Source organism: Athene noctua, chromosome 14 (genome assembly GCF_965140245.1).
Source record: "Athene noctua chromosome 14, bAthNoc1.hap1.1, whole genome shotgun sequence".
Taxonomy (NCBI): Eukaryota; Metazoa; Chordata; class Aves; order Strigiformes; family Strigidae; genus Athene; species Athene noctua.
The window spans coordinates 3,181,051-3,325,229 of record NC_134050.1 but is presented as its reverse complement, the minus strand read 5'-3'; the positions used below and the strand labels follow the sequence as shown (position 1 = coordinate 3,325,229).

General features: G+C 41.2%; 2 protein-coding genes across 6 annotated transcripts; one reads left to right on the top strand and one right to left on the bottom strand.

Moving 5' to 3' along the window:
* Window positions 1-29,214: 29,214 nt before the first annotated feature.
* KIAA1549L (KIAA1549 like) lies at window positions 29,215-104,077 on the top strand. Of its 5 annotated transcripts, none has more exons than XM_074918485.1 (21): window positions 29,215-29,277; window positions 29,699-30,031; window positions 33,314-33,460; window positions 34,789-34,901; window positions 36,455-36,674; window positions 37,666-37,799; window positions 40,136-40,298; window positions 43,417-43,476; window positions 45,063-45,214; window positions 46,678-46,849; window positions 50,200-50,363; window positions 56,195-56,385; window positions 59,681-59,808; window positions 70,519-70,697; window positions 72,322-72,536; window positions 78,274-78,403; window positions 83,748-84,095; window positions 90,766-90,863; window positions 92,010-92,155; window positions 96,450-96,601; window positions 100,421-104,077. In XM_074918485.1, exons 1-21 carry the CDS (start codon window positions 29,259-29,261, stop codon window positions 100,700-100,702), a joined length of 3,546 nt encoding a protein of 1,181 aa, XP_074774586.1. In that variant the 5' UTR covers window positions 29,215-29,258; the 3' UTR covers window positions 100,703-104,077. The 5 variants fall into 5 exon arrangements, with proteins under 5 accessions (XP_074774586.1, XP_074774583.1, XP_074774582.1 ...); XM_074918482.1 differs by having other exon boundaries at window positions 32,855-33,460; window positions 59,684-59,808; XM_074918481.1 differs by having other exon boundaries at window positions 32,855-33,460.
* A 10,456-nt stretch (window positions 104,078-114,533) lies between these two features.
* Window positions 114,534-115,995, bottom strand: C14H11orf91 (chromosome 14 C11orf91 homolog). Its single transcript, XM_074918604.1, has 2 exons — window positions 115,641-115,995; window positions 114,534-114,613 (listed from the first exon to the last, which is right to left on the bottom strand). The coding sequence occupies exons 1-2, from the start codon at window positions 115,993-115,995 to the stop codon at window positions 114,534-114,536; spliced, it is 435 nt and encodes a 144-aa protein (XP_074774705.1).
* Between the last annotated feature and the right edge of the window lie 28,184 nt (window positions 115,996-144,179).

The window sequence follows — 144,179 nt, the reverse complement described above, 5'->3', positions numbered from 1 at the left end:
GATCATCAGGGCTGTTCTGGTAAATATAAACCCTCCAGAATAACTGAATCATGATCTGAGTTTTGTGCTGGTGAATTTTCACGCACCAGTGTTTTCTACAGTAACATCTAATTATTTTACAGATTTAGGATTTTTTTTTTTTTTTTTTAAACCTGTTTCTCATTTGGCGTGTTGCACTATCACAACCCGTGTTAGAAAGATCTCTAATTCACGAGGCAGTTAGCCTGGCTGGCATGCTCACTGTCCTAATAAAACCCCACTCTTCTCCTATCTGAAGTATCTCACTCTTCTACCTATTCAGGTAAAGCTTTTCTACAACGATGTATGCCAACCCCCCTGCAGTTTTCTTAGGAAAGCAAACGGTGGTAGCAGTTCTTATTCTGCTTGTCATCGCTTTATTCAAAAATTTCACTGAACTTCTGTAAACATTAAATTAATTCAGATGAGACCACTGCCTCTCAAATGATCACTTTTTACACGTAGTGCAAGTGGGGCACAAAAACATGGAGAAATTAAATACCTTCCAGAGGCTCACACAGTGAATTGTCAAAAGCTGAGCCCTGGCGTCCTGAATCCCTTTCAGAGTTGCAGAAATACTTCACACGATTCCCTGGAGTGCTGAGTAGACAGGATACACAAAGTGAAAGTATCTTTGATCTCCGATTTAACTACTACGTGCTTAATTAAAGCCTGTTTGTAGAAGAGATACCAGAATTTTGATTTATGAGCCTCGGGTTTGCAGGAGCTGATACAACAAGATGGCAAGATTCTGTATTTGCAGAGGCTGCTGCAATATTGAAGCATCCTGTGAGTTCATGTGCGGGTAGTGAATTTCTAAGACACTCATTTAAAAACCACCTTTCTAAGTGGAATATAATTGCAGCACACGCACTTTTAGCTGGTAACATTCAGGTGAGTATCTGCTTGCTCTGACTGTCAAAATGCGACTCGAGCTACTGCCCTGAAAAATCTTCATCTTACAGCCTCATTTTTAGAGGAAATACCGGATCTCTTCACATTCTGATTTAGCTTATATTTCTGTAAAGACTCCGTTAATGGTTTTATTTTATATTTTTCTGTATTATGACTATACATTTTGTGAACATGTCTACTTCCCTCTGAGATAGTCTTAAAAAAAAAAAATCCTAATGTTTCCCACATGCTCTGTCAGCTGCTTTTTTTTTCATTTGATCCTTTCAGTTAATAATAAATCTATCATCTAATGTCGGAGAGCACTACAGTCCTTTTCCAGCTTGCCCATCTGAGTCTCAATCTTTCTTCATATTTCATCATTGTCCACCCGGTAAGATTGGTTCTAGGGCTTTACTGTCACTTTGCATATATGAAGCATTCCTTCAACTTCTACTTGGAAACAATTTGTATAAAATGTGTGGATGCATAGATGCATAATTTTCACTTCTATGATCCCACCGCGTCAGTTCTTTTCTCACACTTTTCCTGCTGGCGCACACCACCTACATACTACCCATCTCCTTCTGGCCTGCCTGTCCTACCCGCGTTCCCCCTGCTCTGCCTCGTGAAAGCTCTCTTGGGCTGGGCACAGCCTCTGCCTGCTTTTTGTGGAAGCTCTTCTGTGCTTTTCTGTTCTGAGAGTAGAAAGGCACCGTAGCCACACTGGGCATGCTGCTGGTGCTACTCAAGTACTACACTCAGCGTTTACTCTGAGGGGATCCCTGTTCTTTTTCTAAGCGTTTAAATCTATTCCAAAGAGAAATCACAAGTTCTCTCTTAAAATAATACATTTCAAGCAATCTGGTCACAACAAAATCATTAAAATGGTAAATAATTGCAGAAAAACTCAAATGTACTTGCTTCCGTTAAAAATACGTCCTTCCTTAAGTGATTATGAAACAGTATTAAAGTGGACAGATCTTCCCTTGGCGTGATTTGCCTCTTACATCCGTGGATTTACATTGATTTATAACAGGTGAAAATCTGACCAGTCGAACGTAGTGTAAGTGATTAATAGCTATTTATTTCAGTGAAGCATTGCCCTTGCTCCTGACTCTCTTGGTTTCAGCGTGTGAATCAGAGGTAAGTCTACATTTAATTGAACAGTGCCAAATATGCTGTTGGCTTGCATTATAAGCAAACGACTTGATAAACACTTTTAATCATTATTTAAATTAAGGTATTGCTTTCATGCATACAGTCTTCTGAAGAAAAGGATAACAATCATGCTTCCTGATTTAACGCCGAATGGTATAAAAAAATGGAGCATACGTATCAATTCAGCTTCCTCTAGAAAAGCACTGATCTCTCTGTGACTAGAGGCAAGCCAGAAGTACAGATAATCGGAGGCACATCAAACCCCGTTCTGTAAATTAAAAGCGTTTGTTAACAGAATGCCATTTCTCCGATTTTCTTCTGCAGAGAAATCATCTCTTAACCATGAGTATTTCTGCTAAATGAGATATTTGTTGCATTCAGCGGGAACAAAGGAAAATACAAATCCTAACGATTTTTTAATGACTTGATTCAGCTATTTTTAACTCCTTGCAATCAATAGCCATTTTTTTTCTCCTAATTCAGCAGAAATGATTACACCTTCCCATCTAGCACCAACTCCACTGGAAATGGCTATAGACCGTGTTGCTCTTCATATGGACAATTCTAAAACTTTTTTTTTTTTTTTTTTTTAAAGAATGCAAATCCTAGGGTTATTTGCAATAGGACTCAGATAGTTTGTAATTTACAGACCCAGAGTGAAGAGTCTGTGGCTTTGCTATCTACAGAGATCTGGGGAGACTGTCAGTGAGTTCGGGTACCACTCCCCGTGACTTTGGCTTATTAAGGTTTAGGGTTTGTACATGTTGTGCTTACACTTTGGTGCATACCACATATACAAAACCTCTGTGGGGTTGGGTGAGAAAAGGTCATCTCACAGAGAAGATCTTCAGCATCAAAGTGAATGCAAGATTAATTTTTTTTCCTTTGGAATCAACCTTGTAGTTTTTCAACTCACCTTGTCCATGGCATTGCAGTCGCTGGGATTTAGGATAGAGACAGGACAATGTTTGTAGGGAGAGATGAGCTGTTTTATTAGGAACAACATGCAGAACTGGCAAAATTGCATGTTTTAAATGCGCAAGCCTTTCTTCATCTTTCAAATCTGAAAGAAAAGCAGCAGCTTTCAGAGATAAATGGACAAACCCCGGTGCTCAGAGTATAGTTAGGGAAGTATGAATTAAAATATCTTTGGGGATGTTACCAGAGAAGAGAGAGAACGAGGCAGATTGCTTTGTAAGGATGTGAAAAATGTATGACTAGTACAGAGTTTGAGTCCTTTTAGTTTCCTGACACCATGTGCTTACAGATGTCAGTTATCTTTCTATTTATGTTTTTCTGCCTGTCAGATAAAACTGTGATACTTGCTTACCTCAAAAGACAGTAGAGAAGATGAAGTAATTACTGTCTGTTTTGGACTCAGAGTGTGCAATATACTCTGAAAAATCAGGTTATTGGGATTTCGAGTTTATATCCAAGAACAGGGAGGGGTTGACAAAGTTTGGCATTAATTTTCCTGTACTTTAGATCCTTAATGTGAAAACTCATCTTGGTTTTGTTTTGTTTTGTTTTTTTATTTATTTGGGGAATGGACGAGACAATTGAGTTTTGTTAGGGACAGTATCCTTGGTGATAAAAATGAAACAAAAACTGGTAACTAAAATCTGGTGCTCGTAGCAAATATAGGAAATAGGTGGTATGAAGAGGATGGTTAGAAAGCGAAGTGAACATACAACTTAATGCGTGATTGCTATCCAGTCCCTGTGCTGAACAAGGCAAGGACTCGGAGGAAAGGGTGACATGTCTGTGTGCAATCAAAGGCTGTTGGGGAGGAACATGTCTAATTTTGGAATACTTGACTTTCCAGTTTGAGTAACATTTATCACATCAGGTTTTAGGTTTTGATTAAATGTGATATTCAGCACTGTTGTGCAAAATCTTTATGTTATGTCAGTAAAAATAATGGAAAGGGAGAACATGGTGCTCTCAAACCTTCTTTGAATGAAGGCTCCTGACTTGAGTGTTGCACGTGTCTTTTGACTTGTTGTGAGACCTTTGAGAAGATACCCCACCAGCTCTGCCTCAGCTTCCCCCAGGCAGGTGCTTCTGTAAAACAGGGCTGATAATGCATCCTTAAATAACGGGATTTTGTAACGGTAGTTTGCATTTAAAAATTTCAGTTTACGAAATGATCAGCTTTGTATTGCCTGTAGAAGAATACTTTTATTACATTAACCTCTGCTTCATTTTGCATACAACATAATTACTGAGTTCACTATTTCTTGATATTCTTTGTGAAATATCATTACAGGCTATGTTAAAAAAAAAAATAAAAGAACACTTAGGTAGTAATTATGGAACCATTTCTATTAGGATATTGAAGTTTCATTCAGTTTTTCACCTACTTTCAATGTTGCTATTCAATTTTTTTGGTCTGTATGAAGGTCACATTATAATTTCATCATATTTATTTGAAAAAAAATTTTTTTTGGAATGTTTAAACTAAATCTATTGCTTTATAACCTTCTGCTCACTAAAGCTGGGAGGGTTGTTTTGCCACTGAATGTCTGGTTTGGTTCTCCTTCGGGCTTCCTACATGCTAACATCATTATTAGGTAACATCAGATGTGTCTTTGAGAGAAGCTAATCAGATGTAATCACTTTTCCTATATTGCCTTTAATTTTACTTTATTCAAAGTATCAGGTTTCTTAATTTATGGTTGTTTTGAAGCTTCTAGACAAGATTAAAGATCCTTTTTCTGTCAGTGAGGAGAATGCTGTTGTTAAGCTCTCTGTTGCTGTGTGGCAGAGCCCGGGGAGGTGGGATGGCAGCCTCGAGATGGCTGGTTGTAACGTCCAGGAATACTCTAAGGCCGTTCTCCAAGGCAGCATCTTTTCACAGTAAACCTGCCTTTGTATGGCATATAAATCTGGCAGGCTGTTAAACCAGTGATAATTGAGGAAAATCTGTAAAGTCCATTTTGTTTTGGCAATGCTTTTCTAAGACTACTATCACTTCATCCTTCTCCAACAAGTTGTTCACTTGAGTTATGCTCTCAGTCCTCATTCATGCTGATCTTGCTGATGGGGTAATTATTAAAGTATGTCATGCTGTTAGTAAGATGCAAGATGATGTATTGCATAACGTGTGTTTTCATGTCATGTGAGGGCTAAAAAATTCTTTATAATGATATAGAAAACACTGCTGTAGGTGAATCACCCACTAGAAAGCTTCCACTTGTTTGGCACTTACTTGCTTTTTTAGGATTTATGTTGGAAAAAGTATTAAGTGACCTCAAGCAAAATGTGTTCTGGAATATTGTGTAATGGATGTCACAGTTAAAGCTGTAAAACACGGAGAAGATGTTATCATGGGACTCGGTTGCAGAGATGTTTGGTGGGGATGGTGAGATTGGTGTGCACGGAGAGCAAATGGGGATGTCCAGATGCAGAAGAAATGCAAGGGATGGCAGAGAAAGCGTGTGAGATGAGAACACATTCACAGCACCCCAGTCAGGAGGAGGCTGCACCCAGACTAAAATAAAAGTCAAACTGCAAATGGGGAATCGCTCAGCTCTTCATTGAGAGGTAGTTGCAGAAAGGTGAAGGGCAAGGCTGGAGCCTATGGAGAGGCAGGGATCTTAGCCCAGTGTCAGCTCCAAAAAGCACACCCAAACCCAGCAGTGGGAGCAAGCTTGGGAGGATGCAGGGGTTGTGATGGGGCTTTTCCCCAGCGTCGCTGTGGGGAGCCCAGTCCAGATGGCATGCACATGGTGGTGCTCCTTGGTGTTCCTTGGTTCTCCTTGGCTCTCCTTGGCGCTCCTTGGCTCTCCTTGGCACTCCTTGGCGCTCCTTGGCGCTCCTTGGCGCTCCTTGGCTCTCCTTGGCGCTCCTTGGCTCTCCTTGGTTCTCCTTGGCGCTCCTTGGCGCTCCTTGGCTCTCCTTGGCTCTCCTTGGCGCTCCTTGGCTCTCCTTGGCGCTCCTTGGCGCTCCTTGGCGCTCCTTGGCTCTCCTTGGCGCTCCTTGGTTCTCCTTGGCGCTCCTTGGCGCTCCTTGGCGCTCCTTGGCGCTCCTTGGCGCTCCTTGGTTCTCCTTGGAGCTCCTTGGTGCCCGACCGTGGGGCAGCATGCCTGGGCACGCTTCGCTCAGGGTGTGTTAGGGCGTGGGTCAGAGGGGGTGGGCAAGTGAAATCAGTTTTATTTTAAAAATAATCTTAAAATCACCCTGCCCTGAAGCCTCACGTTGACCTGCGTTAAACTGTGGCTACAGCGTGGTCAGTGCATTTGCTGTGCCGTGACCTTGCAGTGTCCGGAAGGTGACAGCGTAGCACAGCTGATAAAGCACGGCATTTTTCACATTTGGGGCTGTGCCCTGTAGAAGTAGCTGTCAGAAAAGAATTAACAGGAGTGGGTTAGATATGTGAGGGGAGAGGGAGTATTTAAAAGATTTGGCAGGAGCTCAGCAGTGGGTATGAGTCACATTTCCGGCAGGGTACGTATTTTTAGCATTTACTCCTTCTGCTGTATCTTTCCTCATTCTACAATAAATAAGTACGAACCCTGTGTGCACCTTGGTAGCACTGGTCTTCTATTTTTTTGCATTCAGCAAAGCTGTTGTGGAGAGGTGGTGTTCTTGGGATTGGGACCCGTCTGGTCTCCGTGTTTGGTGGAGAAGGGCATGGAACACTTATTAGCCCCAGAGATCTTCAGTTTCTTTGTCGTGCTCTGCAAGCTCTTTGTGATCTTTCCCTTTTCTCTCCACCCATGAAATGGAAATGTGAGATGCAAGTGCTGAGAGATGAAGCTCTGGTTTCTCCAGGCTCCTGAGAGTCAGGCTGGAGGAGTGGGCTGGAGTGCATGCAAAGAGTCTCTTGTGGCTCTTTCGAAGGGGGAAGAATCAGGACAAACTCCAGGATTATATCATCACAGAGATTTTACGATTTTTAATCCTCTCCTCTCTAGATGAAGGGGAGGAGACCTGTTCTGTGTGACACACAGTCAGAGAGCAAAAAGGAATGCATGGTTGTCCTGCAAGTCAAATCACCATTCCATCTCAGATATTATTTCTGAAGTTTTTATATATTGATATGACTACTAATTAAAAAACGTAAAAAAATAATATTTAAAATAATAAAACATATTTTTTTATATTTAATCAATCAAGCATTAAATGTACCATCTCTGCATCAAGGTGCGTTTAATGCCATGACTGAGGGCTTCAGGTTTTCTGCCAGGGTCATACCACTATGCTTTGAACTGATGACATTGGAGCGTCTCTGGGTCTTTGATCTGAGCATGGAAAAGATTAGAATTTCCCATTATTTGTTTGAATTAGTAGTATAGTGAAACCTCTACCCGGAACTGTAAAAAAAATGTGCGGAGTTGTACCGATGGACTGATACTAGAAGCAAAGGGCAGACCTTGTGCTGTTGACAGTTCAGATTTGTATAACTGCTTCACCTCAGTTATGGGGATTAGTTTGTACTTAAGATTCTGCAGATTTTAAGAAAAACAAAAATGTAAAACATGGCAACATGTGTTAGTGCTTCATAGAGGAATTGTGCCTTTGCCTATACACAACACGCCATTGGTGTGTCCAAAATGAAACTCCTTGTCTCTAGAAAAACAGTTTCTAAAGTACTCGGTACTTTCTTGTATTGTTTTGACAATACAAGTGGCAGGTAATTTTTTTTAATTACTTTTAATTTGCTAAGGAATCATGCGGGTGTATTAATGACATGGGAAAACAAGCCTACTTCTGCCTAATGAATCAGCATGCATTATGCCTGGTAAACTGCAAAGAAAGAAAAAAAATTGTAATTTTTTTAGATTTTCATTTGTCATATGCTTTACTCTTCCTCCTTTTTTTTTTTTCTGAGGAATTTGAGGTGTTTTTCTCAGGACCTGTCAGTCTGTGGATTCATAGTAATGATACACGCAAGAAATGTGTCCATTACTTATTCTTTTGAAGTAAGTTACCAAAATTGTACTTTCATTTAGAAGAAAATATGGTCAGCATATATTGTATCACTTTGCTCTTTGATAAAAAGCAACAACTAGCTTTCGGTGAGTAAGCAGGGGATGGAAGGTGATAAATATAAATGTACTTGACCTTCTAAGTGCCTAGAGGTTTGAGCTGTAAATTTTCTTTGTCTTGAATCAGAGGGAAATTGGGCTTCTGACTCTTAAAGTCCCTTTTCATATCATACTGCTGCACTTATTCTGTAGGACTGTGCTGTGGGATGTTCGCTAGTAGCAGGTGTGTGAGCATAAATCAATACTTTAATGCATATTTTTGTCATCCTGTGGCTACTTATGCAGTTTGAAAAATAAAACCATGGTTATTAACTAATTGGAAAACTGTTTTCGCTGTGTCCCGGGACTGTGGATTATAAAGAAAATCCCTCACATAGAAAATCTTTTTAATAATAACCTACTAAACCTATTAGTAAGCTTCATCAAGGCAAGAAGGTCACTTGGCCCCTGAGGATGATTTGTCTTCTCTTTCCCCACTCCCATAATTAGCTTCCTTGTTGTAAATGTTTGCCACTGAGTAGTTGAGGGCAGGCTATTAATCAGGAGAAGCAGGTGCTGTGGTCTGCAAAAGCTCCTTTCAAGGTTACAGCAGCACTGCCCATGGCTGCCTGGTCTCTGGCACTGTTGGGAGTGATGGTCTGAAGAGAAACCTCTCTCTGTGTAGTTACCTTGTTCTGTCCCTGAATGAAACGGCCTGTTTTCAGTAAAGGCTGAATTTTCTGCTCGATTGAAGACAGCAGGTTGTATAGAGCAGATGTGAAATAAAAGGTAAGTATTGGTTTTATTGGTGTGACCTGATTTTCCTCCCTTTTTTTTTTTTTTTTTCACTTCAGGCTCCAGGCTGATTGATGACTGCTGGGGGTGTTGGACCCATAGATTTTGGCCAATCTGGCAGCTTGCTAAAGGGCTTCTGCTGGTGCTTTGGGAGCATATGTAGTATTTCAGGCTGGAAAAGTGTCTGTCCTAGAGGAGAAATTTGTTTTGCAGCATGAACTAGCAGGAGAAAAATGGTCATTGCGGTGTGAAGCAGATGCTGTGAGGAGGCTGGGTTGCTTAGCTAGCGATGGAGGGAAAGAATAGCAAAACGTTTCTCTCCAGAGCCATGGAAATCGTCCGGCCATGCCTTCGCTCATGGCACAGGCTTGGTTTTAACGTTAATCAAAATCTGTGCTGGAGAACAGGTGGATGAGAGCACGCCACAGAAAACCAGAATAAACTCTGATAAACCCCAGGCACGGTTTAGGGAGCTGATTGCTGGAGGGATGTGGTGCGGTGGACAAAGGTGTGTGTGTCTGGTCTCCTCTGGGTCTGTCCATGGGAACATTTCAGAGGACTGGGCATATATGCAGGACTCTCCTTCTCAAAAAAGATTCTATTTTTTTTTTCTTGTGGTTCTGGGCAAAATAATTATCTTGTTAAATAAGGAAAAAAATAAAAAACGTGCTGTAATAGTCAAGCAGGGAAATTACCCCCCTTCCCCTGCTACACGGCCAGGAGGCTTGTCCACAGCTGCTTAATCCACCTCAGAACTTGTCACAGTCACCAAATTCAAAGGAGTCGGGGTGATACAAACTTGTGTGGGCTCAGCAATTTGAAAAGAAAACCTGTCCTGTTTGTCTTCTAGTTGTAACTCTTGGTTGAAATCATGAGAGGCATTTCTTCATCTGCTGGCATTTGAAGAATGTGGATTTTTATGCCTTGTGTTTTAATGCTATGAAATTTTTTTAATGAGCAGCCACTGGGAATTAGTACTGTGACATTAGTTCTGGGTGAACACTTTGTAAAAATCTTGCCCCTCTGTGTGCAGGAAAGGTTTGTTCTTGGTCTCATTGGAAACAGAGTGACTTTGTTCCTTTACTGTCTGAGGAAAATACTTGTTTTCTCTCAGCCGTACTCTTTTCTAAGAAATTATCTGCTTTTATTTCTGGTGTACAAACACTTCTGTTTTGATAGTTTGTGTTGGGTTTGGGTGTTGTTTTTTTTCTTAATAAATTGTATCCAAAATAAGTATCCAAGTCAGATTAGAGTCAGAATTAAGTAATTGCCCTTCTGTGTGTCTAATTAGGTGTCAACGAGCTGCCTGTAAACTCCACTTATAACAATTAGGCTTGTGCCCATTTTTTACTAGAAGCCCTGAGAGGATCAAAGGTTGGGTGGGTTTGTGTTGGAGGTAAAAAGCCTGGCCAAACAGTGAGTACCTTCCCTGATGGAGGGGTGGGAGGGCACTTGCCTAACCCAGAGCCTGGGGGTCAGCAGTGGCTGCTGGAGGGTGTTGGGCTGTGGACACCAAGTGCTGCTGGCAGCCGTGGGGAGTTGACATGGATGGTCCCAAAGCTGTGCCCAGTGGTGTCTATGTCATGTCTTTAGGTGTCTGTGGTTTAATTATGGCCCCAGCACTGGTAGGAGCCCTAGTCATTTGTTTAACTTGGACTGATGACGTTTTGTTGTGTTTGAAAAGATTATGCTCAAACCCTTCACATTTAATAGGGAGTTAACCTGATGGTCTGTTAGCTGTGTAGCTTGTCCTGTTAATGATATTTAGTACTTCTTCTTTTACTGTTTCAAACGTGCCACCATGTTTAGTGATTGGCACTGCAGTTCAAATTTATATAGGACATGCTCTGGTTTTCGTGTTGGGTCCATGGGCTGGCTTGAGACACCAGTTTCAAGCCCTTATCTTCCCATGCTGTGGGAGGCAAATATTCTGGAAGAGCAGAACTCCTCCGTGAAGCATCGCAGGACAGAGAGCCTTAAGGGCCAGGCTCTCAGGGGAGCTGTGCATCCCCTCTCAGGAGGACCGGAGTGAGGAGCCTTCCAGGAGACATTCCTCTGCAGGTCCCTGGGCCGCAGGGCAGGTGCTGGGGTCTGAGCCAAGGGCAGAGCAAGGCTTTGGATACGAACGTCAGTGTTTTTAAGCTAGGATATTTTGAAAGTGTGGTCGCAGGTTGTGACTGGTGCATATGGCCTTTTATTCCCTGGATAGTATCTCTTCCATATTCCTGATGCTACAGGTAAGAGCCTACAACAACAACAACAGTCCAGCGTTCAATCCTTTTCAATAAATACTATTTACAGAAAAATTTCCCCTGCTCAGAGATTGAGTATTTTAATTGTCTTTACCTAATGAGAAATATACACCATTTTGTAAGACAGCAATCTAATCAGTGACTTAGAAGAGCAGTGAGTCTTTTTTTTTTTTTTTTTTTATTCCTGCCAAACCAGAAAAAAGTGTTTTGCTTCAGGTTAACATCCTCAGCATCTCTGCTTTGAGCCAATCAGCTCTCTCACAAGTGTTTCAGATTAACATGCAGCAAAAATATTAGCTAATTCTTCATATAATTTACCTTCAGATTACTTACTCCTTAAGCATGTCTAAAAAATGCTTTATTTAAAAATATGAAATGCTTTATTGTTTGGAAATATTTTCTTGGGAGTTTTTTTTTTTTGTATCAAAATAGTTCAAAAGATTAAATGATTAAAACCTGTATTTTAAAGGAACTATTTAAAATTAAATTCTTCCCCATTGTCTTCAGCTGGTTTGCTTTCTCCCTCTGAAGTACCAGAGGACTTCAGCCCCCTTGATAGTAGCTGGGATTTGCAGCTCTTCGTCTGGGCGTTGTGAGGCTGGTGGGAGGGGGAGAAACCAAAACCCACTTTCAAAGCCTCTAGAACTATGATAAATCTCTCAGAGAATCCTTCATATTGTGTTAATGTATTTATGTATTTCAGAAGCTGGAGACCAAGCTACCGTATAAATCTTTAATGCTATGTACATGCATAAAATTTAAAATTAGTGTTTAGTGACCTCATTGTAGAGGGATGGTGAGAAGAAATCCCACAGGAATGCAATATTTTTAATTCTGGGTTTCTCCGTTTATATATTTATTTTCTTAGAATTTAATTTGTCTGTGTTCAGCAGCAAATATACTTTAGGCCAAGTAGCTGGAAGGCATGTATTGGAGGTCTTACTTTTGGGAAGTGATTTCCAGTCAGCTACCTTTGTACAAACAGCTTATCTTTCAAGTGTTGAACATCCCCAGGCTGCTGCGTAACCGGCAGACGTCGCTAGGGCTAAGCAGCTTGGGAAATCAGGTTGTTCTGTTCCGGTTACTGAGTTTAGAATTTAGCCTACCAAGTTTGTAAATGTTGCCGTAAATAAATAATATTGCTGATGTGGCAGGCTTTGGGCAGCCTTAGTTTGACGTGTCAAATGACACTGCTGTTCTTCCAGGGTGGTCCCTACATGCGTTGGAAATAGCGGGGGGAAAGCTGGTTGAGCACAGAATTCAGCGGTGCTTTGTACAACCACCTTCCTCCCGCGGCGAAGGTAAATGTCCTCGTGGAACATACTGTGCAGATGTCTCTGTGCTCAGCGCGTCCTGTCTGAGCAAACGTGTCCTTAAGTCAGTAATTGTGGATGAGTGCGGAGATGGGATTTGCACTGGTAGGGAAATGATTTGCAGCAGAAGTGGGTTTGGTAAGGGGGGGCTGCCCCCAGGGTCCAAACCACTGCTGCAAATTGGTGCCTCTGGGAGGTTTGTGATTAGAGATGCTTTGGGATGGGTCTGAAACCCTTCTAGAGACAGCGGAGGTGGTGAAGAGGGGAAACCAGCATGCCATGGGGAAGTAGAGATTGGGTAACTGACTGGTTGTTTATTAAAAAATAAATAAATTAGTGCTCAGTTCAAGTAGATACTCAATATTTTGGATAGAAACTTTCCTGGCGATGTCTTATGACTCACCTGAATGTTGAAGTTGTGGTTGTATTTCAGTTTACCTAGGCAATTATATATAATATATATATCTAAAATTCAATACATAATCCTAGAAAGAAACATTATCAATTATCGATCTGAAAATGCAGCAGTGAGTTGTGGTTGGTTTTTTGTTGGGTTTTTTGTTGTTTTTTTTTTTTTTCTAAAGGAATGTCTTGTCTGGAGGCAAGCTTGTTGAGTTGTGAGCTTGCCGGTAGCCAAGCATCAAGTCATTGATGGCTGAACACCAATTCCTTCTCTGCCTGTTCTTCGAAGGCAATGGTATTATCTTCAGGATATTTGTCTAAAGGGTGTGGTGTTTTGGTTTTTTTATGACATTATATCTCGTAAGTAGGGGCAATGTTATTCTTGGCATGGGTGGAAACTTTACCACAGCATTTATTTGTCTTTGTTTAAAGAGACTGCATTTTCCTGAAGAAACCGTAGGCCAGCAGGGACTGATTTCGCTGGACTCTGAGGAAAATTGTAGTTAAATCACTGGTGACTGTTCCTCTAAATCCCCATGGCATGGGTTTGGCTGCAGGTGGGCTCAGAGGTTGAATCAGTGCAGAATGCCTGAACTCTTACGGAAGACTGAACGCGCTAATTAATTTTTAATCTTCGAGCCTTTCGCCACACTGAGGGGACCCACTGATATTTGCTGCCTTCCAAATGTTGTTTTCACTTAGCTCGCCGTGGTATTTCTCGACTAACTGGAACGCACACCTCTAGGCACGTTGTGTGATACCAGGCACAGTGTGACAGCATGACTAATGTGCAGCTACAATTAAATAAAGTTCCTGAAGATTTCTTTTTTCATATGATAGTGCCAAGAGATTTCAAAGACTTTGATGTTGACAGTTACAGTAATTACACAGCATCCATTATGTTGTTCTTGGTAAATTAGATTTCCTGAGTTGGCCTGAGCAGAGGTGCAGTCTCTCATTTTAGCCTGCTGTCTAATCTCTCAAACTTTTTCTACATACTCTATTTTGATCTACAGAGTATTAAATTAAATTATTTGTTTTGTTTGGTTTGTTTTTTTCTGCCTAGGTTACTTATAATACACTTTTTTACTGATTCTTAATGTGTCTCTCTTTGTATGATGTAGATACCTGGAGTATGAAGGTGATTAACACAAGAGCTTACAGGAGAAAAAAAAAAAAAAGCCACAACCAGCTAAATAAATAAAAATTAATGTATTTCTCATTGGAATCCAGAACATAGAACTTTTCTGCAGTGGTATCCACGCATTACTTCCTATTGCTTTTAAATCTGGCCTGACTGGATGTACTGCTGAGTGATTTCTCAGATTTCTCAAAAATGGTTGATGATTTCTGGGGTGTTTTTATGGGGTTTTAAAAAAAATACCACAAATTTTCAAGAGCGCTCTCGCCACTCGCTCGTTGCATTTGAGATGCAGTGAATTGCTGAAGCATGGGCACTTGCAATGGGCCTGGTTCATCCCTGCCCTGCTGCTCCTGCAGCTCTTTGCAGCTGTGCAGAACAAGTTTGAAATAAAAAATAAGTATGTGTTCTTACTTGTGTTCAGGCTGATTTATACAACTGTTGTAGAAAGGATGGGCTTTAAAACAGTATCAAGGTATAATGCCAGCCCTTTCAGTCCCCTCATGGCACAAGATGGGATTGAGTGACCTGGGTTTAAATGAGCTTTATGCTTACTTCACAAAAATGTAAGGGGTAAAAGTAGTTTCAGTGCAGTGGGGATTAGATTTACTATGCTTACAACAGGTTGGAATGTATTTACGTAATTATTTTTTTTTTAAAAAGTTAAGGAATCGGGCCATATTTTGATTGAAAAGGTTCTCGTAAACCAATTGACAGCTTGGATCAACTCATGGTTTTATTTTGTTTGCCTCTCCTGCTGTGTAAAACCTTACACAGATTATAAGAAAGTTGTGCTTTCATGATAGAACACAACTACTCACAGGGAGACAGAGCTTAAACACATCCTGGCTCACCCTGTAGTATTAAGCTCCCTTTTTAATCCACTGCTATGCTACAGTATTAATTTTTTTTTAGCTTCAAGCTAGATTTTGCCAACAAACCGTCTCATTTCATAGCAATGTAGTCGCAAACTGAGGTTCTGTGATTGATGCTGTTAAGCCATGTAATATATGGCGTTCTGTTGTCAAAATTTATTTTTGTTATTGTCAACGTTTTAATATGTCTAGGCAGAGTTTTAAATAATTGCTACAATAAAAGAAGCCGTTGGGATGAGAAACATGGTGCCTGGTGGTTTAGCAGAAAGGGAATGTGATTGAAGTGTATTTATCACTTTGAAATTACAATTTCTGAGATGACAAATCTTTGATTCATGCGGAAAAATTGTTATCGTTTAGGTTTTTAATTGGAATTCTGGAAACATCCCTGGTACTATTTTAAGTATCACCTATTAATGAAAAAGCAGTAGTCAGTGAGGAATGAAATGAATTATTAGTCTTTATTTAAGATTCAAATCAGTTTTTGTAAAACCATGAAAAAAGAATTAATATGAAAGTCAACAAGACAAATCTTTCGACTGTGACCAGAATTTACAATCTCCATTTCTGTCCTCTCCTACAAATAAAGCATTTGCCTTCAGTTTAAGGTAATTCAGAACAGCACCTGTCTTCTCGCCCAGACCCCAAGGTGGGGGTCTGGCGTGTCCCTTGTGGGGCCGGCGGAGTCTCCAGCAGCTCGAGGGAGTGCCTTGGGAGTGGTGGTCACCTTGTTGTGCTCTTGATACAGAGGTGCAAAGGAGCCTTTTGGGTGTTCCTTGGGGGATCCATTGCTGCTGCTCAGGTCAGAACTGGTGTTGGGCATAGATAATCGTGAAGCCAGAACTTGTCTTGATTTCCCCCCGCCACACCCCCAGTTGCTTTGCTTTGTCAAGATGTGCTGTTGGACATTGCACACGAAAGGCTTTCTCCTTGGCTAATGTTTGGCCAACGCAACTCTTTGCTCTGCAGGTGATCCAAGAACCTACCTGGGACTCTTACAGCATTACAGTGGGGCAAGAAGGAAGATAGACCTGCAGTAGATGTAGTGTGAGAGCTGCTGGGGAGCAGGGTAGATCCCACAGCATGTCCTAGTGTTCTCCTTGGGGACTTGCAGGGAGGGACAGACCCTGGGGGAGAAGGCGACAGAGCGGCACCACTCATTGAGAGAATTTTAAAAATCGGAATGCAGATATATCTGAACCAAATGGATATTTGAAAAAACAATTTACCAACCTTTTTTCTGCTTGTGGAAGAGTCATGATCCTCTTCTGATTTTTTTTTTTTTTAATAAGTTCAGCATCCACACTTTAACTCTTTACTGTACTCATAATTTTATTTCTACTTAATGGTGGTTCATCCATGAAGTCACCAGTTTGTTGTCATGGTGTCCTGATCGATGGAAGAAGAGCAGCAGTCTTTCAAAGAAAATTACTTTCCATAAGTGTGACCTGTCACCTCTGTGGCTATGTTTGTGCATGTATTTCCCCATTTTCCTGGCATCCAGACTAGTAAATCTTGACAGTGAGAAGAAGAGTGTGTGTTGAAAAAGTACCTGGACGTGGCATAAATCTGACTTAAGAAATTTGCTTAAGCGCTGCCCTGATCTGTGCAGTAAGTCACCTGTCAGGAAGCTTATGGGAAGAAATTTCGCCTTATGCTTCTGATCCTACCTGGAGCAAAGCCTTGGATGGTCAGGGTTTCCTTTTGGTAGCAGATCTTAACACTTTGACACCTGAGCAACTCTTAATGGGTAGTGTGTAATGAATGACTGCATGACCCGGCAGTTCTAGCACCTTCTTCCTTCATGCCTTTTCTCTTCATATATCGTTTTCTTTCATTTTTTTAAAAAACCAGCCTGTATTCGTTAGTTTCCCCCAGTCATCCCTCTTTCATTTCGCTAGCAATACCAGCATAGAGCAGGTTAATGGAAAACTTTCTTAAATGCCATGTAGTGCATATGTTTGACAGTGTAGTCGTAAGACTGAGAGCTTTAAAAATCCGGATACTCCGTTATAGTTATGTAACTGCATGGTGTACGCACAAAGGGAAAGCCTGAGTAGGGCAACGTCTTCTTTCTCTTTTTGTTAAAAGTGACCATGCGTGTCTCTAAAGATTAACTGAGTGGTTGGAAAGAAATTAGGGTCTGGTTTGGTTAGAGGCTGTTTTTGGAAATAGCTTTTTAGAGAATGAAATCTTATGAAACTTTAGCAAAAAGAGCAGCAATTAAGTGACAAGAAATACCGTGACAGTACCCAAAGTGGGTCACAGTCGGGCTTTTTAGGGGTTTAGTTCTGCATTAAATTAGATATTAGAAAGACAGATTTCAGTTGAGGATCCAAGGGGGAAGCATTTTCAGTTGCTTTCCTGCCAGAGCCCTTTTTACTGATCTGAAAGGTGCAGTGTCCCGGAGGACTTGAGTCCCCCGAGCCAAAGCCCAGCAGAAGGCAGCCAAGCAAACCGTACTGCTGTGGAGGAGCAACTTTATCTTATTTGGCTTGTTTTAAACTTTTCAGAGGGAATATTTTAAGTTTTCTATCATGAGCCCCAAACCTTTCTAGAGGACTTTAGAGATTTACATTAGGAGGTCCACCGACTTGTGCGGTGCTGTTCAGGCACCATCTGGAAATAGCAGCATCTTTTCTTTCTAATAACACCCTTTGTTCCAGGCAGTGCATCTTGGTTTTAAGAAACCAACTGCTCACTTTGGTACCTGTTAACTATTTACTGGTTTTACAATTAAAAGTGACTTCAGCTAATACTAAAAAGTGATTGTGCCTCTAGCAGTGATCCTTCTCGTTGTGTATGATTTTTTTTTTTTTTTTTAATTTCTGTCACTTCACAGGGAAGATGATGTCCAAGTATTTGACAGATAATACTCAAACCTTTATCTTAAGTAAAAAAATCAAGTTTTTGTATGATATCGCTGATGAGTACTGACGTGTTTCATGTTTAGGCAGCCAATGCAAGAGCAGAGCTACGGTCTGTAAGTGCAGCTTTGGGTTTGCTGCCTTTGCTGCCTGATGTTGATGCCTGTAAATTAAACACCAAACCACTGTAGGATATCTATAACTTGGGTCTGAACGTGTCAGAGAAGAGCAGAGGTACAGCCTGTGTAGGACCGAAGAGGGATGGGGCTTGCCGAGTGCTGCGGAGGTTTTGCAGGGCAATAGGGGAGGAGCCCCGCAGGCACCTGCATCCTGGTGCTGGTCCCAGTGTGCATCACGTGCAGGGGAGTGTGGAGCTGGACTGGGAGCTCAGGTATTTCTCCAGCATTCTTGGGAAACCCACGGTCTGCCAATGTTACAATTTATTTTTCAGATGCAGAAGCAGATGTCATGTATTCGCATGTATGACATTTCTCCTGGATTTTGATTCATGACCAAAAAGTTAGATTTGACCAGGGAGTTATTTAACCTTTTTACCACCAGGGACTGCACTCCCCCTTTGTGCTTTTAGCCTCTTGTACTCTGTCAGCGGGGGTGGCTGATGTTATTTTTTACTGACAGTAATGGTGTCCTGTCAGACAAGTATTTGCAGCGATTTCCAAGAGGTGAGGAAGTGAAATGAAGCAACATATTGTTATAAACTTGAGCTATTGCCACTTTTATGAAGAAAAGATCCTGAAAATAAAGGCTAATGAGCTGTGCAAAGCACAGTGAAAGTCACAGAAAATGGAAATAATTTTTTAAACATTTGCATGATAGTTTCTAGCCCGAGCCAAGTCCTCACTTACTGTAAAGCAGAAAAGGAGCTTAAGAATTAATTACCTTGTTGATACGCATAGTTCATTAAGATGTAATTTTTAATTGTAATATATATTGGACCTCATGTTGAATATCCACTGCTGGTCATAGCAAAATTGTAGGTTGACTTGTTGTTCAGAAGAATTTAGTTGCTGTTCTGTCATCCTGACTTGACCTCAGGAAGCTCTGACAGCTCCTTGGAAGCTGAAAGTTTCCTTCATAGACAAGTGATTTCCCTCCTCTTGAGAGAGGGACCTTGCTTTGTTGGTAAAAGGTAGGAATCTAAGGGCGATATTGATTTTTTTTTTTTTTTTATCAGATTTTTTTTAAAAGGGATTGACTTTAAACTGATAATTTCTGATAAGTCAGTACATCAGAACAAGTTAAAATTATGTGTATAGGGCTCCTTCATAGTTTCTGTCCTTCTTTTTAAGCAGAGAGAGAGGAAAAAAAGCCAAAGCTTTAAAAAGCATCTCTCTGTGCTGTCCCTTACCTTCAGTGCTGTCAAGCCTGCTCAGGAAAAAAATTTTCTAATCTAAGAAAAAACATCCATTTTACGTGGACTGTTTCTCAGCAAGAGCTTATGTTTTTAGTCGCATTCATTGACATAAAGAGGAGTCCCCTCCCAATAAGGATGTACCACACTTCAACTCAGTATTTGTCTGTTGGCTCATCCATGGTGGTGGATCTTACACGTTCACTGATTTAACCTTCGTGTGTTCTGGGGCCAAGGAATAGACTTTAGATTTTTGGATTCCGAAATTACATTATATACCAAGATGGATAAACTTCGGTTATTCAGTGCAAATCTTGGAGAGAATAGAATTTGGACTTGGTTATTTATTTTTTTTTACAAAAGGTACGTTATTTACTCTACTTCAGATGTGGAGTGGTCTTTTCAGACACCCTTCAGTGTGACCAGAAAATTTTCTAATCTAAAAATCAATGAAGTATTGATTTTTTTAATTTTTTTTTTTTTAAGAGCAGTGACTGGCATACTTTGAAAGCATTATCAGTGGGGTAGTACTGAATGCTGTGCAGAGAAAGCAGGATGCTTCTGTGTGTGACCTACATGTCCTTCCTGGCCTGCATCTCTTTATCCTGCATTAAAGTCAGAGGCCACAGGCAGTGGAAAGAGCTTGAGAATAGTAAAAGACATTGTGGAAACCTCTGTCCTTATATTGATCCTGTATACAAGGCACTTCAGAGAGGGTTAACTTCTCTCCTGGTTATCTTGCTGGGATAGACCCCAAAGAGGGTCTGCCTGTGTCTTCCAGGGCAGGCACAGGGGTGCCCAGCACACGGCCTCTCTGCCCTTCGTGTCTTGGCCTGAAATAGTCACCAAAAATCAGAGCGAGCTCATCCTCCCCTGGCCTTGGCGCTTGCGTGTATGTTACATTAGTAACTGTAACTTGAAAGCTCTGAAATGGATGGAATAAGTTGAAATGAAGAAATTTTAGGGTTGTCTGGACACAGTGTCACGCATTTCATTGCACACAGCTTAGCTACAGCCACATAACGTACCTTTTGTAGCTGATGCCTCTGGTACATATACATAACAGGTAGAGCTGAGTCTGTGATAATCAGCAATTCTTGGATTTCACTTTTTTTTTTCTCTGACACTGTTTTGGTCTATAACGTGCCGTAATCCAAGAGCTCTCTGCTCCTAGGCTTGCTCCTGTGTAAAATGAGCAGCACTCAGAGTAACACTTTGAAATGCTGGGGTTTCAACCCCCAGCCCACATGAAGGTTGACATGTGTTTGGTTCCCCCAGCCCTTCCCAAAGGGGGGTGAGTTTCCCTTCAGGCTTCCCCCCAGGGTGGGGCGGCCTGGCAGACAGAGCCATTGGGTAAAGGAGCCCCAGGGGTCCCACACGGAGTAACCCAAGGTCAGGTGTCCCCCGTAGGGAGAGCAGCTGGGACCCCTTGCGGGAGCAGCGGAGTGTCTGTCTGTGAGGGGGACGCCCTGGGCAGAGTTCCCTGTTGGGGAAGGACCTCCCGCCCCCCTGGGACTGGGCTCCAGGCAGGTCTGGCTTTGGTAAACGCGGGCTCTGTAGGGATTCAGGATGGGGCTTCCTTGGTCTGATGTGTTGGGCTGTTGCCCTGGTTGTCTCCCGTCCCCTCTCTGGGAGACTCTATTTCACTGTTCCTTGCGCCGTTGCTGGCCGTGCGGTGTCGTTGTTGGGGTCGTTGGGATTGATGTCCATTAGGCATAACCTGAGTGACTGGTTTGTACCCCAGCGCTCACCCATGGACCGACCCTTTTGTGTCACGTACAGTCTGGTTATTGGTTCATCCTTAGGCTGGCTGTGTCCTTTATGCTAGGCCTGATAACTGGCAAAACACGCTTGTGCTCAATTAACAGTGGCAGGGGCTAAAGCTCTTGTGCCACCACCCTGCTTGTTACGGCCTCTCTGCTGGAGGCTCTTGTGCCCGCGGCACCAGAGGAACGTGCACCTGCGCGTTGGGGTGTTGGTGTCCTGGCTCGAGCCGCTGAGGCCCTGGTGCGGGTGCCCCCCTCCGGTGAGGGATGCTCTTTGGGGCAGGGTGGCAGAAGCTGCTGCTGCCACTGCAGTGCAGTAAGTGTGTCACCGTCCTAGTGCTGGCAGAGCATGGCCCACAGGGGCTTCCCCACTTGTGGGTTACAGCCTCATGTTATGTGCAAAAAAAGATTCCCGTGAAGATGGGCTTGGTTTGGTGACCAGAAAGCTTTTTGGCTCAAGGGAACATTCACAATTACCCAACCAGCATGTCAAAATATATCTTATTATGTAATTTGGTGCACAGTTCAGCCTTTTGAAAGCCGTATTGTTTCTTTAAAAAAGTTCTGGAGACAATTTTTTTTTTTCTTTGTTGAATAATCTACATGGCTTTTAGCAGAGATGCTCTTTAGTCTACATTTGTATTTGATTTTGCAGGGGCGGTTCAAACTCTTCTGAAAGCTTTATTAAAGGAGTAGCTTCTAGTTAAGAAAATACATTTTTATTGCATAAAATAAGAAAGCTGCACTGTCATTGATTTGTAACTACTAGTGGAAAAACTAAGCTGAATCCACATTTCCTGTACTTTGCTGCCAAACTCCCCAAAAGTCTGAGCAGATCAGAGTGTGGTCCCAAAACTCTTCCGATGCTCATTCAGAATGTGGTACCACTATTACAGTCTGTCCTAGCTCTGGAAATTAAAAAAATATAAAACAGTCAGTCCTCTAAAAATGTGACTTGCTTAAAAATCATGGGATTTTAAAGTGTTTTAGTTTTCTTCTATCCCATGACCACAAGAATTCAGAATTTTCATGTGAAGAATGAAAGCTGAAATACTAATACAGTCTGTTTCACTTAAGGGATATTTTTCCCCCCCTATAAAAAAGCCCCTCAAATACTGTAAGACTCAAGGTAAAATAATGAGAACTGTCAGCTCTGGTATTGCACATTCCCAAATGACCTTGAATTTTTTTTTTTAGCTACCTTGTTGATTAAATGATTTATGCTGCTGCTAGCAGTGTCTATATAAACTTCCCTGAATAAACACAATTCCTTTACGAAAGTTTATATAAATGTGGGCTTACAAATAAATAGATAAGCAGTGTGCTAAAGCGGGCTGTCAGGCTTATAAAAGCATCGGTCCTAAAAGCGTTTCTGGATAAGTAATAAAAAAATTTTTTAAAAAATAAATGTCATTCATTCAGTTATTCTGTGAATAATCTGATAAAGTCAAGCAGAAACAGTAACAGGTACATTCAGTGGGCGTGAGGACAAGAGCCCCCATAGCACATTCTGGTTTCTATATGATTATGTGCAATTATGCTGCAGCACTGGGTGGTGATGAAATCCTCCTCTGCCATGCTGCTCGTTCCTGCATTTCCTAATGATCCGCGAACATCTGCTCTCTGAATACAACATGCAGATGATGCAGCTGGAATTGCCGGTGGCAGGATTGTTCCCTCCACAACAGGAGCGTGTTATTTTACCCTGGCTGATCTATTGTCTCTTATACTGCTCTTCACCTCCATCCCCGCTTGCTGGATGCAATTAAAGCATCCTGGCAGAGCTGTCTGTGTGGCAAAGGAGACACGTTCCAGCCCCAGGCGAGGCTGGCACTTGGTCCAAGTCGCACCAGTCTGCTGGTTCCTGAAGCAATATTGATGGCAGCCACGAAGCTTTTCCAGGCTCTGCTCTGCTCTCCCGAATCCCAGCCAGCTTGTGTTTGGGCTGGGTGAGCAGCGAAGGCAGGACATGTTGAAAGAGGGAGAGAAGTACATTTTCATTGCAGCCCTCTATTTTTCATTTCACAGCTAAATTTTGCTCTTGATGCAGAGCTTTGCTGCCGCCACGTTTCCCTTGCTATCCAGAGGGAGTTCTGAGAGAGAGGGGAAGGGGCACAAACGGTCCTGTCTGAGCTCACGTGAGCAAAAATAGGGTTGTGACATTGAAATGACCAAATGTTGTGTCCAAACATTTTTTTTTTTTTGTTACTAGTTATGAACGTCAAACTCTTTTTTGCTGAAAACGTTGTGCTGATGTATGTCCTCATGCAGTTTTTCTCACTGAAGAAACTGTTTTGTTTAAACAGAATTATGCTGGTTTGCAGACAAAATATTTTTCCTGGTTGTCAAAAATAAATCAGTAATAGTTTTCAGATGTTTTCTTCGAAGATCGCTGGGAAGATGGCTTGTTTTGATGGGAGATGGTACTTGTAGCTGTTGACTACTACAGGTAGATAGAGGCTAGGATGTGAACAATCTCAGGTGATGGAAAGATCAGTGTTTTAATCTTCCAGGTCAGGATTTTGGGTTTGGGAAGTCAATATCCAATTTGAGAGAAGTTACAACTGAAACAAATGTGAGAATCAATCTATTGAATTACTGTAAAGTTTTCACAGAATCTGCATAAAGGAATTGATATTAAGGAGGTCAGAATATTTATTCACCTTCGTTCTTTTGAGAAGGTTAGTGCAATCCCAAGGAAGGCGATTTCCTCACCTCTCCACTATCCGTTCCTGCTGTAGTAGCTGTGAGTCGGCACGTGCCGAAGATGCAGATATTTGGGTTCTGCCTTCCACTGCCCTGCCTGAGCCAGGAGGTTCCTGGGGGCCAGCCCGAGCCCCACTGACCACAGCTACAGAAATGGTTTGGGGGGGAACCCAGGCTCAGGCGGTGCGTTTACAGGTTCAATGTTATGCAAGAGGTGTGAAATCAAGCTGCAAATGTCATGTGGAATGGTGCCAAAAGTGAGATGTATGGGATGCGCACGTTGTGATGTAATATTTCCATCAGTGTAGGACTGGAATAACAGATAGTATCAAGGCATAATTAAGTTTTACCATTCTGCACGGTAAAATTTTGGTGTGCTACATAGCTGTTTTTATAAATACTTGCGTCTTTTATATTTCATATCCTTTGACCTGTGAAATCTGCATTTCTTGTGCCATTTTGCCGATTGTAAACTCCTTAAGGAATAAAAAAAAAAGTCATTTTAGGAAACTCTGATGTGGCTCATGTGACATACATGGTAATACTGCTGTCAGGCTTAATATTCTTCAACAGAAGTAAATTGTATAACCCTGGGAATAAGGTGGTGCCTTTTTCCACTGGTGTAACGGATTCTTCTGTTTATTTCCATATCATATCCCATATCAGTCACATCTGACCTTTGATCGCTCTGTCTCTCATGGTAAAACAATAAGAAGCAGGAAATGTCATATTTGTGAGAAGGAAAACAAATATGCATCTGTTGATACAATAGTGGCATTGTTTTTAAGAGGTGATGCAGCCCTAGGATAGTGCTATCTATTACTGGGCAGACTGGGGTAAAGTGGTAAATGGTCTCTCTCAGCAGTACTACGTTGTTATTTTTATGTATGTTTGTAAGTAATTGTGTTTCTCACTAGCTGATTTTTTTTTTTTTTTTTTTTTAGTTATCACCATAATCGCATTGCCTTAGGGCTGATTGATTTAGACCTGTATAAAATCCAGATTGCCTGTGTGGTTTAATGTTGGGGTTTCCACTGTGCTTTAGATGGTTGTAGTTACTCGTCTATAGATACTATCATGTTGTTAAAATTTAGCCTTTACAACAGTTAATAGCAGCTGGGAATTATTTTTAGTCTTTTTTTTTTTTTTTTTTTGGTCCCAAAGTAATAATTAACGCAAATTAATTTGAAAATTGAAATTTTGTCTTCAATATGCTGAAGGCTCTGGAAAGATATATACCTGATGTGTAATGGGAAGGTGTCTTAGGCATAAGATAAAATTTTTATATGTCCTCTTTATCAACTTCACTCTTAAATGTTACTAATCCTGATGGTCTGTGAGTAGTGAAACGGAGGTCAAGACAATGCAAGTCTTCTGCTTTTGAAGGTACCTTTCAGCTGATGTTTCGTAATGGCTCAGAAGTGGCAAAACAATATTTCTTGACTGCCACAACGGCGAGGGAAGATCAGGATAGTCATTGTGTTTCCTTCAGTAGAATTGTACGCTGTTACTCGGTTGAGGTTCTCAAACTTTTTTTTTTGGCCTTTTTATGGAAGGAAGTGTTTGAATCCTGACTGTCTTTTGTGTTGTGTTGTTGTTTGGTGTTTTTTTTTTTTTTTTTTAAATTCAGTTGGAGCTGAATTCATTTTGTGAACATGTTAACAAACAGATACTCATCTATCCATCCTGAGAGGAGCTCTGCTCATGGACTCCTACAGGCTTCTCTGTGCCTGCTCCTCATGCCATCAGGGCAGATGAGAGAGTACGTGCTGCGGCATCAGCAAAACACGTTGTTCGTTATAGATCTTTGCCTTATGGCATAAAGCAAACAGGATCATGGTTTCATCTATTAGCGGCACAGGTGAGCAATTCGATCTCTTAATATACTGCACTGGTGCATCCCTGCCTTGAGTACCCTTGGCAGTTTTTGGAACCTCAGTATCAGAAGGACATCAGACTATTAGAGTGTGTCCAGAGTAGGGTGACAGAGATGGTGAAAGGCCTCGAGCGTAAGGCTTAGAAGGAACAGCCGAGGTCAGTCGCTTTGTTCAGTTTGGATAAGAGAAGGCTGAGGGGTACGTAACAGTCTACAAGTCCCTCATGGGGAGCAGCAGAGGGGCAGGTGCTGATCTCCTCTCTCTGGTGACCAGTGGTTGAACACAAGGAAATGGAATGAAGCTGCATCAGGGAAAGTTCAGACTGGACCTTAGGAAAGCTTCTTCACTGAGGAGGTAGTCACTCACTGGAACAGGTCATGGCACCAAGCCTGTCAGAGTTCAAGGAGTGTCTGGATGATGCTCTTAGTCTATGGTTTAGTTTTAGGTGGTCCTGTGAGGAGCAGGGAGCTGGACTTGACCATCCTTATAGATCCCTTCCAACTTGAGATTTTCTATGATATATATAGATCTTATGGACAGGACAAACAGACAGGCATTCTCATTAGGCACTACCTTTTTCCAGGGGAGATTTCCAGTAAGACAACCAACTAGTTGTCTTACTAGAAGTAACCAAACTTGTCTGAAGAATAATATGTGACTGTGGTGTCTCAGGAGCAGGGGCAGAAGTTGGACAGTAAGTGAGACTTTTTGCTCCAGAGGTGCGTGATTCATTATCCTTTATTACTGTCACACGTTCAATGTATGCATCACCTTCAACCTTTGGACAGGCACCGAGTGTCTATGCTAACGTGCTAATGTTTTACTTTATTAGAAGGGGTGAGGGGAGATATTGGTCGTCGTCTTGGTTGCTGCCATGCTCTTCTCTGGTCCCTGTTACTCCTTTAGGTGTGCACAAAAGGGCCCAGAAATTATAAAGCCACGATGTTCTCCAAACTGGATCAATTTTTAACTTCTTGCTGTGGCATGTTGAAGATATTTCTCATTATTGCAAATGGAAAGATCCCTAATCAATGATGGTTGTCGTAACGAGGTTACTGCTAAATGGGTTTTGGGATTGTTGGAGGTGGTGGTTAGTCAGTTGTCCGAAGTATGAAAGAATAGCAAGTAATCCCGAGACATGAGAAACAGCTACTGGTCTGTACAAGCAGTGGCTCAGTGCAGAGTGCGTGGGGGGTGGAGTTCTCATTGCAACTTTCATGCTGACTTGAATTGGTTGTCTTCTCCTTTTATCAAGTGTTCTCATCTCTTGATAGATGTAGACGTAAAATATTTTCCCACGTCTGCTCTTTTCTGTGATACTGTCTTGGTTTGCACAGTATTTGATCGGGATTTGTAGCTGTTGATATCATCCTACCAATTCTCAAGCAGAGTATGTACGACATTTTAAATCTGTGTATTGGGAAGATAATTTTGCCTTTTGCACCCGACATCCGGTTACTACCAGGATGTTGAATTCATGGCAGAAGTTTGAAATAGATACTAATAGTGCTTTTCAGTAAAGGTAGAATCAAAGAAAATTCACTGTGGTGGAGTGCCAGCATTGTATCTCAGTTTTGGAATATTGTATAATTTTTTTAAACCTTCGGTAACTCAAGAACTTAATTAATGGACATAAACAGAAAAACTGTCAGTTGGTATGGAATGGAAGAAACAAGAACTGAAGGACTCCAATTAAGCAGTGGTTAGTGAACGTTTTTATTCAGTGTTTTATCATCTTTGTGTTGAGCTTTACTACTTGTCAAAATGTGGTAACACCAATTCAGTGCTTTTTTTTCAGCATCTTTATTGTCTCTCTGCTCGTAATCACTCTCATTAAACCAAAGTGTGAAGAAATATATGAGGAATAGTGCAGATTGTGTGTGGATTGATGTTGACAGATTTTGCTACTTTAGAAAGCAAGAAAACATTGATTTGTTTAATTCCTCTTTAGGACTCGCATTTGCTAAATGTCAGAAGATATCCCGTGTTAATGCTGTGCACTCACTTTTCAGTACGGCCTTTCAGTTCAGAGGTGAAACAAGACAGTTTGAGGTGTAACAGGTCAGGTCATGATGACTCCATCAGCTGAGATGACCTCGCAGAGAGTTAAACTGCAGATTGCCCAAGGCCTGATTTTGCAAAGCGCATCCTCTAGCTGTTAATTTCAAGCATATGTTTGAATCCGTTCTAGTTGGGCAAAATAAACGTTCTCCTTGCCTACCTTCTGTAAAAATCTGCCTGACTAACAGGGAAGGAAAAGCCACCAGAACACAGTCTCAATCGCAGTGTGCCTCCCAACGTATGGTGGAGCATGTAGAATGTCAGAAATGAGGCCACGCCACTCGTTTAGGACTCTGGTCCCCCAGTGCCACATCAGCAGCCATGGTGCAAATACAAAAGCATTGCTTTTAGGCTGCAGATCTCTCCTGGTGGGTCAGGTTCCCTGGTGGACTCTGCAGCCTCCTGTCCAACTTGCTGGTCTTCTGGTGCAGCTTCATAAGGGCTGATGGGACTTTCCCCTTAACCTGCTTACCTCTTGGTGCTGTAGGCAGCCCTGTGTCCGTGCTTTTCTCCAGAACGCTAGTGTGCAAGTTCGCCTGCGTTAAGTGAAAGGTCTGGGGACTGTTTTGGTTGCTAGGAGGGCAGAGCTCTGTTCCGTTACCCACCCTAGAGCTGCTCACCTAAACCAAACTGCTTCTGGATTCTATATTCATTCTTGCATTTCAGTGGAGGAAAGATAATAATGGCTGTTCTTCATCGTGGCTTAATAAAGCTCTTAAATACAGGGATAAAAGGGAATCATAGAATCAAAGAATGGTTTGGGTCGGAAGGGACCTTAAAGATTATTTAGTTCCAACGTCCATTCCATAGGACACCTTCCACTGGGCCATGTTGATCAGGAAGATCTGTGTGTTGTTTGTTTGGGGGTTTTTTGGTGGGTGTTTTTCTGTTTGTTTGTCGAGTTGGTTTTTTTTTTTGTGGGGTGCGAATGCCACGCTGAACATAATTCCAGCCTGTTCCTGTTGAATGCACACAGGAGCCTGAAGCAGCTGGTCAAATCATCTACATATGGATGCTGGGCGGTGGAGCACAAGGGTATTTCAGGAAAGACACTCAGCTTTAAATAGGTGCAGCGTGACCCATTTTCCCCTCTGGTGTGCTGCTGCTGGCTCCCGTTCATGTGGGCTGATCCCCTTTGGTGCTGCTGGCTCTGTTGGGTTGGTTGGTGGCTGGAAATAATGCCCAGCCCATTTCATAACCATGTATCTCAAGGCCTGGCCCCGCTTTGTCTTCCGTGCCATCGCACTGGGGTTATTCATAAGGGTATGGAGGAGGTTGGCATCCTCTGTGCTTGATCCAGATGTGCTGCAGTTGGAGGGCAGGGACTAGCTCTGTGTTGTGCCTCTGTTTAGCTATGACAGGGGGGACAGCTTGGCAGGGTAGCAAGTTGCAGTAATGAGTTTAGATCTATTATCTTGGGGGGGGGGGAAGCCCCTTAAATTTTATTCTTGGGTGAATCTTAATCTTTAAATTAGTAAGAAATGAGAGACTTCCCATGCTACAATTTTAGAATAGCTGTAATCATTTTAAGAAAACAAAGCCTAGGAACATCATGGTGTTGAATGTAGACCAAACTGGTCTTTGAAATGATGCGTTGTACATCTGCATATATCAAAAAAAGGAGTTTAATTTCCTAATTTGTTTTGGATCTTGCCCCCCTTTCTTCATGTTCATCCCTGTTTTATTTTTCTTCCTTTTGTGTCTATAATTGCACGCGTTATTAGAACTGGCAAGATGAGCACCTCCAGATGCATCCTACAGGAATCCAGCCAATGCTGACTCTATTCCCATGTCAGACTGCATGCCAAGTCAGTGAAGCTTGCTTGTTCCAAAATCTCTACCCTCTCAATACATCTTCTCTACCCATCCTCTCACATAATATTTTGACAGAGGGTGACTCATGATAACCTCAAGAGTTGTCCCAGGCTTAAGGAAATGTCTTTTAGTATGTTGAACCATCCCAGTTAGAAGTAGTATTTTAGAATAGTGTGGTCTAGGAAACTTTCCTTATTCTTTCTTCTGTCAGATGAAACGACCCGAGGGGTTTATAATCTGTCATGTTGTACCTATCGCTGGTTTTTTTTTTTTAACTCTCTCTGAATTTTTATACCCTTTGAATACAAAAGAAGTTCACTAAACATAATGCATTTTGTGTTGTGATTTGTTGAAGCAAGACAACTCCTCTTTTTTTGGGGGAAGAATATACTAATTTTATTTATTATTTTACAGGTATCAGGCAACAGCATATCAATGTTGCTCCTTCTACAGGATCTTTTCCCAACTGGAGATCTAGACTATCACCAACACGGCCTTCCACAGAAGCTAAGACTCCCTTGGTGTCTGATATTTCTATGGGACAGACTTTGGAGAATGCGAACTTGCTCCAGATGATAAAAACAACGCTGACTGGTACACGTACCAGGACTTTGGATCAAACTCATCTGTCGCCCACTATTTATCAAGGTAGTGGAAACAGTGCATCCCAGGAACCTGCTGAAGTTTCAGCTGAGTCGCCTCTGAGGTCATCGTCTCAGGATGCAGATGAAACAGCTGCTGTATCAGGTTTGCTTCAACTTGGTATGTTTGCCACATTGTCCACTACACCATCAGTGACACATTTGAGTACAGATGTGCCATTTCAGCTAATACCATTAGAAACACCCTCCATTTCAAAAGAAAGCACATCAGGATCAGACATGCTTGCTGTCGTTCCATCACCATCATTCTCCTCATTGGTAATTCAGTCACCTCATACCATTAACTTTTCTAAACCAGCTGTACTGCCCATCAAAGTGCCTTTGTCTGCAGATCCTGAAGGTTTCTTCAACACAGATTCAGCCAGTTCACAGGTTAGTGAAAGCAGAAATAGTTCTCTAAGCGTGGTCACTGTAGTACATCCCAGTATGGTGAATCACAGAAAGGGTCCCAGGTTGTTTACGGGTACCTTGCCTTTTGACCTCTTTGGATCCACGGCAGTGCATTTCACAGAAATAGTGGGAAAAGGGTCTCCTTCAGAAAGGACCTCTTTTTTGTCTGTGTACTCTGATATTCCTGTGTCAAAAACATATCGGTCTTCCCTGCCAGTAACTTCCAGAAGCCTGTCACGGTTTCCTAATGAGAGTGTGTATACTGTATCTGCTACTGGAGTAAAACCAGTCAGTCAGCCGTTTGAGGCAATGCTGACTGACAGAAATAGTGATATCACTCCTCTGTCATCAGTTTTTCGGGATACAGGAGAGGTTCCTACATCAGTCTTCCATCCTGTGGGTACTCCACATCTAATACTGCAAATGAGTCATCCTCAGTCTTCCACAGCGCTGACTAATTGCACTACCAGTGCACCTTTCATGTCATCAGCTCCCGAGAGCCTGGCTGAGGTCTCCAGCTCAGCAGAGAGCACGCCTTCCCCTGCGCTGCCAAAATCGTTTATTCCGGATGCGAAGCACGCTCACGGTGCAGTGCTGCCAGTACGAGCGTTCAGAAGCCAAACAGATTTACTCTTTACAAATGCGACACGCTCCTCTTCAACAAGTGCAAGGTCTCCCTTGCTAACTGAGACAGATGACACCTTCACGGGGATAGCAGGCAGAAACAGTCCCAGCGCAGCAGCGGCCGCTGAGGAGACTTTGCAAATCCCTCTGACTGTCTCCTCGCAGCCCTCAGTGCTGGTTCAGGATGGGACTTTTGCAGAAGACCTGACTGATGGAGCTTATCAGGCAAGTGGCATGCGACTGCTAACTGCCCGTACTGCCCCAACTTCTGATGGCTTTCCTGCGGCAAGAATAGCTCGACAGCCTTCCACAAGAGGGGTGATGGCGAAGTTGTCCATGAACTTTAAAGCTAATAGTGTTCTGCCTTATGGATCTCAGCTTTCCAAAGTTTTTCCAGATACCAAACGCAGGAAACTCCTCAAAGGATCAAAGATGCTAGGTAGTGTTTTGGAAACAGCCACGACTAGTCCTGATCTAGTGCCGCTAATTACTTCCACGACAGGCCTTTTAAAACCTGAATCTGCCGTCACATCTGCTAGTAATATCTTTGTGACTGCGTATCTTCCACCTGGTGATGCGGAAAGTCCAGATGTAACTGCAGATGAAGGCAGAAATATGAGAGTGTCCACTGTTGTGACCCCACATGCCGAATTTTCACCTCTAAGAGCTTTAAATCATTTTACCTCTCCTCAGACTTCACATTCAGTTGACAGAAAGCCACTTGCTTCTGTTGTGCCTCCAGCATGGGGTATGCTGCCATCATTCATTTCCATGACAACGGTGATGGACAGCCCTAGTTCCAGCTTTTCTGGGATTTCACATGTGGACTCTGAGAGCAATTTAGATCCTGTCAGCTCTCCTGAAGCTGCAGCTTCAGCTTCTGTGTGGACCAATACAGCATTGCTGTCTTCAGCTGACATTAGTATTCCTTCGGTAACAACTTCAGTCAAAACAGCAATAAGAGAAGTTCCTCCAAGTATTTCTGCATTGGAAACTAATTACCATGCACCATACTCCGTAGTTTCGAGTCTGCAAAAGAAAATTGATACAAATAAGCGGCCACTTTTCTCCACCCCGTCAGCAAACTATTTGTATGCAAACTCTAGCCAAAATGGTTCAAATTCACCCTTGGCTGGAATCAAGTCAAGTAGTTTTCCAGAATTCTCTGTAGATGCATTTGCACTGAAAATATCCCCTGTTGAGTATTCATCCCTTGCTACCACTCTGACAGTGCCTGACCCCCTGCAAAGAGAGCGTGGAAGTGGAGCTGCAAGCGCTGCTCCTTCCTTTACTGTCGGAGACGCTGATACCAGTGTATACCATGAAGCACCTCTCCACCTACATGGGCCTCCTGTTAACGGTACAGGCGCTTCCCCTCGCTCTCTAGAGTCACAAGCAACTGATGCTGGAAAGATTACTTTACTGACAGAAACCTTAGGCACAACACCAGTGTTGGCTTTGCAGGTCACTGACACCTTGACTCTTTCCTCCAGCAATGAAGACAGTGCCACCCACGGCATGCTGCCAGCCGGGTCCCCCTCTCCCCTAACTAAGCCTTCTAGCTCAACCCTCTTGCACGGTGTTGTTATAGAAGATGACATCGGTTCTGGATATTTGGCAGAATTTTCAGATAACCAACTAGAGTCCTCTGGTTTTTTGTTCGTGGCTGGTAAAAATCCAGCTACATTTAGTGTGGAGGAGTGGGACACAAGTGCTACAAGACATAGTTTAGTTCCCAGTAATACATCTAATAAAGCTACCAAGGGCATCCCATTACAAACCCCTGCCACCAGTGCTCAGCAGTCAGTCATCATAACTTCTGTCCATGCATCACCAACACAACTAACTTCTCCTTTTTTGTCAACAACCAACTTTACCCATTCTGTCATTACAGTGTTATCTGGAGTATCTTCTGGTGCAATACCTACAGTAGGAACTTCAGAAGCAAAACCACTAACAAGAAAATCATCTCCAGCTTCACCAGTGCCAGCTTCTTCCTTCTTTTCTCTCGGCACTGAAAACACACCTTTGCCATCTGTGATGGCTTTAAGCACACCAATGCTGACACTAACAAAAAATAACACTGCCACAAAATTGACATCAGATCTAATCTCAGTAGGAACACACACAGATTTTCCTTTTGCAACAAGAAACACAACTGCATCACCTGTGGACGTGACAGCTGTGCTCGTAACACCTAAAAGCAGCATGGTCACAGCTTCCACACTGGCACACGTGCCAGGGCAGATAGAAACAGCAGTAACTGACACCCAGAAGTTCCCAAGCTCAGAAATCACCCAAACGTCAACCCCGTATCCACTGACAATTACAGCAGCTTTGACATCTATTACAGCATCAGCGAAAACAACTAGGCTTCCCCCTACTCCAGTGGAAAACACCTCTGCTCCTCCCGAAACCACCGCAGCAGGCGCTTTCGCTAACATGACAGCAGCCCCTCCCCTGGACTGCCGGCTCTCCAGGAACCTCCTGGTTAAAACAGGTGTGTGGGGCCACTGGGCTTGTCTGGGAGTGGGCGATACACTCAAGTCTCAAGGAATGTGGGGGCATCAGTGATGAGTCTGGGGATGAGGCTGCTGCGCTGCCAAACCAGGCAGAGGAAAGCAGGGTTTGCTAGCTAGGAACCGCATTGGCTTTGTTTGTAGCTTGGGTGTTCACCAGGAACGTGTGAAATGGAGTAGTGAGATCCGGGGCTCTGGAGCTCGGTGGGTCACCGCAGGGATCTCGCAGGACCACCGATGTGGAGGGACAGCCCCGTACGACATGATGGCTTGGTCCCTGCCCTGCACTGAAGAGTCTGTTACCGAAGAACATAGAGCAGTGACCTGCCTCAGTCTTCGGCCCTGTTTACATATGGATACCTAATTATGTTTTTCTATGAACACCTAATTATCTTGTTAAAGATTAATTTGAAAATCATGTTTAGTGTTTAACTCCCACTTCAAAATGGGAGGGGTTTGAGCTTTCTATGTGAACAGGATCACTTCTAGCTCTACTTATTTTTTCACAGACATCTTTTCCTTGTAAGAACTCTAAACTAAAGGGGTCTGGAGAGGTCCCTTGCCCAGGCTTCCTATGGACTCCTTGTGGTAGCACAGTGCAACACCAGAAGTTGTGTATCTTGGAGAACTTGGCAAAGAAAAAGAGTGATGTGAAAGGGTTTATGGCCTTGTATAGACCTGAGTGATACTGGGGAAAATGAAATAAGCAGCTTTTGGACCTAATGCATGTTTAGGAGCGACTAAGTATCTACATCAGTAGCATGATGAGTACAACTATTTCTAAAGATAGAAGTAGCTTATGTACAGTGAAACGATTCAAAGTACTTAAGTGCAGGTATAAAACTTTCTGCAAATTATAAGAGAAAGTGTACGGACACTTCCTAAAAGTAAAATAATTGTAGCAGTGGAGTAACACATTCCTTTGTTTAACTCTGGCCACAAAGGTATGAAACACACGTCCTTTACCCAGGCCTGCCTGGGCAGCACCAGCTCAGTCCCCTGGGAATGCTGCACCAGGGCCGTCCACAGGCGATGGAGTGGCACTATCCCTCACTCAGAAAGGCGGCATGGCAAAGACTTGTTGCTGAAGAAATTGCATGTTATACCTCCCTCTGGAAACAATGGGCTCTTGCCATGGGATGATTAGGTGTGCTGCTGGGCCCCTGCAGTGCTCGCTGCCTTTGGAGCTGCTGCAAATCCCAGCTGCTTTCATGAGCTCCACCAGATAGCCCAATGTAAAATGAATAAAAAAAGCAAACAGTAGCATTGTAATGCCCGAAGCCAACACGTGGCCTGTGTTGTTCCACAGTTCTCTTTCTGAACACAAGGAGGATGCTGATCAGCAATGCCTTCAGGGAGAGCGTGAGAAAAGGACTCAACCAAGTGCTGAGACAAGCTTTCAACCAGAATGTCAGCGCTCAGGTAAGCACTCTTGGTTTGTCCGTGTGATCCCATCCCACCAAAACAGCGCTCTCACCAAGAGAATCCCCGCTGCCTGCAGTTCCAGTGATGTCTCTGGATGCAGAAAGCCTCTTGGAGGCGAGCACTGAGCTTCTCCTATGGAAAGCAGGCATAGGTGGCACCCACTCTGTGCAAAAAAAAAAAAAAAACCAAAAAAAAAAAAGAGACTGTTCCAAATTTTTTACCACTTTATTTGATAAAGTAAAAGGGAGAAATGCAAATTTCTTTTTGGTATGTTCTATGAAATGGCTGCTGACAGCAGTTTCCTCCTCCCCTTGCAGCTCAGGAATGACTTCTGTTCAGTCAGCCAAGTGCCTCGTGCTCAGCCTGCATCAGTGGGAAGAGCAGGGCTGGACAAGGGGGTGTCACTGCCATCAGTCTGCTCCCAGGCTTGAAACCCCAGTACCTGACAAGTGCAGCTCTATGGGGATGAAAATCCCAAGCAGGGAGAAAGCGAAAATTATTGAATTATTATTGAAAATAAATGAGGGAGATGTGTTTGTCACTTTGCAGCTAAACTGCACAAACCTCTGCGTTGCTGCATGTAAGAACAGGCTTAGGTGGATTGCTGGGGCGCTCCTTTCTGCAGCACAGGTTCCCGTGCACTTAGGCAGGAGTTTGTGCTGAGTCCGAGGCTGTTATGAGTTATACTCCCTAAGCCACGGGGAAGGAAAAAAGTAATTTTGCTCAAAATAGAGGGCATCAGGTTGACTTCTGTCCCCATGCTCTATTGCTGCAAGTTTGGATGATGGATGTTGGCTTGGGAATTGTATATTCCTCAGTCTCAGCAGCAGCAATAAAACCTGTCAGGTTTAGTCCCCCACCTTCTTGTAAACCCGAGAGAAGCTGCCTTTTTCTAACAGCGGGAGCCAGCTAAAACTTAGGGTGGAGGACCAGTTCCAGGCCTTACATTTTGGAAAATACAGAATTTCGAGGTAAAACTCAACTCACGTTTTGACTCGCAGTGTGTTTGTTCTTGTGGTTTGTCATTTCTACTTATACAGGGATAGCTTAACCATCTGGGACAGGATAGGAAAATAGTATAGAAGAGACAGTTGAGGTTGAAGAATCAAATATTGGAAACTTCTGTCTTTCAAAAAAACTGTCTCCAAACCTGCAATGGCAGACATATGCACAAAATCAGTGAACTTCAGGTGTGAAGGAGCAGCTGGAAGTTCTTTAGGTTCTCTGTATTTTAACATTGATAAGTAAAATGTCCCAGTATCGATACGTGCATGAAGCCCCAGCCTACATTAGAGGTACGTGACCTGTGGTAGAAATACAGCACTGCTTCAGTTCCGAACACGTTTTGCATGGACTTGGGCCTAAAGCTCCCTGAGAAGTTCTGCTGATACTGTGTCTGGTCTGACACTGATCCTGTAGGGTTTATAGGGGATTACAGGATAAAAACCTTGCAAGGGAGCTATATTCTGGATGAGAAGTCTCATCAAATAGTGGTTGAACTGCAACCAAAATTAAAAAAAAAAAAAAAAATGTTTCCTGGTGTGTTTTAGGTTGAAATCCTGGAGCAATCCAATAACGTGACAGTTGGTTACTACGTGACGCGGGGCAGGCTGGTTTTCATGCCAGCTGCTGTCATTGAAAGGCTTCGTGCGTATGGCATCAGCAACGCCACGGCCGACATCAAGCAGCACGTACCACATCTCCAGTCCGTGGCGGCCCTGGCCTTGCCCTGGCAGCCCCTTCCCGCCTATCACTTCCAGCTGAAAACAGGTGAGCGGGGTCTGCAGTCCGTGCCCCGGGTTGAGTGTCCGTCCCCCAGGCTCCGTGCGCGGGGACGGTGCTTCTCCTCCCGCTTCCCGCCCTGCCTCAGCCCCTGCTCTCCCGTCCAGCCGCAGGATGAACTCTGGTTTCATGCCTTGATGCTCCTGGGGCGAGCAGCACAGCCAGCGTGTAGGTCCCTGTCCTGCGTGGTGCTCTCCTCACCCCTGCGGGCACTGCTGTGGAGTGGGATAAGTCTCCCCAGTATGCTCCAGTAAGACGTGGTGTTGATTAAAACGGACTTCAGTCAGTGAGTTGTGCAGTAACCTGTGCATTTCTTTTGAGAATGGTCAGATGAGAGGCGTGACTACGTGATGTACGCGTATATTCTTCTGGCTGGACCCAAGGCTGCTGTGTACCCCTCTCTGCAAGCATCAGTGCAGAGCGGTTGCAGGGCAGCACAACAGTCGAAGCTATGAGAGACAGACAGTGCTGTAAAACAACATATTGAGCTGTAAAAAGATTTCTTATGTGTGTGCTTATATGTTTATATACGCACGCTTACTACAGTTACCCAGTGAAGTCTATTTTTCCTAGCACAAACAGAACGAGAATCAATATTATGATTGATTATGTCTTGCAAGAGCAAATGACCTGCAAGATTTAAAAGTATAGCTTGTGGGTTAGAATGATTTCACTTACTGCCTGGCACTGAGGGTTGCTTTTTTTTTTTTTGTACAGTGAACAGGTCTTATCATCTTTTATGTAACTGCAGCAACGATCTTTGTGGAGAGTATCAGCTGTAGTAATGCAATTTAATTCTTGCGTTTTGTCTTAATTAAGGCGAGTTTAGTGCAGTGCTTGAAAGACATAAACTGATCTTACATGACGTTACTTTCACCTGTTTAATTTGTGAATTGGTCACCTTGCTGTTGGACATTACAGGAATTATGCGACCAAGAATATTTTGTTCACGTATAAATGCCTTGGTTCCTTTTTCCAGAGCTGCAGTTTGTGGGTCAAACGGACAATATACAGTCATGCAAATTTGTTCAGACCATGGAGCAACGGTTACAGAGAGCGTTTCAGGATGCTGAAAGAAAAGTCTTAAACACCAGCAACAACTTAACAGTTCAGGTAAAATGTTGCTTTGCCGGTGCCTGTTGCCAAATTCTCTGGGTTATTCTTTCCTGCGTATATACTTGTATTTCAAAATAATGTCTTTGATAGCCACCATGGAAGTAAGCTTACGCTGTCATCTGAAATAAGATTGTTTTCTTTATTGCAGAAAAAGTTATAAATGCATGATTTATAGAAGACTGTTACCGTTGTTTTCACGAATTTGAATTTTACTCATTGCAGTTAAATCATTTAAGTGAGATTCAAATAAAAATATATACATTTTTCTTCCAAATTTGTATTTTACCGAATATGTTATTCTGACACAAGTTGCTCTTAGTGAGGCTATTCAGGTATAAAGATAGTGTCATGGATAGCTGTTTGTAAGATGGAATATATATATTTATTTCTTATGTGCATTCCAGTTCTACACTTGCAGACCCAAATTCACTATTAAGGGCCTGATTTTTACAAAACTTGATGCTTAGTGGCCCAACACCATTATGCTCTGGGCCATATTTCAGGAATAAATAAATTATCCTCTGGGTGAGATATGTATCTGGCGTATGATAAAACTGTGTATGGACTTGCACTCCTCAGAAAGGTTTGCATGTAGCTTACCAGAAGGAGAAAACTGGTCATCAGAACTCTGCTTAGTTACTTTGGTACTGTCTCTTGTGAGTTTGTGTTCAACCTGGAGGAGCTCAGGGAGGCAGAAGAGTGCATGGCAGGAGATGACCTACTGCGGAAGGTAAAGTGATTATCAACCTATTCAGTAGCTGGACTCGTGATGCTGAGGGGACTTTCATGGTGGCTAATTTGCTCACAGAAGTAGTAGCAGATTTTACGAAGCGCCGAGGCAATTTTGTAAAGAGCCCCTGGAAGAAACTGGTAGTCGTGTGTTTTGTTGGTATTGCCAGTTTAGGAAGTGATAGGATGGAGGTCTTGGAGGCGAGATATAAACTGGGAAATAAGAGGCTCAAGGGTGTGATATTCATGATAAATTTTTCTGAAATTATTCCAGTACCATGCGAAGGCCTAAGTCAGTGCAACAGAAAATCATACAAAGGTTTTAGATTAACAACAAACTGAGGAACAGATCTGGAGCAGATGGAACTGACTCAGAAAAGGCATCACTGCACCACAAGAGTAGAGAGAATGGCAGCAACATGGGTGACAGGCACTTGCATGCAAGAATAAATTAAATTTGCCATTGTTCTCCAACAGCGAGTGGTGTTGTGAATCAGGAGTGATCATTTAGAGTTTGCCATAACAGAACTACTCAGGTTTAAATAAAAAGAAAAATCCTTTCTTAAGGTTTTGAAGACGGTCGGGTGTAACTGGAGAAAAAGTATTGAAGTTACAAAAAGCATTTGGCCAAACATATAGAATAAGAAGTCATCAACCCTTTTTAAACCCAAGCATATAACTCATGGCTTAGACTACACCTATGAGCTAACCTTGCACTGTGGAAAAGAGTCCGCGTGCCCTCTGCTCATTCTCCAGATCTGCTCCTGGCCCCTTGTAAGTGGATGTCAGGTAGGCAGACCTCTGGTCTGACCTCAAACTCTTCTGATGCTTTTCTTATACCATGTTTTGTGGTTTTCCTTACTGATCCAGATCTTTAAAAATGGGGTATTTAAATAACATCCATCAGTGCTGAATGCTGTTAGGTCTACCTACACTATCAGTAGCCAAAAAAACATCCCTCTTGTCCTAGGGCGTGAGTTTTGTGAGAAAACGTGTTTTTTTCCACTCCTGCCCCACCTTTTGCCTTTCTGCTTCCTGGCGTTAGAGGATGTGATCCAGTATTCACTAAATAGAATTGGTCCTTAAATGCAGACATCAGATCTAGAGTCAGGAAGAGACTGGTGTAGAGCTAAAGTTGGGAGGAACGTCGGGAATCACATGATGCTAGGGACAGAAGACACACGATAGCCCTTTAATTCCTGGGGAAAAGGTGTAGGTCTACATAACTGCACTAAGAAGGCAGCAAAGAGAACAAGACATACAAGCCTAATTCCTCTGCATCAAATACTGAACTTTTTTTTTTTTTTTTTTTTTCCCCCCCCCCTTATAAGCATTCTCACCCTTATCTTATATTTCCTGGTAAAAAACAGGGAAAAATATTTTCAGTCCTGACTGCACCTTTTCTGCCTGATGTAGTCCTCCAGTAGCTCTGCATGTGCTAAAGTAGGAATTAAAGTATCACAAACTGTTTTACACAATCATGTTGGGTGAGCTGTATCTAATCCATTGTTCAAGTTATTCCCAGTTTGTCTGCACTGTTTCTTTTCTTTTTTCTAACCGAGCTGAAACACAGCTACTCGTTATTTCTTTTACCTCTGTTTCAGATTTTGAACACGTCTAATGTCTCCCAAGCTGTCACCCTGTTTTATGTAGTGAACAATCAAAGCACAACTCTAAATGGCACTATTTCCAGCAACCTTCTTAATCAGCTGTCAGCTGAGCTGGTGGGTTTCTATCTGACCTACCCACCTCTCACCATTGCAGAATGTAAGTATGTGCTTCCCAGCACGCAGCTCCTTAAGAGTACCCAGGGTTGGGCTCTTGCTTTGCAAGCACCATAAGGTTTGTTGTCAAGCTCATGAATTGTAGTGTTTTGCTTTTTAAACTATTTTTTTTAAACAACAACAGCAAAAAAAAAAAAAAGGTGGATTAGGCGGGGGGCTAGTTCTGGGTTTAGTGTTTACCTCAGCTGCTAGAAACACTGGCAGATAATTAAGAAAAACAGATAGATGCTGTCATTAATAAAAAAGTGCCTATGGTCCAAACAAAAGAAAATTGTAGTTTTACGTAAAACAAACCACAGAATTTCCCTAAGTTCTCCATTTCAGGAAAAATTTAGCACAACACATAGTGTTCATCCTTGGCACAGCCTTTTATTTCCATGACAGACTCAGCCCCCAGTGCTTGTGCCCGTGGCAGGGCTGAGTAGCACACTTGGAGTGTGTGTTTGGGTGCTGGGTGAGATTTAACTGGGCTTCTCCGTTTAAGAAGTTGTTGGTGTTTTTTGCTGAACTCCACCCTCAGTTTAAAACCTGGTCTAAGCACTTTAGCACTAATAATTTGCTTGTGTTTTTCAGTTGTTGTGAAGAGTCAGAGGTGCAGAGAGCAAGAGAAGGCTGCGTGCTCTCTGACTCTGCATGCTAATTTCTCTAAAATGAATGAGGAGGAAAGACATTTGATTATGGGGATTTTTGTTTAATCTGCTTGTTAAATTTGGTATGTGAAATTAAGCTTGCTGTAGGGCTGGGTTATCCCGTCCTTGAAGGAGACCAGTGCTCACTGGAAGTGAGAGGAGACAGGGACGTTCTGGGGGTGTCCGTGCGTGGTAAGGGACTCGGGGTGAGGAAGGGCAGGCTTGGGCTCGTCTCCTTGTGTGTAAATCTTCACAAGATGCTTATTAAATATGAAATACTGCGTTCAAATACCAGGAAGGATCTAGTTAAGCTTCTGGTAGCTATCAAAGTCCCTGATAAGGCTAAACCAGTGGTGGAGTAGTTTGTAACTTTTCATTTCACAAATATTGAAATAATCGGGCACATAAGGATAAAGCCAAATATGCCTTTATGGCCAGAACATTGAAGTGAGTGGATTTACAGCTTTAGATAAAATTATTAAGGTGCTTGTTCATTTTCTGGTTCTAAGAAAAAGCAGAAGCAGGCTGCTGGAAAGTGAGCATTGGGGAAAACACGTTACCCTTTCCGTCAGTCCATTTTATTTGCATACAGCTCAACAGCAGAGTAATTTTATTGTGCAATTCCTCATCAGTTACTTGCACAATGGGCTGTGTGTGGGGTAAATGGTCCCTCTCTGGTGCGAGGCAGTCAGGCATCGTGGTTAACTCTGGTGATTGTGTGAATCCTTGAAAAAGAAGGAGCATATATTGAGGCAGTACCTATCTAAATCAGATATTTGCAAACAAGTGGGTGAGACTGCCCAGTGATGAGTTCTTGCACTGCGTTGGTGCACTTCTGAATCGGACTTTCCATCACAGGATAAGAGGCACATCTCGGAGTAGGTTTGCGTTTTAATCAAGCAGCCAAGGAGGGGTGGAGGAATGCTGTTGACAGAGGGTGTACTTGGGCACCTAAAAAGGCATGTAGACCATTCATCATGAGACAGGCTCCTTCCTTTATGTGGCTGGCAGGTGAGCCTGTCCGAAGGGTGCACTGGGTGTGGGACTCGTCTTCACGGGGCATCCAGGAGCACAGGGAGAAAGCCCGCAGAAGTTTTGATGCTGGCTGCGCTCAGTTCGAGTGTTTGGCTTCCAAAATAGGCCTTTTGCATAGGAAAAGGATTATGGTGCTGCTCACAAAGGCACTGCAGGCGTATACTGCGTAGTGAGGAGCTGTGAAAGCCGTTTGTCACACAGTGAGAGTCTCGTGTGGTATTGCAGTTCTCTGCCCATCCCCGCACATGATGAACTGGCCCAATACAGTCTTTAACTAGTGCTCCTTTAACAACTAATGGCTTATATTTCACGTTGGAGTTCCTGATTTTATTCCCAGCGCAGCAGGTATACTGCAAACTCATGAACTTAATGCGTGCAGCGTGTTTATGGCCTCAGACTGATAGCGCGCCTTGTGAAAATGTTTACCCTGAAAAGTGTTTGATGCTTCTTCATGTGGCGGTGCAGTTGTTTCAGTTTATCAAACAAATACTGCTGCCGTTCCCAGCGTGTTATTCCCCAGTATACTCTGGTGGCTCCTCCAGAGCCTTCACAGTCTGTGGTGGAAATGCACAGCTCGGGACACGCCATGAAATCCCTCCTCAAAAGCAGTGACTGTGTGTAATCAGATGCTTTACGATGTTTACTATTTCAAACCGCTTTAAAAAATCAAGGTGTATCAACATGCAAGGCATGAATATTTTCTGAATTAAGTTCCAAGTATTAATGCCTTCTCCGTTGCGTAAGTCTATTGGAAAAAATGCTGAGCTGTATAATGAATTAGCAGCATATTGAACTTTACAGCCTAACGCGCTTTGGGGATGGAAAAGCTGACAAAAGGCATCAAAACGGCAAACATCGGTCTCTCACAGGTGTAAACACTTATGCTACTAATACCTTAAATGGCGCAGAGTGAGAGTACCGCGCTCTGAGGGGGTGCTCACAGTTGTAATTCACGTGGAACCGCACTCCGATTGGTGGAATCTGATCCTGGTTTATTTTAATACCATTTCTGGTTAAAATGGTGGTCTGGGTTAAGTACGGATTAAATCACAGCATCACCGTAGAGTGTCATCTTGTTTCCCCAGGGGATTATTCACAAGGAGAAAGCAGCAGAAATGTATATAGCGTACATGTGCACATTAGTTATCATTTTTAGCAATGGGCAATCCTGGGCTTTGCCCCAGATAATGTACCAGCCAATATTCTGGCGACAAAAGGTGTGTGTTCTGCGTTGTATGGCAGTGCCTGTACTGATTGCACTTGATGCCCCTTTTTGGACAGAAGAGAAATTTCAGTCCTGAAGATCATGCCTCGAGGTCTCCTGGGCCATAGTTCAATTTTATTTATCAGTGTCTGGTTAACCAAAGAGTTTTGTGACATACAATGCGTAGGCTGTTGGAATATTATGGCATAATTTCAACTTTTATTTTACTACAGCTTTGGAGTATCCAAACCTTGATGTCTCAGAGTCAACTAGAGACTACTGGGTGATAACAGGTACTTTTAAATCTCCTTTCCTCCTCTGTGCACTTCAGATAATATTTTTTAGTGCTCGATTATATAAACACATCCGTGCAGTAATTTTACACAGAAACAAGTGGCTGCCCACTGAACCTTCCTGCTGCATTCAAGTGGGCAAATGTATTTCACATTCCTCTGGGGCATAACTGTGATTCATCGTCTTGAACAGAGACGTCTCCTGTGTCCAACACTCACCTCAGAGTTTGTGCCACTTTGCTCTCAGAAGTGCTTAAACCATCGCTATCTTCTTAGAGTTTTAAAACAAATAGCCTTTTTTTTTTTTTTTTCCCTTCTTCTTCTTCCTGGGACTTGGATTTAACGCTGAAATCAAAAGAGACTTGTAGACATAACCCATCAAGAAAGGCAATCTGTTAAATTGAGGAAATTTGTTATGATTTCCTGAATCTCAGGGTCCAGGAATTTTTTCATCTTTCACCTGAAGCATTAAGCACGTAACATTCTGTTGGTGGAACAGAAGGTGCAGAGACTGCTAACAGGCTTCAAAGTACTTGTTTTATTACTGTTGTTTCACTGATATCACATTCTCATTCACGATCATTTTTACATTAGAAGCGATAACTGGGCAAGAAAGAGACCCTTTCCCCCAGACATCTTTAAGTGAGTAGGTACTTTTATAATTGGTGTGTCTGTACCTGGAATTGTTTAATGCTCAGGAGAGCAAGAGAAAAGGAGCCTGACATGAAAAGGATTCAATTCTACACTCTGCTTCCAAAAGATGGTGTGATTTGGTACCTGTGATATCTATTCATAATTTTGAGATAAAAATAAATTTATACAGAGATTATGATCCTCTGGAGGGTGTGGTACAGCTCCTCCCCATCTGGTCCGTGTGAACCCAATACTCTACTTCTTGCTTTTGTGCACTTCCTGCAATGGAGTATTATTGATGTTACCATGGAAACGCTGTTTTCATAAAAAAGCATGATGGTCCCAAAAGATTTGTGAAATAGTATTGAAAAATCATACATATGTATGAATTAAATCAGTATGCCGTATCACTTTTTTGAACTTTATGTAAATTCAGTGTCTTTTAAATTTTTACATTCATTTATACTTACGAATGTTTACTCGGTTTTCAGTGCTCTTGAACTGTATGATATTTTGTTTCCAACTGAGTTGTACAAAATCCTGATTTCAGATTTCAAAACTGCTGGATGAAGAACTGGTTTAGTTAACAGCAGCATCTGGCAAGAAGCATAAAAGCAGGCAGCTTTCAAATAGGTTTTAATTTTAGTTTTTTACCTTGAGGATCATAGATTAGATGTTTCCTGGAGCCGTTTTGGTAAACTGAATCTTAAGAAAGTTTATTGGGGGGTTTTATTCTGTAAAATATTGTTGTCGTTATCCAAGAACAGTAGTGCAGGGGCTGAAAGAAAAGCTATATATCCCTGTCAGGAATTACTGAGGGGTTGTAAGAGTGTCCAGCTATTTTTCTTCTACGGTAGTGAGTACATCCCTGTCCCAGACTGCCCTGCAGACCATCTGTTACTTTATCTGTCCATGTAAGATGTGCTGATAACGTGATTTTTCTCCATTCCCAGTTATTCAAGGGGTTGACATTGCATTGCTGGGACTGAACAATCAGAGCTTTGCAAGGTTAATGGAGCAGCGTTTGGCCCCGCTGTTTATGATGTCCCATCAGCAGGGAAGGAGATTCAAACGTGCCACTACCGTGGGCAGCTACACTGTGCAGGTGCTCAATGCGACATCGGTTTGCCTAGATACGTGTGGAAAAAAGGGATTTGTTTGCATGTGTCCTGTCTCAATCTGTGTTCAAAAAAAAAAAAAAAGTTTAACTGGGTTGAGATTTCTTGTCATTTTTTTTAATGGATGTCAAAGCAGTGAGTGCAAAATGGGTGGCATTACTAATGGGTTTCTTTTTCTGCAGTCAGCCATGTTTGCATGCCTCTATCTTCTAGAAATTGTCGTTAATTGATCAGTGTTAATAAATATTTTATCGTTGATTGCTATGAGGATTGGTACGAAGTACATATTCTAGTGAAAAGTCTTGTATTCAGCATAATTAAGAGTTCCAGGCTTTTGTTCGTTAAAAAAAAAAAAAAGTGTTCTAGGTCTTCCTTTCCTAGGTAACTCAATAATGCTAGAACTTCTTTAGTTTTTGTTGGAAGAAAAAAAAAAAAAGTATGAAGCAATCTTTATACAAAGGTTAGTCTTCAAATCATGTGGCCACAGATCACATTATGAAGTAGAGATTTCAATCCTGAGTAATTTATTAATCATCTTTCTCTTATTTAGCAACGTTTCCCATTCAGTATTTTGAAATGATCGTATCTTGTTTCCTCACTAATTTAGCCGACGTAGTTGTGGGGGATTCAAAGAAGATGTCTTCAAAAATTGCATGACAAGTTACTGCTTTTTTTTTGATTATGTGATGTTTTTCAAGAATTGCTTCTTGCAATATAAAAATAAATTACTACTTTTCTCATTTGCCCACAATTCTGTGTGTTTTCCCACTGAAAAAATTCAAAAGAAGGAATAGTTTTTTACTTGCCGAAAGTGTGAACCTTTGTAAAATTTTCCATGAGGACATGACATATTTTAGTCCACAATATAATGGTGAAGAATCACAAAACTTCTTTTTCCTCTCATCATTAGAGGTGTTTGACACTTCATCTACTCTCAGGGAAGACAGAGGTACAATGTAAAAATTCTGCTGGTGTTCTGCAGAATAAAATGGAAAAGGCATGGATCTCTTTATTGTCAGCCTGGGATCAAAAATAATGAGTGTGGAGGTAAAATGTGAGGGGATTTTTCAACTGCAGTATGCCAGTAAAGTATACGTTTCAATATTGGGACAGATTTTAAGAGCTCCCGCTTTATGGAGGACTGTAATGTCCAAACATTTGATCCTTTCCTCCTTTTTACCGCATGCTTTTCTTAGTGTAGAGTTTTACCTTAGGATCATGTTTTAAATTTTTTAAGCCAGCAGTCAGTCCTCACTGATCTTAATAGCCTAGGCTGTGAAGAGGAGAAGCTCTGATCCTGTGAAAATATTTGCATGCAGCTTATGGGGTCCTGAAGGAGTTCCCTGGGTGCACTGCCTTCAAATAGCTCCTGGAAGGTTTTGCAGTGGTATAATACAAATACAGTATATTTCTCTTCCTCTAATTTTTTTTTCTTTTTTTTCCCTGAAAGATGGTAAAAATCCAGCGTATCCCAGGACCCAAGGAGCCGGCTGAACTGACATACTATACGTTATACAACGGGAAGCCTTTGCTGGGCACCGCAGCTGCCAAAATTTTGAGTACCGTTGACTCCCAGCGGATGGCCTTGACACTGGGTTATGTTATTCAAGTTCAAGCGGATCGTAAGAGTTCTCTTAATTCTGTGGTTTAGTCCTTAATTTTTCCTTTTTCTTTTTTTTCCCCTTGTGAAATAACCAGTGTAGGTGGGGGAAGCCTCTGTTGATCACAGAGACAAATTTCAGCTGCACATTTCTAAGCAGCTGCTTACGTCAGGCTGCTCTTTTTCTTGTGGAAGACAGACAAATCTTTTATTGTAGTAAATCAAAGCTATATACCAACGATTATTTAGCCAATCATTGTAAACTCTACTGTACAACTAATTTTACATGCATACAGCTCTACAAACCGAAGAACTTTCTGGAACTGTCAAGTCAGAATTAATTCTGATGCTAACCAAACCATGACACCACAGGTTAATGACTGATGAGGCTGAACTACTATAGTCAAATAACTTGACCCAAAGCAAAATGTGGGGGCTATCAAGATGTCACTTATTGTGACTTGTTCAGAATAATGTAGATTATGTCTATCTCGAAGGGTTGTGTTTTTTTTTAATTTTTAAATAATAATTTTTCACCAAGAACTTTGTAAAGTGCATAACATGGTTGTTAAAGATATTGTTTAGAAACAGATCAAAAGTTGAACAGAACTACTGCATGTATGGACAGTTTTCATTCAGAATAACGTGGCCAAGAAAGTTATTAATTCTTGAAGAGTATTTTTCAAATTTATTTTTTAAGACTTGCATCAGATACTGAGTGATTGTGGGCACAGGTGTTTTCTTAATTTTTTGGGGTATTCCTGTATAGTTGGCCCACTGTCATAAACCTGTGGTGAAACTTGGAGGGTTCTTCGTGCAATAACAGCTTAATGACTAAATCGATGCCTTTAGCTAACCAAATCGTTCCACTTTGCCAAGGTTTTTATCCACTATTTATAGTGGACTTCTGTACTGGATCTCCTTACTGGCTAAACAGCATGTGAAATGGGACTGCCTGATGCCATTATTTCTGCCTGAAGGAGCAGTGATATTGAAATAACTACATGTAGTGGTGATAGGGAAAGAAGGGACCGCTCTATAAAGTAATTGATGTATCATCCATAAACATATGATTAAGTTAGAAGACTGAAGTATGATGCAATTTCCAGAGAATACACTATATACGTATCTGAGCCTTGATTTGATCATGGTCTGTTACTGACTTTAATTGGACTGAAACCAGGGATCTCCATTCCTGCTGCCATAAAGTCTAGCATTTAAATTCTAAAATGCTTTGTTTTCGATGAGAATATTTCTTTAAACATCATTTTTTACTAAAGCAGCTGTAGGTAATACATGGAGGTTTCCTAGCTCTTTGTGCAGTTTTGTGATTTACATGGGCATTTAGGCAATTATGACATCTGCTGCTCGTCATCTAACTTCATACTTCCACGATCTGATAAGACAGCCTCATTCGTCTATAGATTTTCACACAAGTTAAATATGCACAAAAAACTGTAAGAAGAGAATATACAGAAATTGAAATTATAACCCCGGGTAACTGAGATTCTGAAGCATTTGAAATGGAGGAGGTAGTTCTATCTTTATACCTTATTATGGAAAAAAAATCCATTTCTTTCATTTTGGACATGGTATTTGTAGTCTGTCTTTGTCTTTCCAAAGAAAATATTTTGTGTGCACTTCATTTTTACTCATTATAACTTCTGTTATAGCAGAATGAGAAGTTCCGTACTAAAATGCAGTGAGAAAAAACATCTACCCTCGGGACCTCATGGTCTGGTTAGACAAGACAGACAAATATAACAAAAATTAAGGATGTTCCCGTTTTATAAGTGAGGGATTGAGTTAGGGCAGAACAAAAGGCTTGCTTGTCTTGCCTTGTTGAGTTGAACGAATCATGGATTGACTTAGTCAAGGTCACATTGGAAGCTGATAACTGAATTAAATATGTAAACTAGGGCTCCTAAATGTCTGTCCTATTAAGCCATAAGGTCATTGTTTCCCCCGCATTCCCTAGAAAGAATAAGTGTGATTTTTTCAGCAATTGTTTGCTGCTCTCACAACAGCAGTCTATAAAGTTACTGTTACCTGATAAAATACAGGTTCAGTTCCTTTTCATCCCCAAACTAAATGTCAAAGTCGATAATTTAGAATTATGCAAGTCCATTGAAAAGTGAACCCTGAAAGACTTCAACCTGGCTTTTTGGGCACGTGGTTACTGCGCAAGGTATGTGCCTAACGCTGCTATTCCTCTCACCCAACAAACTCCTTGGCTTTGCAAAAAGTTGTAGATAAACAAAGAAAATAGGCTCAAGCTTCAGACAGATTTTCAGCTGGCTTTTGTAACTGCTGCTGAACAACATGGTATGCGTTTGGAGTCTGATCCTGAAAGATGCTGAGTGCCTCTGACAGCTAATAAACTCGATGGCATCTGAAAGCACTAGTCTCCTAGGAAATGGGAAAGGCTGCTTTACGCTTGTATTCTCACAATTGCCTGTCCACACCAGCAACCAGCACCATAGGAAAATAGACATAGCATGGGGAAGTCCACAAAATATTTCACTAAAATAAAATTCAGCATCGCAAGGAGATTATCTGGTGTTTTTCCGGAAAGAAATTAAATGAGAGAATGGGGGATGTGTCGCAGGAGGATCTCTTCTGTATGTACCAGTTGAAGGTTCATACTAAGAGACTTTATTCTGATGAAACGAAATCTAAAACATTTTAGCATCGCTGCATTTCCGAGAGGGACCCTTTTCCTGGTGCTGTTATTAATGTATCTGCAAACAGGCCTCTCCAACCTCATCACTTCCCCTCCTTCAGAAAGGATGTATGCATTTTCACCTTAACTATGCTGAAGTAGTTTTAGAGCACAAGAGAAGCATTTTCTTACTGCCCTGTTGATACCAATAATAATTATGAGTATGCTTAGCTTCATTGTTGTTGAAAAAGCTCATTTTGCTCAGTTTACTCTTGCTGAGCCAGTCCTTGCACCAGGTATGGACTCCACGTGTATACTGTTAACACACGTGCTACCTTACCATAAGCTGGTTTTGTGGTTAAAAAATAATGAAGGATGTATTACCTGCACCTTTTTGTGTTTATTCTGTAAACGAACCCTTGGAGTGTTATCTAATACAGCATCAAATTTGTCTTGGGAGTTGATGGCTGCTTTGGCGTATAACTAAGTAACATATAACTAAGAAAGAGACTTGTGAATTGAACAGTGTTGCTGGTTTGTGTGTGTTGTTTTTTTTTTTTTACTTAAGGGATACAAAAATATAACTAGATTACTAACAATCCTTTTAAACTAATTATTATATGGAGACAGCTGAAGTCTGTGTCGGAAGCGATTTAAATCTTGCGCTTGCACCGTGAGACTCACCCATGCTGCTTTGCGATTTTCTGTAGCGGTGGTGAAGAACCCTCCAAACAACCTGTGGATCATTGCAGCGGTGCTGGCTCCCATTGCTGTGGTCACGGTTATCATCATCATCATCACAGCAGTTCTGTGCAGAAAGAACAAGAACGATTTCAAACCAGACACCATGATGAACCTGCCTCAGAGAGCTAAAGTGAGTGACCGATCTCTGATCCGAGATGTCCGTTGGCTTAATGAGGTTTTAACTGTGTTTCTCTGCTAGGTGTAGTTGAAGGATGTTTGGAATCGAAGTGGTTGTTACTCACAGGCTGGATCTCTGCACTTCTCTGTCCTTGATACCACCGGTCACAGCTCTTTTACTCAGGACTCATCAGCTTCCGTAACAGCCCATCCTTTGAGGCATGGGTGGCCGTGACAGAGTGACTGTTACACAGTGATGTAAGGCATTAGGGCTGAGGAGGCTTTACTTGGGGCAGGTGCTTCCTTCATAAAGTTGAGGAAATGGGACGTTATGCCCAGGCCTCGTCAGCCGCACATCTCCCGTAGAACCTCATTCTCAGGTCCGTGGCCTGAGCTGCCCCTACCTGCTGCAGGTGGTGGTGGCCGAAGCTCTGGGCTTTGGCAGCAGTTCAGACCTGCTTCGAACCAGTTCTCCACCCAGCTGCTAATCCAGAGAAGACAGCCTTTGCATTTTTTTTTTCTCCCACTGCTATTTTTCTAGTTTTGAACTTTCTAATTTATTTGTGGATATTGTTGGTCGGGTTCAAACAGTTATATTTTCCTTAAAGTTACTAACCCATACCAATTACAAGATGGTTTTTTTTCCAAATCAAATACATTTCCAGTTTGGTTCTCTAGCAGAAGAATGTCACAGAATACTGATTTCTCTCCACAGTGAAAAGAGGCTGCCTTCTCAGTGCTGCCGTTAAACAGCTCTTAAACAGAGCCACCCAAAGTTAGGAGTTTTTTAGGCTAAAGAGCCTGTGTGTAAGTCATCCTGCTCCTTTGCCCTTTTAGCTGGCATTGTTCTTCTCCATTGGCAGGGGGTTGAAATGATAGATTTTTTTCTTAATGCTACAGACAGCAGGATTATTGTGATTTCAGCTCTGTTGCTTCTGCTGAAAAATGTAGATTGGAGGGAGAGTTGAAGGCACGATGCATATGACAGCTCTTTTCTCCTCATCTTAGGTTAGTTGCAGATGGGTGCAGCTGGTGCCAGTTGGATAAAGACTTGTATAAAAAATAATGCAAAAAAGGCATTTCCATTTTGGTTCCAGTATGCTCATCTATTTATCCAGTGTTATCAAACTAGAGTTAAGACTAGAGCTGCAAAAGTGAAACAAGCAGTATCACAGACACAAATAAAAATTAATACCACTGCAGTAATATCATATAATGTCTCATTGAAACCTCTAAAATGCAAATTGTGCTTTATTAGGGGCTGTTGCAAATACTGTGCACCACTTGTTTCTTATATGTAATCTTATTCCCAGCTAAAAGACAAAATGAGACTAAATTTGTACGTTGTTTTGAGCTGGCCATCATTATGGGATGCTTTACAGCTGAAGAAAGTCACTATTTAAAAAAAACCCACTGCTGTTTAAAGCTACAGCACAGGAAAAACTTGAAAGCGTTTTAATATTTTAATCCATAGTTGTCCTTAAAAAGAAAAAAAGAAAAAGAGAGAGAAAACTGATTCTTTATTTTTCCTGAGACATCAGATTTAATCAGGCTATAAGATAGGTGGTCAGGTTAAAACCTATTCAGTCAGTTTACATTTGTATCAGCAGTCAGAGTCAGATCGGGGGTGGATCTGCAGAACAAAACAATTGGTGCTGAGCTCCCAGCATCCGTTCTGCACTTGAGAGGATTTTCCTGTAGACTCGTTCACGTTTGCAGCTGGAGTGCAGGAGGTCCACTTCTAGAGTGCATTTCCCCTTTTCATATATTTTGAGACTCCATAGAATTGAATTTAATTCATTATCTGAGAAGTGATGCTTTTCAAAATGAAAGCTAAATTGCTTTCCGTTTAGTTTCCCACTGATGGCTCCATCGAAAAGGTTCAGCCGGGTCTAGTTTGGGGTGTGTGCTGGTGTATGGACTGTGGAGGATAAATTCTGCAGCAGGATTGGAAAGGGACTGGTTTTGTCATCCCTGATTTCAGCACCCTTGCTTAAAATAAGGCTAAGAAATGTACTTTGGGAAGATAATGAAAATGGTCATTTTGAAAAGAATGGTTTTAATTTTATACCAGCATTAGGGATATCAGGAGTAGTGGTAATTACCTGAACTGTAATTGAGACGTTTGATGCAGTTTGGCAATATAAATAGCTGGTGAGCACGTATCTATATCACGTTTAAAACGAATATATTCTATTTCAAGGCTTAGAAAAGTGCCCGAGACTGCTTGATGAATCTGTTCTGTAAGTGGTGTCACAGCAGAGTGATTTTTAGTTTAAGAAGCAGCTTTAATACTTTGTTTCTCCGCATCTGAGATTTGCTGTTGAATCACTGGAGCAATTTTTTGGATACCTTTTGAATATCCAGCAAACTGTATAGAGAGGAAAAGAGATTATTATGGGCTGCTCCCAACCACGGATTTCAGCTGGGTTTGTTTTGAGTGGTGCCATTTAACGTGTTCCGATGCCAGAAGTCCTGCACCAAGGGGACTGGCAGAGCAGAGCTGCCTGTTCATCGCTGCAGTCCTGTTGCTGCTGGGAGCAGCGGAGGCTGCGGGTCCTCAGAGCTGAGCTGAGCTGAGCTGAGCTGAGCTGAGCTGAGCTGCCTGCCACGGCCCTCCGGAGTCCCAGTCCTGGTCCTGTGCCAGCGGGGCGGGATGCCTGAGCACGGCACAGAAGGGGAATGAGACACTGAGGCTCAGCTGTCCTGTACCTGGAGAAGGTGATGGAACAGAACAGCAAGACTGCTGCCTCTGCCTGGTAATTAAGGAATGGCTTTTTTTATTGTAATGGACTGAAGGCTAAATAAATGGAGTTTTAAAAAATGACCTCTCGTACGTAGTGTAGCTTATAGGATCTTTCTTAGTGTTGCTGTTCTGAATTGCCTTAGCAGTCAGAGACATCTGGACTAAGTTGCAGGAAAAAAGGGACTGCTACCATATTTTTTTTTTCCAGTTGGCTCTCCAGTTGTAAAATTAAAAGTAATATAAATTCAACTTGGTGAAATTCCGATGGAAATTTTATTTTAATGTTCTTTCAATGCTGTTTTTATTTCGAGCAACTGTTTTTACTTTGAGGTTTTGGATAGGTGATAGCTTTTACTTCTCTTGCTTTCTAATTCACAGCATGCTTTTTTAAAGGCTGTAATCTGATTTGTCCCCTTCTCTTTCCTTTAGAGGATGAAAGAATAAGCTTGCAGGTAAACAGAGATAAGATCTGCAGTAGAAGACCCACAAGCAAAGCAAATACTGCAGGCCCTGAGAAAACAACCATTATCAATTTGATAAAGGGCATGGGGAAAAAAAAAAAAAAAAATCAGAGATGATGTCTGTGTACATGGGTATACATGTAGAGGGGAGGGGCTGATCATCCTTTTTTTTTTTTTTTCTCTTCTTTCTTTTCTTTTAAAATATCAGTCTTTTTCATGATTGTTACAAGGGAAGAAGTCCCAGAAACAACTCCCTGTACTCAAACTACCCTTTGCCAGGCAGTGTAATTTAATATTTAATGGTCTCATCATTTATTTATTATTTCAAAAGCAATATTCCAATCCCAGACCTTGGGTCTTTCTCAGTATTTTGGCTGTGTTGGACATTTACTCTTGCAGTGCTTCAGCAGTGCCTGACTGGGATTTATAGTCTTGCCAGTTCCCTTCAGGGGTGGTGAAGCCATCTGCTCCTGTGGGCTTTTACAGAGCAGGGTTCCAAGATCAAATTTTACTTAACACAATATGTCTGCTGACGAGGGTGGCTTTTTCAGCTCTTCCTCTATTGCAGTTTGTTACTAGACATGGTGGTAAGTAGAACTCAGATTAAAATAATCCTTCATTTTCTTCCTTTGGCAGATCCAAGCTGGGAATCTGCAGAGTTCTTAAGTAATTCTCATGTTCTGCTGCTTCTGGTTTGGTTTCGTTTGTTTTTGTTGATTACTTTTTAAAAAATAAGTTGTGAAGTTGTAACTTCTATGCCTTTCAGGTGCATGGAGGAAGAAATGACTGAATTCATCATCTTTTTGTTACCTTTTTTGGCAGAGTATCTAGGAAGATCTTGACTGACTTGAAAAAAAATTTGTTTGGTTAAAAATATTGCTATCTAGGATGTTGTATAGTAGTTCTTCCTAGCTGTCCTTCATGCAGCTTCTGCTTCCCCTTCCTTCATTCTCTTCATTTCTTCCCTTCGTGGCTAATTTGGTGGCTGCTTTTGTAGCACCCTGCCTTCAGAGGAGGGCAAGCAGAGGGCTCAGTCCGGGGCAGTATGACTGTGACTTGCCATGGGGTGGTGATGGTGGATTGGCATTTCTCTGATAGGTTGCAAGGTTCGTCGGGGGAATGCGCGGAGATGTCTGCTCTCCCAGGTCAGCATTAGCCCAGTCAGCATCTCCTTAATTCACCGGAGCTACTTAGCGGAGGAATACTGGAGTATGTGAGCACCTTCGAAATCCTCAGCCTCAGTTTGAACAGGGATTGCGGTGTAGATCCCCATAAACAAAAAGCCTGTTTTGTTTTAAAAAATAGCACAGAATGCCATTATTTTCAGACTGAGATTGCCTATGAAATTTGTCTGTATTTATAGCTATAGCCCAAATTTAGTAAGGGACAGAACAAAAGAAGATGTTTTTTCAGAGCTCATCCTTTTTCTGTGCCATCAACAAATTTTGTGGTCCAGCTGATTTCCTTCTGGAACTAAAATATTCAATAATAACATGACAGGAACCTGAGAGAGACTATTCAGTTAGTAACTATCTCATTCCGATGTGTTTCCCAAAATATGTTTGAGGGTTAGAATCACCACTGCTCACCTTTTGAAATGTTTTATGGTGCTTTTTTAACATTCTATCAATAGTCTTTGTACTTCAGAAAAAGCATCCTTCCATGTTTTTAAAATCAATTTATTGTCGTAAGAACGTTTTAATGTGTTACATATTTTTTCCAGAGGTGGTTAGGATTTTCTCTGAGTGATTTATTTTTCATATTTTTTTTCCTCTCTCTTTTTTTTTTTTTTCAATATAAAATGCAGGTTGGTTTGGGTTTTTTCTCCCCTCCACCCCCCTTTTTTTTCCCCCCAATAGAAAACACAGTTTGGAAAGTTAAGTTTTGCTTAAATGCTTTAATTTTTCCATTAAAGAGAACCCACCTTTTGGCAACTGTTTTGCCCAGAAGGCACGTGTCAGTTCTGCTTGTTCCTTGCAGAGGCAGCCAGGAAAGCCTGGCCGGGCTTCGGGGAAGGAGCAGCTGGGCACACGGCCCTGGGGTGCCTTGCTGCAAGGCTCCTGCAAATGCTGCTTCCCAAGAGAAACAAGTGAAGTCAATAACAACCTTCCCAGTAGGCAACTGGCAAACCAGGGGAAATAGAATTTCACCGATCTGAAAAAGATCCTTTTCTGGAAAATGTTGCCCATGAAATTTTGATGTGTGCCGTTTTTACTTTGTCTTGATTTGGAATAAATTGCTCCCACCTTTTTTTGGAAACACAAGATTTTTCTCAGAGAAAGTTTTCCATTTTCTGTATGGTCTTGTTTTTCTTCCTCCTAATTTTTTTTTCTTCTGTATGCTTATTCTTCCATTGTCTGTTAGTCTGGAGGTATTACAGCAGGGTAAGAAGGGTTAGCCAAGATCAATTTTATACTCGCTAAACATGTTTAAAACGTGGAACGGAGATCTCATCAGAAAATTGGTTTGTTGTTGGGCATTCGAATGGTAATCCACACATTTTTACCTGTCACGTAATTAACGAAGTTAAGGGGTAGTTGAAAATTTTATATTGAAATGGGAGTCCTATATTAAAATATGACACATGCTGGAAATGTCTTTTTTTTTTTTTTTTTCTCTCTTTTGCTTTTTTTTCAGCCAGTACAAGGCTTTGACTATGCCAAGCAACACTTAGGTCAGCAGGGGGCTGAAGATGAGGTTTTACCTGTAACTCAGGAGACTGTTGTACTTCCACTTCCAGTTAGAGATGCTCCTGCCTCCCAGGAAAGAGAAATTACTCAGGATGGGAGCACCATCAAAACTGCCAAATCCAACGAAACCAGGAAAAGGTACGGACTGACGACGTGTTCCTGCAGAGGGGTGGAATAGGGTACATGCTGCTGGTTGCTTAGGGAAAAACTGTAAGGTTTGGCACCCAGGCTCTGTGTGTGGCAGATGGTTCCTCCATGATATATTCTTGGCATAGCGCTGGCCTGCACTGAGTGTGTAAGATTGCTGCAAAATGCAAGATAAAATAGAATGAAGTGTTCACAGATTGTCCGTGCGTGGAGGAGGTCAATGGGAAGTGGCTCTCGTAGGCATGCTGGTGTGGTACAGGAGATGAACCCAAACAAAACATGGGCTCTGGAACATGAATAATGATCATTTCTCAAATGAACCAAAAGACAGGAGCTCCGCCCCTGTAAATTGCTGTAACTGCACTGATGGATGCTGTCAGAATTGGACTACGTGTCGTCATTAGCAGAAGGGCAAATCCTAAACATCCACTCAATTATGGAAGACCTTTAGACCCAAAACATCTACAGAAGGACAACGCTTTTGAGAGTGGACGAACAGACTGCATAACATCAGTGGCTAGGGTAAAGTGTCCCAGGTTTGCAGTTTCCTCATAGTAAATCTACAGAGTTGAAAGATGACAAATTAGAAGGTCCCCAGGAAGGTATCTGGCTCTTCCTCTTCTCCACACTGCAGGGTCAAATACACCCCTAGCTCAACTTCATCTACCTTTTTTTAAAGTCTTCCGGAGGTGGGATGATCACAGCCTTCTCGAGCAATCTGTTCTTCACTACTTTTCCTATTAGAAAGGTTTACTTCATGTCTACCTTCATCATCAGAAGAGCTGAAGGTCATTATTTCTTGTCTTGGCCGTCTCAGGCAAGGAAAGCAGGTTATCCCTTTATCCTAGCTGGTTTGCATGCTTCAAGGCCATTTTTCCATGACCCGCTCTCCTTAAAACTAGTTTAGAGTGGAGGATTATCAACTTTTTATTGCTGAAGAATGATACTGAAGGGGAGAAGAAAATAAAGAGTCAGGCTGTATAGTCCCAGCCAAAAAGCACTTGTCCCTTCTGAAGTCTTCTGTCCTCTGATGAAATGGTGACTGGAAGATGACTGTGACACCAGCTGTGCTTGCTGGCGCTGGGCCACCACAGGTTAAGTCTTTAGTCTAACAGGAATTGTTCTTTAAAATGTTTTGAGGCCTCTCCAAAGCCGTGCGTAATTACACACAAAAATTGCAAACCAGCCCTATTAATTAATCCTCTAACAAAAGTGATTAAGAAATTCATTCAGTCCTTGGAATGGGTGCAGAAATCCACCCCTCCTTAACCTGCACAATATTAAACAAATTTTGATAAGCAAACTTGATCCAGGAATTCACAGGAAAGTTACTCTGATCATAAAATGCGTTGTACATTGGTGTCTTTCTAAGCAAATAACTAAGAGTTTTGACTCCTTTGGAATGATTACTCGAGTAAGTGAGAACATGCAGAATTTCAGCCTTTTTTCATTCCCAGGATCTGTGTCTGGGGATGGAATTGAATGGTTTCTAAAGATGAAGAAATATTTCTTGACCTTTATATATTTGCTCATTCATTTAGGCTACTTTGCTGCCTGGAAAGGTCAATTTAAATCAGACTGCCATGAAGTGGCTGGTAACTGATCAGAATATTTTCTCTGATATTACCACTGAAGGAAACTTCGCAGTTAATAATATGACGAGCACTTAAAAAGGATGAATATTTAGATTAGTGGCAGCAGATACCATTGTGCAAGCTGTCTGTGCTCATAACGTGTTCCCAAGTGGAGCAGATTTTCTTCAGGTGGTGTTCTGTCCCCGGGTGTATTTTTTTTTTTTCTTTTTTTTTTCACTGAGCTGGGATTATTCATTAGCAGTGACAGGCAGGTTTATAGGGGAGAAATGCTGCTTTTCAAGAATATTTATTCTCAATACAATCTCACAAGAAAATCCTCGGGCTGGGCTGAGCTGAGCTGGAGTTCTTATAAAGCCCTGTAGGTGGAAATAGCCTGTCTCAAACTATATATATTTCCACCTAGGCTATCTTCAAAAGGATCTGTAAGAATTAATTTTCTCATACTTGTCCCTTCTTGTTCTGACCATGGTAAACGCTCTGCTTATACCAGACAGGGCAGTCAGAACTGGAGGTAAATGAATGCTTCAAGATGGCAATACAGTACTGGCAATAATTTACAGGATGGTTTTTACAGTTGTTTTACTTTAGTACCATTTTCTGGATATAAAGCCATTGTGATGGCAACAGAACTTGATTTTTTTTTTTTTTTTTTTTTTCCCTTCTGTAAATGAAAGTCCTTGTGATGTCTGTGTTTGGTTTTGGTTGGTTTTTTGTTTTTTGTTCTTCTGTGCTGCAACCTCTTTATAGTATTCTGTCACGGGCTGTGACAATGCAGGGATAGATTGCAGATAGGTGCAGGAGTAGCTATACAGATCCTTGTAAATGTTTTCATTCCCGTTGTGGCAGGTTTCACATGTAGAAACACTGTGACACCATGTCTGGATGTAGAGTAGCACCAAGTTGAACACTTTATACCCTTGCCTGCTTTTCCCAACTTGTGCCTTAGGGTTCAAGTAATTTGCCCACCCCAAAAAGAAGAGAAGTTCTGCTGAGGGCTTGCTCCCAGTGCAGCCCAGAGTTATGCTGCTCCCTTCTGTTCTTGCTCCTCGTTGGGACTGGATGCTCGCAGCGGTTCTGCTCTGCCCTCCCTCCTCACCCTCTGCAGGGACCAGTTTTTGGGCAAAGATATGCAACGGCGGAGTAAAACAAGCATTTCCTTAAGAGTTTCAGCAAATAGTGGTGCTGGTTAAAGCAGGTTATATGCAAAAAAGGAAAAAAAAGGAGAATTTTCTTATCGCATAGTGTGGGCGTAAAGTGAGTGAATTTTTCATTGTGTTTGACAAAAGAGTTGAGTGTAAATGCAGGCTAAATAATAAAGGAATGAGTTTAGCCATATATGCAAAAACAAAGGTCTGCTTTATTTTAGCTGTCTAAATGGCACTGAACTGATAACGGGAGTTTTGTCCTCTGCAGTGCCGCTTCTGTCATTGTGGGGGTTGTGCACGAGAAGCGATTGCGTTCGATGCCGCTGCGATGCCTGTCAACCCTCAAATAATTGAGCAGTCGCGTTCTCCTGCCATCACCTTGTTCCTGCCTTTCCCGTGTTGCTCTGTGTGCAGTTTCTGTCTGCTTTCGGGGTATAAAATCAGACTTGAAAACTCGGTGATGCAAACTGTGCAAAGGAAATAACCTTGAAATGAGGTTTATAAGGAAGAACTCACAGCCTCCCTTGTTGCTATGGTTACTTGCAGCAGGTCCCCGAGTCAGAACGGCTCCATCATCAGCAACGGGTCAGGAAAGCCCAGCTCCGGCCAGAGCTCCCTCCAGAAAGTATTGGCACCGCAAAAAGTGACAAAAGACGACGGGAGGAAAAGAAACGGTGAGAAGCGTGTGTTGATGAAAGCTGCTTGCAGTCCCCTGTAGCCGTACCCACACAGGCGATGTCGAAACCACCTTCCCGTACCTTCAGCAGTACTTGGGCATTTTCTGTTTGTAGCTGGTTTGCTGTTTTTTTTTCTCCCCCTTTACTGCTGGAACTGTTTCTCAACCTCACACGGAACAGTGTGGTGTTTACTGTCTGTGTGGGCCTTTGCAAGTTTTCTTTCTTTTTTTTCTTTCTTTTTTTTTTCTTTAAATACCAATATACTAATGAAGACATGATGCTGCTTAGTAGGTGGACAGGGTTTACAGCTTTTTTTTTTTTTGTGTAGAGCCCTAAGATATTAAATCCCATTACTGCTGTTGCTAAGCTGGCCCAGATTTGGTGAAGATGAATTAATTAGGTAAAAATTAATTTGAGAAAGTGTGAGACATCCAGAGCTTTAACCTTCCATCTCTTATCATCCTTGTCATGCCCATTACGAATGCTTACTGGCAGCTTTTCCTGATGCACCTTAGGATGTTACACTGGATGTTTTTTACAAGCCCTTGGGGTGACCTTGTGACTTGAGATGTATCAGGAACATCTGATCAGAGTAGAATTCAATACCCTTTCTTCTTTGCTTTTTGTTTTTTTTTTTTTGGTCTGTGTGTCTGCTTATTTCTCCTGAGTTATAGCCTTGCTGCTGTAGCTATATTTTCCATATGAATAGAAAACACTGTGGCTGAACCAATTGATCACTTGCCTCGAAAGGGAGGGAATTAAACTGGATGTGGTCTCATCAGATCCTGTCATGGACACAAGTCCCTAATTCTTCTTTGTTAAAAATGGAAGTGTGGCTGGAAGGTCTCAGATAAAGAGAAAATCTCAGTGTAGATCTCTTCTCCTTTCTCCAGTAAATCACCTGAGTAACCTCTGTGGGGCATTCTGATGGCAACCCTGATATCACTTCGTATCATCTCTTGATGGTTGTTATGTAATGTGTCACGCAAAGGATTTGCTGCTTTAGCAGGAATACAGGGAGATACAGACACAGCTCCAAAGCACCAGAGGTGGCCTCTGTTCTGTACAGGAAAATCACACTGCGTTTTCCAAGTGTCCTCTGTGCTTCCCATTCATTTACCATAGAGCATTGCACCTTGTGGGACTGTGGGACTGATGGAACCATACTACTCTGTTCTAAAATCAGCTGCACTGAGGTTTATGCATATTTGCAAAGTCACGTGAAGAACTGAAGTTGTTAATTTTCTTTTGTTTCGTGTTTGTCACCAGTACGGCTTGCTTCTGACAGACCTGTCACTTCACGGGTTACTCCACACCTGTAATAAGTGTTTTGACTGGTCTTTCTAGAGAGGTTTTTTGTCTTTTTCTTTTTTTCTTTTTTTCTTTTTTTCATAGACAGCATGACAATATTTCATGGCTCTCAGTTTCAAGGGTCATAACTATTTTTTCACCATTTCAAACATAGCTTATTTTGAGACAGCAACGCTTATGGTTACCGGAGTTAATAACTGTAATTTATGCTGGGTTTTGTTTTATTATTCCCTACACAGGAAAGCCAATATTCAAAGCCAGTGTCAGGTGATGTTTACACGTGTAGGCAAAACAATTTAGTGAAGGTTTTTGTTTTTTTTTTTTTTTGCTAGGTTTTAAATCTTCAAAGAAAATTGGTAAGAACTTTGAGTTTTTTTGTGAAAGAACTAACCTTTAACATTCTTTCTTCCGATCCGGACTCTAGTGTGTTTGTAGAACGTATACATGCTACTTAAAGAAACCTTTCAATGTAGTATAAGGGAATACTAACCCTTTATTTTAAATCTTAATTATAATTTTAGCTTCAGCTTCATTTGATAACAATAACTATGCGCTTTTCAAATTATTCTGGAAAACTAATAACTGCTTTAATTACACATTTATCTTTCCTTCTCTCTTCTGTCTTCTGAAAAAAAAAAAGGCCTGAATAATGATGTTACTTCATGATGGTCAAGGTGCAACTTGTTTGAAGCAGCTAAATGATTTCTGGTTCTAGTGCTGTAGGGAAAACTTCTTTAGCGTATACTCCATTTATACTCCGGGTTCTTGTCATTTGTTCCTGCTGCATGCTGGCACTGAGATACTCAGCTCCCGTGCCAGAAGGGAAAAGCAGTATTTGCCCATTTAAAAAGTAGTAGTACAGCATATATATGAAATATGAGACAGGCTGTTTCTGTCTGACTACTCTGGCTTTGAAGGAGCCTGCGTGTGAAACACCTTCTCTGCAGAGCCCTCAGCTCCTTCCTTCCCTTGACTGCCATGGCCCTACAAAGGGTCACCTGGTGCTTTCCAGGCAGAGATACGAAGGGGAATAAATACCTTGTGCCCTGGTAAAGAGATGGAGATTTTTTTTAGCTGTAGGCATGACATGTTTAGGCAAGTTTCCTGATAGAACCCTTTCAGAACAGCTTCTGAAAAGGAAGGTGTGGTCATGGGAGATGAAATGGCCTCCCAGAATTACAGAGCTAGCCCCACGTTTATTCCCATGTGCACGTGCAGATGTGCTTTTGACTTTTGTGTGATCCCAAATGCCTGTTGAAGTTGAAATTAAGAAACAAAAATCAAGGCACCCATTACTGTTCATCACAGAGCTCAGGCTTTGTTTCCCAGTGCTATGATTACAAACACTGCTGTCATCTCTGATATTTTGTTCTTTTTGCAGGCTTTTATCTTTATCCAGCGTGATTAGCATCAATAGAATGTGTTGGCTGTTTTTCCTTCCAGTTTAAGAAAGAAGCCACTTTTCTCCTAGTTGTTTGTCTGAACCCTCTCCAGCTCTCCAGCCTGGTTGTAGGCTGACACCTCTAATGCGCATGTCAGCAAAAGCAGCAGCATATTTTCTTCTCCGAGAAGCAGCATCTTAAAACTGGAATGAATCCCTTGATGGTCACATGTTTGATTTGGGGACTCCAAGTTAGAATGGCTCATTAGTTGCCATAGTTACAGACCAATTTTAGATTCTGTTTCTTGCTGACATTTAGTTACACGGAAAAATGACAGCACTGGATGTTACCTCAGTACATAAACTCTATATGGCTCGTATCAAAATTGACTCCAAATGGAGTGTGTCAGGGCTGAGAGTGAACAGTGTGAAACCAGCACAGACTGACAGGTTTGGCTTACAGACCTGATGTTTTTGAGGATCAGGAGAATTCTTCAGCTGAACCTTATTTCTACAGAAAATACAAGTGAAATATCTATTTGTATTACAATAGCGATAAACTTTGGTAATATAATTGCATTTTTTTTCCTTTTTTTTTTTTTTCTTACAAACACTTATTGGTATTTTTAGAAAGGAAACTTCCTATGAAAGTCGATGAGTTGTGCTTTGGGCACTTAGGAAAAAAAAAAAAAAACAATTAAAACCTTTTTAAAGAAGTGCCTAATTGCACGTGTTAGAGGGCTGCGAGATGAATGAATCAGCCAAGAGAGGACGCAGGCAATTTCTGTGATGAGTTTGTAAAAGAACAACAGGATATTCACACTTTCACCTATCGTTTTATCGGGCCAGATATCATTCAGGGAGAAGCAAATAGCTTCACCCACACCTGCTTAAAGATCTACAGCAGCCTACACTAAAACCTTTCCTTTCACCAGCTCTTCACAAAGCGAAGCCAATGGAAGTTATATAGGTTGTTTTTTCCAACCTTGAAGTGCTTGATTTGGCAACTTTCCCGTTAGCATCTTCGGGAGGGTGTGATTGCTTGCTTGTTTTGAGAAAAAGAAAAGCTTTATTTTGCTAGCAGTTCTTCATGAAGCATATGACTGCATAGCTTTTGGGATGACTCCATAGCTTTGACTCCGTACTTTTGCCTGCATGGCTCTGAACCTTTGGCTGTATAATTGAGCCCGGTTCTGTACTTGAATCTCATCGTCATGAACAGACACATATCACAAGTGAAGATGCACAAGCAGCATTCCCCAAAGAGTCAAACTTCCTCGTGTAAGAAACTTTCCTGTACCCCTCCTAAGAATCCCAGCTGGAACCCTTCTTATCTTCCAAACATTTGGACACTGTCTTTAAAAATAGATATAACTTTTCAGAAGTTGTTCAGTCAAGGGCCTCACTCCTTTTTAAAATATCAGTCCCTAAGATTATAATTGTCACTGTCCAGGCAGAAGCTGTCATACATTTTTAATTATCTTTTTCTTCTGTTCTTTGTAGGGATATCTGAAAATCAGCCTGCAGGAACAAAGTACTGGGGAGAACTTGGCTGTATTATTGGCTTGGCTAAAATCGAAAGGATTTTTGGATGTAACTCAGCCAAGATATGATGCGCTGCCTCCCTTATTCTACACAAGTGTGGGCCACTAGTTTTCCCACTGTCCGGTATGGCAGCTCAGTGTCAGAGCCAGTTTTTCTGAATTTCTGAGCAGTTGTCTGTAGTGACTCAAATTAAAATGAAATATGGCAATAGCAATTGAAGCAGTAGCAGTGATGTAGCAGTCTGCTTTGACACATTAGCTGGAAGACGTGGTGTATCCCCAGCAAACATCCAGCACCCTTCATCTGCCTTTTCTGTGCTGGGTGGGGTGAAATACAGAGTGGAAAGGGCTTCATCTTGCCAAATTTTGGTCCTCTAGAATTGGTTTCCTAATCTAGCCTAACCAGATAGACTCTCTAGTGACTCCAGAGGGTGAGAGCTAACTGGGGCAGATCTCTCTGCTCCGTAGGTACTCTTTCCACCAAGGAAGGAGTTCAGACAACTGCATTTGAGCATATGTGAAGATTTGAAGTGAGATTCCCTTTCACGATGCCTGTGCCTCTGAAGGCTGAGAAATCGGAGTGCTAGGAAGAATTTATGGTGTAGACTCTTTCTATTGTGTTCATCATTCATTCCCTCATCCTGAAGCATTAGCTTCTTTTGCCCCAGAGTGTTAGTGGGGATCTTGATCTAACTCTTCACCCCCCCCACAGTAAGCTCCCAGGCTTTTCTGGAGTAATTTCCTGAAAATTAACCCTAGCAGGGTAAAAAAAAAAAAAAAATTAAAAAAATTAATCTGCTTGTTCAGCTGAAACCCCTCATATTTGCACCAGTTACTCTTCTGCTTGATCATCCCAGAAGCTTTACACATTGATTCTTTTTTTCTTTTTCCTCCAAAGATTTCAGCTTGTGTGACGAAGCCTAATATTTCCCCATACTGTTTCGATTTCTTCCACTGTCTTTTTTTTTTTTGTGTGTGTGTGTGTGTGTGTTTGTTTCAAATGTAGAGGGCACTGTGACCCTGCTAACATCCTGCTGGTGACAGTAAACCCTTTGTTTCTTCAAACACAGCCAGTATCATTTCCTGCTGCTTTCCCCACTTGGTTTTGGTTTGCAAGAGGCAGCCAAGTGTTGTAACCTATACTGTGAACTTCGGAGCCACGTTTCTGAGCCTCTTCATACTCCTACTGAAGCAAACGGTGCCAGTGCTCCACCTCCTCTTCCCCCAGAGAGAGTGGGTGAAAACCAGCACCTCCAAACTGTCTGTGCTGTGGGAGCGAGGCCACCCAGGTGCTATATTCACAGGCATGGCAGAACTTGCATAGAATAATTGGAAAATACTTTCTTTGGCCTCTCTTAGGTCAGCATAGTTAACCCAGCTTGCTTTTTTTTTTTTTTTTTTTTTTTGAGTCAGTCTTTCTGATTGCTTTTCTCATGGCACAAAACCACCTTATCCTATGTTGCTAAGGTGCCTGTTGCAGCAGACCTCTGAGGGAACTGGGATCTGCAGGTGGTTGCGCAGTTAAGTATTAATTCATGTCTGCCTTCCCCTCCGGATGAGCTTTTCTTTGCCACATAATTGAGTCTGACAGCTGTTCTCATCCAAGCAACGGTGTGAAGGGCGTGTAGATGTTCACGCCATCAGATCCAGTGGCTGGCTGGCTGGTTGGGATCATTCACTAATCTGTCAGCATTGAAGAAGACAAATGGACGCTTTTATTGTGCGAACAGAAAACTTTTTCTGCAAAGCTTTTTCAAGCTCCTAGAACACTACGTTCTTGAAAAAAACTCTCCTGCTGTAAGTTCTCATGCCTTTCCTATCTTCTTGGTATAGTCATCATTCTTGTCAGCTAAATAATTCTTAAAAAATTATTAAATATGCCTGGGATGGTGTTACAGAAGTGCCAGCCAAGAAAAGGGTCTGATGGATGCTGTATGAACATTATGAAAAACACGGTCTCTTTTTGAAAGACTTTGAGAAATAGATGAGGCATATATGGTTGGAGGAGAAGATGTAACCACAGGGAAATGTCTTTGTCACATGTCTTTGCTTCTGTTCATAGAAAGCGAATGAAACAAGCAGCTAATAGAAGTGTAGACATCCCATGTATATAGTTTCACAAAAAACCCCCCCAAATGTCAGTTCAGAGCTCTCAAATGACCGCCTTAGGGAACTGCTATTTTCAGGATCCCAGGCAAACCCAGGACTGCAACACCTCAGACACTTGGCCTGGAATTTAGCAGCCTTTGCATATGAAACAATAACGTCCAGGAGGAATCCTGAGCTGTTTCCATTGGTCTGTAAGCTGTCTGCTTCTCTGAAAATAGAATATTTGTGTTGTTCCTGGAAGGCTTAGAACCGCACTGTCTCACAGCTGAGTGTGTGTGTGTGTATACAAGTGTGGTTTTTGCTGCACTGCAGTATCTTAGAGAGGTACTTCAATCCTGAATAGGTTCAGGTACTGATGTTAGGAAACTTGTATTTTACTTTTATGCTTATAAACTCCTTCAGAAGCTTAGGATTTTTTTTTTTTTTTTTTTTGCTAGGAGCTCTTGTTTATACCTTCCAGCTAACAAATGGAATGATTTAGACGATGCAGAAAATGTCTAATCTTTTTCTATATAGAGAGATTTTATCTAAAATGAAAATTATTTCCCCATTATTAATTTACATTCAGGACTTAGGATTTCTGTTTGAAATACTGATAGGCAGGCTCCTTCCTAAGGAGTCTTTTAGATCTGTGGCAGTTTGCTCTTTGTCAATCTCTAGGTATACGACATGGGCATGGTTACAGTGTTTGCGTTCCCCTCATACAAAATCAGTCTTGGAAAACTTTTAATACTTCATTGAATGACCTAGTTAAAAGGCAGAGCACGTCTACCTGCTTGTGAGTGTTTCTCAGGTTTTGGCTTTATGCATTTTTCTCTGTTGATGTCATTCTTTTTCTGAGGACTTACAAAATCAGACAAATGGTTGCTTCTGAGAAGGACAGCACCTAACTTTGGTTCAGGTATTTTGCTGTAAGGTTACCTGATCCACAGGCAATTTAAACTTCCTTACTCTTTTTTTTTTTTTTTTTTTTACAGGTATTTCAGTCCTTTTTTTCTCCTTTCCAGCATAATTTGATTTGGGAGAGGGGGACAAAGACAAGGTGAAGGGAAAGGGAGAGAGAAGAGATCTTGTGTGGCCTTCATACTGAAATCTTAGCTGACAAAAGTATAACTTTTATTTTTTGAATATAAATAAGTAAATAAAAATAGAATATCCCACCTTTCTAATTGTTTCTCAACTGCTCTGAGCTACAGTTGCACAGCCCCTTTTCCCCGGGCTGCAGGGCTGGTGGCACGAGTGGGTAGCACCATCTGCTGGCATCGCCGCACTGGCACTGCGGGCTGGCATCCCTGAGGCAGCTTCCATCCAGCAAATCTTGTGTACTAATAGCTGCAGTGAGGTGGAAATAAAGCTTCAGCCATGATTCTGCTCTTTGAAAACCCAGTGCTACCCTGATCCTCACTGCAACTGGCACTCAACCTGAATAAATGATTGCTTTGGATATATCTTCATGTACTCCAGTCACAGGAAGATTAAGAGGAGTAATTCAATCTCAATGGATCACGTGGCATGAGATATCTAGCACGAGATGTTTCAGAGACGGGAAATTACTGTTAAGTAGGTGATTAAGTTGGTTTTTTTTCCCCCCTTTTCTGCTGCTGAACTTCTAAGTCTCGCTATGCGTGTGCACAGACAGCGCAAGCAAGAGTAGAACAAGGAATCCACAATAATGTTGGTACACCTCTGTCTAAAAACAGAAATGAAAAGCATCGCTTTCAATTTGTGTTGCTAATTATAATAAGTGTGCTTATTGTAAGTGAGTATAAAGAGTATCTGGGCGCTTTTATGAAGTTTCCCACGGCTGTCAGTCGTTTGCCCGGCGCTGGGATGGGCGCACCGGCCCAGGGCAGGGATACACGGCAGAAAGAAACACTCCAGGTCTCCCACTTTTTTTCTGAGCTCCCTTCGGTTTGTTTTTTGAAAGTTTAGAGATTGCTGTGCTTCGGTTGTGTTATAAATGCTTGCTGTAAATTCTCTCAAAGTCAGAGATAGGAGTAAATACTAAAATTCCCGCGGTACTTGCTTATGGTTCACTGCCAATACAAACTCTAGCAGCGTGCCAGTAGCTGCAGATCAGACTCTTATCAGTCATGAATGAAAAAAACCTACTTTTATATTATAAATGCCAATTAATGAACAAATGCTAAGCTAAGGTGGAGTAGACTTACAATTTCTAGTCCCATTTGGCTGTTATTCCCATGCCAGGAGCGCTGCAGCAGATGCAGGAGATGTGCTCACCCATGAGAGGGCTGATACTGAGGGTGCTCTTTGGTGTCAGCTACCAAATCAGAAGTAGCTGGTGCCTGTGATTCCCGATTCTCTTTACCCTTAATTTTTATTTGCTTTAATGAGTCTTTGAACCAGCGGAATTCTGTTTAATTAAGCAAAACTCTTGGTTTTGGATCCTGAAATGAGGTCTGAGGAGACAGCCCACACATCTGTAGCTAGTCTTGTTCTCTGTGGGTGCCTGGAGATAACTGCTGAGGTCTCAGCAAGTGCGGTCCTTCTGAAACACTGCGGGGGAAACACAGCTGCGCTGCTTGGTGATTTCTGCTTGAAGTAGGGTACACAGAGGATGTTTGGAAAGAATCATGTTTTGCAAGTTGATGCTTAGCCAGGGATTTTTTCTGGGTGTGCCTGGCTCAGGCAAATGCGGAGACAGGCAGCCAAGGAGAAGGGATTCCACAACTTCTTGGTACTTGGACTGCTGGCAAGATACTATCCAGGCTCCCCTCTGCTGTCATCATCCCGAGGGACCTTCTTTGTCAGTGAAAAATACAATGCACACAAACTTTTTCTCTCTTGGGGAGAGCTGTGTCACAGCCAAGGTACCTTGTTAGGGTAGCATGGAAGTTTCAGAGGTGAATTACAGACAAGACCCATCTTCCAGAACTGCATCTGGTGACTTACACGAGAAGCAAATTCATTCCGAATGTCCCCAGAGAAGAATGCTCATTGTAACAGAAACGCATTCCTGTTCACGTGCGGTCTGTGACAGATGAATGGGGAGAGACTTGCCTGGTTTTGGCGTGCGGTGTCCTGGTGGCGTGGTTGTCAGCAGAGTCTGGCAGTAATTTCAGTGAGTGAGGCTTGTGATCCACTTGCTCCAGCGAGCATACAGAGCGTTTGAGCAACCTCAGGAGGGACGAGGGGATTTCAGACCCACTAAAGACTCTTTTTGTATTCTGACAGCTCTTTGGAGCCGAAGGGACAATATTTAATGATGGATTGATTTAACCCATATATTTCTCAAAAGCTCAAGCAGTGTCAACTCCAGTCCACGCTGAGTACAGACAGAAAGATAATGAACTTACTCAGTTGGCTCATATTTTACGTTACCCCGTCAAATATTTTTATACCAAAATCATTGGCTGTCTAAACTGCTGAGTTTATACAAGTCCATTGCAATTTGTGCAGCGATTAAATATTAAACCAGAGCGTATTTTCAGAGGAAATAAATTTAGAGCAGACCACTTTGTTCTTTAGCAGAGGATCTCTGCTCCTGTCAGTTAGGAGATGGAGCAAACATTCCTCCCTCTAATAGCATAATTATTCAAAAATGTTTGCAGGGATCTCTTTGTAGAATTTGTGCTCGTGCTTTAGAGTTATTCTTTTATTCCAAAATGAGGATAAAAGGTTTAAGATTCAACAGCTGACAAGGTGATGCAGGTTTACAAACAAAATTTGGGGGAGAAGGGGTCCAATTGTATATGTAAGAGTTATCCATTTATATAGAAATCTAAACCTAAAAATGCTCTGCCATGCCAATTAATTTTAAAGATTTTTTTCAGAAGCTGCCTTCTATCTCTTAAGAAACGTTAACGTTTTAACTTTAGAGCCACCCGAGGTATTGCCTTGCAAAGCAAAAAAAAATAACAAGCTCGGACATCATCAGTTTCTTAAGCATGTTTTGACACACAACAGCAATGCTTCCATTTTAACAGGTGTAAGACAAAAAATGCTGCACTCTTGTGTTAGATCAGGTGTAACTACTGATGCCTTGGCATGTGGAGATGTGAAGCCTGGGGAAAGACACGCTCTGACTTTCATTGTCGTTTTCATACCATTTTCTGTGTCATCATTTTTCTCCTTTTTTTCCATCTTATTAGTGCAGATTGGAAATCAACCTTCTTTGGGGGACTGCCAGATAATCCTTTGAATACATAATGTTATACTGTTATAATGTTATACGTAATGTAATCTAATGGGATTTTTTCTCCAGTGTAAAGGTCTCCCAGGTCTGCTCCTTGAGTGTACTGAGCAGATCATTAATCTAAACGATGTGCTCGCTGAATTTTACCTTGAACATGCAATAAAAATATCCGTGTCTTTATGCTGAATAAGTCTGATGTGCTTTAGTGCCCGTAAGTGATGAAGAGGAAGGAGGCATTCTCTTTGATAATATTGCCAAATCTGCCATTGACCCCTTCGACACCTCTTCTGGATCCGTACAGCTGATAGCTATCAAACCTGTGGCACTACCTGCTGTTCATGCTGCTTCAGATAGGAGCCAGGAATCTGCCATCCTTAATGGAGAGGTAAGGACTCTTGGATAATGTCGCCAGCTGTTTCTGTGGCTACATCCACAGGTGGAACAATCTTAAGCTTCTTAGAGTTGAGGTAGGAGGTTTTCACTCTGAGGCTACGTAAAGTTCCGTGAGTATTGTGGGCTCAGAGATCTGAGAATTTAAGATCTACTCTTTCGAAACACACCTGTGAATGTATGCAACCTTGGAAGAGGCAATTCTTTATATTCCTGTCATCTTCCCAATATCCTTTTCTCCTAACGTATTTGTTTTAACAAAATGAGTAATGAAGGCAGAGAGCAGAATTAAGATCTTTGTCTACATGAGTTCTGTGGCTGAGCATGGAAATGTCTCAGGCTTGTGCCGAGCTGATCTTCCTATACTGAGTGATACATCTCCTTCAGAGCAAGAAGGGATGCGACAGGACCGTGGCTTTGCTCAGTCTGCGCTCCAGCCTGTGCACAGAGAGTGCAGTTGTTTCCTGGGAAAACGCTGGGATGGCACAAGTCTCTGGTTCAGGTTCTGGCCAGAAACCATGCTTTGGTTCCAACACTTGTATGGTAAATCATGGGTTTTACGTAGATTGAATCAAGACTGGTCCATTTACAAAGGACTGAGGCTTTTATATCGTTGTTAAACATGATGGGGACAAGCCAGAGAGGTGTCTTGTTTGCAGACTCACGCTGCAACAGTCATTTAAAGATCAGCCAGAAACTCCCTGATGCTGTTTAAAAGCAACAGGGAGGGCTTCTGCCAGAGACACAGTGAAAGACAGTGGCATCAGGCTTCCCATGGGGGCCTGGGTGGGAGCACTCTGTCGTGCTCCATTTCATACTTGTGTATGAAGCCCTGCCACAGAGTTTCCAAACTCAGAGAAAGGCTTATTTAGATTTCAGCATCTATTTTCTGTAAGTCAGCAGGATGACATTCCCAGTGGTGTGTGCTCTCTTGTACAGACATTTCATAAAATCTGTGAGAAGACTGTAGAATTTGACTCTGGAAGCACAAAGTTCAAATAAATTGCTCATTTCCATGTAACTGACAATTTCAAACAGAAGGGAAATTTTCTCAATACTTAGGAGCATCCATGGGACCTGACCTGTTCCAGGTCAGACCAAACCCCTGTTTAGTTAAGGATCCTGTCTCTGACAGGGGCCCGGAGCAGACTTGTAAGGAAGCATATAAAAAAAAGGAGCCTGTGATGATAATTCACTGGAATTCTTCCTCAGACGTTGGTGGTGACTTAAAGTTTTGTGTAGTCAGGGGCGATGTCTCTGTGCTTACAGGACCCTGGAAAAGTTTTCATTGGTGAGTTCTCCCCGTGTTACCCAAAAGCAAGCGCAGCGTTGGGTCACGACAATTGGCTAACATCATCAGTGTTTTTCTTTAGTGGGTGTATCTGAGTCACTGTTGTAATGGTACATAGTTTTTAGGCTAAAATTATTTAACCATCTGCCAAGCCATAAAAATGCAGCGACTCTGTTCACTTGCAGTTCCTCACTGCTTACAGATGGCACGGTGTGGTAGAAAATGCGCTCTGTAAAATGACACATGCGGTGCATCAACCACGTTCTGACAATATCATTTGGAAGTAGCCAGCCCAGCCCCATCCTTTAAATGTCTTTCTGCCTTTTAGGTAAACAAGGCTTTGAAGCAGAAGTCCGATATAGAACATTACCGCAACAAACTGCGCTTGAAAGCCAAGAGGAAGGGGTACTATGATTTCCCTCAGGTTGATAACAAGGGGCTGACAGAGAGAAAAAGGATGTATGAAAAAAACCAGAAAGAGCTTGACCACATTTTGGATCCAGATGCAGATATCTCGTCTCCCTTTGCTGAGCCTAAGAACAGGTGAGGCTTTTTTATTTGCAGTTCTTCATTTAGGAGGAAAGTTGATGTCCAGGGCATGTTGGGAATCAAAGGGGCTGCTCTCAGTGAGCCAACTGTTTGCTGTATGGTCAGCTGGCCCCTCCTACTTTAGGAAGAAAATTCATATGGCCCATGATTATTTATCAAAGTATGTCATCTGGTAAAACTTCAATGTGGTTAAAAAGGAAGAAATGGAAAGACAAAAAAATGAAAGGAAGGGACTGTTGCAAGTTCTTGTGAGTCATTTTGCAGGTAACGTAAATAGAAGTGGTAGTAGTGGTTTTGGTAATAATGAGAGTGGACTTAAGCCAGGAAGTTAGCATCTGAATTCATTCTTTTGCACAGTTTAGTGGTGCTATTATTCTGTCATTACTTTTCTCTGAACGTGACTGTTGCAGTAGGCATCAGACAACACCACCGGTACAGTGTCGATGTAATTCCGTAGGTCCTGCAGGGATGGTGGCTGTAAGATAGTGTGTGTACCTGCTGGTGGTGATCTTCCTGTGCCTTTAACAGAGAAATTCATAATTTGCTCCTCTGTGACGTGAAGCTGGCATATTGTATAACAGTACTAGTGTTTGATTAACACTTTGCTGTCTCCTAAGGATGCCACACCAGTAGTATTCATCTCCCCATTTTAGAAACGAGGAGGGAGGGTACATGCTGATTCTGCCTGAGCCTACCGGGGGTGGGTGGACCTGCTCTTCTGCTGTGCTCTCTGAAACACAAGTTGATGCATTGAAAAGAGGAGATGACACCAGTCCTACCCCAGGAATGGCACAGTATGCAGATTCCTCTTCTTTAGGGGTGGTGGAGGTGTGAAGGTTTATGAGTGTGTTTGCTGTTGCACCACGAGGGTTCTGGTTCTTACTGTAACCAGGGACCAGCAGCAGCTGACCCACGAGAGAAAAAGGTTGTACTGAAGTACATTTCCTCTGGAAATGACCCTCATGCCTGGAGGCGCAGTCTTGCATCCCATCTGCTGGGAGGTTCAGACCAAAGTTTTCCTATGAGTATAAATCATAACTTCAGTCAAGGCACTGATGGTGACCCAGTCTTTGCACACAGTGCAACTTCAGCAATTACCCTTGGGGTCCAGAGATGACATAGACTGTAACAGAAAATATAAAAGCAGTGTTGGCTCAGAACATGGGCAGAAGCTGTGATCAGATGAACTTGTGTAGGTCTAGAGGTAAATGACTGAGGCATGCTGCCCTTGGCGAGCCATTTCCCAGGGTTGCGCTGATCAATGAAGAAGAAAGATGCTGACTTAAGCATATGTTATGTCCTTGCTGGAGGGTCTGGGCATCATTTCCTTGTGCAGTTTTCCAGTGGGGGAGGAATAAATTGCTCCAAGTGCACTGGAAGGTAGGATGCTGAACCCTCGGCACACAGGAGTCCTGCTCTGTCTGCACGGACTGTCTAGAAAATACAGACGGAACTGTAGAAACGTTGATATGACCGCGTGCTGTACGTATAGTGAAGGACCGTGGCATTACTTTGGATGTTTATTATGTGTTACGTGCCATGTAGGAAATGTTTAAAACATTAAACATGAAGCTTTAATGCTAGCCATCTGCTTTCTGTTAAATATACTGATGTTTGTTCGTGTGCTGATGTGCTGAAAGGTCCCAGAATACATTTTTTTTCCCTGTGTGTTTTCTAATGTGTTGTGTAAACCTGTCATAGTCTATTTGAGATAGTGATCACTGGCATGATATAAAGTGCTTGAAGGCAGGTATGCTGCTGTAGAGGAATGATTTCGTTGTGTAGCTGAACCATAAAAGGCTGACTGCCAGATTTACTTGTTAAATAATATAGTCTATATCCCTACATAGGAAGAGGGGAACCATTTCTGATGTACTTTCTGTAAAGACCTACACAGATGTTGCGGATGTTTGCAAACAAATTCCAAAGTCTATGCTAAAATTTCCGTACTAAGACCTGGAACTGAACTTGATAGGCTGCAACACACGTGACAGCATTATTGTCTTCAGTATTCTAACTAAAAAAAGATGGCTGAAAGGGCATAGTGCTGGAGGAAGACCTTGAATAAAACTACAAGGTAATGTGAGTTTTGGTGAATGGTAAATGAATCGATACAACGGTATTTTGGTAATGAAATAAAAATGATTTTAAAGCAATGTAGGTTAGCATAAAATTGAAAAGATTTGATTTCCAACTTTTTCTGCTTTGAATCGTTGTTTATAGTGACAGCAAGTAAAAACTGAAAAATTGCGTTTTATGTTTTTAAATAATATCACTTAGAGGAGTCAGTCAGAGATTTCCAAGTTTCTAGGGAAAAGGTTTTTTCCACTCTTTTCTGTTTTGTATATGTTCCACTAAGTTAAATCACATTAAGAAAGCATTTCCAAAATATACCGGAAAGTAAAGATGCGGTTGATTACTCAAGATCACCTTTACAATTCGGATTTGTTTTAAATTGTATTTAAAAGTGATTTACAAAACATTCCTGCTAAATAATTTGATTTGCTCAAGAACAGCTTTTAGCTCTTGGTACCTGTGAGTCTTCTGTACCATAAAATTGATGTTTTAAAATGTTCCAGTTGTGTTCCCAGAAGGCACTTGCTAACCCATATGAATGCCTGTTGTTAGCGTTCATACCTCCTTTCTCATTAGTAAAACTTTCTTAAATGAGCTAATTGGCAATCTCGAAGCAATTTTTAAGAGCCTACTGATCATATGCACTATTCTGGGATTTTCTTTAATAGTTTGTAATCAGGTCAAGAATCTGCGTGAATTGGAGAGCTGTATATTTGAATCCCTTAGGAAATGTATCACAACTGCATCAACTAAGTATTTATGGACCTATTGTAAAACATGTGTGAAACTTTAGAGACCTTTAACGTAGGAACATAAAGGTTGTCAGATCTGATTAGGCTTAGCATAATCTAGCTCACCATGTTTTCTGGTAATACCGGCAGTATAGTCTTGGAAGAAACAAGATAAGGCACTTAAATGTATTCAATTTTTATAGGGGAAATTTATTCCAGAACCTCTGCTTGTCTTCTGCTTTGGCAGTGCGTTTGGGACTTTCAAACATGTGCATGGAGATTTGTGGTTAAAAGTCACACAAAGGTTTTTGAAAGTTGCCTTAAATTTAAGTATGTGCCTGAGTACTTAGTTTAATCAGAAGTGTGAAATTATTTTTTTTTTTTTTTTTTTTGGTGATATCTTATCCTGTCTGATCATGTTAACATCTGTCTGTCTGGATTTCTGCAAACCAATTTATGCTGTCCTAATCTGTCAAGGCAAAAAGTTGTGTTAACCAAATCTCTAATACCTGAAGAATTATTTCTTCTCATCAGTGAATTCATTTGTGTTGTCTTTGCATTTCACTGGTGGTTCTTGAGATGTTAAACCATGAAGTCTTTGTAATTGGTGAACGGAACAGGCTACTTAACATGGTTTCGTATTATGTCACTCACAGAAAGTTTTTACTTCCTCAAGAATAGCTGAGCTAAATAATGTTGTGGACACAGAACATTACAACATCACTACCTGGGTAGAACTAGCTACCCAAGACAACCTTGGGAAGACAAGGAGTAAGTGTGCGCAGTTACAGGCAATTGCCTGTGAGGGTCAGTTGGGAACTGCTGGCTGCAAGGGCCCGAGGAAGGGACAGCGTGTCCTGGCAGGGACGGTGTTTTGTCAATTTTCAGGGCTAGCATAAAGGACACAGCCAGCCTAAGGATGAACCAATAACCAGACTGTACTTGACACAAAAGGGTCGGTCCATGGGTGAGCGCTGGGGTACAAACCAGTCACTCAGGTTATGCCTAATGAACATCAATCCCAACGACCCCAACAACGACACCGCACGGCCAGCAACGGCGCAAGGAACAGTGAAATAGAGTCTCCCAGAGAGGGGACGGGAGACAACCAGGGCAACAGCCCAACACATCAGACCAAGGAAGCCCCATCCTGAATCCCTACAGAGCCCGCGTTTACCAAAGCCAGAGCTGAGTGGAGCCCAGTCCCAGGGGGGCGGGAGGTCCTTCCCCAACAGGGAACTCTGCCCAGGGCGTCCCCCTCACAGACAGACACTCCGCTGCTCCCGCAAGGGGTCCCAGCTGCTCTCCCTACGGGGGACACCTGACCTTGGGTTACTCCGTGTGGGACCCCTGGGGCTCCTTTACCCAATGGCTCTGTCTGCCAGGCCGCCCCACCCTGGGGGGAAGCCTGAAGGGAAACTCACCCCCCCTTTGGGAAGGGCTGGGGGAACCAAACACATGTCAACCTTCATGTGGGCTGGGGGTTGAAACCCCGGCATTTCAGACAGATAGCTGTCCAGCTGACCTAAGCGCAGACACTGTAGAAGCAGGTTGCCTCAAAATCTGTGTTTTTACATTTTGCTATATTTCTTACTATTATCTGCTGAGCATAGTGACCAAGGCTGGGCCAGGGGGCCCCAGCTCACGCTGGGGATCCATCTGACAGCAGGATTCAACTATTCGGGTGTAAATCTTACCTTGCAAACAGAGACTGAAAGTGTGAATTCCAACGTAATAGTGCAACTTCTCTGTGAACATTGTCAGATCCCCTGTGCAAAATGAGCAAGACACAGATGTGTCGGATGACCTGATCTACTTTTAATATTTTGAACGAAATAATAGCATAAAGCAGAAAAATAGCATGACTAGGCAAAGGTAACTTTATACCAGGCTCTAACAACAGTGTAATTCCTGTGGTGATAAATCAAAGTGGCGTGCCATTATTTGATCTGTTATTGATCTGCAGCGGGAGGAGCGCTTCTCTGGGATGTGCAAGAAAAGGACTAATGGCCAGATACGCCGTGGGAACAACATCTCCTGAACTTTTCTGGTTTAGATGTAGCCTTCTTCAAAGGTGTAGCTTGATGAAGCTTCTGTATCACAATGTGGCACCTACTTCTGAAGAGTTTATGTACAGATATGTTCTGTATCTTACAGAGGAATGCTGCGTTTGGTTTTGTACATCCAATAACGAGGGAAGAAACGGTTGTGTTGGAAAGATTACAGTGTATTTTGGGTACTGAGTTGTATGCTGTCTTTCTATTCCATTTACTTCCCCTTGCTGCTTAGCACAAGAAAGCTCAACACCTCGGGGTGCCTCTGCCCCAGTGCCGCTCACAGCCCTGCTGGAAGTGGTTTAATCCCAAGGAGTGCAGATCTCTGATGAAGTTGTGCCCAGTTACCAAACTGGCTGTTTAAAACCAGCATCTTGGAAGCAGTTCCCTCCCACTCCTGCCTCTCTTCCTGCTCACTTTGCTGTCAGCAGCGTTTGTTTCTGTGGAGCGTTATTCTGCTTCTCTCTCATTGCTCAGGATCAACAACCAAAATCTCTGCTCCCCATCTGAGCGTGTGGGAGGTCCTGTTATTTTTTGATAATAACACTCGTTTACTTTTTATGAATTTGAATCACATCAGCTGAGGTTAAAAGGGTTCTGAGATCTTGGGGCATATTTAATCTGATAAGCTCCAGCATATGATGTCCATGTCTTTTATGTAGCTTTATTTTCTTTAACAGTAATCAAAATTAATGATCTCTTAACAACGTTACTGATTTCTAGCACTTCCATGTAGAAAGAATATCCTATAATCAAGTGGCATTTTTATGAACCTCATCATTTTAGAATAAAGGTAAATATTGAAAAGTGTCACTTGTCATTTTTGTTGTTGTTTTCATTTTACTGTTTTCTTGTTTCATATTTTTCTAGGCAACCAATGAAGAACTCAGTATACAGAAGCAGGCAGTCTTTGAACAGTCCTAGCCCAGGAGAAACTGAGATGGATCTTCTTGTGACTCGAGAAAGACCTAGGCGTGGAATCCGTAATAGTGGATACGACGTAAGTTTATCAGATACGTGCAGTGAAATTTGTTCAGCAAAGTCTTAACTTACTCCTATAAATGAGGAAACTATTGCTAAGCTACAAGGCAGAGTGCCGTTGGGTATTTAACATTACAGTACTGAATGTGCGCTCAGCATGCTGAAAAAAGCTCGGGATCACAGATTTTCACATATGTTATAGCTGTACAACATTTTACAGCCTGAAATGCAAACGAAACGTTCACCCTGAAACTCGTTAGTGGCCAAAGGATTGAATTTTGATAGTTCTTCTATCCACTTACTTGATACTGAGTTTTTCTCATGACAATTAAACCCCTCTAGTTTGTTCTGTATGTCTGATGCTGCTCTCTTGATTCAGAAGAATGAACAACCAACTTCTGGAAATTTCACTTAAGTCCTGATGGCAGTGTTTTGTGGAAATCCCCTAGGAACAGATATTGTCCTCTTACTACATCAGCACTGGGAGAGTTTCGCATAGGTAAATGTCAAAACCAGCCAGAGGAGATGCTGGTTTATGGTCCAGGGAACACGTGCAGCCAACACAAGACAACTCACCTGCCTTGTGCAGTCTGAGCATACGCTGGGTGCAAGTTGACACTGCGTACATCAGAATGAGGATCAAAATAGCCCTGCACTGGAATAATTTAGAATTTTTTTCAATCCTTTGTCACATGTACAAAACGCCGTAGCTCAGCCATCCCTGAAGATCAGTCCCTAGAAAAGGTCTAAACCATTCTGGGAAATACGGAAACGATGGTTATTCATCCTCTAAACTCCGTAGGAGAGAAGCATTTTGTGTGGGGCTTAATTGTCAACTCTCTCAACTGCCAGGGATGTGTTTTTAACAAGGTGGAGGAATGTACTAAGGTCAGGGGATGTGTTCAGGGAACTTTAAATCTTTCACAGAATTCTTTGGGGCATGTTGTGGGTGTCAGATTTCTGATTTCCTGCATTTGGACACTTCCCATCAGATTGCATGTGTCACGTGCCATGTAGGTGGGATGAGTGGTTCGCTGCTTTCTGAGGCATTAGAATACATCGCTTTAGCCTGAAAAAATAAATAAAATAAAAAAAGGTATAACCTGTTGAAATAGGTGTTGCAAAAATATTTTTACACACACACACACACACGCACACCCCCCTGCCCCTTAAATGTTACCGTTATTTTTGGAGCTTTCTTACACAAAAACATTACCAAGCCAGCCTTCCCTCAGTATCCTGAAAATCATGTTTCAAGAAACAAGGGATTTTTTTTTTAATATGCTAAGAAAAGCTAGTTTTTTGTAGGTGATATTTTCCTGAAACGAATGTTGAAAACATTCTGGGAGCAGGCATGGCCTCCTGCTATTAGTTCAAAATTAATATGCTATAAATAGTAATATTTAAAAAATACATTTTAATATATCATGTATGCTATATATAAAGTGAATTTTTAAAGAAAGTTTGCGAAGAGCCTTGAAAGTAGATTAACGAGTATGTGCAGATTCTGAAATGTCCTAAAAGTAATTATCAACGCTGCGATCTGCGCACATCACGCACAGATTTGATTTTGCCTTTCTTTTAACGTGGCAGTTGCACAGGCTGTGCGTGGCACAGTCTTTTTTACTGCTAAATTTTTAAATTTACCGATAAAATTCCTTTTGCCTGATGCGCTGCAGATTCACTGCAGTGCACCTCTTCTAACTCTGAATGTTTTTCCCAGCTGAAAGCAGAAAAATTGCGTGGAAAATGGGACAGGATATTGAAATTTAGTTCCCAAGCCTCAGCGTGGGCTGGTTTTCCTCGCTCCTGTTCGAGGTTCCTCAGAGCTGTGCCAAGTGTCTGACAGGCTCGGTCTCCCAGGATACCCGCGGGTGGGCACTTGTATCTATATTTGTGCACAGAATTCATAGGGATCTCACCAGGGGTGCAACTAAACACCTCTGTAAATCTGACCTCTGAAAATGGGTGAAAAAAGACTGGTTTGTGTGCTGAACCTTGGGTCCTTTCCCTTTTATGTAGTCACAATCTGGTGCCATTCTTTGACACCCGCTTTGTTGTTCTAAAGGTTCCAGCCTTCTCAGAGCCCTGCTAACCTCTTCCTCCCAGTATGTTATTTAGCAGCAAGTTCTGCTAAAAAAGAGTGAAATTTGTGTTTTTATAAGCAGTTCCAAATAATTAAATTCATGGATCAAGTAGCTCATAATAATCTTCAAGTCATGAGATGGGTTTTTTACAGCTTAACAAAATGTTTTTTTTTTTCTGTTGAGCTGTTACTAGTATGGCCACGTTATGTGTTTGAGGCTTATCTTTCCAACAATGATAAATATATATATATATATATATTTTTAACAAAAGAGACTAAGATCTCCCCAGATTCCTTAAGAAAGCTGCTTAAGAACTGCTAGACTTATATGCACGACCAGATTGTGAGAGTTTGATCTGCATGATTTTGCTTTGTCCTTTAAATAGCAGAGGGAAGTAAGAGCTCAGAAATCTGCCATTCCACACCACTGATTTTTTTTTAATTTATGTATTTTTGGTTCCCCTTACATAACAAACTTCTAATATTTCAGTTATGGTTTTCTAAAACTATTTCATTCTCTACAATGATTTTTTTTTTTTTAATGATATTTCTCCAAATCATAGTTCTGTTTCTCAGAGCTAAAAACTGGTCAGGATATGAGGTCAATAGTTATGTGCTGTCCGTATCGAATGAGTAGCTTTTTGCATTATTGTGGAGTGTACGTTCTACGGTTTGATGTTCTGAGGATATTATTTGCCTTTATAGCATCTTTTATAAATGGATTATTACTGAACAGTACATATCTTTCAATTTTAAATAATCCCAACAGGGTTTACTACATCACCTTCACCTAGGAGGCAGATTAAGGAGACTTTATTAACGTGTTTATTATTTCCAACATGTTCGCAGACAGTTGTGAGTAGAGCAAACGCTGTAATGAAAAGAGTCTAAAACCTGCTGACGAGGTTCGTGCAAGTGCAGAAAATATCTAGGCTGGTTTTGGTGTAAGAGGAAGAAAATGACCTTACTATACGTATCTAAGAGATCAAAATGCAATAGAATTTACTGGTATGATTTTATTGATAGTTAAATTAATGCAATTCCTCAAAAATCTTACAGACTACTGTTCACGTGAAGAATTTTACTGATGTAGTTGTAGCAGCAGAGTCATGCCAAAAGTGTCTGTCTCTCAGTACAGGATTTTCTTTTCCTTTTTCATGGAATTCCAGTTCCTCATATTATATGGTAACTGTGTATGAACAATATCTGGATTTTTATAATGGTAATGTTAATGTATAATGGCATCTATTTACGATACGTGTTTCAACTGATAGGAAAGCGAATGACGTACATCAGAAAGTGATTAAAAAAAGGAATGGTCACCAGTCTCCTCCAAAACCTTCCTGCCAACGTTTATATTGATAAATCAAAGCTGACTTCACGTTGACTGCTAATATCCATCCTTTACTCATACGATACATTTCAGACATTCTATAGAGGTCTAATGGGTTGTAGTAGAGAACTGATTTATTTCAGCATTGGGTAATAATAGGTCTCTTGTGGGATTCCATTCACTGACATTTTTATAGGCATGAGGAAATAGAAGAACTGTGGTTATTAATCATCCGGTTGGGACATTATGATTTCAGAGGCTCTTTGGTTGCACTTATACAAACGTATCACTGCATTTTATAGTCAGGCTTCTAAAATTTACCTGATTTTTATTTACCGTAACACAAATAACAATGGAATCAAAATGCAGGAAGAAAATGAAGGGAAACTGTTTAGCTGAAGATTTTTCAGTTTACGATAACTTTGTGCTGTTACATTGTTCCTCCCCCAGGCTGATGTGTGTACCACTTACGAAGCCTAAAGTTTGGTTTGAATAATATATCGCATAACCATATAAATTATTGTTAAATTCTAATATGCAAACGATTGTCTTAATTTTCCTTTTTTATTGCTTTATTTTCATTAAGTACAAAATATACTTAAAACAGCTAAGAGAGAAAACAAATTAACATCTTTTATTTAAATATATTGTCAGTTTTTAGGCTAACCACATAACTCTTCTCTTAATGGCTGATAACAAAAGAAGAAAGTTGGGTTGATATTTTCCTCTGCAAATGAAGAAATATGTACTGTGATTGTCCTAGAGTATATAAGATCACACACAGCTTGTAAAAGGTTGGGGGCACACTTATAGATATAGAAACTCACTATTACATGGGAAAAAAATGTGCTACAGAGCACTCAAATTGTCAGGATAGCACTGGAATTTTTTAGTAAGAACATCCTGTTGTGTTATTTTATTTGTGGCTCTTTTAAATGCTAAGACAATTCTAACCACATGCTATTTATAGGAGGAGGTACACATCCTATTCTTCATTCCAGTTATCAGTAAAATGTACTTAAGATGCTATTTAAAGAATGAGAAGGAATTGGCTGCTTTTTCAGGTTGCCTGTTTAAAATGTACTTTTAAAAACTATAGGTTGTAAAACTGATCTTAGAGAATATAGATGAAGTTAGGTATTTCACTGTAAAGTTCTTACAGTATAATGACTTTTTCTGTCTTGGAGTTACAGGCAAAAAAAAAAAATATCAGTGGGGTGATTTCTGTTTGCACTTATCTGTACAGAAGGAATTACCCTAGGAGTAACCCTTCAAGTTAAGCTGCCAGAGTACTACCTGCTCCTTAGAGTACGTGCTTCAGTCACTGTTCACACATTGGTTTGGGCTAAATTTCTATGTAACTGCTGTTTGGTGACTAGGTAAGATGACTGAGCTGGGTCAAGATTATTTTCTGTGAGGGACAGGACCTAGTTTGTGGCATCATTGTTGGTGGTCCTCGCTGAGTTAGAAAGTTCAGGCAAACTCCTAAACTTTAATTCTTCTGAAATCTTAACATGTGAGAATGGACAAAAGAATTTCAATCTCCGTAGCTGTAACAAGAGGTCCCTTTGTTAAGGGGTCCTTCGTAGTGATTGGTACTACTTAGGGAGCCATACTCCTCCTGGCACAGTTGTACTCCCATTGATACTAACAACTAAGAAAAGAATTTAAACATTACTTCTAATTGTTTTAGTAAATCACTGACAATTTAATCTGCTACAGAGTGTCCCTCCTAGTTTTTGCAGCAACCAATGCAGGATATAAAAGGCTATTGTACTCGCCTGCATCATATCACTCCTTTCCAATATTTGTCGTGTGTCTATATTGTCACAATTCCTGACTTTGTATATGTTACATCTGTGTTTGAGAATATTTGTGCTGCTTCACGCAAAACACCGTCTTGTAAAGCTTTTTACGTATACATGCTTTTATTCCATCCAACAGACTGAGCCTGAAATTATAGAAGAAACAAATGTTGACCGTGTCAACGAGCCTCGGAGTTACACCAGGTCCCGTCAGGCCAAAGGCCACTCGGAGACCTCAACTTTAAGTTCTCAGCCCTCCATTGATGAGGTTCGACAGCAGATGCATATGCTCTTGGAAGAGGCCTTCAGCCTGGCCTCTGCAGGCCACGGAGGACAGAGCAGGCAGGAGGCGTACAGCTCAGCACCGCACTTGCCCTACTCGGAGGTTGTGACCAGTGCTCCTGGTACCATGACCCGACCTAGAGGGGGGGTACAGTGGGTACCCACATACAGGCCAGAAATGTATCAGTACAGTTTACCAAGACCAGTAAGTGAAACTTCTCTTTAGTATACTGTAATATCATAAAGATATTTCTACTATGAGACAGATTTTTTTTTTTTTTTTTAAACTAGTCGCCCCGTTTACATGCTTAAAACCAGATGTAAAGCCATGCTTACCATAAATAAGTTTGGGTAGTGGGGTGTATGTATGTATGCTTACCCATACCCGCCTCTCGCAGGAAGACTCAGTATCTATTTTAGGAACAAGGTCATCTTGTCTAAATTGTGCCTGAAGGAGTAGGCTGCGCTAAGCTCCAGGCTGTTCAACAAGTCAAGACCGTGTTTGCATGTCTCCTCCTGTTTACTGAACGTGTACTAGGAAGCAACCTGGTTTTGTAGAACAGCTTTGCAGGCATCTGGGTATGAAACATTCAACACTTCCACATGAGGTCTGTCACTGAAGAGCATCATCGCAAGCGAGTGAACCAAGAGTAAGAATCGGATCTGAAATGTGGGATGTTATTGACAATCTGGCAGTTGTAGCTGTTGACTTGGGACTCTAGAGATGGTTCAGTTCTGTGAGTTTCTTGGTTGACTTTATGTAAGTCACTATCCTTCGTTTTCTAGCCTCAAACTGTGGCTAAAATGTCCTTCTCTCACAGAAGTAATAAATGAATTCAGACCTTAAATCCATGGGTGGGAACTGTTGATGGAATTTTGTAGGTATCTAGGCAGACGCTGAAGCAGCACTGTGCACACCCTTGGCATGTGAAACTGCCCCTCAATTCCCACATATGGTATTGTGAAACTCAACAACATACTTTCCTTTTTATATGTCAGGTACAAATCTAAACCAGAGATGACTGGTTTCAGATAAGGAATATCCCATCTATCAATATCAGTGTGAACTGTTATTTTTCAGGCTTTTTTTGGGGTTGGAAATGAGCACTTTTTGGAAAGAATGCATTTCAGACTGAGTCCCTTACTTTGGCTAGAATAAGAGGATAATGCAAAAATGTCCTCAGTTCAAATGAACTGTTACTATGGCTTCCTTCCATCACAATAAAAAAATACATTAAGGGATGCTGCATCTGAACTATTCTGAACATATTTGAAAGCCAGCGGCACTGCCTGCAAAGGTTCAGGCTGGTGCTATTTAAATCATGCTAAAGGTTATTTCTGGCACTTTGAAATTGGTCCAATGAACTTCATGCATCATATAATCATATTTTATGGTTAGAATTCGATTACAAGCTTAAGAGACAGCTAATAGGGAGTCAGATTCCTTTAACGTTTCAGAGTTTTTCTAAAATGAAATTAAAAATATTATATGGTGATGGGTTTTAAAAAAAAAACAAAAACAAACCCAACAATGTAACAGCCATACTTATTTTTGGTGAACGCTTCACTGTTTTCTTTCTAAGGTTTATTACTCTTCTAAATCATCTGCATGTTTAGGACATTTAAGCATTGTCTTTCTGGCATTTTGAAGATAGTGTTAAAAAGTTCCCCGAAGATAGTTGATTGCCACAGATTAGGATAGGCACAGGCTGCCGGACTGATAAGAGCTGTTAATTCAGTTTTCTGTGTATCCGTTTCACAAATATGAGCTGTACTTTAACCACACCATTTCCTGGTTTGTTCTCAAATGGGAATGGAGGGTTGGAACTGAAAATATCCAGCTGAGATATGTGTGGGAAGTGAGCTGTGGGTAGGAAAAACATGGCAGAATTATTGCTCTCAGCAACTTGGCAGCTGTTTGTCTGCCCAGGATGCCTCTGCTCCGCAGCTCTGCAGGCGACGCTGTGATGGAGAGCGCTCGAGAGAGGGTTGGCTGACGTGTAGAGAAGGTGTTGAGGCTCAGTGAGCTTTGGGGATCAGAAGCACCTGGCACTGGGGTGTTTGTTATATAGGGGAGGATGTTAACTCTGCAAACCAAGATTTTTATTTTTATTTTTTAAATTTTTGCTCTTTCTTAAAATTCGGTTTTTAGTGGCAACTAAAAGTCAACATTAACAATGCTATTATAATTTGAAATCTGGGTTCAAGAGCATCTGCTTAGATGGAACAAATGCAGACATTGGCTTTACTGGTGGGTCTTTGGATACAAGGCAAATACAAAAGTCTTCAGTCCGTCACTCTTTTCTGAGATCTGGCTCTTCACGGACCAGTTACTAGACTCAACTTTTTACAAGATCGCAAAAACTTTTCAGTTTGTGGGAGCGCACCTTTAGGTTTTATGAAACCTAATGCAAAGGTTTTTCCTAGGTGATACAAGCGCTGCATAAGATTTCTAGCACAAACATGCTCTACCTTTGTAAAGCACAAATGCTAAACGGATTGAGGCAAAACAGCAAAAATTTGCATGCAAATCTCCATCTGAGTGTTTGCTTCTGTTCCTGAGTATTTGTGCCATATGCTGTCAGGGGACCAGAACCACTCTTCAGGTCTGTGTTTCTTCAGGTGTCGTCCAAGTTACAGATCTTTAATTTTTTTGCAGTCATCTTCTTGGTTAGTCCCACCATCAAAGAGTTGTGTATCTCTCCAGAGTGTGCATGCATCTTCTTTTTCCTTTTCCTTTTTCTTTTCCCTTTGGAGGCCTTCTCTGTTTTTTGTTTTGTTTTTTGTTTTTTTTTGTTTGGTTTTTTTTTGTGGGTTTGTTTTTTTGTTTTTGGTTTTTTTTTTACATTCTACCATTAATACCTAAATTATTTGTAGCTCTTATAAGGGAATGCCTGTTTGCCAAACTGCCCGTGGGTAACCTGTGATAACGGGATTCCTTCATATGGGGCTAGTGCCTTCTCCTGGCAGAGGAAAACTAGTAAAATGCAAACTCTTAGTGTTGTTGTGGAGCCTCCAAAAACGGGAAGAGAAACCCTTGGCAGGGTCCTTGTCATCCAGCTGGTATACTATGACTGGGGGATGGAGTTAGAGTTGAGCGTGCAACACAAGCCTGACAGCCAGCGTTGTGCCTGGGCAGATCACGTTACTGCTTTGGCACTTTGTGCAGCTCAGTCAAGCAGAGAGGTATGGCTAGGGGAAAAAAAAACCAAACAAAAACCAACCCAAACCTCTTTATTACAAGGCTGGACCAGTTCCCATCTCTCCTTTTTAGTGCTCTGGAAAGAGGAGTGAGAGTAACAGAGCTCCCAAGGTGAGACCTAGCACCGTAAACCAGGCACTGATGGATAGACTCGCAGGCTGAGTGACTGGTAACGTGTCCAAGTCCTCAGAGCTTCTCTTCATTCAGCAGAGGTAGAGTATTTTAACAAAGTTCAGCCTCCTTTTAGTAACATTTATTAAACTAAGTGTAAAACAGGACAGCTAGCGAAGCAACCCCAAATCTAGCTGAAATCAGTTTGCGTTATTCCTGGATCGCAATTTAATAATCAAATTAGTTAAATCATTCAGTGAGTAAACACAGGCGCTGCCCTTTTAATTCCGATGCGGAGATGTAAGGAGATGGTTCTTTCTGTAAACAGAAGGCCACACCGAATAACTTCACCCAAGACAAATCTAAATATTTTTAATAACATTTTAAAAATCTTAAAATATTTTTAAAAGTGCAACCAGGGAAATGTAGCCTTAAAGCTAAGTTTAATTTTTTTTCCTTTTAGACTGTAGTTATTATGTGCTGATTTAACTTTTCTCCCCTGCATCCGGACAGGCGGTACCTTAGGCTTTAGTGGGTTGTAGAAGACACTGGTGCAGGAATCTGCTGGACTTGATCTTTCAGAGGGTTGTGCTGTATGGCCCCTGGGCCTAAGAGCTGAAATTTCTCTGGAAAACTGCAATTAATACTTTTTAAAAATTCTTCACCGGTTGGCTTTTTAAATTGTCAGTGTTTTAGCCACAACAGACTCCTTCACTGGTGTTTCTCGTCCTGCAGTCCCGTACCTGCGCAGTCTGTCCTGAATCTCAGATTTGATTATTTCTGCCAGTGATTGTTACAATCTTTGTATTGTACAAGTCCTCATTTTTCAACAAATTAGTTTGAGATTCATGCAGATTGTTTCTCTTTTTAAGTTGTTTTGTTAGTTTTGTTTTGTTTTGTTTTGTTTTCTGGTGAACAACAGGAGTGATGCAACTTTTCTTTCAAAGGATAAACTAATTTTAAAGAATAAAATTAGGTGTTTTTTCTGTTAAATCAGCTGTTTATTTTGTTCTTTTCTGATTGGAGTTATAACAGCGCACGAATTTCAGTGAAGTGACTATTTCTACAATCATGCCAGTTAGTCTAGAACTGAAGAGCTCATCTGAATCTATAACAGACGGGCCTCTATAGTAAAACTTTAGTTTAATTTAGCCTCTGAACACTTTTTTCTTTTTCCATTCATGTGTTGCATGCAGGCAAACTCTGATGCCCCATCCCACTGGAGAAATTCTAGAAAATACTGGCATTCCCTCTCGAAATCATTTTGTTGTCTGTGGAAGCTCAGCACAGAGGGGACTGACTGCCATCCCCCAGAAGGGACTGTTCCTTGGCCGTGGTTTAGCAGATCTAACAGGATTTTTCACCTTAACAGGATTCCCTCTGCATAGCCATTAGCAAAATATTGCCACTCACTCAAAACTGGTCAGCTCTTATGTAAGCAGCAAAATAAATGCTACAATTTTCTACTTTTTTCCCCAAAAATTTTTCAGTACCAGTCGCAGCACATTTATGACCTGTTCTTTGTCATCCCTTAAAATGCCTCCTTTGACACCCATATTCCGAAGCAGATCCACTAACACACAAGAGAAAACCCAAATCTACCTCTGTGTCCTTGTCTACCCTGTGATACCCCAACAGTATCTGGAGTCACCAACCACTCCGAAACATTAGCTTATGTGCTGTTCCTTTAAAATACAGCAAAAAAAAGAGGGGGGAAAAAAAAAATAAGTCATACTTGATACAAATGCATGCTGAGAGCAAGATGTGGGGTGAAAGGTTCGTTCAGCCTGTGAGAGCACTGCCAGCTTTTCAGAGGCAGAAGAGGCATTTTGGACCATTTCAAGTCCAGTGCAATTAGGAGAAGTCTAATTTTCTATTATTCTATATTCTAATTTTCTATAAATCTATTGAGGTTTTCTTTGATGCAAATAGCTTTTGTTTTTCTATGCAGTTCTTTTGTTAAAATCAGTATTTCCAACCCCTAGCTAAGAAATGTACCATTGTTTTTTTAGATTTTATTTTTTTTTCCCCACCTAAATATAGAAATACTTTAAATACCATTGTAGCATGGTGAAAGTAAATATTAGGAAATTTTGTAGGTGGCATGAAAGGAAAAATAATTTTCACAGCCATGCCTTTGAGGGACTCTACCCTGCCTTAAAAGAGGTGGCAGTGAGAGGCGGGAGAAGGATGCTTGGTCTGAATTGCTTTTTCCCTCAGAGGCAGCAACATCAAAAGTCAGTATTTGATGGTACCTTTCCTCTGTGTTAACCCCGTTTTGCAGCGATTTGAGAAAGAAGGTATTGGAACGCTGTCTAAATGTGTCATTTTAAAATATGATTACTGAAAGATAGTGGGTTTTGATATTTAGTGTGGGATTTATATTGCCAAATTCAAACCTAAATGTAGGTGTTAAGTCTGAGCTAATCATGTAAATTCTGTAGGCTCCTCCACAGGCAGGAGGTAGAGCGTGACTCATCCCATGGTAATGTTTTTTTAGCTTTCTCTGCTGTCTATGGTGGGAGCTTCTCTCGTTAAACCAAATACCTCTCGTTTAGAGGGCCAAAGTCCCACCACTGGACTTTGGACTCTATTTTTGGTCAGAATGCCCATGTCTTGATACCGGACAGCCTCCTTGTAATATGTTGTTTTCTATTGCTCCAATCTTATCTTTAATCCTCTGCGCTGCTCTGAAGCATTGTCAATAAAAGCATAATTAACGCCCCCCCCCAACCCACAATGTGTTGAAGTGTCAACAAAGTGCTAAAGAGAGATCACCTCTCCGTCTTCAAGTATGTTTAGCAAAATTATGACTCTAATCTACAATAGCACAAAGAATTCAGAAGAGACGTTCCGTCCTACGTGTCATTTCTTGGGTGCCGTGGTTTTCAAGCACATGATTACTCATCCTTCACATGTATTAGTGATGAAATCCAGAATTACTACAGGCAAGACGCTTAGTTTTGTGATTTAGCGGGTTGGTCCTGTGTCCCCCTGAATTGCTCTGCTTTTTCAGGACTGTTGGAGACCTTTGTTATTGCTTTAGAAAGTTACGGAGCTTGGGGTTTTTGTGAAGAATTTTCTTTTCATCTCTTCAAGGCTGAAAGGAAGAGGTTGAAATACGCGTTGCTTACTGGCAGCTTCACTTCACTAGATGCTGCTCTGACGATGCTTTCTGAATTTTTAAAATATTTTGTTTCTGGAGGAAGTGAAAATACTGAGATCTTTTTTCCTGTGGGTCCAAAGCAGCTGTTGAGTCTCAACATAATCGTAACAGATTTGCTTTACCAACAAGGTTACAAATGTCACAGAGACAGTGTTTGATACGTTTTATTTTAATTAGACTTCACCTTGGCTCTGAATTCATTTGTTCATGTTTTCTTCCACATCCTAAAATCACCCAAGTGCTGTAAATTCTCAAATAAAATGTAATTACTATTGATGCCACAAAAAGTTAACTTTCTGTTGGCCAGCACATGAAGCAGGTATCTAATTTATTTTGGGTTTTTTTAATTTGATATCTACTGATGTTTCAGAAAATATTTATTTTTCTCCTTTACAGGCTTACAGATTTTCTCAGCTTCCTGAGATGGTAATGGGTTCTCCTCCTCCTCCTGTCCCTCCCAGAACAGGTCCTGTGGCTGTTGCCTCTCTCAGGAGGTATTTATCTGTTGTTTTATTTTAGGTATGGTCTATAAAAAACACTGTTGTAATAAGAACCGGGGCAAACCCTGAAGGGGCGTTTACAAGCCATTTATAAGGCACTGAAAGACACATTTGTGAAATTAGAAATGTGTTGGTTTTGTTTCATTTTAACATGAAGAAGAAAGGAGTAACAATGAATTTTCTATTAGCTAATCAGTTTCAATAAAATTAAGAAATCCAGGCTCCAATTTCTTTTAAAACACGTTTTGCTTCAGCCGGCATAATGGCGTATTGTATTGCAGATGTGTGGTAGATAATTCGCGCTGTCATTCTCCCTGCTATTTTCTGTTGTAAGGACTTGCAACGGGATATGGATGAATTGTAAGATGTTTCTCAGTACTCTGGGTCTGGGGATTTTTTTCAGATATACTTGCATTTCTGAAGCCAAATATGTGCAAAAAAAGCCCGATTGCCGTAGCTCCGTGCATACATTTTGCCTCTTCCTCACAGTAAGGCGCTCTATAAAATGCATTTCAAGGAATTTTTATATTTCTGTGGTGGATGAAGTCCTTTAACCTTCAGTGCTGTGCTGTTAGGTACTGCCTGAGGCCAAAGGAAACTTCTGAGAGACTGCTGATGATATTGTAACTGCATCCAAATATTCAGGATGTGGACACTGTCTGTTGACATATTCTTGTTCGTCCATTACATTGCTCTAAAGCAACTGGGCCAGACCGTTTCAAAAGCTGTTAGTACTTCCCCAGGGCAGTTAACGTTACTTACCACAGTCGTCTCCTACTGTATGATACCATGTCACGTATACTGTAGTAATATGGTATTGCCTACAGTTTTGTGTTGATGAACTATGGCAAAGCTCTGGGCTTTGTGTTACATGTCACAGGCATTTGTCTGAAGCAGCAAGCAAAGACTCTGTGCAATGGTAGTAACATGCTTTGTCAGAGTAGTGACCAGTTGTTCTCAGACCTCCAGACTTACTGTTTGCCAGTTCTCCACAATTCTGTCATGCCAGAGCAAAATTAGGTAGCTTGTTCCTAGCTGGCTGTAGCTGATAGGCATGCATGTAGGTATGAATCTCATCTGCCAGTCAGAATGACAAAAGTTTGTTGTTTGTTTTTTTTTTTTTTCTTTCTTAATGCACAGGTCTACATCAGATATTGGCAGCAAAGTGAGAATACCTGAGTCCAGTGGGGCAGATCAGGCGCAGCATCATGATCAGGCATCTTTTGCAGCTGGTTCGAGAGCTCCGATGTCTGTTGGTCCACTTGATCAATCAGCTTTTCACTCAGGTGAAAAAATAGTGCAGACCCAACTTAGACCTTTGAGAGCCTCACAATTTATTTTGCATATAAGTGAGTGTATGGGATATAGTGAATAGAGATGATTATTTGGGGAAAGACTCTATTAGGTATTAGCTGGTACAACTAAAGGACACCTACAAAGGATTGCTCCTTGTAAATGCAGCATCAGCTGCATTGTAAACTACTACTCATCCTGCAGAAGCACCAGGACCATTCTTCTGGCTTATTGATAAGAACTCTGAATTAAAAGCCCATAAAACTAGTTCATCTGTACCACAAAACCCAGTGGAATTTTTAGGGCTGGTACAGAGGGTGTTGGCTAGCAAAAGCAGAAGCTGCAGTACTGGGACTGTTGTGTGACTCGCACTTTGTGTTGCACCCTGTACAGAAACAAAGTGGGAGAGGTGAGTACCAGGGTTCCGAGGGGCATGGAGAAATGGGGTGGATCCTTCCATAATTTTATCAGTCAAGAATATCAGGTCAAGTGCTAAAAACCAGAGTATGTACAATGGAGCTGTAAGTAGTGCTGCAGAAGGATGCTTAATGGCATCCAGCTCTGCTTGGTTTCTAAGGAAAAGGAGGAAAAACAAGTGGACGTGAAGAACAGAGTGTGCGAGACAGGTTTTCCAACCTGGCTGTGGGATGAGGTTCTTTGATTCCCAGTTTCCTCTTGAGAAACTTAACCCCTCATCTTGTCACAACAGTGGGCTGCTGAGGGGGCAAGCTGAAGGTGTGCGCTCCCTTCCCTTCAAAGCACGAGGCAGCAGTGCTTTTGCATAGTCAAAGGTAATCCATTAGCTTGTCTCCCCTCCTGTTTTGGAGAATGTGGTTCCTACTCGTGCAGAACTTGTTTGGGGTCTAAATGTCCCTGTGTTAAAGGCCTAGTGAGTTCCTGGTCTTTTTGATATGAATTTTGTTTAAGAATGAATTGATTTAATAATGAGATTAAGCTGATACACTGTTTTGATGGTATCTGGATAACATTTAGCTGGGAAAATATTTGAAATAGCTTCTCATTGGTAAAATATGCTTTATGGAAGAGCTATAGAAAAGACCTTACAAGATTTTTTTTTTCTGACTTATATTGTCAGTTCAAAGTTTTGAAATTAGTAGGTTTATTAGACATTGTTCTGTTAATCTGTCAGAAAAAAAAATAATTATTTCTTAGCTTCCTCAGAAGCAATACAGCGTTATCTGCATTGTATTCAGCATTACTGAGAATAATAACGTTATGCAAACCTGTTGTCACTTAATTATAGTAGGTTCTACTTTCACTTCTTGTCGTACCTTCGGCAAAGGGTGCGTGTGAATCTGAAAAGAGCAGATGCTCAGCCTTTCATTTTAAAGCGTTTGAAGCTATAAATATGCCACACTACCAAGAGCTCGGTCGCCATGTCTGCAGTTGTGTGTTGTGTGTGATACGTGCTTTTTTATCGTTTACAGTGATGGGGAGGTTTTATTGCTGTATGTTAAAGCAGGTGTGTTATGTTACCACTGAGGAATGGCTGCATTTCAGAAGAGACCAAGTGACCTTTGGGTACCTTGTGGAGTTTCCCAGAATAATTCTGGGGGTAGTTGGAGGAAACTTTCATATATGATAGATGTTAGAAAAGGCTGTAGTACAGGGAAAGACAAGGGAAAGACAAGGAGAGTTGTGAGAAACGTGCAACTTTAATACAAGGATTTCTGATAGGAAAAAAAAAAAAAAATTTCCTCAATACATGAAGAAACGTTGCTGCAGGTGCTGACTTGGCATGAAACAGCCTGATGTTGCTCTCATCAGCTCTAAGTTAATGATGTTGAGGTAAGAATTGGGATAAGGTATTACATCAGCTAATTAAGTGTTCAGTTTGAATAGCAGCTCGTTTCGGTGCGGTTAAATGAACAAAAGAGCATTGTGGTGTAGAAGCCACATGTCATCTACAGGAGGAGCACTTTCTTCTCTACATGTCTGAAGAATACTTATTTCCAGCCTTGCTGACTCATTTAAAATAGCAAACTTTGTGCTGTCTGTGATCTGGGAAGCACAAGGATTGCTCCCATCTCTTAGCCTGTGTCTTTCCAAACCAAGGGGCTGGAAGAATCGGGATAGAGGTCCCGTGAGATAGCCCGTGGCTACTTGCTGTGCAGGTGGACATCATAGATCACACGGATCCATAGCAATTCCACACGGATTGCTTCTGCGATGGCTGCGTGACGCCAGCATCCTCACTGACATGGGTGAAAGGCACTGCAACCCAATGTCAAAATGAAAGCTCGGACTTAATCCCTAACAGTAGAAAACACTGTGTAAATGTCAATCACAACATAGAAGGTTTTAGTCCATATTTTGGATGATGTAGCCCTCATTTTTCTTCCAATTTTTTCCCGCTTTTTTTTTTTTTTTTTTTTTGAGACAGTCTTGAAACAGATTTTTGCTCTGGAAAGAAATGTATATTTGATATATATAAAAAAATATATTTTTCTCCTCTTAGCAAGCCCTGATTGCATTCATAGCTAGGACCGCAGGGGAGGTCAATGAGAACTTAAAAATCACCAGTTTTGTGGAGAATGCTGTGGGGATGGGCGTCACTGTTTGAGTCTTTCTATTCCTGTGCGTGTGCCTGTGCGGTGTTCCCAGCATCCATCAGAGCAGGCAGCATAAGCCCCTTACAGAGTGTCCAGGAGCAAGGATGTGCAAGGGCTGTAAATGACATTCTGGGGGACAAATACTTGGAACAGCCCGTAAGTGATGCTAATTTCTATCAGTTATTCTCTGTGTGAAGTTTGGGAGAATGCCCAGGTCTTGCCACTTTGTTGGCATCTCTTCCATCTCTCTCGTATCTACTGAGAGCAATTAGTGGCAATATTCAAATGATGTGCAGTTGGAAGGAAGGAGTGTATTTTCTCTGCATTGAGTCTAGTACAGAGCTGGTGCCCATCTAGCCAATGTTACTGTACTTCCACTCCTCGGTGAAAACGCTTGAGTTGTACTTTGTGTTATGGGGATTACTGGCTCTTCTGCTTTCACATAAATGATGTTATTTTTCCTATATTCTGTGAATCTGAAAAGTACAATACATGTCCATGTATTATAACTGAGTACTCAGAACACACTGTCCACATGCTTTGTTTACTGCCTGATAAAGATGATATAGAGCCTTCCCACCCAGGATTTAGGAGTGAGGATTTTTGTGACATTAATGTAGCTGTGGTATATTGCTGGTGTCTGCCTTCATGAGTAAATAGACACTAGAGGAAGGAAGTCTCACTGGAAAACAAGTTGTTTGTACTTTAAACGTGGCAAGTACATGGAGTAATGATGGCTTCTCTCAAGGGAAATAGTGGGAGCATGCAGGAAGGTGCTGGTCTTCCAGACAGCCCAATTATAGCCTGTGGATAATCTGAGTAATTGCACCGTGTTGTTCTCTGCATCTCTGAGAGTCCCATTTATAAACCCTACCTGAAAGAGCAGGTATAAACATCTCCAGAGATTTGGCCGAACCTCATACTAGGAAGGCTGGTTTCTCCCCCTCCACTTGGAGAGTGACAGTGAAATGTTAGTAGAAGGTTTCCTGGACATCCTTATGCATGCATCTTGATCAAGGTGTGATAAAACAGATTTGGTGTCACCAAGTTTCCTGTTAAGTTGTAGCTGCATAATTTATCGTGGTCATGGACTGTTCCCGGAAAAGGAATCGAGCAAGGTAGGGCCTTGGTGTTTTTTATGGAAGCGCTGAAGTTTTATGATGGGATTGTTGAGATTACAGTCTTCTAAATGTCACTCATTTTTGTAGGTTTGGTGCCTAGAGATATTAAGAGAGTTCCACCATGTAAACCGAATGCTCTATAACCTGCTGTTGAAAAGAAAGGTGCACTACTCTCAAACTCATGGTAACGATAGCTAAAAATTGGATGCAAGGAAGCAGGAAGCAAATATAAAAGGAAAAAAAGGTGGTTTATTTTTTCTAATGATTCAAAGTTTTGATGAAGATCAGTTGTTGCAAGGATCAAGGCCTAAGGGCTAAGTCCTCATACCTTTATTTGAAGGCTGTTTACGGTTATATATTAGATGTTATATATATATATATATTATATGTTATATATTATTATATAACCTTTCCTTCTGCAGTATTTCCCAGCATTATAGAGATGTTCTAGTCAGATGGTGGAAGCCTTACATACAACTGATGGTGATCATTCTCACCAATTAAAAAAAATACATTAAAATTACTAAGGCCAGTTATTTCATAAGCATTGAAAAATGTCAGCTGTTAATTATATGTACTCTCTTTCTTAATAGGAAATACCGTACCAGCAGTATTTGCCATACCAGCAGCAAACCGACCTGGCTTCACAGGCTATTTTATCCCAACACCACCCACTGCATACAGGAACCAAGCCTGGATGCCCTATGCTGCAGAGAATGAATTACCAGGGCAGTGGGCAGACTCAGTAAGCATCCTTGCTTTTCTAACTACATATATTTTCTGTGATTTGCAGAGGAGAGGTTTTAAGCGATGCTAAGTGATCAGCAAAGAATCTGAGCAAGGTAATTCTTCCCTGGATGGTCTAGCAGTGAAGAGTTATGAGAGGGTGGCATAGGTGGCATAGATACTTTAGGTGTCCATCCCATGAATTGTCGGGTCTTTTAGAGAATTAAAGTGTTCACTGGGTGAGGGGCTGGCACCCACATAAAGCTGGTGGGTTAGGTATCATTTTGCTTTCCCAGGACAGAGGTTAAATATTTGGATAGCACGTGGCAGGAGTAGGTGATGCTACCTTTCAAGGTGGCCTTGTGCTGTTTGGAAGCTGGGGAGCATCTTCTCCTCTTGGAGGCTTCTCTCAAGGCAGCCCAGCTCCTCAGTCCTCGCTCCTGGCTCTGCTGCAGCGCTGCTGTGCAGTGTTTTCCGTCCTCCTGCAGGCTGCAGTGACAGATGATAAATTAAATAATTTATTGCACAATCCTAGCCTGGGACAGATGTAATTTTCAGCCCAAACTATACATACCTATATTTCAAAGAAATATAGTTGAGACATCCTAAAATGAATTGCAGTATTTTATCATGTTTGAAACAATTTCTAAAATTTAGGGCTTTTTTCCACTAGGAAAAAAAAAAAAAAGATCAATTCTGCTGCTTGAGCTCACATCTGGTATTTATGCAGAACCAATTAATCTAAACAAACTGGGAGATGGATTCTATTTCCTTGTGCATATCATCAACAGAATATTTTAGTGAATTGCATTTGGAGTCTAATAGTTGGCTTTGAGCAGCTAAGCAAGAGACAACACAGTCATATAAATGTTCCTGGAGGCGGCTATTTGTTGCCAAATCTTTATTACTGTTCCTGATGCCTGCAAGGAAAATAATTCAGTTTGACTGTCAGATGCAAGTCTGAATTTGTAGGCTGAACTGTCAAGAAAAAAGACGTTCATCTCTAAGCTGAGCACATCTGCTGATGTGTTCCTGACACCTGGAGGCTTTGATGCCATCAGATTCCCTTCCCAGAGCTGCCCTTTAAAGTATGGAAACCCTTTTTCTTTTCATTGGTTTATTTATTTGGGTTTCTTGTTGTTGTTGGCTTTAATCCTACTGACATTTTAAATTCGGGAGGACCCTTGTGTCTGGGCAATCATTTTAAACTTTTTCTCCAAGAAGAAGAAATTTAAAAAAAAAAAAAATTAATTATTTCCATTCTTTTTTCCTTTAGTCTGCCCCTACTCCTTCACTGCAGTCTCATGAAAAAAGAGTCAGATATCACTTGTCGGAAGGGGAGACAAGACAGGGAAAACAAACTGAAATGCAAGTTTCCAACCCCCAGTTTATTCTTCAGGAAAGAGAAGAATGTAAACCTGTTGTGGGTTTCCCTGTCTTCAGGGAAAGGTGGGAAGAGCAGTTAGTGCCAGTGGATCGTACAGAGAGGACTGGAGAGGGATAAAATATAACAAATAACTGTGGAAATATAGAATTCACAGGAAACAATATTCCTTTTAACTTCGCTTACCCATTACAGAGCTTTAACAGCTTCTGTTTACTCAGACTTTCAGCCCTCCTGTGACTTTGCAGAAGAGGAAAAAAGGTCAAAACCAAACCACTTCAGTTTCTACAATGAATTTGCACCTCCCAGTGCCTGAAAATATGTCAGTACATTGTCTTTATTTGAAAATCATTACTAGAGGAACTAGTAATAGTGTTAGCAACATAATACAGTCAGAAAGCCTGACTAAAACTGCAAAAAATGAAAGATCCAAAGTAATACTCAGGAGTTTGAGTTTCTGGATGTTTTGTGGTTTCTGAGCCTCTAGATTATAGCTTGATCATGCTTCCAAGGTTTTCCTGACAATTAGTAAGAACGGAGGCTTAGGATCTATAAGGTGAAAATTGAAATTCCTTCCTTTTCATGCATTTCCCCTAGCTGAACTGTAAATAATGGGACATAAGAAACAGGAGATTTGACAACAAAGAATTATAAGCTTAATTTACTGTAATGTACTATTTTCCCAGTTAAAAGGTAAGTACTGAAGCACTAAATTTTGTGGGAGAAGAGAACTGTATCCAAAAAAATCGTTTGTTTTCCACATTGCTAGATGAGGCTTAGTGAAAGTAGTAACCTGGTGGCCTCTAGTGGTGTGTTCATGTGTACTACTAAAACAGTTGAATAATCTTTTGTAAACTAAACAGATGCAACTGCATTTAATGATCACTTTCATATCACGCCCGTTTCCTTATGTTTATCTCATCACGCCGTGCTGAAGGTGTCTGACGTTCTCTCCATCACTTGATGGATATCTAAGATTGCATAGAGCATGTGTAAATCCTAGTGGTCAGGTTTTCATAGGTTCTTAGATGCCTGAAGTGGCAAAATTTTCCCAAAGCGTTGTTAAACTTTCACAGGGCCAGAGTCAAAGTGGGATTTAAGCAAAATTCCAAAGGTATCACTCTGAAGTCCATGATGAGGTCCCATGTTCCTCAGAAGCTATACAAAATTGGCAGATGTTTTACATTTTGACATTTCAGTCTGCTTGCAGACACGTAAAATTCTGAATTTCTGCTTCTGGCATACCCACCAACGCATTAGCCCTGGTGGGTAAAGCACCTTACACCTCAGCCTGACTGAAACCCCAAAATGAGCTGAGACACCTGCCTGGCCACCTGTATTCTAAGTTACATAAAACCTTAATGTATTTGGAAAGTAAAAACATGTAACCTTTCAGCAATTAAACATTGTGGAAATATGCCACTTAACTTATAAGTGTAGTATTCTGAGTGTAGTGTAGGCTAGTGTACTTTTCTGAGTCACTCACTTCATAAAAAAGTGTCACTGAACTTTCCTAACTTGCCATTGGGATGGAGTAGAATGATCAGCTTTGTCTCAAGGAGAAATTATTTTGTCCTAGTAATAGGTTATGTTGTTATAGAAGACAACAATAGTTGTCTTCTATAACAACATAAAGCCTTCTTCAAAATGAAGGGCTGTAGTTTCCCGTTCTACAGACTTCTGCAAAACATAAATAAATACTATTTTTATTTGATGCGCTAAAAACTTCTGAAGACTTTAAAGATTGGCATCGTGGTTCATGGATTTGTGAAGGAAATTTAGTATTTCACGGTGGCTAAAGGGCCTTCGCTATTATTTTAGTTTTAGCCAGTGTAACTTGGGGCTGAAATTAGTGAAGTTACAACAGGGTAAAGTTGCGAATCCCCCATGTAATTCTGTTAAATGTGGCCAGAAATCCTGATAGTTGTGAGAAGTCAGTGTTGAGTTTCCAGGTTGGCATACCTTAGCTTATCCCTGTTGTCTGGATCTAGTGAGTTTTTATTGGGAACTGTAAGTCCAGAGACTTGGCTGACTTGAATTATACAGTGGCTGCAAATCAGCAAACTCTACTTTTCTGTTCTAGGCTTTTTGGTGTCCTGAAATGTAGTGGTGCTGTCTGTTTAAAACTGGAATGTTTCGGAGGAACAGTAAGCAGAGGACACACTTCCAGAAAAGCCTTCTCCCTTTTTGCAGTGATGAAAAATGAGGACATGCAATGTTTCCCCTGCTAGGTGTTTTTGCTGCCACAGTCTGGGGAGTTGAGTACGTGGTACATTGACCTATGTGCATTAAAGACACATGCCAAGATAGACGCTTGTAAACGGACACTTAGGAGTATGAGGTTTACATTCTCTTCATACGGTCTTCTCTGTTACATCTTGTTCTGTCCCAGGGACAGGTGGCACTGTGGATCAATTGTTCTGTATAATTTTGTATAATTACAATGCTCTACAGGTACCACTACCTGGATACATCGAGGCTTATCCACGCTCCCGCTACCAACACAATTCTCCTTCACGACTTCCTCGCCAATACAGCCAGCAAGCGAGCATGCATCCCAGCCTGGAACAAGCTCCTCTGCCGTCCACCGCAGCTTCTCAGCAAAGCCTGGCAGAAAATGACCCCTCTGATGCTCCTCTCACCAACATTTCGACAGCTGCCCTCGTAAAGGCAATAAGAGAAGAAGTTGCTAAACTGGCCAAGAAGCAAACAGATATGTTTGAGTTCCAGGTCTAATATCTTTTGCGCACAGTAGTTGTATTGTGCAACCTGGGGTAGCCAAGGGACTCCTTTCATTTTTGGTTACAAACTTGCTGTGAATTGTGCCAAAGCGATGGCGTTTTTCTCTGTCTGAAAAGTCAACACTATGAAAGGACTTCAAGCAGAGCAACAGGACTCTGAAGATACGAAATTCTGCTTGCCAGCTAAGGAAAAGCTGCCAAGATACTGTTTAATACTGATAAGATTGATCACATGCAATTATCAGCTCTTGTGTCATGACCCACTGTCACTAGAGATGCTGCTGAACAGGTCTGCGCCACAACGATGTTTCGTTTGCAGGCCCAAAGGCAGAGCTGCCGAAAATAACTTCTGCATGTCAAAACTTTGATTAAAGAAGAAAATACAGTAGAAGATGTTTAGCTAAAGGCCACACGCAGTAGGTCTGGCGGTGGCAATGTTAATTGTTGGCTGCAGGATATTGTATAAGGGATGCTGATTTCGGCAATGCAGAGTGATTCAGCCTTTTCATTCTAGAGACCGTATTCAAACCAAAAGAATTTGAGATGAGTAAGTAATACAAATAAATGGCCTGTAAATAGCCCCGATTCTCCTCATCCTATTAACAGTACAAAGAAGTGAAAGAAGAGAAGACTGTGAAGAAGGAGAATGATATTTTGATAATTGGTGGCTACCTTGTCCCTCAATGCCACAGATGAGTTATGGAGGGGAGATTTTTTTCAGCGTGAGAGAATACAATGCATGAAGAGCCAACAAAAGGATATTGGTGCTAGAAGCTTCCAGGAGAAATGAAAAAAAGGTTATTTGTGTTTGCTCTATATTCAGGCTTTTCAGTCTGAATGCATGTGAAGCTGGTGAACCTGAGACCTTTGAGCAAGTCTTTCCAACCTGGAATAATGAATGCACCTGCTTGGACAAGAAAACCTCTGTTTAACACAGTGCTTTTTTCTCTTTCTTAAACAACGATATCTACTAAAGGGATGCCAGAAAATGCTACCCTGAAGCTGCAGTTGATTTTGATTACACTGGCACAGCGAATGCACACCTAGGAAGTTCTGAATGTAGAGGACGTGATTATTACATTAACATGTATATAAGTAAACAACGACATGGACTAACAAATACACTAATGTTCTGGGAAAAAAAGAACATTTCCAGAAATTACGCTGACTTTATATTGTGCAAGATAAAGGTCACTAATTATTAAACTGCATTGTTGTATGAATCCAATCCCAAAAGAAAATCAAACCAGTTGAATGAAACAGTAGTTTTATCTTTTGCAGTTGTACAAACTAGTTGGAGATCACGAACAATTGTTTTCAGTTCTTTCAGCAATTAGCTTTGGGAACTGAAGTTGTTGCAAAATTTGTTGTGTTGGGCATGTTTGATGTCAACTGGAGTTAAAGGTAATGTCCTTCGTTTCAGTAAGTTATTAAGTTATTCTTAATTGCTTGTGCTCTTTTGTCCGATCATTTCATTTCTCTGAGTTTCTTTGGTCTTTACTGAGGTGAGAAGAGGAACTTGGTTTAGCTTTTGGCCCTCGATAAAATGAGAGAAGGGGAGAAGAGACTAGAGCAGAGGATAAAAGAAGAAATTGATGAAGCACAAACTTTTAAAGCAGAACTATTTTTTCCCCAAATAATTATATTATAAACCCTGACTGAGATTGTGATACATAGTTATCCTAGAATATACAGATATCTTCTGCTCCAATACCTTAAATGTTGCAGAAGCCTTTGGAACGCTAGCTAATCTTTCAACAAATGTGAAATTTCTTTTTTTTTAATTTAAAAATCAGATATAAATAAAATGTATTTTTGTAATTTCTATGTATATATGTGCTGTATATTTATATAAGTGACTAGTCTGCTATAGTCAGAAAATTTCCATAAACCAAGTGAGGAAAAAAAAAAAAAAAAAGAAAACAAAAGAAAACCCTAATAATTGTAATGATCAGTTTAAACATGCTATGTCTGGAGTACACAAATACACATTTGGGTGACTTGGGTACAAAACAACCAAAGAAACTCAATCTTTCGTATAAGTCTAGTAAAGACAGACTGCTCTCAGTTACCTGTCAGCTAAATAATACTGATGTTATCAGTGTAATACAATGCACCCAAATTATGTTGAATTAATAGCTGCCTAAGAATATCACACTTTAAAATAACACCTTAAAAATACTGGACCAAACTCAGAGTGCCATAAAAAGACTAGTTCTGGTTGGCTTCGGTGGGAACTTCACTCACTGAGAGCAAGGCTGAGTTTCTCTACGAGGGTTCACGTATACATTCAAGTCTCACTAGAATCCCTTGAACAATATTCTGCTTATTTTTTTAGTCATTTACATCATTGTAATGTAAGTGTAGATGTAATTGAAGGGCGGCTTGCTTTTATTTAGCCTAAGCTGGTTCATAACTGGCTTACTCTAACTCAGTAAGTGAAACCAACACTAAATTGGGTCAGCCACATTTTGCATCAGCTTTATTACCTCAGTTTTTTTAACGGTTCTTCTGTTCAGCTCAACGACGTTTTGCAAGTAGATAGGCCCTTCTATGCAACGGGAGTGAAATGTGCTGGTGAAATAGATTTCTGTATCTTAGACTCCAGTTTTGCAGACTTATCCTAAAGCTGCAAATACGGAACCATCATCATTGAGAGGAGTGCTGGAGCCATAGAGCTGGGAGGGGTAATGTTACAACGTAGTCCCAAAAGGGTCACAGGAGGTAGGATGTACCCGATTTAAACAGTGCTTTTGTGACACTTGGCTCTGTTTGTAAATCTCTACCCATTCTTAGATCTCTGCCCATTCTTAAATTTAAGCAACTTAGTAGTTCTATTGAAAAATGTGTGCAGGTAAAGCCTCTTACATCTTACTTGATGAAGTATCTTGCCATACTGGAAATCAAAAAGTTTGGAAATTATGTAGGTGTACAGGGCTTGAATGCCTACATGCAAACAAAATGAACAGACAGAAAAACCCCGAGTAAAAACATTTAAATAGCCTTCTAGAAAGAAAAAAACCCAACATTTCAGTAAAGTTAAATAAACTACTCTTCATCCTACTGAGGAAGACCTGTTAGACTTTCAAAATTAATTTTGTTTGGTATTGTATCGGTGATGTGCAGTCTATTGAATATTTCCTGAACCATCACTCTGAAACCATTGTGGTGCACTTTATTCACAAAGGCATCTTACATTTTTCATTCATAATGGCTTTTTATCCTGTTTTTAATAGGTTTCTGTATTTTTTGTTTGTTTGTTTGTTTTAAAGTACAAAGTAAGATGATATCAAGACAGTAAGGACATTCCTGGGAAAGAAAAATCATGCTGTAATATTTATACTGAGCACAAAGCGATGATAAAGTGAAAATACAGTGTACAAATAATTTGTAATATAATAAACATTTTATATGGCTACAATTAAAAAATAGTTTTTCAATACTGATTTCAAAGAAGAAAGTACGCCCGTTTAAAGTTATAACCTCATTGGAATATATTAATGCAATTTTTACTGATAAAAACCTTGTCGTTAAGGTTTTTCTACTAAATGCCCCAGTTTTCTTTAAAATTCTGTTACATGTTTAGGTGAAAATACTGTTTTCTGTGTACAAAAATGTTGATGTTCTGACCACTGTTTGTTGTCAGATTTGTAAATCATCGTTAGAAACATCTGCAAATGAAACGCACGTAAAATTAATTCTTGGTATGTGTGTAATGACCAGTTTCAGTAGGTATACGATGTGTCATATTTATTAACATCAGTAGAACGGTAATGTTAAGAGGATAAGAGGGCACTATTTGACAGTCATTTGGGGAGAGAAACATTATCTGGATTTGAGAGAAGCTCTAGCATTCAGCTTAGAAATACGAATAATATTTATATCTAATAATATTATGGATAGAACCTGATGGAAGTGCATGTAAATCCTACATCTAGAAATGGGAAGGCTACCGTAAGTAATGATCGCTTATCAGACTAACTTTGACAAGGGGAGACATGTAAGAAATGTAAGATAAAAACGCAAAGCCGGTAGAAAAAGCGTGAGTGGATGGAATGGCAGAACTGCCTTGTTTAAGGGATGATACATACAAAGCAGTTTTCATTATGTTTCACGATGTCTGATTGTTGAAGAATTAATTACATTTTAATGTACTGGTTTTTTGTCCTGCGCTGCAAATATAAGAGCTAACTGCCAGCTTCTAAAAGTCGGAGGAAGCTCGAAAGCAGCGTTTTCTGAGCTAGCAGAAGTCACTTTGTTTTGCTGACCTTGTTCATCCTGTACACGTCCGAGCAGCTCTGAGTACTGTGTCCAAGGATGCTGTAAATCAGTTCCGGTCCTGACCTTGCATTTCTCGTACGTAAACAAATCTCAGCAGCTTCTCGTACCTCATTGACATGAAATGGGATAGGAAGAAAACAAGTGTGAGAGAACTTGAAGGACATTAACAGGTCAGGAGTTACCTTAACGGTCTGGAAGCCATGGATCTTCTGTTGCATGTCAACTCATGCCTGCTGGAAAATAGTTGGTTTTGGCAGCTGATCTCAGTAAGGTGCATTCCTTTCGTTGTCAGTGACCAATATGCATAAATTAAGGCTCAGTCCTATCACAAGAGAGTGTATCGATTTATGCTTCCACTCCTTTGTGTAAGCCATGGGCATTCTCTGTGCAGCTCCACATGAGAGAATGGCATAATTAACACCAGTGGTTTCCAGTTACTTGAAGTAATCTCTTGCAATAAAACCTCGGGTTGTGTGGCATTTTATATATATTTTACTACATCATTAGGAGGAGGGGAAAAAAAAGACATGATCATACAGTATGTTAGTGTGTTAATACCATTAGCCTTTTTTTTAAATTTTTTTTTTAAAGGCTTTGTGGAAAAGGGAAGCATTGGTCGGCTCAGATCAGAACTGCTGGCTAGTCAGAGCGCGTGCAGGGCAACAGCCCCTCTCTGCTCAGTGTGCTGTTGTGGCTGATGGAGCAGATCACTCCTCTCTCTGCTTACTACCCCTCCGTAAAAGGTTAGAAGCACACAGCTGTTCGGCATAAACCAGATGTAATTCTGAAAATAAGTCTATGGTGTAAATAATACCTAGCTAGTTCTCCATGATTGCTCCAGATGCATTACGCGTCTGCTAAGCAACTTTTACAAAGCAGTGTGTGTTCAAAGAGAAGTGAGTTAGCTTAAGCTTGTTCACTACAATGTTATTTAGACAGAGCACTGTTGTAACAGTGCTATAGGGAATCAGTATGTCAAGCCTGCCACTTTCTGTGGTAGACTTTCTTTTCATGCGTTAATTTTTTGGCCATAACTCCAGGACGGAATAAGATTTTTTAATTTTTTCCTATCAAAATACTTCAAGTTAAACCTTTTCGTTTTAAAGCATGCAAAATGAGGATAAGAGTACTCATTAAGAATGCTGCTTGTTTGGTTTTTTTTTTTTTTTAAACTCTTGCCTTTCTCTTGTAAATAAATAACGTAAAACTCGACTGGTGGAAATGAGAGTTATATAGGTCAGTAATTGAATTGCACACTGATTTACTCTTTAAAGAAGTTTCAAGATAGTCAGGTCATAAAGGCAAACCTGGTTAGTATTGCAGAACCTCTGTTGAGAATAACTGCATCGCACATCCTCGATCAAAGATGTTTTGCCATGCCCAATGCATAGCAAAAAATTGCAAAGGCCATCACAAACATGCACATCTGGTGATGCTTGTTATTCGGGAAAAGTCTTCCTTGGGCTGTGTACAAGATGTAGGAGATGAGACAGGGATTTCGATGGGGCTCTGCGATGGGTAGATGACCTTATGTACACATTTGCCTTTTAGGTGGCCCTTAATACCAACAGACATAAACCCTAGAGTCATAGAAGTGGTATGGCAGAACGGTGGTTTAGGTCCAGATTTTTAAAACTGTTGACATGCCCCCAAATCATCTATACTTCATGTCTTTAAAATCACCTTGAGACCATAGACCGTATTTTATCATACTCATATGCATATATATATTTGTGTGTGTGTGTGTCCAAAAATATTTTTTGAAAACTAGTTCTGGAATCCATCCATTTGTCCCCATCCATTTCAGGTTCCTTAAGATGTACAGAAGCGGTAAGGAAGAGTTAGTTGCCAGAGTTTTACTGTTACGAAGCTCATGAAAGATGAGAAATGGGTTTTAAATGGTTAGGTGGTCAAATGTATAGCAGATGTCTCAAAAAATAATTACAAATACCATGAAGAGGTGTTTCAGGAATTTGATTTTGTTGCATTTGTTAAAATTAATTCTTGTTTTAAGAAGTGCCTGACTTTTCATGAATTTCCATGCTCGAGTCATTCCCAAGGAGTAGCTTGAAACTATATTACATTCTGTAAATAATTTTATAACTTTATAAATACACATTTACATGCTAGGCAATAATAGGTCCAAATGATTGTAAATAATACAGAAAGCTGATTCCACTGAGTACAATAATTAAAGAGGACATGAATTTTTCTTCCGAAGTCCCTCTCCACTGCAGCTCAGTGCATTTCTGTGCTTTTTAAACCAGTGTCCAAACACTGTAACACACTGGCATCAGTTAAAATCTCGTGTACCCGGCAAGGAGCACTGACTTTTGCAGTCTCCGGTAGGACCTTGTAAAGAGTGCCTGTGTATATGATTTTTTTAACTATGAAATCAGAAATTTGTGGGTCCTTAACTCTGGCTTTTTGCAAGGAATCCGGGGCTTTTAGGTCCTGCATCACCAGCAGACTCAACCAATAGATACCTTGGGATGTGATGCAGCAGAATAGAGCAGCCTACGCCAGGGATTCACCAGGATCTAAAAAGCAAGTGACTGTAGTAGAATAGATGGTAAACCTTTTATTTCAGCAGTGGATGGACACTAATTAATTATGAATTGATTACTATGGCTGGTGAAAGAGTCTTGAAGTTAACTGCTTGGAATCAATTTTATGTATTTGGTTAGCTTTTGATTTCTTCATTTGTTAAAACGGTGCAAAAATAGCAACACTAACAGTGTATTCTATTTCAGAGTTATAAACATGGGAGATGTGAATGTAAGTAAACTTGAGGTTTATTCTTTATCCTTGCCTTTATCTACTGCTTTCAGCACTGCAAGCAGTAAAAAAAAATAATAAATAAAACCAACAAAAAACCACGTTACCCTCCACCAAATTAATTTTAATATTTATTTCTATGACAGACTGGGAAGGCTTTTTTCATTTAATGTTGGCGTTGGGTTCTTCAAACTGTATTTGAGGTCACATCTGATAGAAAAAAATGACAGTGAAGCCCAAAATTTTTGGAAAATAAGATAGAACCCGTCTTACTGAGGCTTGAGTTTTGGTTTAGGATTTAGCAACCCAGCAGAAACAGCTGAGACCCAACAAAGGGTCTGTTCTGGGCAGTTCTTTGGGTCTTGTTAAAAAGGACGTGTACAGCGCAGATATTCCGATGTTTTGTGACTTTTTATTTTCATTTAATGTCTTTCTTGCCATTGCTGTGCGTTCTGACTTTGACTTTTACGTTGGTGTACACAGAGGTGCACTCTTTAGCTTGCTGATATACTGCTGGTGTGATAGAAGTAGCAACCAACATATGTGATGTAATTTTTAATTAGCTATGGCACTTTATGGCTTTGGCCCATGTTCTACTTTGTGATACAGATGTCATATTAGTATGAAGGCAAAACATGAATACAGATAACATCTTCCACTGAAGTTATTGGCAAAACACCTGCTTACTTCAAGGACTGTGGGAGTGATCCAGTATTGTCTCAGTGAATTACTCATCGCAAGTATCTTAAAATTGTGCAAACAGAGGAAGGATGCTCTCTGGTTATGGGTAGCTGGAAATTAGGAAAACGGGGGGCAGTTGACCCTTCTTCAGAATTTGGGATTGGGCCTGGGCAAGGTGCTTAATCTGACTATGCCTCAGTGTCTCTGTCCATAAAGCGGGGTGAAGGGACTGCCTCTCCTCACTCCTGGTGAGAAGCTGAACTAGCTAATTATGTTAGAAACACTGAAACCCTGGAATGCAAGCAGATACTTTAGTACGAAGCACTATTTATTATTTCATGGAGCTTGGTAATTGTTCAAGACTATAAATTACCCGTTCCTCCGGTAGCATTTAAGTATACGTGAATTTACAAGGAAAAAAAAAAAAACCACCTCCCGATGCTATTTCAGTATCTTCTAGGAAACCTTTCCGATAACACCTTCTATGCTTTCTCACAGAGATGTTACATCAATAAACTGTCTTATTTCCCATACAACAGATCTCACCTTCTGATGAAATGAACTTTTCTTACGGTTTTGAATTATGGAAAGGAATAGCTCTGCATGATTACAAATATCCATGTTATCTTTGTTGTTCACAGCTTGATTCAACTAAACTGTAATGGCTGTGTCTGTGAAAATTGCTCAAAATTTATAAGTGTTTCAGCTGTAAATGGGAAAATTAGTTGTCTGAAGACAGAGCTGCAAAATTGAGAGTGATTTGTAAAGCCAAGTCTAGGGATTAAGCTGAAAGAGGAAGAAAATAATTAAAATTTTATACTATGCAATCAGAAGGGAAATCTCCAAGAACTGGTTCCTTTTGCAATTACATAAAACCACACCAGTGGTAGAATTTTACATATCATTGAAAAGGAGGCATTTAAAATGTTCTGGGTCATTACCAAATGGCTGTGTTTTTACTCTGAACCATAGGGTGATTATAGAAACGAAGCTTGTGAGTACATAGAATAGTTTCTTTCATGTTAGTGGCTATAGCTTAGTTGAAGTTGTACATGTTTTTTCTTGGCAATTTTGCACATTAAATAAAATGTCTTAAAATCTACGTTGCTACTTCTTAGTTGTTCCTGCTGTGTCCTTTTCTTTAGATCAGCTGCTTTAAAACATGAGCATGCTTTTTCTATTGGATTTGCCAGGCTCCTGGAGCTGTAGAGGGGTCCCACTGCTTGTGTTCTCAAGGCAGAACCTGGCAAAGGATAGGAAAGGAGATTCAAGAACTCCACAAGTTAAACCCATGTATTTCAGCAGTGGCGTTTGCTCCGAAGAAAGGCATTTGCCTACGTTACAGAGGTGAGCAGGACGGTAACCAGCAAGCCCACGGGTTCTGAAGACAGCTTGTGATCCTGCGTTTCCTTTGTGAGTTTTCGTTCTCACCTTAACGTCCCCTATGCCTTCCCCTATTATTCAGTCAGTTACTGTGGTTTTTAATCAGTATTTACTCAGGCCTAAGTTTCCTGCTGCCAGTCTGAAGTGAAACGAAAAGAAAAAAGGAAAACGCAGGTATGTGCTTTTGATTGTACTGCTTTTGCGTAATTTGTCATGCAGGAGATTTGGAATTATAAGTTAAATTTACTACAAGGAACACATCTAACCCTTCCTCCCTCTCTTTTTAGTTTCAGAGAAAAAAAGAGGCAGGAAAGGATCTTCCCAAAATAGAGGGTAAAGGAACTTCCTAGTGTATGTATCACTGCTAAGGTTCTGGACAGATGGCATACTTAAGATACACTTATATATAAATTGTGGCTGTGAGTGCTTAAATTGCCACAAGGGGTTGTTCTGGCTTCTCTCAAGATACGCCAAAGTCTCAGCCTATTCCGCAGATGTATATTTTCAGTGTGTAACATTAAACAGCTAGCTAGTGTTATTAATAATAATTAATATTTTTTTATTTATAATTAATTAATAATTAATAAGAAAGGCCAAATGCTGCACCACTTATTGACTGCTGCCCAATTAGCATCTCTTTGATTCAGTACCTAGATGTCAGTGATCCTACGGAACACTGCCTCCCAAACAAGAGGACAAGTTTCCTAAAGTTAAGAAGTGCTGCTCTTGATTTCCCTACTTTATGTTGAGATATTAGCCCTGATTTTTCAGCATGGGTGAATCTATCATGCAGCACTCACTGCTGAAAACAGAAAAATAATTTTCTGATACTTTAGTGCTTTTGGATTTCCTCTGTAATCTGTCCCTGAGCTAATTAAGGCAGCTTTACTTGAAGATTAATTTACATTCCAATGATCCATTGTAATAAGACTGAGTATCTATTTGGAGAATTTTAATGTAGCAAACTCTAAAATAAAGCAGTCTGAAATTTGATGGACCCAACTGTTTGGTATAAAATATTTTAAAGCTTAAATGCAGTCTCGTTTTCAAATGGCTTTGCATCTCGTTTCTTCCATCATAAAGCAGCCAAGGCTGCTTCAGGTTTCAGAAGGGAAAGACCTGAGGGCGCTCCTTGGGGAGGACATGAGTCTCACTGTAGGTACAGACACAGCTCTTTCAGCCAGACAGCTGTCACTGCTCAGCCCTAAGCTTGGCTCAGAAGACGTGACACTGCTTTTTGAGAAGCCTTCTTTGTTAGGGACTGGAAATGGGAGCAACCTACTGATGTTTTGAGATCTCTGCCCACGAATCAAAATCGTAGCCTAATGTTTCTTTCTTGAATGCAATAAGGATAGATTTGTTGAGTCACAAGGCAGCTATATGAGACAGATCTGAGCTGTGCCAGCATAGAATGTCAAGTTTAGCCTTCCCTAAGCAGTCTAAGAGAACAGAAACAATTAAAAAAAATTAATGACACATACTCTGTGAATAAAAAGCTGCAGTAAGAATGCTCATTCAATGTTGCTTACTATATGTTTAGTTAAAGGAAACAATAAATAAATCAGTTTTGAGATGAACCCATAAACCTACAGGGATGAGAGCAAATTACTGGATGTAATAAGTTCAGGTGGAAATAGAGAAGAAAAATAAAGATAAATAAAATGTACACGGACAAACGAGAATCAACATATGCACCATTATGGTTAACTGGTTGTTTGTCCAGGCTATTAACACAAGCTTATTACTCTCACCAAATTCATGGACATGAATGTGTTAGTATTTCCACCTGAAAGTGCAGTGATTCTTCCCAGGCAGAAATATTCCATCGTATGTCTCATGTTTCCCCTACAGTCTCTGAGTTACTTTTTTCAGGTGCTACTTCACACACAGAAGGCCAAACTGGCTTTCCAGTGAAGGCAGCCCCCATCCTTTAATGATCTTCTTGGAAAGCTGAGATGCTTCAGTGAAAGGACTTTGACCCTGACAGCAGAGTGCCGTGGCTGATGCTGGCCAAGAGAAACCGTTGTGCCTCCTTTGGCATACAAACCAAATGATTTTTTTTTTTTTTCCAGTAGTTGTGTGTCCCCAGGCAACTTTAACTGAGATTACTCATTAGCTGATGTTATTCCTTGCATCGCCCAGTAATTAAATACGAAGTGTTGTTTTAACATAAAGGCCATATGACAGAAACTGAACAACAGGTGGAAAGAGATTTAAACTGTGTGCTGGGAAAAGTAACTCTCTTTAAGCCAAGAAAACCTGAATGAATTATGGCTGATGAGAGCTGGATGCAAAGTGAAAGAGTCGGTAAATGGCGAGGGAAAGTAATAGGAAACAGTGATCATATGTAATGGAAATCTTTGTAGGCCCTTGCAATAACCTTGAAAAAAAAAAACGGGTTTAGGGGAAAAATTGTTCTGGAGATTTGGGAAAATGAAGAGTTCCTCTGCTACTTAACTTGATTTAAAAGCTCTAACTTCTGCATGAAGTCTTTGAAGGGCCCAGTATATCGGCCCTTTTTGTCCTATCTGAATTCGTCTTCTGATATTTAGGCACTAACACAGTTCCCATTTTCACAGTAATTAACCATTTCAGTATCTGTTCATAGGTTTAGCCTCAAAAGTCTTTGAAAGGCTTTTGGTTTTCATCCTGCAGAAGGAGCTGTAAAAACACCGAGGCCCAGATTTCCAAGGTATGTTGGTAATAATTTGGTTCTTTAGGCACCCACATCTACCTTTTGTGTATTTACTGCTTCAGCCTCCACGACGTGGTGGGAAAGAGAGATAACACATCCGTTGTTATGTTAGCATTTCCCAACCAGGTGTAAAAATACCTCTAAGAAGCCCACTTTGGAAGTTGTGGTGTGCTCTCTGGAGAAAGATAACTTAAAAGATGCCAACTAGTGAAAACTAGTGAAAAGAGAACTGTTTACCCTGAAGCGCATGTCACTAATTAGGCTCTGACGAGCTAAGCAGCAATTAAATGGTGCCAAGGAGGGCCTGAAGAGTGGATTTAAGCAAGCTGAAGAGGGAGCGTGTTTATACTGGAGTGAATGATGGATTTGGAGCGCGGAGGGGGACGCTCACGGCAGGCGCACACCCGACCCGTGTGGGGTGGCTCTCGGGGCCGCGGGCCCTCCACCGCCTGCCCTCAGCCCCGCGGGCCTGGGAGCCCCGTTTAAGCTCAGGGCCGGGCTCCCAGCCTGGCCTGGGCCGTGTTGCAGTTGTTCCTGCGAGGGGACGTCCAGGTTTTCGTCTGGCCTGGGTGGACCCTCCGTGGGCCCGGGTCAGAGGCGGTCAGGTCGCCAGGCCTGGGCTTCCCGCACCGCGCGGGCCTGCTCCCTTGCTTCGCCCTGCCCGAGGCACACCGGAGCGCGGGACAAAACTGGCCTTACCGTGCCCCCCTGGCCCTGCTCAATTGTTTCATTAAAAGCACATTGATGAGCAAAAGAAACCATGAATTGCCATATTGACAGAGGCACCTGACTGACAACAGCGATAGTGAACGGTAAGGTTCTGTTTAAGATCTCCTAGCTGCTTTGATGAATTGTGATTATTATAGTTTGCTGCTTGGCAAATGGGAGTTACAAACTAGGTATTTTTTTTACTCTAAACTCTGTGTAGCGTAGATCAAAATCTGGCTGGAAAGATTCAGATAGCAGAAGTGAATGCTGTAATAAGCAGTAATAGGAAATAAAATGACGATACCATATTGTGTTAAAATGCTTCACAGTCTCGAGCAACTTGAATGCAGTTTTAAAAAAGCAGATTGAAATATTACTCTTTTTTTTTAAAAAAAAAAAACTGCTTGCCAAAATATGATCGCTTCAGGGTTGGTAACTTTATTATTTCATGCTGCCACCTACTGCTCTTGAATTAGAACGGGGAAAAGTAATTATGTTTTTATCAGTTGGCTGAGCCTGTTGACTACCTTGTTTAGGTTACTCTTGATGCTATATATGGCATCACTTTTTTAATGGCAGATATTCTGCAGATCTTCAATCTGTTAGTTGCTTCTGTCCATTTTTTTTCTCATGAAAGGAGATGCCTTCCAAACATAAGGGTGATGTCACTCCAAAACCTGCCACAGGTTTTAGCCTAAGCACCATTAGTCCTCAAATAACAGTAAAATGTTAGTTGAAAGTCAATATTTATGTGACTATTGTTAAAAATTAACTTAAGCCATAACTTCTGTAATTTTGTGGTACACTAAACACTGTAATACACTGTGATTGTTTGCAAGAAAGATTTTTATGGTAATGTGAAAGTAGTTTTCTACTACTTGCTTGGAGGCATAGGACTTTTGACCGTATCTATTTACTATGTTGCACTTAGTTAACGTATTTAAAATTAAAACAAAACTCTCTGTGGTTTTGTATTGGAATTATTGTGTTTCCTTGATACGTGTATCTTGAACATCATCAGTGGATTGCCATGAATCCTGACGTCAGCAGTGTGAATTTCTTAGTATTTTTTTGAAGAAAATATCCATCCTGTTTGCCTACAGTAATTGGAGAAAAAAAATGTTAAAATACATAGTGGTGTTATCAGTAACTAGTACCAGAGAAATAATACACCAAAAAAGTCAACAAGAAAATATACTGGTTTTTAATTGGGCAGGAGAATAGCATGGAAGAAGTAGAAAAATAATATTGATGATCCATTAAAATTATAGAGTGACAGAATGTCCAGCTGAAATAATCCTCATGTTGGTGGCTGGTTTTTCAGCTTCTGCCTTGCTTTCATTTGTATCTTTTCTTCTTTCAGTGACTTCAGAAGTTTATCTAAACAGGAAAGAAATGTAATTTGTCATTAATTTTGTTTCTAATACTTAAAAAAATCAAATGTGTTAAGAAAACTAGTAATATTCCTTAGAATTTCTTGTCTAGCAAATACCCGAAGACTAGAATTTCTCACATGTAGTGAAAATAATACACACTAAAATGGAAAAAGGTATGTAACAAAGGAAAAAACCAAACTTATTTCCTGTTCTAAAAAGTAAAGGTATGCAAACTACCTTTCAGAATTTGAGATCTTTCTTTGAATGTGTATATCTGTTGGCCATTGTTTTTTTTTTCTACGTTCTTCTAACCTTTGCACTCCTGAAAGTTTCCTGGCTGTGGCCTTGAAGGAAATGAGCATCTCTTACAGTTGGAGCCTTGCTCCCTACTGGAACTCTCAGTAACCACTGTCTGCTGAACTATTTTATTTCTTGTATTTCCTTGTCTGCTGAACTATTTTATTTCTTGTATTTCCTTGTATTTACTGTATGGCTAGCAGGTTTTAAAATTAAAATGCCATGCTACTTTTTTTTTTTTTTTTTTTTTTTTTTTTTTCCCAAAATGCCTCTTGTGTGGTCATCAGTGGCCTTTATTTTACCCCCATGCTGATTTTCAACCCTAGCATCTCATTAGTAGTGGACGTATTTTGCATATTCCAACTCCCTCGCTTTGGAGCAGTGTCTAAATCGGTTTTTTTTGCGAACACTTAATGACTTTGTGGGTTTTGGTCATTTGTCCACAGCCGCAATTCTTGTGCCTCCGTTAACCGTGCCCTCGGCCGGTTGCTCCTGACCGGTGCCCGGGCAGGGGGCTCCTGCCACCGGCTCTGCCCCCCGCTCCCTGCGCGCCCCCCCTGGCACCCGCTGCCGGAGCAGTCGGGGGTGCAGGGCCCCGACCCTCGCTCCGCAGCAGCGCTCCGCGGCGCGGGATTACGGCGCTGCGCGCAAAGAGCACCCCGAGGCCGGCCGGCCCGGGGGGTGAGGGATGGAGGAGCCCCCGCCGGGGGGGCCGGGCCCCGGGCGGGACGCACACTGCTGGGCGTCGAAGCCGTCGCCGACGAGCGCCTGCAGCTCCAGCTCCTTGAGGCGGATGCCCAGCTCGCAGATGTCGCCCTCCAGCTGCGGCTGCTCGCCGGGCCGCCGCGCCGCCCCCCCGCCCTCCTCCGCACCCGCCGCCGGGCAGAAGAAGCGCAGCGGCTCGTAGAGGCTGGGCGCCAGCCCCGCGGCCCAACGCGGCGTCTCGGCGGCGGCCGGCGGGGGCTGACGCGGCTCGCCCGCCGCCCCGAAGAGAGTCCAAGGGCGGCCGGCGGCCGGCTGCGGGACGGGCTCGCCGCCGTCGTGGAACTGGGGGAAGTAGAGCGGCCGCGGTGGGTGCTGCTCCGCCATGGCGCCGCCCGCCAGCTCCCGCCCGCCAACGGCCTTGTGCGGGAGACGGGCCCGCTGCCCGCTCCCCGCGCCGGCGGCGAGCGCCGGGGGGGCCGCCCCGCCGCCGCTGCCCCGCTCCCCGACCTCGGGCCGCGGCTGCAGCCCCGCAGCCGGCTCCCCCCGCGGGGCGGGCCCGGGCCCGGCGGCCTCCCCGCGGCGCCGGCGGCGGCCCGGCTGTGCATGGCCCGAGGTGTAACGGGAGCGGTGTTGGGCGCCCTGTGCCCGCGCTGCTCGGCTCTCCCGGGACGGGGCAGGTGTTTCACCCAGCGGCTTTGGCTGTCTGGGCCGCGGACGTGGTGTTTCAGGGGTGCCTCGGGATCTGGAAGTAGCATCTGTTAAGGGAGCAAGGCGTTGTCCTAAAAACCACCTTCGAGCACTTTATCCTCGTACTGCTTTTAGTTTATAATCCGTAGGATTTATTAGTGACACTGATTTCATCCTCAGGATCTTGAAAATTTCATCTGCGGGTTCTTGCTCGCGGAGAGGTAATGCCCCAGCATACCTGATGTTCAGCATTACAGGGTGGGGGGTTTTTGGGGAGGTGGGTGTGCCCCCCTGAAAATCTTCCATGATTTGGTTTGGATTTGAGGACGAGGCCTGTCACTAACGCTGGCTATCTGGTTGCTATTTCTTTTAGCCTTAGCCTCTCAGGCTGAGACTCAGACCCTCCCAGGCTTCCAGCAGGAGGACTTCTGGAATGGATTTAAACTTATTTGCGGTGTTCTGGACAACCCTAACAAGAGAGGAGCTGGACCGGTGCTGTTGGTAAAGGACTGATGGCTGTGGGGGTTAGTTACAATCAGTAAATTCACTTAAAATGAGGCAGAAAGCCCACTGCGGTACTAATGCAGGCTTGAGCAGACTTCAACAATAAACAGCCCCTAAGGGACTGCTGTGTACTCTGGAGTAAATTCTGTTTTTAAAACTTTCCCTTGAATAAAATAAGTTTGCTACTACCTTTTTCTAGAAGCTGACTTTTGTGTACTGAGGTGTAGTGCTTCTGCGCTGTGAGCCGATACTGATGTGAATGTTTTGAGATTTGGCAGACCTACGGACGTTAGCTGTCACAAGAGGGACAGTGCCCTGAAAAGTGGTAGGAACAGAGAGATAGCGGCAGGAGTCATTCAGTATTTAATTTTCATGTGCAATGTTTAGGGAGTGTGCTCTGGTACAGAGTCAAAACCGATTGCGCTATATGCACTGCGCTTGTTGTTATTAAAATTCCAGTACCAGTATAATACCAGTACAGGCTGCATATTTTGTGAATGGAACACACATATTTGAAATAAGCGCTGATCAGATGACAGATCTGGTACTAAGATTATTTTTCTTCCAGTTCTTAGTAGATTAGACAAGAACCCCCAATAAAGTTGATTCTACGTGACATCGTGAGGAAAGAGTCCAAGCATTTGGTGGACGCAGCAAAGTGTCTCTTTTTTTGTTTCCGTGATAATTTGGGAACATACAGTAAAAGTCAATAACCTGTCCTTAACTAGGTCTTTGTGGGTCACTACTGAAAGTAAAACAGTGCTCGTGCAGAATTTGCAAGGAGCTCTACTTTTGAAACCAGCAGAAAGCCCAGTGCTCCCGCTTACTTTCCCAAAAATGAGTTTCTGTTCATATGTGAACATGCAAAACAAGCAGACACATCGCTATTTTCTTTTAATCTGATTCAACCTGTCTTTTTAATGCTCTTATTTAGCTTCCCTTTTGCTGGTACAAATCATGTTATCACTGGGGTAACATTGACATACTTTAAAATCAGTAATACTTTGGATAACTGGATTTGGACTTTTTTTCTCTGAGCCTTTTACTGTCACCACAGTAAACTACAGTCTTGCCATTGTATTGTCAAGCAAACCCTTGCTTCTCCACCTCTTAAGTGTTAAAGAAGATTAGGTAAAATATTAATAGTATTCAGTAAGGGAAACTCAAATATAAATATATGAAGGTGCGTGTAAGTATATGTGGAGATGGAAGAGAAGGACTATTAGAAAAACAGTACGGTTCTCATGACTTTAAAGCCCAATTTTAAATTTATATAGTGTATTCCTTATATAGCAGATGATAAGGAAAGGGATCTGCTTACAAAAGAATTTAAAAAAAAAAGATTTTAAGGGAATTATTTCAAAGTAATTGATAAATAGAAAAAGATTGGATCTTTAGTAAAAGCATTTATTTTATGAAACAGGACTTATGACTGACATATTTTTAGGAAATGGTGTTAACAGTCCTAGCCATTATTTGTTTTTTGGTAGTGGCATGCTTCATACTCTCCTAGAGTGTCCTAGAGAGACAGGTGATGCACAAGGATTTCTGCCATAATGACTTAGGGTTTTAAGGATGCTTGTATGGAAAGCAAGAGTAGACTATTGATAAACATTTTGATAGGGGTATTAATGCCCTTTTTTAGAGTTAAAGCCAGTATATGTTCTTAATTTGTCAGAGATGAAATGTGAATATTCATTAGCACGTGTATATTGTGAAGGTTTGGTCATTTATTGCAACTAGCAGGGATTCGATGCCAAGAGATGTCAAGGTCAGTCTTGGCCCTGATCCGTTACAGCAATTCTAAGTTTCTGGAGATCAATCTTAGTGAAAAGAGAAAGATAACTTTATGAACACAGAGAATGGACCTTTTCAGCTGAAAGGGCCAAAATGGGGAAAAAAATATGCTGAGAAGTAAGAGGAAGGTACCTGCATTTACCAAAGAGGAAAATAATGGAGTGTTGTAATTTCACAGGTACTGATAACATTTTTTTCTAGCATTTTTCTTTCATCATTTGTTATCAGCCAAGTACTGTTTATAAACATTTCTGTTTTCCTAAAACATGCAGACTAGTGAATCACAGCAATACATGGTTTTATAGGTTCCTTTTTTCAATCCTTCCAGCAAAATAAGTGTGATATTAATGCTGAAGTAGTGGGTCACATTGTCTTTAGGTGCCATCTGGTGGAGTTTTTAGAGCATGGTGAAAGTGCTGCTTTTTCTCCCTGATTGCATTAGTCATGCAGATGAGTATGTGCTGAGCACAGAAAAGGTTGCTGCCAGAATCAGAGATACAGAGATTAGATAAATTGGATGACTGGAGCGCAAAGGCTGCACCAGGGAGAGTTAGTCAGGTTATAATGCACATCTTTATAGTATGTGTTTCAGAGCTTTCCAGTTCTCATAACTCTTAAAATTTTCTCCTTCATTTAATGTATAATTAGTGATAGCCTCTTTACTGTGAAGCAAATGTTCTTGGTAATGATATTTTGAAATTAGGATGATGACATTCTGGAGTTACAGTCTAACCTTTCTTGAGGGGGATGCTGTCAAGACATTTTAGGTTTTATTTTTGTAATGGTACAGATGTCTTGAGGTGATGCATTGCTATTAATATAACCTCAAAGGTCGTATTAAATAGGAAAAGGCTTTATGTAAATTTTATAGTAGAATAGTCACGGTATACATTGTTGTTAGACATCTTCAGGATTTAAGAGTCAATTATGTGAGTTACAGTAGGACTTGCCCCATGGGAGAAAGTACTGTTGTTTTGCTTAACCAAAGCGTTTAGAAGTATATTACGTTCTGCTTAGGCCTCAGGATTAAGGTCCTTTTGACATGTCCATGCAGATCCTACCTAAAGCATGAGCTAGTGCATGATAAAGCAGGACTGCGTTCTGGCTGCTGCCTCCTGCGAGCAGGTGGGATATCTGGGAAGAGGCAGGGAAGGGAGAGGAAATATTTCTGTCTACCTTCCAGGAAGGCTAATTGTGCAAGATGGAAAAAGGATGTCATGCTGTGAGTTGTGAGAAAAATTCTGCTTTTATGAGAGATATGTTCATTTTCTGTATTTATAGAGTGTTACACAACGGTCAGACATATGCCTTCATTTTTGGCATTCAGAATTTGTTTCCAAAGTTGGATTCCTTTAATCCTGGGTTATGCAAATGAATACATCATGCAGACAGAAATTTCGAGTAGCTAAGATGACCATAAATGACATGAAGATCAGAGTTTTGAGATAAAAAATGTATATATATGCTTCATAGGCCAGCAGTGGCAGTGTGGATTGTAACTATACCGACTGAATCCAATAGAGGGAGTATTATACATACGCTTGGTAGTGTGTTACAATTTGATAAATTTAATGTATTCATGTTTGTGTATTTAAGTGTTGATATTTGAAGTGCTCATGAAAATGTTAATTTTGGAGAAGCAAGTCTTTACTGATCTAGCCAAAGAAGACAGTAATGACAGTATTCCAGCCACCACTCCTCTACAGTCCTTAAAAACTTTTTGAAAGGTTTTTATGTTGAGAGAAGTTAAGGATAGTCAAATAAAGTTATGAAGTCTGAGGGCAGCTAAATTATTCTCCTGTTAGCAGCAGCAGGCAACGCAGTCTCCAGTGTCAGTGACCATATTAACACTTAAAAGAGTGGGAATGATAAACTATGCTGTTAACTGCTTGCGTTACCATCTAAGCTACATAGACTTTTTATTTTGCATTTTGTATGCGCGTTCCATTTGTACTTACATTCAATAAGACTTAGGAGAGTGTCTTTCATTGGGTTGATATTTACAGTTTGAAAAGTTACAGCTGCTGGCAACATATGCACTTTCAATACCGATACTCAGAAGTGTTGAGTGTGCTTCATGTTTTCACACAGGTTGCTCTAAGAATCTGTAAAAGCCACAAATGCTACATCTCTTCTGCTTTTACAGTGAATTTTGTTTAGCATTTTAAAAAGGAAAACAGATTTTTGTCACTGAGATACCCGGAAAAGTTGTGTCAAAAAGTTGAATTTAACATCTAATGTGTTATTTAAAATATATACTAATAAAGAATGGTGCTTGTACTCAGTTGAGAGTTGTGTTGGTCTTCCAGCATGGATATTCTGCCATCTCTTCTTTTTAGTTTAGTTGTCTTTTTTTCTGCCCTTTTTAGATTATTTCATTATGTTGGTGTTCCTAGTTGGCTGATCCAATAATGTAGTTTATATCAACTTCCCACTTCCAGTACCCAAATCCCCAGCCTTTATTGCTCATCATTCAGATTCTCCAGCAAAAATTACTAGATTTTCTGCTTTCTAGGGGAAAAGCTTCTAAAAATCTATCTGTGTTTCAGATGCATGGGTTAACAGGCTGTGACACTTCTGCTCCCCTTCATTTCTGCTCTTTATACAGGTAGTCTCTCACATTTGTGACATTTGTTGTGCTGTTTCTTAACGATAAGTAGAAGACTCCCCCTATGTTTGTGAACTGTTGTACTACATCTGATTTGTTGGTTTTGGTAGCAGGGGGGCTACAGGGGTGGCTGCTGTGAGAAGCTGCCAGAAGCTTCCCCCACATGTGACAGAGCCAACGCCAGCCGGCTCCAGGATGGACCCAGCGCCGGCCAAGGCCGAGCCCGTCAGCGATGGGGGGAGCGCCTCTGGGATCACGGACTGAAGAAAGGGGGAAAAACCCGCTGTGCAACAGCAACTGCCGCTGGGAGAGAGGAGCGAGAACACGGGAGAGCAGCAGCTCCGCAGGCACCGAGGTCGGCGAGGCAGGAGGTGCCGGAGCGGGAGCAGAGGTTCCCCCGCAGCCCCTGGGGCAGCCCCTGGGGAGGCAGCTGTGCCCTGCACCCAGGGAGCCCACGGGGGAGCAGAGACCCACCTGCAGCCCGGGGGGACCCCGCGCCGGAGCAGGGGGATGCCCCGAGGAGGCTGTGACCCTGCGGGAAGCCCGCGCTGAGCGGGCTCCTGCCAGGAGCTGTGGCCCGTGGAGAGAGGAGCCCGGGCTGGAGCAGGTTCTCGGCAGCACCCGTGACCCCGCGGGGGACCCCGCTGGAGCAGCCTCTGCCTGAAGGGCTGCACCCCCGGGAGGGACCCCCGCTGGAGCAGTGCGGGAAGAGCTGCACCCCCGGGAGGGACCCCCGCTGGAGCAGTGCGGGAGGAGTGTGAAGGGGAGGGAGAAGCAGAGACAACATGTAATTTACTGACTGCAACCCCTGTTCCCCATCTCGGGGGGAAGGAGGTAGAGAAATTGGGAGTGAAGCTGAGCCCTGGAAGAAGGGAGAGGTGGGGACAGTGTGTTCTAATATTTGGTTTTATTTCTCATCATCCTACACCAATTTAGATTGGCAATAAATTAAATTTTTTTCCCCAACTTAAGTCTGTTTTGCCCATGACAGTAATTGCTGAGTGATCTTTCCCTGTCTTTATCTCTACTCATGAGCCTTTTGTCATATTTTCTCTGTTCAGCTGAGAAAGGGGAGTGATAGAGCTGCTTGGTGGGCATCTGGCAGCCAGTCGAGGTCAACCCACCACAATAAATGAATCTATATTATTTGCTATTACTAAAATATGATTATTTTTACTGAGTTCATACTGGTTTTAGTTTATAATCTGCAGGATTTATTAGTGACATTGATTTCAGAAGTATGCCACTCCTTTCCCCGATATGTGTGTCTGGTCTGTTAGATTTTCACGTTACAACAATACAAACCAATATGCAGAGGCCTATTTATAAAGTGTCAAAGCACTCTGCCAGCAAACTTAAAATTAACAGTGAGCAACTAATTAACAATTATACAACTTGAAAGAAGTGCTAATTAAAAAGTTTTTAAGAGATGAGTTTTCAATTGAAATACAAAATTAGCCAGAGACTTAGTGCCTGAAATAGAAATTTGGACTGATTAGCAGAAACGCAAGAAGCACTAGCTGTGTAAGAAATAAATTTTTTTCAGGTAAGCCTTTGCCAATCTTTAAGATCAGAAAAAGATACATTATTTTGGATTGAAAAATAGTTTGATTTATACTTTCTGTGTGGGTGTTTCAGTCTTTCACATATTTACGGTGTGTTCAGTCACAGAAGTTGGAGATCTTGGCAGAGAGACCGTGACTCTCTGCATCTCTCTCTGATGATTTCTGTGCTACTGAGTTCAAAACGCCTGCCTTATTCCAAGAACACAAAATGAGGTAAGAAACAACAACATGGAAGTTGTCTGGAAGACTTAGAGCTGCTTGTTTTAAAGTCATTCAAGTCTGGTAATGTGGTGCTTTGTATGCTTTGAGGTTTTTCTTCCTCTTTGCCGTTATGTCCTGTTCTTCTATGGAATGTTGGGAATGGGAATCCAGTGGCTTCAGAAGTGGTTTAGATGCTACATTTTTAGAAGACAAAGTGGTGAAGGATGCATAAATGGAATAAAAGGAGCGTTAAAAACTGATCTACCTGCAGACTCTCTGAAAAGATCTTTTGGAGTTGCTTGTTTTTATGCTTTGTATCTTGTGTATGAGGACGTGTAGGGTGACGGAAAAGGAATTAGATTATTTTGATAGAGCAGAGTAATGTCTGCATGTTAATTCAGCAGATAAGTACTTTGATTAGCTGCATTTGCATCTGAGTTAATGATGGGTGCTTTTTCTTTAATCTTTGTCAAACTCTGCTTGTGCCACCAAGTGTATCTCTAGGATGACCTCATTTTTGAAATGTTATTTTTGGTAGTCCATCTCTTCTCTGGAAATCATATTGTTTTAGGAGTGTAAATGGCAATCTAAAGGAAGTATTGAGACCTCCTGTGGAGTGGGAAAGCTGAATTCCACTGAGCATTAGACTAGAGATCTGGGTTTGGTGCTACCTCACACATACATGACATGAATCATCTCAGCAGATAAGGTTGCACAAAAAAGGCACAGTTCACCACATAAAAAATTAAAGAGGAGCCAATCCATGCCAGCTTTGAAATAGCAGAACTCATGAATAATCCTGAAGGCAGTGTTGCACCTTGCTCCTGGCTGTTCATACACCATACTCCAAACACCTTTTAAAATTCCTATAGCAGAACATTTTCATCTTGGCTCAATAAAGAGGAATAGGTTTGACAATAATAAAGTTCATTTAATAGTACCGGAATGGGTTGCCTTTTTTTTTTTTTTTCTCTTGTGAAATGAAAGATGTTGGCAGAGAATCTACATGTCACTCAAATATTTTTGTTTGTGTGTTGGGAGTTGACACAATCATAAATCTATACTTTTTCAGATGATGATGTAGTCTATAGATCTCAACATTTATTTGGGAGATTTTATACAAAGCCTCTAAAATTCAGGTGGATTTTACTGTGAATATGCATATGCTCATGACTTAAATAGGCATTAACAGAAAAAGCCTTTGTATGGATCTGTAAGATTTGTTCTTTATTAGTTTACACTAGACTTGGGGGCTAAGCACTGTGCTAAAACCCAGTTATGTCTTTTAAGAGTTACCATTGTGTAAGACTGTGTTTTCAGAACTGTGTAAATATTATTGGCATATAAAGTGAGGTTTTATCCATACTTGGAATCACAGAATGGTTTGGGCTGGAAGGGACCTTAAAGATCATCTAGTCCCACCCCCCTGCCCCGGGCAGGGCCACCTTCCCCCAGCCCAGGTTGCCCAAAGCCCCGTCCAACCTGGCCTTGAGCCCTTCCAGGGAGGGGGCAGCCACAGCTTCTCTGGGCAGCCTGTGCCAGGGCCTCACCCCCCTCACAGGGGAGAATTTCTTCCTTATAGCTAATGTAAATCTCCCCTCTTTCAGTTTAAAACCTTTACCCCTCATCCTATCCCTACACCCCCTGATAAAGAGTCTCTCCCCAGCTTTCTTGCAGGCCCCTTTTAGGTCCCGGAAGACCACTATAAGTTCTCCCTGGAGCCTTCTCTTCTCCAGGCTGAACCCCCCAACTCTCTCAGCCTGTCCTCACAAGGGATGTGCTTCAGCCCTCCAAGCATCTTCGTGGCCTCCTCTGGACCTGCTTGAACAGGTACGTGTCCTCCTTATGCTGGGGACCCCAGAGCTGGACCCAGCACTGCAGGAGGGGTCTCAGGAGAGCTGAGCAGAGGGGGAGAATCCCCTCCCTCGCCCCGCTGCCCACACAGCTCTGGGTGCAGCCCAGCACACGGGTGGCTTTCTGAGCTGCAAGCACACATTGCTGGCTCGCAGGCAGTTTTCCATCCACTGATACCCCCAAGTCCTGCTCTCCATCCACTCATCACCCAGCCTCTATTTGTGCTTGGGATAACTTGCCAATAGTTACTGTAAAAGATAGGCGCCGGTTATTCTTGGGATTAGAACTGCCACAGTTTGGAGATGTAGATGGTTTCTAATTATAGCAGTATTGGAATGTGAGTGGTCTCTGACTCCCTAATAATTTTCTTCAGATCTGCAGCCCATCCTATCAAGGAATGTGAAATCATATCAGCGAGTACAATCTGCGCCACTTATATTAACTACTTAGAATAATGGAGACTGGCTCATGCCAAACAAAAGTACAGTGATTGCAGTGAAACTGTATTATAATGGTACATTGAGTTTCATTAAGAGGCATTTTCATCATACAGCGTAGCTGATTCAGAGCAAAAATGTCATTCAAGTATTTCAGTCCAATATGCTTTTGCTCACCGTTACTAGCACCATGCATTGATGAACAGAAATTATGATAAAGGTAGAATTTTCTTTGAAGATGCTTAAGGCTGATTTTTTTTTTTTTTAAGTGTACAAACAAGATATATATTTCATAAGCAGGAATAAAAACTGGTGTATATGGATTGATTATTAAACTTTTTTATTTTAAACAGATTTACGGTTAGGCCATTTTTCTCAGGAAAAATCACGACCTTCTGTTTTAGCCGTGTATTAGGCTTTCGGGATGATCATGGTCTGTTGTTGAATTTCTTTTTTTCTTTGCAAGATCCATCAGTTTAAGTATTTGGAAGACTTATGGACTTTATTGATAGTATATCATGGCTTAAATGGATTCTGTGCAGTTCCATCTTCAGCTGCTGTGACCTCATTCCCTCTGCTGGATGATAACTTTGCAGCTAGCTGGTTGCCACAGCAGTGCTCTTGGTTGTTCTTTCTGTGTATTTTTTTTATGTAGTTTATCATGAAAAACCAAATGATCCAGCAGAGAGGTTAACCCTATGTATAAAGACTCTGGAGGAGAAAGCAGAATACACTAAATCAATAATGAAATAACTATTCTTTTTTCAAAAGGAGTGCCCATCCATCATCATGTCAAGCCAATTCTGATTAATAAACATAGGAGTTTGAAAAGTACCGCTGTCTGTAGGAGCAGATGTAAGATGACCTTAATCATTAGCTCCCTGAGAACCATCTACGTGGTTAACTGAAGCTTCAGACTCAGTAATGGGCAAGTTGTAATCCACGAATTTAAAGGTAGTGTGTTTCAGACAATGTGTGTGCCTCTAGGCATCGACACACTCAAAATACAGATTATGTAAAGTGATGAGTATTCCTCTCGGAAATATTAATCCTGGTGGATAGCCTGCTGTCATGTAAAATGGTCACTTCTGATGAACAACTTTTAGATAAGCCTGGTTCCTGTAATTATGATGATGATGTGGATCATGGTGGATGGAAAGAACTGGGGTAAAGCTGTGGAAATCAGTAGAGTGGAGCCAGTTAGGAGTTAAAGCATCTCCTACTCTGGGAGAGAGATGATGAGAAGTAGAACTGGGCTTTTTAGGGTAAGAAGACTGAATTAGAATGGAAGCCTGGAAGAAATCTTGCAATTACATACATAGAAGTGATTTTTTTGTTGTATAGCTGAAATAATTAAAACAATTTGAAAATGGTTTAAAGCTCCTGAAGGGAATTAATGGGGAATTTTTTTCCCTCTTGCTTTACCTTTGTTTAAAATATGTTTTCCCTGAAGCATTAGTATTTTTTTTTTCTAGGGCTTCTTACTGTTTAGGCAGGTCTGTTACTGTCCATTTTCTGCTGCCTCTTGGAAAATTGTTTTCCCATCACTTCAACTGACTCAGTGGAACAATAGTTCAATGCCCTAATACAATGAAAGATGAGCTTTCAATTAATTCCGGGGGACCTCTGCTCTTTTCTTACTTTAAGGACTAAATTGTATCAAGAATGCAAAAAGGGCATCTAATTTAAGCACAAGTTTGGCAGTAGAGGGAGGGCAAATACAGTGAAGACTTGCTTGCTATTGCCACCCAGTCACAAAATTATCAAAGGAGGCGATTGTCTGTGAGAATGACCTAGATGGAGAAATAAGAGGGGAAGGGCACATGGAGGAGGACCATGTGAATAGGTGTACTGTTAGGAGCATAAAGATACTCCTCCAGAGTGCTGCTTTTTAAAAATAACATATTATGTGCAATCTGGTTTATTCCGAAGGAAAATGGAAAGTCTGGTCACAAGTGTTCTCCTGAGACTGAAGGAGAAATCCCGGAGAGGGAACAGCATGGCTGTTGTTTATGGATACCTTCTCCCATCTTGCAGTAGGGTGGTGGAACAATGGGCTCCTTCCTGAGCAGGAGCTGAAAGAAATTGCTTCATAGCTGGGAAAAGGAGGCTGGAAAATTTTAAAAGTAGGTGGAATAAAATACGAGGCGGCTGCATCAGCAATATTGCACTAGCAGTGGCTAATTCTGTGCCTTGCTGTTTCTTTGAAATGTCCTCTGCTGGACAGCCATAAATGTTTTGACACCTGCGGCATATTTTCCTCCTTGGCTCTTGACAAATTTCAAAATATAAATGCTAAAACGCAAGCTAAACCAAATGAAGCTAACAAGGCTGTGGCTAAGTGTCATTTTAAGACATTGGCTAAGGAGGTTTTTTCCTTTATAGCCCACATGAAAGTCATCTAAAAATAATCTTTGGCCCAATTATAGTGAAATAGCTTCCGCACTGGCAGGCTGGCTGGAGCCTCATCTCCCTGGTGCTGTGCTAACAATCGTACTTCCTCTGGCTTCAGCGCCGTCGCTGTGGATGACATCACTTAAGGTATCATCAAAGCTCGATTGTGTACTGCTAATTGATACGTATTAATTAGTTATTGGATGGCATCCCGTCATTGATTTGTTAAAATTACACGACTCGTATCTGTAAAATACCTCGCACTCAGAGCACGTATTCAAACCAGCTGTGTGATCCTTTTAGTAAATAAATGCCTCTCGTGTTAAGCCGCATCCATCCTACTGACAACGTTTCTGAAGCAGTGTAATGTAGCAAATCATATCCAACGTAAACAGATGAAACGCATCATAAATGAAACAGGATGCATCTGGAGAATGGCGTAATGAAAGTAAATGTATGATTTCAGCAGATTGGGTATTTCTAATTAGCCCTGAATAGTTCATTTTCATGGGTAAGTATATATCCACATAATTAAATGTGTAGTGCTTTCATGATAGTTCATGATCGGTGCTCTTTCCTTTTATTGCCAGCAGATGTCTCTCTTGAATATTGCATAGCATGACAACTGATAATCTTAACTCTGATTTAAGGTCCTTGCGTGGGTCGTACAGCTGTTAAGTGCCTCCTTCTAGCTGGTTCCCAATTAACTGAAATTCTCTTCTGTGGCTTTGCACACAGACATCGAGAAATGTATTGAGTTAATGGTATCCAAGAATGAATATGCACAAATGTCATCCAAATGTTCCATAAAAAATAATAATGGAATGGTGCACTGCAGGAAAGACAATTTGAGAAATACCTAATTTGATTTTGCTGGTGAAGAAAAAAGTGAGGGCTCAGACAAGGCTTGAATAATCGAGCAGAAAAAAAAATAAAAATCTTTCACCTAAAGCTTAGAGTAAACATCTTTGGTATAATCATAAAATAACTCAAGTGCCATTTTAGATCCTATTCCCCAATTCAATATTCTGAGCTGAAATAAGAAAGTAGTCTAAGCAGGGGTGGCAGATAGGTAGTGTAACCTTTTATATTGTATCTTTACTAATACCAAAGTAAGATTTTGAATGAGAAGGTGGAATTCGAGTAAGTCCAGTGTACAGTATGGAAAAGCCTTACAGCGGGGCAGCTGCTGCTGTAAAGAACATGCTGGTGGAATTTTGGGGGCAGGAAAGTTGATGAGATGTTGAAAGGATGAAAGGAAGGCTTAAGTTGTCATGTTATCGGTAGGGGGACAGGTCAAAGGTGTAATGTAGTTGAAATTCTATCTGCTGTGTTGGGGGGCAGAGATTTTGACATGCTGAAAAGGAGTGGGTACATACTCTAGAAGTCCACAGAGAAAGAGAGAGAAGTCAGAGTAGAGGTTCACTCACTGCAGAATAGAGTTTGGCAAGTAAATGTGGAAATTAATTAATTAGTATATGTTGCGGAAGAAGTGGCCTGAAAATAAGGATTAAACCAGACATGGATTCACTAGGGACTTTCTCCTTATTAGCACAGCCTGGTGTTTCAGCCTGCGTCTTAGATAAAGGTTCACAAGAAGGATAAGAAACTTCAGAAACAGAAGGGGTTATTGAGTAGTGAAAAAGGGGGTAAGGGGAAGGTTCCAATTTTAACATGCTGAAGGTAAACGGAGGTGGTGTGGCCGAGGGAGCACACGCAGCATTAGCATGCACTTAAAAATACACGTCACTGGAATGGAAATACATTTTCCACACAGCTCACTCAGTAATGATTGAGATGGGGAGAGGGGGGGTGTGTGTGTGTGTGCTATGAGGGCAGAGATCAATTTGTCTAACAGCAGAGCTAAGTAATTTTCCCCACTGAATACTCTTCAGGTGCAACATGAGTGGAGCGCTAGAGTGGAGGATCTCATCTGCTACCTGACATTAATGTTTAGTGTAGCAGGATTTTTTTTCTATTAAAATATACACTTCTGGAAAATCAATTAGAAATGAAGTCTGATAGAATCCTTCCAGCAACCTGCTGTGTATTTTTAAAGTGTTTTTTAATACAAATCCTTTAGGAAACAGTGACACATCTCCAAAAGGATAGATACTTCAGAAATGAATTGCTAGAAAGAAATTCTTTTATTGTATTTTGTATTACTTTTCAAGTTCTTTTAGTTTCTTTTATGAAAAGCTATTTCTCTTTCACTGTGAGAGTGTTTCTGTGGGAAATACATATCTGATATCAACAGATTCCACATAGGGTTGTTTCAGGGATATGTGTAGTTTCCAAGGGCACAACTTGCATTATAAGGAAAATGAAAGTTCTCTTTTTTTAATGAATCGCACAAGGTAAGAACAAAGAGGCCCTTGCAACTTTGCAACAAAGAAAAGGGAAGCGAGTCTTATTTCCAACCCTGTAAGCAGCAGTTTTATGGCTGTAGAATTCTAAATATGCAAAAAGAAGAAAAATACCTGGATGGCAAGTTACCTTTTAAATGAATGCAAAATGGGTGGCCGTTTTTCTAGCTGGCTTTGCAAATGTCAGTCATGGAATTTTCCCTTACGAATCTAACCTTTAAGAGAGGCTGCTGAGGGCTGCTGTCCTGCCACATCCTGCTGCTCTGCATCCCTCAGCAAAGAGTGGAACACCTCGCTCTAGATTAACACCAATTAATTTGTTGGAAGCTGTCTTTCTGCACAGCTGGTCAGACCTTACTCCGCGTGTATACGTGTCTGTATATATCTAGTGAATATTGCACAAAATACTGACTTTACCTGACGTGAAAGGGTAAGTAATTGCTGATAGGGAATTTGGTTAAACTGCTGATCATAACATGAACACTGATTTACTGAATTACCGTGCTTTACTGGGAAGTGCTGCAGGGAGAAACTTCTCCCTGCTTTCACCACGTACTGTGGAAATCCAAATAATTTGACTCTAAGTAGCAATCTATCTCTGGAATTAGGGCAAGAGAATAAGGACACTTCGGTCCGAACATCCCTGTTGTGTCAAGCTCACCCCAATCTCATATAATTTTTCCTTCTCAGAATAGAAGTAATATAAATCAACACATGTTTGTTACTGCTGGGGATTTTAAGATGCGGGAAGTGGTATTTGGGCTTTAGAAGGTGGATGGTCAATTAGTTGACTGTTAACAGCACTGCAGCTCGCAAAGATGGAGAAAATGTTAACGCTCAGAATCTCTGCTGGTTGCGTCTAATTGGCGAAAGGAATTTTTTTGCTTTTATATAATGCTGCACAACGGTTACTGCACATAAATCTTTTGTTTCATTTTCTGGTGGATTTGGTACTGGATGGAAGAAAGTTTTGATCTGGGGAATGCACTCGTTCCTCTGTGCAGCCTGCTCTGAACAAGCAGTTGGAGTAGGTGGCCTCTGGTGTTTTTGTCCCACCTAAATTGTTCTGTGAGCACATTCTATGATAAAAAACGATTTTCGGTACCATTTCTAGTGATGATAACTGTGCAAACAGCTTATGCAACACTGGTGGTCCTTTGTACCTTCTATTACATGGGCCTTTTGAAGTGAATGAGAATAGTTTTATTGGCAGCAGTAAATTTAGGTTGGACATTTTACACATAAATTTTCACTTACTGTAAACACGGTAACATTTTCTTAATTTTCATGTAATTGTACTCTTAAAAAAGAAATCCTTTTCTAGAATTACCTTTTTTTTTGTTGTTTTAAGGGGAAAAGAACCTGCTAGAAAATAGTATAAACCCCACATTTAATGTGAAATATCTAATAAAATCAGTTTTAAAAACCACTTAAGATAGTTTAAGCTATTAATACTGATTGATACCAGAAATCAGTATGTTTTTCACCATATGAGATTTTGGTTTTATTTTATATTTAATTTGTGAAGTTAATGTAGTTATGCATCTGAATATAGACACTTCCTTTTTTTAATTATTTTTAAGACCACAATGTCTTTTTTGGTTTCAGCATTTCAGAAAAATATCAGGTTAAAGTAAGCCTCATTTAAAAAGCCTTGTATTATTATTTAGATAAATGGTATCTTTAGAAAAATAGAAAAAAATTTTTATAACGTTTTGTCAAATCTATTATGTAGTATCTAGAATTTACGTTTGAATTATTTGATAATATGATTCCTAAATGATACTAGAAGTGTGATACCAAACAACAAGAGCCAAGTAATTCCAAACTAGGGATTCCATTACTTAAGGTTTCATTCACATTAACGTGAATTAAAGTGAACATTATTTCCTTGACCTTCATTGTTCTGTGTTCTATTGCTAATATATTATTTTAATATGATTTTTGTCAGTATGTATGGTCTTTGTGTGATACTGTATTCCATAACTATTGCCGTAATACTTCTGCAAAATTTAATAAGGATATACTCTAGTCACAGTTTATCCTGGTTCATAATTACTCATCTGAACTTTGTCATTTTAGGCTAAAATACCCAGAGCTCCTTGTTAGAAGCATTTTTTTAAGGTGACTATGAAAATTGATTTGGTAATTGAAAAATGATTGAAATAAACACAATTGCTCATGGTGCTTGAATATAATTAATGTAATACTTAGAATTTACAGCTATTATGAAGATCAAAGCAAACAGGCTGGTTATTTTTGTAGCTATAGTTAGATACTCTACAGGGAAATATATTTTAAGCTTGTTGCTTCTCATATGAAAGAACATAGCAGTTGCAATGAAGTCTTTCAAGGAAAAAAAGAAATCTGTGCAGTTAATGTTGTGGGTTCCTTTCTGGAAATATTCAGTCCACAGCAAGTTACGGATATGTTTGAAAACGTTAAAGGGAAGCTGAAGAAGCAGTGGGAGTTGTGTGTTTTGAAGGTATGTGGATGGGAGACAGCCCTGTCTGTTCGCTTGATCTATTCCTTCAGGCAGAGGCTGAATGAGAAAAAGCTGCCCAGGATGAGAAGTAATCTTCCTTTTTCAAAACAGCAGTGAGACATGATAGAAATAGCCTTGCAATATGGGAATTTTGATTCCGATTTGGAGCTTATTGTTCTGCTTTGTTGTGAGATGCTTCTGAACACCTAGAGACGAGCAGGGGCTCTGTTTTCTCCTGTGTCACCGTCGGGCTGTTTCAGGCTTCTTGGACCAGTTTTGCTGCGGTTATGCTCTGTCACAGCAAAATTTTACTTCTGTTGTGCTTGGGAATATTATGCTTAGAGATGACTTTAAATCTTCAGTTATAACCGATACAAGTTTTTGTCTCTTTGTTGCTTCTTATACGTTGCAGTTAGTTTGTAGTGGCTCGTGCTGACTCCTTAGGTGGTTGTTAGATGCAATTTAAGCAGTTACCTTTTTTTGAGTATTATTAATATGAGAAGCCATTTGTCTTTTTTTTTTTTTTTTTTTTAACTGCAATTAGGAGCAACAGAAGCAACTGAATTCAGCAGCACAAAGTATGGAGGAAACCTAATATTGGTCTGTTTTGATGTGACATATGCATATTTCATTGAAAATCAATTGTTAAAATGTGTTAAAGTTTCAAGAGCAGAACCAAGGCCCATCCCTCTTACAGTGCAGCTCCCTTGGCTTCTTGCCTGGCTAGAACTGGAATCTATAGTCTTTCACAGTACGTCAAGTTACTAAATCAGTATTTAACCTAATAGGAATTTACAAGAATCAGAAGCAAAGGATGGGATGGCATCAGCTACTGCTTCCCGTCTGAAAAACACTGTGTGTAAATCTGCAGAAAAAGATGAAAAAATCTGAAAGACTAAATTCCTGCCCTGTGCTACATATTCTCCCTTTGACTCTACTGCAGCGTTTGCACACACTGTTGTTTCAGCTGAATGGAAATAATGTACGTCAAAATACAGAATACAGCCATTGTCATCGCAGATCCTCCTTTCCTTCAAGCATGGCTCATTTCTTCCTGTGGAGAACTGAGCTCTAATTAACATCCTGAGGAGTATTGTATTCACTGCGCTGTGGACCACAGATGCCTTTTGTGTGCTTTCCTAGCCTGTGACCTCCAGGGTCATGGAGTCCTTGAGCGTCTGGTAGTGGGTCCATCTGTAGCACTGGGGGCTGTTCAAGTGTTGGGAATGATCTACAACCTTTCTTGGTCCAGCTTCCTTCCCAAACAGCATTTCTACAGAGTCATTGGGATCTGAGGCCACTCCGTTTGCATTTTGTGAGGATCACCTTGGATTTAAGGAGGATGCATGTCTTTATTTACCAGCTCATTTTCAGAAGGGGGCTGCTAGTCTGTTGTTGTGATGGAAGACCTGTTTTCCATTTTCAGCCTGCTTTGCAGTATGATTCACCCCTTTCACAAGGAGTGTCTGATTCATGGTGGAAGACTCTGATAAGCATAGAGAGTAACTCCATCTCATCTCCCTGCAGTTTTTGTTTCCGTCTGTCATGTCCTGCCCAATCGAGGGACTAGATATGTAAATAGTGAAAAAACCTGTAAAAAGTTGTCCACAGAGTGGACAACGGTGAGGCAAGTCTCAAAGTCCAAACATTTATTAACTTCCCACAATGTACTAACTGGATACACGATAGTTGGTTAAGTCTATAATGAGTTGTGGCAAGCAATACAGTGTGCCTTGCGTTTCTTAATGGCAGTGAAGGAAAAGGGGAAAAAGGAAAGGAAGGAGATGGAGAGAAGAGAGGAATAGAGATCACAGGTCTGGGCTCCTGGAGGCATCGGCCTCCTGCGCTTCACTCTCTGCCCCCCCCGTCCGTCCCCTCGGCCGACCCACACACCTGCATATCCCATGGATGGGGAGGGGTGAGGTGTTTCATGGGATGATGTAATTAGCATGATCGTGTTAGCCTTCGTTAGCGTATCCAGGGGTGTTGACTTTATGGTGGATAATGAAGCAAAGGTCACTCGCTGGACGGATGCCCCTCGAAATCTGCCCAGGTGCCCCGGAGCAGAACCGTCCTGTCTCCACAGGGCTGCCCCCTCCACCTGCCCCCTGGGTTATTGGGGCAGCCAGCTCGGCTTCGACCTCCGCACTACCCACCCCATGACGAGAGTTTCCTTACTTGGGAGTGTGTGAGGCATTGCTCAGCTCAGAGAGCCTCCACTCCCCAGTAACCTTCATCTCCTTCTCGGGCTGTTTTTCTCAGTCCTTGTTTCTTGCAGACCTGTTTCTTTCAGGGCCTGTTTTTACAAGTCGTCTCTCCCACCATCCAGTGGTGCTATCCTGGTCTCTCCTTGCCAAAGTTTATCTTTCCCCGGAGAGCTTTTGGGTGCCAAGGAAGCTCCTAAAAACCCGACTCTAGCTCAGTGCAGTAAGGTTTATGAGCTGTGCTGGAACGCATGAAGTTACGCACCTACCTAGTTTTCCATTCCAACTTTCCATGTATGATGTATGATAGTAATGTCAGAATAGTGCGTCACTGGTTTTTAAAAGTCCTGTGTGTGTTTTGGAACAAGTAACCGCACAGCCCAGTAGACAAACTGGCTCCTAACTGGGAGGTCCAGTGCCCCTATCATGGCCCAGTTTGCAGTGTAGATGCACCCATGGTGATGGAATTCCCTCTCTTCCCACTGGACAAGACATAGTCGGGAGACTTAATCCAATGATTTATTTAATGCAATTGGATGAAATTTGACAACATATGCTTGAAAAAAATCTTGGAAGATGTAATCCTGTACACATTAAGAAAGTATTTTCTTCTAGTTCAGTGAAAGTTTTGCAAGTCAGCTTGGTTACCTTTTGTCTGAGCTTGAGACTGTGACCAGGGTTTTGCATGATTAAAGTCTTCTTAACCAACATTTCTTGTTCTAATGTTTAAGTTATTCTCCACTTTTGAGAACTTACAGTCCTTTTCTTCCTGGTCTTTTTTAGTCTGGGTTTCCATAAATTATTTCTAGATTATACTCTTGCACTGTAAGAGGTGTCCTCAATTTTGTGTATTAATTTATAAGATACTTCCCACTGAGAGTGTTTCCTGCAGAATCAGAACTCTTTTTCAATACAAGAGAGACTGAAAACTTCAAATGAAGCTCTGATGAAAGGAGAGCTATAAAATAAGGATTTTTTTTTTTTGAGGGATTAATTATTTCCCCTGTCTTCTGCTATCAAAATGCTCAGTGCCTGATTTCCAAAATACAGAGTTTGCATTCTCTAATACTTCATAACAACTGCAGGTCCCAGAAGATCAATAATAAACATACATAGTCAATGCTGACAGTTTCATTTTTAGAAGGAACTCTTTTGAGTATAGAGAATGAATCTCTGCTGTTTAATTTAATATTTATTGTCTAACTGCCTGTCTCCCTTTGCTTTGGTGATGCTAAGAACAATGAGGTTCACTGATATTTTTGTCTTCCTCTGCTTGATGTTTTTGAAGTTACAAAATATGGAAGGTGGACACTGGGCTGTGTTAGAGGTGTGTTGGTTGTCACTGCCAGGTTTATTTTCATTAGCATAAACTCAAGTGACGTCAGGTGACGTAGGGCACATATTATTTTGTTATAAATAGTGGAAATGATAATAAATTGTGAGTGTGAGCTTTTCCAAACAGGTGTTTTTTCTTACAGTGTTCACAGCAGGTGCTATAGACTTTTGTCTCTAACTTAGTACACACGATACTGTGGAGCTTTTTCCTTCCTTTTTTCAGTTCATGGGAAAACCTTTTTTTTCCAGGAGGAAACAAACTTCAACTAAAACACGACTTTGTACTTGACCCTTTCACTACAGAGGATTAACAGGTTTGGTGGATGCCTAGTATTCTCACTGGAAAATCAGCCTAGATCACATATATCTGGTTTTTGAGTGAGCTGTTGAATCTGCTGGATAAGAAGGTGAGTCTGTGAAATTTTAGAAATGGCAGAATGGCTGAGGCCAGAGCAATGCCTTCAAAACCTTTTATTGCCCTAGTCACATTCACACTGATGTTTGCAATTAGTCTGTGATAGGGGGGAGTATAAAAGTGGCTTGAACAGTGTGCCAAATCCCAAAATGCCTTGCACTGAAAACCGACTGCATTAGTTTTATTGAACCTTGAATTTTCATTCTGATTACCCAGTTATTAAATATTTCAGTTGAGGTGATCAAAAAGGAGGAAGAGAAGCAAACCTTCTCCCCTACTGTATGAATTCTCCTCACCTTTTCCCTCTCTCCTTATGGGAGACAAGGTCTGTGTTCATCTCAAATTTTTTTTTTTTTTTTTAATATTTATTTGGATCATAATAATATGTAACAGGCCGTATGGACAGTGCTAATTACTGTACAAACTTATGTGAAAAAACCCAGTTCTTTCCCAAAAACAGTGTCCTAGTGGTTATCACTTGTGTGGAAATTATTACTTCACTACACGTACTCTGCCATAAATTGTTGTTTTTTTCTGTTGTGTTAGAGCTCATTGCTTTGCACCAGAATAATTTTGTATATTCCACATAATATATTCATATTCCAGCACATTATTAATAATTATCACCTGCATTACAGTAATGCCAAGAATTATCAGTCGTAGGCCAGAAAGCTGTTGTGCTCAGTGCTGTTAAAACACGTCACGAAAGCAGTCCCAGGCAAGACAAGGTTTTCATGTAAAATCATTATGGTTGAACAGATAACGGGTAGAACTGGGAGCCAGTAATTCTTGTTGTCTAATTCTGCTTCTACCACTGGTTCACTGGATGGCTGGTGCCAGTGAAGCCACTGCTGAGCCAGAGACAAGTTTGCAGATGTATGTCTCTGTTTTACTTGACATAAAATGGGATTAATTCCCTGCCACATTTAGATGGAGAAGAAAGGCAAATAATGCAATATATGTATAAGATGGCTTTTCCATGAGCTTGTTGGAAGACAGAATGATACAGAAATTTAGGCTGGTGGGTTCAAGCGAGAGGTCCTTGACTCATCCATCAAGACCCCAAGGTTATTTCCTGCAGAGCTGCTGCCCAGCTAGTCAGTCCCCTCTGCAGTGAGTCACAGGATTGGTCCACCCCACATTCAGGGCTCTGTAACTGTCCTTTTTGGACTTCATGAAGTTTTTTTGAAGGTCTTACCTCCAGCTTATGGTAGCCCTGCCCTCCAACTCCTCCCACTTTGGTGTCATTTGGAAGCTTGTAGGGAGCACGGTCCATCCGATCAACCACGTGGAGGTGTGAAAGCCCAGCTCCTCTCTCAGCATGGGTAAGGCTCTTTTCCAGCAGTAATGTACTTAGAAGTTAGGAAAATTAATAAAAACCCTATGCACATTTGTACAGATTCCATATATGCATTGTTTGGATTCCAGCACTTTGGAGTCAGCAGGTCTAATTTAAGGATGGGAGACAGGTTTGGGTTGGGGCTGGGCTGCAGCATTTTCATGTGGGCATCTAGTCTGTTTAAAGCTGACCATCCTCTGAAAGAGCTTAAGTAAAACCTGTTACAAGAGCTTGGTGGGTATGAAATGACCCCCCCCCCAGGGAGTATTTTATTTAGGAAATCGGGCTACCAGCTGTAGAACTGTGGAGTCCCTGATGATTTGCACTGGCCACAGGCTGGTACAATTTGTTCCTCTAAGAGTGAAGAGTGTTTTTAGAGACCAGCTTACTTCACCTTGCTAACAGCATAGCTACAGCAGTCCAAAGGTGATTTACCCGTGGTTACAAAGTGAAAAACATCAGAACTCTCAGTGGTAACCCTTTGCTTTAACCTTAACAATGCCAAAACAAAGTAAAAGCTTGATTTAAGCAATAAAAGCAAAGGAAATGCCCAAATATATACAGCATGCCTGATCCTCCCTCCCTCACTTGTGTTCAAATGTTGTGGATTTCTTGAAAATGTGTTTGGGAGGGAGGAGGGGAAGAAGGGTGTCGTGAGAGTTGCCGTCCGCACGCAGTGGGGAGAATTAGAAATAAGGTTGCTGCCTTGACTCTGCCAGTTTACGCCAAAGCCACAGGGATATTATTTTTGACACTGAGCACAGTGGATTACAACTTCGGTTCCCATTACCTCTAATGGGATCTTTGCTTGCAATCTGCCACTGCTACAGCAATGAAAATCTGTCCCTTAATGCTATTTTACTATTGCAGGGTTTTGTGTTTAATTATATTATATAATAATTTGTTGCACCGTCTACACGATTCCTTTAGGAGTGCACTTGAAATGCTCATGAATTTTTATAAACACAAGCCGTGTATCACTTTAAGTCTCTCTCTCTTGCTTTGGTAAACTATTCTGCTTTAATACAGCATCATTTTTTCTCCCTTGCTGGGTGATCACCATCTTTTACAGAGTGGCCATTTTGAAAAGATTACTAATGCTGAGAAGCCCAAACCTCTCATTACGGCATTAATGACTTGTAGGAAAACACTCAGGTGTTACAGCCTGCTCCCACTAGAGTCAAACGCAGAACAAAACCCCGAGACACTAGTAGGTAGCAGGTTTATCTTTAGTGGTGAAATGCATTGTGATTGTGATAAAATTACTGACCTGAGCAAACAGACACGTTGCCACATACATGTTTTTCATGGATGTACATTCAAACTTTCATGTGAATTGATCTACGGTTTTCCTGCTTTTTTTTCGCAGACGTACAAATGCATTTAACTGATCTGCAAAATGCTGAAGTTGTGAGATATATCTACAGATTACTGGGTCTGAATTATTCACCAAGCTCTCTCCTTGCGCAGGCTGTCATCAGCTCTACAGCCCTTCAAAGCTAATTTCTCAGAAAGATAAGAAATGACATTATGGCTGTTGCTCTGTTTTCTTCCTGCAACTTTATTTTTTAATCTTCTCTCTCTCTCTACATATACATTTATATATAGATATATTTGAGTACATAGGTGTAGAGAGAGATTTGTATGGCTGGAGAAAAAGCAAGATTTATTATGCTCCTTTTAATTTGCTTTGGAGGCATTGCTTACTGGGGACACGGTATGTACTGAACAGTGTGTACTAATTAAGTACCAGAAGGCAAACCAGCCCATTTACTTGAGACTTTGCCACAGAGATGCATTAATTGTTTACAAATTACTTTTTGGGGTTTGGTTTTTTTTTTTTTTTTTTCCCCCCTCTTCCTTTTTGAACCATCTACGCCACGTATATACTGCCGGCCAGCAAGTTGATCAGCACTACTCTCCCACCTTGTCAAAGACAGGAAACATTCCTGCTTCTTCTGGCCAAGGAATTATTTTTCCAGCTACTTGTCTTTTTGGCAGTGACTGCAGTGCTGGGCTGGTGGTTTGCGCTAGGTGTCAGCTGTGCTATGGCTACGCTGTGTGTTCGAGTTGCTTTGTGCTGGAGGAGGTCAGCAATAATTTTTCTCCATGCTGTTGTAAAGGAAAAATATTCTAATTTGAACACTGGTTAAAGGAGCTCTCATTCAAACATGTAATTTTACCCAGGGAAGAGGTTAGTCGTGGGAATCTTCCTCCGGAGCTGTATCCTGTGAGGTGGGATCTGCTGGGGTCCTTTTCTCCTTTGGGCCTCGAGAGGGCTAGAGGGGGCTGCATGAAGCGAATACATGTATGAGATGAGGGATGCTGGAATTTCTCGATAGCGGTATGTGGAATAGCATTGCTATCTGCTGAAACTGGGAGCTGTTTGCTGCCCGCTGGTGATCCCAGCTAATGGCTCCTGTGATGTGCGGAACTGTTTTACCCAGCCTTGGGCAAAACATATAGACGTGTACGTATACTAACATGGAAATAACACAGTCGGGTGTATAGGATCTGGAGTAAAACATATTGATGATTTTTTATGATGCACGTTGCTTGTTTAACTCCCTCAGCTCAACATATACATTCGTGTTTTAAAGAACCATCGAAACAACGGAAAAAAGGTCTTGTAAAAACCATGCTTTTGACAAGCAGAAAGGAGCAAATGTCTCATGTAGGAATCTATTCTTGGTATGATTTCTATCCCAGTTTAACAGGATGGAGAGGTTTGGAGAGGATGGCTCCACATGATTTCACTTAGTCCATCTTTACGCCTCTCTAACTTCATTGTTTCAGCTAGAAGCATTTCTAATTAACAATGGAGCACTAACGCAACAGGGTGCACTACCTGAAGTGAACTGGGACTTTGACCATTTGGGAGTGCTTGCAAAATAAATAAAGGGCCTAACTCTGCTATCTAGTGCCAACTAATTAATTTCTTCCAGGGAAAGAAACAAAATAGTAAACTACCATACTGTGCGTATGAGTGTGTTATGATTTGTTCCTGAATTTTAGCATTTGATAGATTTTTTCCGTATGTCTCCCTTCAAAGAGGAAGATAATTGTGTTTATATAATTGAGGTAGAGATGGTCACAGCAGGTTTTGGGGAAAGTCAAGACAGAACATGCTGCTTTACTTGCTTTACATTACTTAGAACATCATAAAAAAATTTGTATTTTTCTGTGTTTTATTTCATGTATCTGTGTAAGACAAAACCCAAAGTATGTTCACATTTAAACAGCCATTAAAAAAATTCTATAAAATATTATGCTAACACATAATGGCAACTGATTTCAACCATAGGAAAAAAGTCTCCTCTAAAATGCTAATAATTAAAGTGCATTTACACAGTTTTTATATATCATTTAAAGGTAATATACTGCTTTTGAACAGTCAGATGTCTGCACTACATCAATATCTCTTTATGTCTCCTTTGCTTTGAAAGTCATTCTGCTCCTTTTTCAGAAACCTACATTTCTGTGTATTACTTGCCTATCTAACTTTGAAGAGTTGTTTTAAAGTAGTTATAAGTGACATTAATAAATCTCTGTCTTCAGGGGGTTGATACATTTCTTAGTAGCACTCCTTTTCAATAGTTTCTTTTTGGATGTTAACCTTAAATTGCAAATTAAAGATTAAAGATATTTCAGGAATTGGCAAGAATTCTGAATCATAATTTATTGACTGTGACATGATTTGACTTGATCACAGCCCCTGATATTTTTGGTGTTCTCAGGAATACCTAAATTATCGAAAGAACACAAAATGTAAGGAAATGCTAGCGAGTCCAACTCAGAAAGGTAAGCAAATTCATGAATATCACAGCTCAAGTAAAACATTTTTAATTCCCTTACAGATGACGGAAGAACTGATTTTCTGGTCTTACCTAGTCAACTTTGGCTGCGGTATTCCCTATGTCTAAGACTGAGGACGTCTACTAAAATGATAATTTATAATTATTGAAGCTCTGGGGAACTAAAAGGCAATATTTTTACTAAGTTAATTCACCAATTTTTGATTCCATCATTCTCAAGAATAAAAGTAGATATATTTAAGCACCAGAGAGTAAAAATAGTTAAATTTAAGCACCGGAGAAAAATAGCATTAATAATTTAAACAGTTGTTTCTTAAAAGTGAAAAAATAGAAGTAAGCACTTTGCCAGAAGAATGCAGTTTCTGGACTGAAGGAAGTGAAATGTAGACCACAGCTCTTAGTGTTCCTCTTCAGCACTAAAAAAACCCCACATATTTGAAGGTCTGCAAGAAGATGGATATTTCATGAAATACGGAGCATAAGAAGAGAAAAATGAGAAACAGAGAAACATGAGAAATATGAAAAAAATAGAACAACAGGTAAGGGTTGTATATTTTAATAAAACTAAATGTTTCCTAACAGTTCAGGAATTGGAGGGCATACTAGATAATTTAGTAGTTCTTTTTCTAACTCGGATGTCCCTGACACTGCAGTTCCACTGTGACTAATTTGTTAGAACAAAACAACAAATGGATGAATGCATCTGAATTTGATTTTAAGTCTTTAAGATGGTTTCTCTTCTGCCTCTTTAATCAAGACATTTAAAGGAAGAAAAAGAAACAAAATTCGAGGAATGACCAATTTCATGGAAAGGAACCTGGGACAATAGTTCATGTAAAACTAGCATATAGAAGGACTTCATAATTCAGTCCATTATCTGTGAGCTAATAGATCTCTGCGTCATAAGACATTCTAGATTAATAACAACGCATAGTAATTACTTATTAATCATAGAGCAATATTTTATGTAAGTTTTTCAGATTAAATTCAGTCGTTCAACCAGATTAAAGACTTCTTTACCGAAGACCTGTTTTCTGTGGCTAATGATTTGCATTTTCCTGTCTGTCCATAGTCAAAAAACCTAAACTTGGGGAATCTCAGGCACTGAAATGGATTTAATATTTGGAAATTTCCTTGCACAGATTTTCTTTAAATTTTGTAGTTCTGCAGTTATTCAGCAACCACTTCCATGGTCTTTAAATTATGTGCTCTAAATCCCGTGTGAGAGTTTAATATATGGCATTAAAATAGAATAGTGTAATTTTTAGTACACAGATCATGTCTCCTTTGGGATTTCAGTCCCCGGTGTAGTTTCAATTATGCAAATAACTGAGGTAGCTGTGATAGACATTAACAGCAATTGCATGAGACTGACATAGGTTGGCTGGATTTATTCTATCCTGTGAAGCGCCCTGAGTGATGGGATTTCCTAACGGTCTGTGCTGTGCTCTTGGCTTTGGAGCGCACCTGGGAGGGTGTAGTGATGAGAGATACTGAGAACATCCCACTGACATGTTGAAGAAGGATTCTTTGGACTCATTCTGTTACTGCTCTTCAGATTATTGCCTGGGCACCTGAGTTTGTTTCTGTCTGTGGCCTCTCAAGGTGACTGTATGGTGCACAGGACCATGCAGCATGGCCCGCACTGTCTCTCCTCCAGGTCTCTGGTGCCCCATGTGTAGCATCCTCCTTCAAAAACAGAGAGAGGAGCTGCTCAGCTCTGTCTGTAGCTGAGCTGGTTGCACACTCAGCAGCAGCGGGATGCTGGCTGGGGGGACAGGCATCGGAGGTGTCTCTGGGCAGAGATCTTAGCAGATTCTGTGTAGACCCAGAGCCACATGGACTAAATCTGTCAGAAACCAAGTGCCACTAGTCAATGCCAGGGTGCTACACCTGCCCCCTGGCAACTTCTGCACACACCTGAGTCCTGGTTACTCAAGCAAACCCTCCTCTCTCCACCAAACCACTCTCATGGTGACCTGAGCCAGTTCTGTCTGGCCACTAGCCACAGCTGATGGGCAGCAGCATCACCAGCCGCTGCTGTTGGCTCTGCAGGAGCTGGAGGTGGTTGTACCAGGTCACCTTGGGGAGATGTTGTGTTCACGCTGGGTGCCAGCTCCTTGGCAATAACACACTGAGATGTGTATCTGGTGACTGGAAAAAAGGGAACTAACAATGAGAGAACAAAATGTTTCACAAGAGACTGCTGAGTTCGGACAAGGTTGTCCTTGGCCCTCTGAAAATTTAGGAGGCAAATCCCTCTGGTTTGGGTTTAGTTGCATTCAGAGAGCCTGGGGCTGACATTGCCATTCCCAAACCGAATTGTTTGATACACCTGATCTCATATTCAGGAGCTCAAGAAGGCAAAGAATTGGTGGAAAGCAGAAAGGGGCTTTTAGACTGCAGGAAAGTCTTGGTAGTGTTCTTGATTTTTTGGGTTCCTTGTTGAGAGATACGTTGCTCTCTAGGTTAGGTGCTGCAGCGCCGCGCAGGAGCTCTACCTGCCAAACCCCAGCTGATGCGGCAGGGCAGATGGGAGCAAAAGATATTCCACTTCTCAAC

Coding starts and splice junctions, on each gene's coding strand:
- C14H11orf91 (XM_074918604.1), bottom strand. CDS start 115,995: ATGGCGGAGCAGCACCCACCGCGGCCGCTCTACTTCCCCCAGTTCCAC. Junction 114,614..115,640: donor CGGCTTCGACGCCCAGCAGT/GTGCGTCCCGCC, acceptor TTTCCTGTTTAG/ATAAACTTCTGAAGTCACTG.
- KIAA1549L (XM_074918481.1), top strand. Junction 40,299..43,416: donor ACCTCTCACCATTGCAGAAT/GTAAGTATGTGC, acceptor ATTTTACTACAG/CTTTGGAGTATCCAAACCTT. Junction 78,404..83,747: donor TCCGTAATAGTGGATACGAC/GTAAGTTTATCA, acceptor TCCATCCAACAG/ACTGAGCCTGAAATTATAGA.